This window comes from Schistocerca americana, chromosome 9 (genome assembly GCF_021461395.2).
Source record: "Schistocerca americana isolate TAMUIC-IGC-003095 chromosome 9, iqSchAmer2.1, whole genome shotgun sequence".
Taxonomy (NCBI): Eukaryota; Metazoa; Arthropoda; class Insecta; order Orthoptera; family Acrididae; genus Schistocerca; species Schistocerca americana.
The window spans coordinates 120,633,933-120,755,828 of NC_060127.1; the positions used below are offsets into that span (position 1 = coordinate 120,633,933).

Sequence of the window (121,896 nt, forward strand, 5' to 3'; positions counted from 1 at the left end):
CATTACGCGTATATTCTACCGCGTTTGCTTGAGTCTCATTGGATTTCGTTTCACGTGGAGCGGAAGTCGAGCTGTGACCAGTACAGTCAAGTACAATCATAAGGATACGTTTTATGCTGCGTTACATCCAGATAAATTCAGCGATAATATGGGACAACAGCTTTAACGGCGCATTAAACTTGGACAGAACTGGCCAGCCAGCGGTCCAACTAGCCTGCAATGATGTGAGCAGTTGCAGTTCAAACATAAAAAGACACGAACAAAGAAATGAAATAGCTGTGAATGTCATTTAATTTTTAAAGAGAATGAAATAATATTCGGAGAATCTCCAGCAATACCGCGCGCTTCTTAGGTGACCAGACGGAAAGCATGAAATGCACTCGTTCTCACCTTACATAGTATTCTAATTACAAACAACAGTGATGAAAATTTCTAACTTAAACATAGGGTAATTTTTCTGAGCGAGTTGTTTGTAATACAAAAGCATACTGCAGGGATTTCATCGTACTGTTGAATACTGAAGCCACTGAAGGTATTAATTACAGTCAGTCGTCTGGTAATCTCTTAGCTCCTTCCTTATCCGAAGCCGAGACATACATTTCAATTCTATAAGTGTCAACTGCTTCGTTGATAACGAGCCTGCCGGCCGCGGTGGCCGAGCGGATCTAGGCGCTTCAGTCGGGAACCGCGCGACTGCTACGGTCGCAGGTTTGAATCCTGCCTCGGGCATGGATGTGTGTGATGTCCTTAGGTTAGTTAGGTTTAAGTAGCTCTAAGTCTAGGGGACTGATGACCTCACATGTTAAGTCCCATAGTGCACAGAGCCAGTTGAACCATTTGGTAACGAGCCTATCAATAACAGAATCCATGAAGCCGATAGGTGCCGTATGTTCTATTCTTCTTTTATGACAAGCAGTTCTATATCCCGTCAGCGTTCGGCAGTGATGTGTGGTTCTTCATTTTTGTCTTAAAAATTAAATCGTTATGGTTTATTAATTTAAGTAACTTTTATGAACAGTCTTTTATTAAACACCCGAGTTAAGAATTTGTATTTGAAATGAAAACAGGAGTTTCGCGTCTAATATGTAATTAGAAACAAGAAGACGTGCATTACTCACAAAAAATGATGATGAGTATTATAATTACGATATGTAGGTATTTCAAATTGAACGAGCTAAAAATTATACGGGGGAGCTTTGAACCATTAACTGTATTTGGTTAAGTTGCCGTTACGCTACCGACTGCGCTGCACATTCGACATCGATTAATAAATCAACTGTATTACATACAGTCACCGGAAAATTTGAAAGCCGATTATGTCCGTAAATTTATGAAAAACATTAATAAGAGCCTATTTCTCGGAACTTATTAACAGTGTTCCACGCGCGTGTTTCACTACGAAACAGAAAGCAGCTTCAGCCATTTTTATTCTGTGCATTAACAGCGTGACAATCAGAGCACAAAGATGCAGAGGCTATGACTGTACACGATTTTTGAAATAAAAACTACGTAGCTAAAGCATCATTAAGAAAAACGTTGATGTCTGTTAAAACATTCGAATGTCTTAAAGATCCATTTAACGTAACTTAGTAATACTATATCTAATACATAAGTAGGACCTACTGCCAAGAGAGGAACAACACCAGTCTACGTGTGCTACGGCTTCTGACCAATCATCGCGTTTGTGTTTGTTTACATCAGGTTTATTCTTATGATGAACGGATTACAGTATCAAACGTACACATGAATCTGAGGAAAAACTTTTTGAGAATGTACATTTGGAGCACAGATTTTGTGCAGAAGTGAGCCACTGTCTGTGGGAATTCCGTAACAGAAGAGAATCGATGCGTATGTGATGTGGAGCTATGAAAGGATGTTAATGGCTCTGGTGTAGTGATAAGACAGTCAGGAGGTTTTTCCACAGAATCGCCGAGGAGAGGAACAAGTGGACAACATTGACAACAACAAAGTACAGGATGATAGGACATGTGTTAAGACAGCAATGAATAACTCTCATAGTACTGCAGGGAGCTGTACAGGGTTAAAACACAGGAGGAGTCAGCGATTTGAGTATCTACAGCAAATAATTGAGAATGTTGGGTTGCAAGTGCTACTCTGAGATGCAGAGAGTGGCAAAGGAGAGAGATTCGTGTCGGAATAATCATAACACGTCCGACGAAAAGAAAAAGCGAATTTCGTATCGTCACTGAAGTTGGAATACGAGAGGGCAAAATCGGAATGTGTCATTGACGATCTGCAAGTAGAAAATAAGAAAAAGGAATGTATTGTGACGATGTATTTCATGCATTTTCATTCTACAGACACAATATTTCAAACATCCATTGTTCATAACATGTTTAAGGTTTTTCTGGTAGTCGGCATGAAGACTGGCCACTGCCTCTCCTGATCACATTTAGACGACTTCCTCTGATGCAGCTGGGTTCTGCGCTGATGCTGGCGGCTAGCTGTCGTACTGGTTGTAGAGTTTCTCCCAGAAGGCCATCCGCTCCTCAAACGGCCGCCTGGCTATGCACAGCCCATTACTGGTGATGTGCAAGTAGGACTGGTCCTTCTCTGTGAAAGGCGGCCATGACACCTCCACCTCTGGGTCAGAAAGTTGGCTGCACATGGAAAGGGAAAGGTTACTCACAACCAAACAATCACAGGTTCACTTACTTAATTAACTTGGCCAAATTAGGCCCATAGGGCTAAACATCTGTCCAGCCATTGTCTAAATTGTATATTACATACATTACCTTAAGCATGTTATAAGTTACATCTAATGTAGAATACAGCATTTGGAAAGTGCTTAAGGTGCAGGAAAAATACATAATTTACATTCTTTTATGATAACTACAGCAATAAATATAAACTGTGGGAAGGTGGATATAAACTATGAACATTAGCAGCAATGGACATGAGAAAAAAAGGTAGAAGAGGGAGAGAGCGAGGAATGTGATGAAACACAATCAACGAAGCCAAGGGAAAAGTATGTGGCGTGAGGCACACAAAAAAGGAAAGAGGAAAAGGAATAAGAAAGAAAAGGTAGGAGCATTGACCATAATGTTTGACGGACAACTGTCACCATCATCAAACGCTGAAGGCAATGCCTTGTTTACATATCTCTCTTTTCTGTGCCCTGGCAGTTTTACTGCTTGCTTGTAGTTGTAACAGTTCACTTCATTCATAACGCTTTGTAACACTCATTTTATTGCCCTATATCTTCGTTTTTCTCCCAGGATTTTTCTTCCAAAACTGTTATGTCTATATGTATAATTAACTTTTACATCTGATATCAGTTTAATCAATGTTCATTCTTTAATTACTTTTGGAATTTTCTTTTCTCATTGCATCTGCTTTCAGTCTAGGATGCTTTTGTGCTCTTCTTCAAATCCACATCCGTATTGCTGCTATTTTTCTTCTTTTCTTCTTTCACAAGAGCCCACGCCTCACAAGCATAGTTCAAAAAACTCTAAAAAAAATTCATAATGACTCTCTTTCTTGTTTCTTTACAAGGTGTTTGTCAGTTAATAAATTGCTCTTATTTCTGATCGCTCGTTTAATTATTTAAGTTCTCTTAATATTCATTGCTCTTCCACAACCCAAGCAGCAAAATTAAAATATGTGCAAGACATAACTGAAAACGTTGGGTATTAGTGCTACTCGGAGATCTAGACTTTGACACATGAGGGAAGTTGTTGCAGCGGGCAGCATTAAAAAAGTGGAAGGAAGGAAAATGAAACAACAAAGTTAAGACAAACGGAAAAGACAATACGTTGTGCATGCAGTGATAACCAACATGAGCATTGTATTTGGCGGACCAATTGCACGTGTGCCTCACCCGTGCAGCTTCTACTGCTTCTGGTACTCACCCTGTTTTTGCAAAGTTGGTCCAGAGGCGCGACAGCTGGTCCGTCAGTTTCGCTTCGAAGGAGCCGGGCTCTGGAGCGCCGCCTAAATTTTCCATACAAACGGTGTAGCTGTAGCCCCCTCCGTGCACAGCACCTGAAACAAACGAGAACACCAATTCTTCGAGACACGAACACAGTTCAACGCCAGGGACCACAAGTTCTCGTAGTGAAAGAAGTAACATTCTCTCACATGTTGTGTAAATTGTATTGGATAGCTATCGATAGATGGGAATTAAGACTGGGAGAGGTGGAACTACATCCATCTTTCCCTCATTCTTCGCTGCCCAGCTAAGCACCCGACTACAGTCTGGCCATATCGTGTGCAACAACCTGCAACGTGACGAGGACACGATCCATCACTACACCGCGGCAGTGGTGGTGGTGGTGGTGGTGGGACGGTGGTTTTGTGGGGAGGGAAGAGGCGAACGGGATGGGCCTCGATATTTGGAGACCCACCCAGGACTAGGCCACTTACAATCAAATCCCAGACAAGACCAAAATATAAATAAATTTCCATAAATAACATGCAGTCTGCAGTTCAAGCCCTCACACTTTTTTTTAATTGATCAGTCCTCTGACTGGGTTGATATAACCATCAAGAATTCCACTCCTGTGCCAACCTTTTCATCTCAGAGTAGCACTTACACCCTGTGTCGTAAATCATTTGTTACATGTATTTTCATTTCTGTCCTCTTCCACAGCTTTCACTTTCCACAGCGCCTTCTAGTACAATGTAATTCGTGATGACTGGGTGTTGTGTGATGTCCTTAGGTTAGTTACGTTTGAGTAGTTCTAAGTTCTGGGGGACTGATGATCATAGATGTTGAGTCCCATAGTGCTCAGAGGCATTTGAACCATTTTTACCATGTAATTTATCTCTTTATGTCTTAACACATGTCCTGTCATCTTGCCCCTTCTTTATGCCAGAGTTTTCCAAACGTCCGTTTCCTCCTACATTTTGTCGAAAGCTTCCTTATCCCTTATTTTTATAAATTCACCCAATTTTTAACATTCTTCTGTAGCATCAACATCTCAAATTCTTCGATTCTACTCTATTGCTGTCTTCCTACACTTTATGAGTCACTACTATGCAATGCTGTGCTCCAAACGTACATTCTCAGAAACTTCTCCTTCAAATTAAGACCTACGTTTGGTACGATTAGACTTCTCTGGACCAGGAATTCCCACTTTGCCTATGCTAATCTGATTTCTATGTCTTCTTTGCTTCCACATATAAACAACTTCAAAGAAATTACACCGCCGGTATTTCAAGAACAATGGCTCTGGACAGTAGCGTAGTGGGCTATAATTATCCGTAAGACGTCAACAAAATCACACGTTCGTGACCGTGAGTTAGGACTGCTCATTTGATCTAATAACGTCTGTCTGTGATATTCAATACACAAGGCGTGCATAAACGATGAAATCCTGCTGGCCAACTAACATATACACTGAAGAGCCAAACGAACTGGTACAGCTGCCTAATATCGTGTAGGGCTCTTGCAAGCGCGCAGACGTGCCGCAACACGACGTGACATGGACTCTACTAATGTCTAAAATACTGCTGGAGGGAACTGACACCATGAATCCTCCAGGGTTGTCCATAAATCCGTAAGAGAATGAGGGGGTGTAGATCTCTTCTGACCAGCACGTTGGAACGCGACTCAGATATTCTCAATTGTTCATGTCTGGGGAGTTTGCTGGTCAGAGGAATTGTTTAAACACAGAAGACTGTTCCTGGCGCCCCTCTGTAGCTATTCTGCACGCATGGAGTGTCGCACTGTCCCGCTGGAATTGCCCAAGTCCGTCGGAATGCCCAATGAATGGATGCAAGTGACCAGACACAATACTTACGTACCTGTCACCTGTCAGAGTCGTATCTAGGCGAATCAAGGATCCAATATCACTCCAACTGCACACGCCGCACACCATTAGAGAGCCTCCACTAGCTTGAACAGTCCCCTGGCTGACAGGCGGGGTCCATGGATTTATGAGATTGCCCCATACCTGTACACGTTCTAACGATTCTCTTTTGTCGTCGTTGGTCCCGTCCTTGTAGGATCTTTTTCCGGATGGAGCAATGTAGGAGATTTGATGTATTACCAGATTCCTGATATTTACGGTACATTCGTGAGATGGTCGTACGGGAAACTCTCCACTTCATCCCTACCTTTGAGATGATGTGTCCCATTGCTCGTGCGCTGACTATAACACCACGTTCAAACTCGCTTAAATCATGATAACCTGCCATTATAGCAGCAGTAACCGCTCTAAAAATTGCGCCAGTCTCTTGTTGTCTTATATAGGCGTTGCCGAACGCAGCTTTGTATTCTTCCTGTATATATATGTCTGAATTTGAATATGCTTACTTATACCAGTCTCTTTGGCACTTCAGAGCATATTATAGCTAGATGGAAAGTTCATTAAAGATAGTAATAGGTTTTACAGAGGTTAATAGTTTTATGAAATTATCAGTGTAATAAAAATGAAGTGTTGTTAACACATAGACAACTTTATGTAGTTTTAATCTAGCTACTTAAAATGAAATATTTAGAGCAAAACTCTTTATTTCCTCAACGTCTGTTAAATTAATATAATCTATTTGACAACATCATTTACCAAATTTAGGCTTTATTAAATACTGAAAGGAAATTCACATGCTATACTAGAAAGAAGCGTTATGAAAACATGATTGATTCTTGTCTATAAAGATACGAATTCGTAAATTTAGGAAAAATGAAAACTCTTGAAAAGAAACAGGTTTGTTGTTGTATGAAAACAGTGATAATATAAATGGCTATAAAATTTCAAAAGTCAAATGTAAAAGTTGCTCAACTGGAGAGGAGTCAGTATGAGAAAGTCTTGGAGACGCCAACACTGGTACGACACATGGTCAGGAGGACTATAGAGACAGTAGAGACAAAAGGACGTTCATTATCACCCATCCGGCATGTGTGAAGTAGACGCCAGTTGGTGAATGCAATGTTTTTCAAGCAAGGAATTTATAATTTTCTCTAATATTTAAAAATAATATAATCAAAGCAAACATTTGTTTCAAAAGCGAAATCAACAAAAAGAAGTAGCTGCAGAGTATACTTTAGCAACAAACATGGTTCCTCTGGAGTGAACAATTCATATAAGTAAATGATAATTTTACTTTTCTCATATGAACTTTCATCTAATATATAAAATTATCCTTTTTAGTGAGTAAAGCTTCACTCAAGTTAACGTTTTATTTGAGCCAAAAGTGAAATGGAAAGTTAGATCATGCGCTATGTACACTACAATATTAACAGTAAACAATAAGCTTACGTCAAAGGAGACATGACATAATGGAAGAATGTGCGCTGTGGACCTAATACAGCCTAATAAAATAAATACATAAGTAATTTGCTATAACAGTCAGTGATTAGCCCTCACATTATATTGCCAGTGTTTTAACATTTCTTCGTCTACACAAAAGGACGAAGTTAATATCAGTTACACGTGTTATAATCAAACTGGAAGAGATTTTGCACGCAGTAAGTGATCCCTTCCAGAGATAGTACACAAAGTACAGTACCGTCAAATATCTTCCCCGCACTGCGTAACAGATCTCCTATGGGCCCCTGGGAAATTCGGTCGTTCCTATAGTGGCAGACAAAGAAGTAGGCTGGAGCCTTCGACTTCAGGTTGTGGAGTTTGGCCACACGAACCGCGTGGTACGTGAACATTAAGTCGCCCAAGAGCTGAAATGAGAAAGCAAGACAAAGATAGAATTAGAAAATATTAAGAGATGGTAGCAAGAGACTCACAGAATCATTGTACAACATAGACACACCAGCTCAACAGGTACATATGTGATGTTAGGATACCGTGATCGATAATCCTATCCAGCGAGCTATCTAGCAACAGGTGTCAGCTGGTCACCCTTAGCTTCTACACCTTCCTATAGTCTCCCGCCTTTTGGGGTATCGCATTGAAGTGCGAGTTAGTACCGAGTGCGTGAATGCAGTGCTGGAGTAGATCCAGTCGACTGAACACGTAATGAAAGAGTCGCCAGTTAGAAATATATGAAGTTGAATAATAAAGTGTTTAATAGCGCACTGAGGCAAATATTTCGTTGGAACAAGAATGCTGAATCGTCCGTGGCATTTTGGGGTAATGACTTTTAGAATTTTTCGGTATTATCATAGGAATGAGTGAGAATGAGTGTGACATGGTGTGACATGATTAGGCGTGTTTTCTCTTGTTTGAAAATTGAATGAACTTTCTTAAGGGATATCATCTCTTATTTCAGGAGATCTTTACTTGCTTTTTGGTTACTTTCTGGTAAATGACAACTATCAAGTCAAGCACAATTAGGCTGTAGATGGTTATTTATGCGATTGTGGCTGAATTAAGTATCTCTACCTGATAGTTTACATGTGGGGTGCAATGCCACAACACAATTTTCGGATTTAAGACTCACGGAAAGGAACCGTACTGAACTACGCAAAGCAACAATGGAGTACAAACTGTTCGTGTAAACAGGTACGGAACGTGCAGTGCAGTGATTTATCACCAACAGCATAATAGAACAACAGTTGGTCTCTTCGCCTATTTAAACGCAAGGTGCTACATTTACCTTCGTCCAGGTCCCATTAGCAGTTACCCAGCCACTGGAATTCGCTGTCTTCTAACCAAATCATCTAAGACGTTGCGCAGTAAAGTGATAGATACTGCAAAACACTGATCTAAGCACCAAGTTTTCAATGGTTCCTATCCCGCACAAGAATCATTGACTGACTAATGAAGTGTTCCGTTGGATCCCTAGGGAAGCTTGCCTCTACCTAATCCACGGCTCCATTCCCTTATGTGACGGTATCTTCATCCCTGTATAACTGCATAATCTTACTTGACAGCACGTGTTTACACAGTTTATTCGACCCATGGAACTTAGAACGTTTCATCGTTTTTCTTTTATTAACGTACACATATGTGATGTCACCTCCACCTTATACATCTAGACTCATATTAAAGCTCCCTAGCTTCTGTTGCAAATTCCGAATACTTCCCGAATATTTCGCTTTCTTCTAAGTGTATCTATACATCACCGTAACATGACATCTGGGTGTTGGCAACTAATTGTGGTTTTTTCCATGCAGTATTCCCCGATACAGCTTAGAACTGTGTTCTAGTTGCCTGTGAGTTGCTATTTCCAACATTAAAAAGCATACTTGTTGACAGATGATTCTGAACTGTAGCACAGGTCAGTTTTTTCGTAGGATGTGTTAAGACGGTGTTAGAGTTGACCTGTCTAGGTGTAACTTGTCTCAATATAGAATGTGGATACTTCACTTTAACAAAGAACAGCTACATCCTTTGGACATAATTATACACCATTTTCTGCTAAATGGACTGTAGTATTTGTGACTGTGTATCTCTAATGCAATGTACATCATACAGAATATCCAAAATGTTTACATATCTTACGTGATTCCCATATCCAAAGTATTAGGTAAAACAGCGTCTTTTGTTATACGAGAGCTGTTCGATAAAGAATGTGCTTTTTTTTTGACAACATACCTGTACTCATCGTCATAATTTTGATGGTCCTTGTCAAAGGAGTATCCCATGAATGTGATGCACTTGTCCCAGCGTTCCTGCCAGTCTTCAAATACATGCTGGAAACCATTTTTTGAGAGGTCCAAAATCGCCTCCGCAGCCTTCACCACTGCTTCTGACGATTGGTAATGCCTTCCACGAAGGCTTTTCTTCATGTTAGAGAATAGAAAAAAGTCACATGGGACCAAATCCGGACAGTAGGGATGGTGAGAGATGCACTTCACGTTGATTTTTGCAAGGTATTCAGCAATATGTAATATCTGGCAATATGCGACTGCGCATTAAATTGGTGCTGCATCCAGCCTGCTTCACGGAAATGTGGTATTTTCCTCCTGATTTGGACTTGCAATGCTTTCAGGACATCCTTGCAGTATTGTCCAGGCACTGATGCGTGTGCAGGTACAACATGGTCATAAACCATTCCAGTAGCAGCTTTTTCAGGGGTTGGTCATGAAGGACATTTCCACACTGAGCTATGCTGTTTGCTCTCAGCATCAAAATAATGTAGCCAAGTTTCATCAGCAGTGATTACATTTGAAAGAAACTCCGGATCTTCATCTAACATCAACCTTAACTGCATGCAGACCTGCACGCAAATGCCCTTTTGTTCAGGAATCAAAAGTCTTGGAACCCATCGCGCACAAACACGTTTTATGAGCAATTTTTCTGTCACCAACGTGTGGGTGGCACCCAATGAAATGTTCAGTATTTCAGAAACTTAAGGTAATTCGTCGATCCTCTCCCACAATGACAACAGCAGTGTTGATGTTTCCTTCCGTAAGAGCAGTAACTGGAGCATCGTGTTCACCTTCAATTGAAATTGATTGTCTCCCCTCTTTAAACATCTTAAACCACCTTCGAGCTGTGCTGTAGGGAAAAACAGACTCTCCATAGGCGTCCTGTAACATTGTATAGGCCTCAGCTGAAGATTTGTTGAGACGAAAGCAGAATTTCAAAGCCGCATATTGTTCCTCGCGTGTTACCTTCATTGTAACGGTGGACGGTACTGAACATGTCTGCCCTTGCCTTCCTCTCAAAGGCGGGAATCAGGAGTCCCAACAATGAAATTACTATGGCGTGTTTGTTGCACATTAAGCTAACACAATATGATAAGATAAAATTATAAGATAAAATTATACTGAACTCGTCTGCCCTTGCCTGCCTCTCACAGGCGGGAATCAGGAGTCCCAACAATGAAATTACTATGGCGTGTTTGTTGCACATTAAGCTAACACAATATGATAAGATAAAATTATACTGAACACGTCTGCCCTTGACTGCCTCTCACAGGCGGGAATCAGGAGTCCCAACAATGAAATTACTATGGCGTGTTTGTTGCATATTAAGCTAACACAATATGATAAGATAAAATTATACTGAACACGTCTGCCCTTGCCTGCCTCTCACAGGCGGGAATCAGGAGTCCCAACAATGAAATTACTATGGCGTGTTTGTTGCACATTAAACTAACACAATATGATAAGATAAAATTATACTGAACACGTCTGCCCTTGACTGCCTCTCACAGGCGGGAATCAGGAGTCCCAACAATGAAATTACTATGGCGTGTTTGTTGCATATTAAGCTAACACAATATGATAAGATAAAATTATACTGAACACGTCTGCCCTTGCCTGCCTCTCACAGGCGGGAATCAGGAGTCCCAACAATGAAATTACTATGGCGTGTTTGTTGCACATTAAACTAACACAATATGATAAGATAAAATTATAGTGCGGGAAATTAAGACCATAAAAATGTATGATAATTCTTTATTGAACAGCCCTCGTATATTGTAGTAGTATTGCATTTTAATAGTAGCAAACAGTTAGAAGCCGTAGGAAATCTGCCCAAGCGACTTCATCCACTATGCTTGATATTGCATGTCTATTGATGCCCACTACCCCAGTAGTGGCACTACGTGCGGCATCTGCATTTGTCTACTGCTATAGAAGTTGCAACAGAAGTGTTACATTTCCGTTTTATACTCGAAATCTTTGGTAGAGAGGCTGTTAGAGACATTGTTTCCTTTTTCTCAAGACTTGAGGAATAACATTGTTCTTAGAAATTGAAACCAATCACAATCCGGAAATATCCCTACATACGGCATGTACTGTGGGAACAATGTTTTGGTTTGAAAGAACAATAAGTTTCTCCTGATTTTACATAACACTTTCATACTGATAGCACACATTTGGACAGCGCTCCATAGGGTCAGACACTAACAGTCAATTGCATAGTTATAAGTCGTACCTGCAGAGCTATCTCCTCACCAGTTTTTCCAACTATGCGGTGGGTGGGTGGTTTGGGTTGTTTGGGGCAAGAGACCAAACAGCGAGGTCATCGGTCTCATCGGATTTGAATGGATGGGGAAGGAAGTCGGCCGTGCCCTTTCAGAGCAACCATCCCGGCATTTGCCTGAAGAGATTCAGGGGAATCAGGATGGTCGGACGCGGGATTGAACCGTCGTCCTCCCGAACGCGAGTCCAGTGTGCTAACCACTGCACCACCTGGTTCGGTTTCCCGCTATGCCTCTTTCTGCTGCAGTATTGCTCCCATGCAGGAAGGAATTACAGTTTCGTCATAACATCATGTCTCCCATGTTAAAGTCATCTTCCTTGTATATCTAGAGCCCACATTAAAGCCCTGTAGCTTCTGACGCAAATTTAGATTACTGCCACCGTATAGCGTGTCTATAAATCAGAGTGTGCGCCTAATCGTAACTGGTATGTGTGGTAATGGAGTAATATATTTTTTCATCCAATACTCCCCAATACATCATCGAGTCACTACTGTCTTAGCAGAAAGTAGAAGTTGCCTCTGGAATGCTATTACCACATCACAAAGTATCCATTAACAGACGATACAGCAGGTGTTCACAATAATACTCGGTAGGAAATAAAATGATGTTGTTTGACCCTATAGAAGGCTACTTACGTCAAGAAATGTTGGAGCTGTATGTCAGTTGTATACTTTGACACTAAAATCACGATTTCTTAACGCTGGTCAGTGTTTCCAAAGAAAGTAGTAAGCATGTAACAATCATAACCACCGTATTAAGATTTGACCAATAAACACAATGTGATCAAAAGTATCTGGACTCCACCAAAAACATACGTTTTTTATATTAGGTGCATTGTGCTGCCACCTACTGCCAGGTACTCCATATCAGTGACCTCAGTAGTCATTAGACATCGTGAGAGAGCAGAATGGGGCGCTCCACGGAACTCACGGACTACGAACGTGGTCAGGCGATTGGGTGTCACTTGTGTCATACGTCTGTACGCGATATTTCCACACCCCTAAACACACCTAGGTCCACTATTTCCGATGGGATATTGAAGTGGAAACGTGAAGTGGCACGTACAGCACAAAAGCGTACAGGCTGACCTCGTCTGTTGACTGACAGAGACTGACGACAGTTGAACAGGATAGTAATGTGTAATAGGTAGACATCAATCCAGACCATCATTCAAGAATTCCAAACTGCATCAGGATCCACTGCAAGTACAATGACAGTTGAAGGTGAGAAAACTTGGATTTCATGGTCGAGTGGCTTCTCATAAGCCACACACCACGCTGGTAAATGCCAAACGACGCCTCGCTTAGTGTAAGAAACATAAACATTGGGCGATTAAACAGTGGAAAAACGTTGTGTGGAGTGACGAATCATGGTACACAATGTGGCGATCCGATGGCAGGGTGTGGTTATGTATGGTGAATGCCCGGTGAACGTCATCTGCCAGCGTATGTAGTGCCAGCAGTAAAATTCGGAGGCAGTGGTGTTATGGTGTGGTCATGTATTTTTATGGTGGGGGCTTGCACCCCTTGTTGTTTTGCGTGGCACTATCGCAGCACAGGCATTTATGTTCTAAGGACCTTCTCGCTTCCCACTGTAGAAGAGCAATTCGGGGATGGCGAATGTATCTTTCAACACGATCAAGCACCTGTTCATAATGCACGGCCTGTCGCGGAGTGGTTACATGACAGTAACATCCATGTAATGGACTGACCTGCACAGAGCTGATCTGAGTTCTGTAGAGCACCTTTGGGATGTTTTGGAAAGCCGACTTCGTGCCTGGCCTCACCGACCGACATTGATACCTCTCCTCATTGCAACACTCCCTGAAGAATGGGCTGCCATTCCCGAAGAAACCTTCCAGTACCTAATTGAACGTATACCTACGAGACTGGAAGCTGTCATCAAGGCTAAGGGTGGTCCAACACCATACTGAATTGCAGCATTACGGGTGGAGGGTGCCACGAACTTGTAAGTCATTTTCAGTCAGGTGTCCGGATACTTTGGAGCACATAGTGATTGTGTTATCTATCTTCCTGTACAGGGTGTCCCAAAAAACACCGAAAACGCTTAGTATGTTGTGTGGGAAGGCACACTGATCTGTTTTCCAGAAGGAAGCCATTTCCAGAAATGCACAGCTTGGCGCTGGAGAGTGTCGAAGTCTAAGACGGGTCTGCATTCCACACTACTTCGATGAAGCCAACATAAGTAGCGGTTTCTATCACAAACTCTATGGACTCGAGCAATTATGTCGTCTGCTGACGTTACCACTGAGCCATATGTCATAATCTTATTACCCCACAGAAAATAGTCGATGTGTCAGATGTGGTCCAACTATATAAATCCACTGACTGGGATGTGCTACATTGAGGCGATTCTACAGATTGACATCAAAGTGTGCATGTCCATCCGAACATTTAGTGGCAATAGATCTAATAGGGTAGGCAAAGTATATCTAATAAATATGAGATAGATTGACCCTGTTAGTCTGTCTGACAGCAGATATGACCTGATGGTATGGTCACCAAGAATTATCCTGTCCCAGGTGTTAATACTGACCCTGTGTTGGAGATTTTGAATCACCTGCACATGTGGGTTTTCGTCTGCCCAAACATGCTTGGTGTGCAAGTTTAACATGCCTTCTCTAGTGAACGAGCATTCATTTGTGGATAGCACCAACCTCTGTAATTGTGGCTGGTGTATGCATTGTTGTAAATAACACTGCACAAACCATACTTGTCATGGTTAGCCCTCAACCCGCAACGCCTGGACTTTCTCTAGATGGTATGGTGAAGCCAGTTACCACGGAAAAACGCGCCACGCAGCACCTTTACCCATGTGCAGTATCTGTGTCACTTATCAAGTGCAGGTGGCTGTGCCCTCTTCGAACATTGTCAGCATATCGTCCCCCAGCTGTAGCATTGGAGCCAAGCGTGACTACTTGTGTCATGTTTTGGCACCTACCATACGACAAATATCAGACTGGGGATACTATTTGCAAGTATCAAGCTCAAAGTGCAATTGCTTTATTGTTCAATGGACACATCTCAGACAGAAAATACCTATGTGCAACTTTATGGTTTGTCTGAGGCATCTCTCGATGGCCACGAACATGAAAGGAAGTGGGGTACATCTGTTTGGAAAACATTCCATGTAAATCTTGCAGCAGCTCTCCCACTGCAATCTTCTTTGCCATATGCAGGCGGTCCATGTCAGGGATTATTACAGCAGTCCATCGCTCCCTTCTTCCTCTACCACGTTTCCTCTCAGTCCCCTTCATCCATACCTCAGCCACAGCGCAAAAGAGTTCAGCCTGAGGCCTTCTGCCGCCAATTTTTCTCTACTCGTGGCGCGTTCCAGGTTCAAAAATGGCTCTGAGCACTATGGGACTTAACATCTGAGGTCATCAGTCCCCTAGAACTTAGAACTACTTAAACCTAACTAACCAAAGGACATCACACACATCCATGCCCGAGGCAGGATTCGAACCTGCGACCATAGTGGTAGCGCGGTGCCAGACTGAAGCGCCTAGAACCGCTCAGCCACAACGGCCGGCCGCGTTCCAGGGCTCACAGATAGTCTACACTGAAGAATCGATGGTAGATCGTCAGGTTGACTTCACGTATGCTCATGCTGGTCACACTGGACAGCGATCCTGGCCCAATTGCTTCAGTGTCTTCACTGCAGACTTGGTAGCCATCTCTGATGCTCTTGAACATATCCACTCCTGCACCGGTGAGTCCGCCTACATATGTAGCGACTCCTTAAGCAGCCTACAAGCTCTCGATCAGTGCCACCGTTGCGAGCCTTTGGTGAAAACTATCCAGGAGTCTGTTTATGCCCTCGAGAAGTGTGGACATTCTGTCGCCCACATCTGTATCCCAAGGAAACATCATAATCGGCAGACCAGAAACTGATCTCTGATAGGTATGATGCCCTAAAGGTTTTGGGATCTGTATTACTGAATGACTAACTTAGCCAAAAAAAAAAAAAATGTGCTACAAAGGAGGCAAAAAATGTGTGAGGCCATCCATGCAAGCCACTCACAGGGACTCCATCGTCCATTGCCAGCTCCAAATTGGTCATAATTGGCTGACTCACAGTCATTTCCTGTGTCACGAGGATCCACCTCAGTGTCACTGCAGCTCTTGGTTGACTACATCTTGTTGGACTATCCCATTCTAGCCACCCTGAGACGGACTTTTAACCTTCCTGACGCACTACCTATGGTGTGAGGTGACAATGCCACAATGACTAATCTAGTATTGGGCTTTATTCGGGCGGGCGAGTTTTTATCACTCAGTGTAATGGTGGGCGCCTGGCTTTATCTCCCAGGGCCTCACCCTATCTGCATTTTTTACTCTCCCTCCCCACTTGCATTGTCTGTTCGCCTTCATTTTGTGATGTGTCTAGGCTTCGCCCTAAACTTTTAGGCTGAAGGTTTTAGTGCAGTGTAGAATGTCTGGCGAATGGAATGTGGTTATGGAAAAAGGGACTGATGACATTAGTACTTTAATCCCTTTAAACAACAAACCAATAAAAAAGATGAAAATCGCATGGGGAGAGATTGGGACTATATGGAAGATGTGTAAGGGCTTCCCGGCAAAATATATGCAGTGTAGATTTGCTGGTAACTCCTTACACATCCTTCATACAGTCGTAATCTCTCCCCATGTGATTTCCATGTTTCTGGAGCCATGAAAAAAGAAAAAATTCGTTTCTGTCGATTTTATTTGAATAAAAAGTGCATTCCTTGGCACAATCAGGGTTTCATAGGAAACGAAAATATTTATCCATGAACACATTGACCATCTTGTATCACAGTGAGGTAAATGTCTTAACAGTTATGGAGATTACTTTTAAAATAATAAATCACTTACTTCTTTCCATCAGTCTTATTTTCATGTGACTGCGCCTTACACAAGGGGGTACCCAAGAAAATCGGGATTATTTTTTAAAATAATTGTGACCTTCAATTCTCTGACGCTACCTGAACACATCATGGCAGCTTTCCTTTGACATTAAGGTTACACTCTATGTACCTAACCTTATGTGGTGCTTGAAATGCTGAGTTGTGGAGATGAAGCGACCTGTGGAGAGTGTGGCAAGGCAGCCCATGAAGCTGGGTCTGATTGTCCAACAGCCTGTATTAACTGCTCTGGGAGCCACCGAGTCTGGAGCTAAGCTTGCTCTGTTTTTGCAAAATTAGGGAAATAAAAGTGACCTACCAGATCCCCTACACAGAAGCCAAAAACGAATATAAGGCGACGAAAACGCATGTCTTTGCCACTTCCTATGCTTCCATGGTGCAGAAACCTGTTCCTGAGGTCTATGCTTCGACATAGACGACATCCAGCGTACCACTATTCTCCACCAGCACCTGTTCATACCAAATCAAAGTTAATAAAATCATAGCGATCCAGGCAGCCACGACAGAAGAGACCAGCAATGCTTTCGCAGTGAGCATCACGAAAACATCCCAATAGCAAAGTGCCTCTAACCGCCCGTTTTCTTCAAAGAAAAGTGCTTCTTACACCGCCTTTCCCTCTCATCCTTGCAGGGAAAGGGAGCAGAGGATAGATCTCAGCATCCAGGTCGAAAGCTGTCCCAGGCACCATCGTCATTTTCGCACATCTGACTGATGATGAAGACACTGCTGATTTTGATGTCTCATCACTGGAACCAGGCATCCCATCCACCCCAACTCGCTCTACAAGCGCAAAGAGCAAAGAGAGGTACAAATCGAGACTACGCTCACGAAATGGCTCCTATACTCCAGTGGAATATGAATGGATGCAGGATTCATCTGGACGAACTGAGACTCCTTGTACAGGATAGACCCTTTTGCCTTTGTCTTCAAGAGATTGATTTTAAAGACACTGACATGCCTGTACTTGGAGGCTATCACCTCTACAGAGAAGACGACCTTACTGGTGACAGGGCGAAAGGTGTGATTGCAGGACACTTCTCACTCCTCACCCGTTCCCTTAATCACAAAACTGCAAGTGGTTGTTGTTCGGATAGTGGCTCACATTACTGTCATGGTGTGGTTTTTGTACCTACCGCCATATGAGCCACTTGACAGTGGGGTCCTCACTAATCTTCTTGATGAACTACCTCACTCCTTTCTCCTTTTAGTGGACTTCACTGCACACAGCGCACTGTGGGGTTCTAACATCACCTGCTGCAAGGGTCAGATGCACTACAGATATCACGCTGATGAACATGTGTCAAAGCACACATTTTAGCACCGCTATTGGTTCGTCTACAGCCATAGGTCTCTCCTTTTGGTTGCCCACCCTTACAGACACTGCTCAGTGGAGAGTGGATGATGACCTTAATGGTAGCGACCACTATCCTGTCTGGATCCATCTTACAAATGGAGCAGATCTTAAAGTAACCCACTGAGCCGGCCGTGGTGGCCGTGCGGTTCTAGGCGCTCCAGTCCGGAGCCGCGCTGCTGCTATGGTCGCAGATTCGAATCCTGCCTCGGGCATGGATGTGTGTGATGTCCTTAGGTTAGTTAGATTTAAGTAGTTCTAAGTTCTAGGGAACTGATGACCACAGCAGTTGAGTCCCATAGTGCTCAGAGCCATTTGAACCCACTGAGATGGTTATTTAAAAAGACTAACTGGATGCTTTACAGGCAGTTAGATGTGTGCCGTCATCCAGAACTGGGCGGATCACATTTCAGCCGTGATTCACCATGCCACTGATGCATCCATCCCAAAGTCAATGGTAACACCTAGGAGGCGACCTGTCCCTTGGTAGAATGATGAGTGTGGTTCTGCAATCAGGGACAGAGTGCGGCTATGCACAGATTCAATCGATGCCCTACAGATGAGAATCTTGCAACCCCTCAAATGGCGGGAGCAAAGGCGGGGAGAGTCATTCGGGAGAGTAAGCAGAGATCTTGGCAAGAGTACCTGAACTCCATCAGTAGGTCCACATACGCAAGGAAACTACGGAAAACCATCAGGAGGATTTCAGTGGGCAACTCACGACTGCCAGCAAAGCATGGGAAGTCACCAGGAGGCTCTCAAGGCGCAACTCACGACCGCTAATAGGAGCTGTGTGAACACAGGAGTCACTCCTAACATCGCCAAGAGACACAGGTCGGACAATGACTGAATCATGTAAGTCCCTTACGGCCGAGTCTAGCCAGGATCCTACTTTCTGCCGATATCAGGAAACACAGGAGAAGGCTGATTTTGATTTTTCTTCCGCCAACGTGGAGGAATACAATCAGTCTTTCTCTTTGTGTGTGTTTGATTCTGCATTGCCAGTAGCTTGTGATGGGATGCCTGGAAACGCCTGATAATATACAGCAAGTTTAAACAGTTGGATCCACAGTCGAAAGAGGTCCTCCTTCTTTAATAGAATTTGGATAATGGGAGACTTTCCCAACTCGTGGGAAGGATCTAATTTAATCCCAATTTTAAAACCAGGGAAGGGGCAGTCAGACTCCAGTAGATATCGTAGTATTAGCCTGAAAAGCCAATCACTGGAACATATGGTCAGCTGGCACCTAGTATGGGTTATCAAAACCAGCTCCCTACTCAGTTTCTCCCAGTGAGTGTTCAGGAGGTATCACTCCACTCTTGATAACCTGTCGCAGCTCTATCACTGGGGATTCCGTGGAAGTCTACCCGCCTTCATACAGTCTTTTCTCTCGGGCAGAGATTTTAGATACAAGGTTGGGAATATACTGTCTGACCGTTTTAAGCAGGAGAATAGTGTCCCTCAAGGTTCCGTTTTAAGTGTCACGACATTCTCCACTTCAATAAACACTGTTACATACACAGTGCGACGTCCTGTACCATGTTCCTTGTTTTTGGACGACTTCTCCATCTTCTATGCATCAGTCAGCCTCTTAATGGTCACTCGAGAATTGGAGCTGTCGATCAGGAGGTTGGAGTAATGGTGTTACACAACAGGTTTTAAATTCTTATTGGAGAAAACAGTTTGTGCTGTTTAATTTACACCTTTTAAAACTGGAGGACACAATTCTCACCTTTAAGGAAAAGGTGAAGTGTCTGGCCCTTACTTTTGATGAGAAGTTAACATGGCTGCCACACCTGACCGAAAGGTCTGAAGACATCAAACATTCTTACATGTGTCAGTCATAGGTCTTGGGGAGCCTACAGGGCATGTGTGCTCCAACTTTATAAGGCCTTTGTGTGATCCTGGTTTGAATACAGATGCCAGATTTATGAGTCAGCAAACTATCCCTCAAAATTCTGGACACAGTTAACCACATGGGTATTAATCTTCGTATATCCATAATTGAAACGGACGAAATTCCTCCAGCTGTATTAAGGTGTTGGTTTTATTGGCAACTAGTTTAGGGCTGAACATGATGTAACAACATCGAAACTATTTGCCAATAAAACCAACACCTTAATATAGCTGGAGGAATTTCGTCATTTTTTAACATGGGTATTAGGCTGTCAACAGTGGCCTATCGCACGAGCTCTGTTGACAGCTTATGAGCCTCTGCTGTCTATTTGACGTGTTCTTCTCATGGTACGCCAAGCATATAGGACACTGTCCGTTCCTACATCTCCAACATCCAGCTACGTTGTACAGCCGTCACTGGAGCGGCTGTTCGATTGTGGGCCGCAAGCAACACAGTCATTTGGGATCTGTGCAAGAGAGACCCTTGAGTATTGCAGTTGATGTGCGTTAGGGTCCTAGGACAGGGGTGAAGTAAAGCTACTACCAAGGCCCAGATTACTTTTAAACTGCTTACAGGAAGGATTGTACCCCATACTATACTTTTAAAATTAAATTTAATGGTGTTTTACATAGCCACCCAGAGTTTGTTACTGTCTACACGCATGGTCCTAATCAGGGAGATTTTCTCGGTTGTTCTGTCGTGTTCCCCGATAGTGTCCTCAGGATAGGGCTCCCAGAGTAGTTTTCAGTTTATTACGCGAAACTGTCTGCTATCCTGAGGGCAATGGAGACGGCGTCATGACAAGAAATTCCTCATCTGCCCTGATTCTCAAAGCGCCTTTCTCGCTATTGGGCAGATGTATCCAGAAGATCGAATGGCGCAAGAAGCGCAGGACGCTCTTTTCCTCTAGCAAAGGCAAAACAAGGAAATCGTTTTCTGATGGGTTCCGTGGCACACAGGGAATCGGGGAAACGAAGTCGCTGATGCGGCCGCCAACGCCACGGAGGCTTGCCCCCTTCCTCCCCCTGCTCGCTGTTCAGTGCCCCTGCAGGCTGTAACTTCACTAATCCTATGAACGTTGTCAACTGCAACGTCAGAACTGCCTCTCTGATCCCTCTACATTTCCTAAAGCCAAACTCATCGTCATCTAACACATCCTCAATTTTCTTTTCCATTCTTCTATATATTATTCCTTTAAATATCTTTGCTGCATGAGCTGTTCGCTGATTGAACGATAATTCTCACACTTGTCAACTCTTGAAGCCTTCGGAATTGTGTGGTTGATACTTTCCTGAAAGTCAGATGGCATGTCGAAAGACTCACAGATTCCATACACCAACGTGAATAGTCGTTTTGTTTCCATTTCATCCAATGATTTTAGAAATTCTAATGGAATGTTATTTGTTCCCTTCTGCCTTATTTGATATCAAGTACTCCAAAGCTCTCTTAAACTCTGATTCTAATATTGGAACCCCTATCTCCCTTCTAAATCGACTCCTGTTTCTCCTTCTACCCCATCATACAGGCCTTCAATATGCTTTATCCGCCCTGTCATATGCATTGAACAATGGAATTCCCATTGTATTAATATTACCACCCTTGCTTTTAATTTCACCGAAGGTTATTTTGAGGTTCCTATAAGCTGAGTCAGTCCTTCCTCTGGTATCGCACGCCGCGGAATTTGAATCCCGTCAGACGTCATGGACGTCGAAGACCCCTAGAGGCCTCTGCATCATTGCGCCATAAGCTGTGGCGGCGCGCGCGTCCTGGCCCGCATGTAGTGTGAGGGCGCTACAGTGGAACACGTGGATCCAGCGGCCAGTAGCTGCGCTCCCGATAGAGTACTTAAGCGCCTGCCTCTCGCTCAGCCAACTCTCCCTCCCTCTCTTGTGCTCTCTCTCAGTGTCTCTGCACTCCCTCCTGCCTTGTCTTCCCTCTTTCATCTCCTGCCCCACGTGTCTCCTGCCTCTTAATGTACCCGCTGACGCCCCTACTTTCTTCATCCCACCGCCTCCCCTGCTGCCCCTTGCTCTCCCCTCCTTTTCCATCCACGCTGACCTCTCCCTCGGTAGGTCCCACCGGACGGTTTTATTCTTCATCGTGTGTGCTCCAAGTGGGTTTTAAGTATGTTGGTCTGGAGTGTTTTTAATACTCTGGGCGACTTTTAACCTGTGCATGTACATTCAGTGTCTTCTTTGTGTTTTAAGAATCGCCAACTGTGTTTTTTAACTTTCTGGTGACTTTTTTAATTGTCCCCCGTGAACGTCTCCATGTCAGTATATTTTTGCCTCCATTTTCTCCCCTTACTCTGTTTTATGTTCCCCTTTTTTATCGCCTTATATATGTAACGTTTTATTCTTGTTGTAGTTGTAATGTCACTCGGCTGAAGAGCGGCTGACAGCCCTCCCCTGCCCATATGGGGCAGGCGAATGACACCACAACAAAGAAAAAAAAAAAGCTCATCCAGCAAGTCTAATCGTTGCATGAGTCGCGACACATCGCCTCGACAACAGGCAGTGTGTTGTTTATCGCACTTTGATCTCGTTAATAGTGGACGTCTTGGTTTCGTTTTGTTGTCTCTGTCACTCCGTTCGTTCTTGCGTGTTGTTGTCGTAAGGTCTTTCTCCATCGTCCGTCGTTGTTTCGTGTCCGTCCTTTCCGTTCGTTTGTTTGTGCATGGGCCGCTCTCCGTTTGGTCCTGCCGCACTTTCTCACAGCAGGTTACAACAATTCCGACAATAATTTCTTTTTCGATTTCTTCACATTTCTTATGCAGCCATTTCGACTTACCTTCTCTGCTCTTCCTATGTATCTGTTTTCTCAGCGACTTGTATTTCTGTATTCGTGAATTTCTCTGAAATTTTGTACTTCCTTCTTTCATCGATTAAATGAAGTATTTCTTCTGTTGCCCATGGTCCTTTGCAGTACCATCTTTGTACCTATGTTTTTCTTTCCAGCTTCTGTGATTGACTTTTTGGAGATTTCCATTTCCTTGGAACTGTACTGCCTATCGAGCTATTCCTTATTGCTGTACCTATAGCCTTAGACAACTTTTAGTGTGTCTCGTCATTCCTTAGTACTTCTGCATCACTCTTCCTTCCATATTGATTCTTTCTGACTAGTCTCTTAAACTCCAGCCTACTCTTCATCACTACTACATTGTGATCTGAGTCTATATCTGCTCCTTCGTACTCCTTATAATCCAGTACCTGATTTCGGAATCTCTGTCTGACCATGATGTAATCTAACTGATATCTTCCCGTACCATCCGGCCTTTTCCAAGTATACCTTCTCCTCTTGTGATTCTTGAACAGAGTATTCGCTGTTACTTGCTAAAATTTATTACAGAACTCAATTAGTCTTTTCCATTCTCATTCGTAGTACCAATCCCATAATCTCCTGTAACGTTTTCTTCTATTCCTTCCCCTACAACCGCATTCCAGTCCCTCTTGACTATTAGATTTTATTTCCCTTGGTGTATTACCTTTCAATATCCTCATATAGTTTCTCTATCTCTTCGTCTGCAGCTTGCAACGTCGGCATGTAAAACTGAATTATCATTGTGTTGGTTTGCTGTCTGATAAGAACAGCCCTATCACTGAACTGTTGAACAGAAACATATTAGGACTATACTTCAGTATACTTCAAGCATTCTGAGAAGAAACTTTTGCTATCGCCGATGCGGTCTATGAATCAACATTATTTGTTGCAACAGGATTCCATGGAGTTCATGTAATTATTGGAACAATTTTCCTATCAACATGATTCCTTCGACATTCAATAAATCAGTTATCACCGAGACAATTCTCCATCCTACCTTTCAATTGGTAACGAATGCTACTCCTGTCATGCCATTTTCTGCTGGTGTTGATATTATCCTATACTCATCTGACCAGTAAATCTTGTCTTCTTTCCATTTCACTTCACTGACTATCTAGATTGAGCTTTTCTAGCATCCCTACCACTTTTAACATTCCACTCCTCGATTCGTACAACGTTATCCTTTAGTCGATTATTGAATCTTTTTCTCATGGTCACCTCCCCCTTGGCTGTCCACTTGCGGAGATCCGAATGGGGGACTGTTCCAGTATCTTTTGCCAGTGGAGAGATCATCATTACAGTTTTTCAATTACAGGCCACATGTCCTGTGTATACACTTATGCCGTGATTTACATTGCCTTCCGCATCCTCATTGCTGATTCTTCCGCATCCAAGAGCAATAGACTGCCCTGAACCTCTGTCCGCTCCTCCTCTGTCTTTGACAAGGCCGTTGGCAGAATGAGGGTGACTTCTTATGCCTGAAGTCTTCGGCCACCAATACTGATTATCAGTCGAAATTTAACCGATGGTGAGTTTCGAACCCAGTATCAAGGACGTTTTGATTACTTATCAAAGACGCTACCCTCAGGCCCTGTGTGATCACATTGTAGTTACCGACTGATATGGATGTAGGCTACACGCACCGTGGCAAGTGTTCTGTCGGATCCCTGAACCGCAGAATGAATGATGTATTTGTTCCAAAGACGGACAAACAGACTATCAGGCAGGTGGTGATAGAATTTTGGCTCATCAGCGTATGTTACGAAGTATCGGTTCCTGATAAGCTAGAGCAAAACTATAACCTGTCAGTAGAATATTACTCTGTTTTGTTGGTATCAGTAAATATTTATTTAAAGCCATTAAGAGAATGTAAGCTGTACTCGGCAGCCAACTAAAATCTCCTGCTTTTCAAGTGACTAGACTGTGGGCCATATCATACTCAGTCTACCGATGAGGGTGACATATATTTAACCTGAATGGATAGCTCTGGTATCGGGCGCTGCAGAGGATGAATGCCCGTCTTAGGAGATGGATCTCGATACCCGACAGAGGGCACAGCGGCCGCTCTACGCTTGCACGGCAAACCCGCCGCCGTTTCGCGACGCAAGTTAGCCGGCTAATACCGTTCCTATTCTAGTTTCATTGTTGTTATTTCATCCCCCTAGCCTCATATGACTTATCTTAGAAGAAAGATTAAGGAAATGCAAACCTACGTTTCTAGCTTTTGTAGACTTAGAGAAAGCTTTTGACAATGTTGACTGGAATACTCTCTTTCAAATTCTGAAGGTGGAAGGGATAAAATACAGGGAGCGAAAGGCTATTTACAATTCCTACAGAAACCACATGGCAGTTATAAGAGTTGAGGCACATGAAAGGGAAGCAGTGATTGGGAAGGGAGTGAAACAGGGTTGTAGCCTCTCCCCACTGCTATTCAATCTGTATATTGAGCAAGCAGTAAAGGAAACAAAAGAAAAGTTCGAAGTAGGTATTGAAATCCATTGAGAAGAAATAAAATCTTTGAGGCTCGCCGGTGACATTGTAATTCTGTCAGAGACAGCAAAGGACTTGGAAGAGCAGTTGAACGGAATGGACAGTGTCTTTAAAGGAGGGTATAAGATGAACACCAACAAAAGCAAAACGAGGATAATGGAATGTAGTCGAATTAAGTCGGGTGATGCTGAAGGAATTAGATTAGGAAATGAGACACTTAAAGTAGTGAAGGAGTTTTGCTATTTGGGGAGAAAAATAACTGATGATGGTCGAAGTAGAGAGGATATAAAATGTCGACTGGCAATGGCAAGGAAAGCGTTTCTGAAGAAGAGAAATATGTTAACATCGAGTATTGATTTAAGTGTCAGGAAGTCGTTTCTGAAAGTATTTGTATGGAGTGTAGTCATGTATGGAAGTGAAACATGGAGAATAGAAGCTTTCGAAATGTGGTGCTACAGGAATGCTGAAGATTAGATGGGTAGATCACATAACTAATGGTGAGGTATTGGCTCTGAGCACTATGGGACTTAACTTCTGAGGTCATCCGTCCCCTAGAACTTAGCTCCTGGAAGCTTAGAACTACTTAAACCTAATAACCCAAGGACATCACACACATCCATGCCCGAGGCAGGATTCGAACCTGCACAGGATAGACTAGCATGGAGAGATGGAGAGCTGCATCCAACCAGTCTCTGGACTGAAGACTACAACAACAACACCCCCATGTGGGCTGGGGGTTGTCTGTCAACAGTGCAATTCTTCGCTCTTCAGTCAAGCGAATTAAAAAAAAAAAAAAAAAAAAAAAAAAAAAAAAAAAAAAAAAAAAAAAAAAAAAAAGATTGACAATGAGAAATAAAAATAAAATTTGAAACTTAATTTTTTAATTAATTAATATTTAAATTAAAAATCCAAGACTGACAGTTAAAAATGAAAATATATACGTTTTAAAAACATATCACAGGAAGGTGAAATTCTTGTGATACAGACATTCAAGCACTGCAGTTTCACTTAGAAGGGGACCTGCATGAGGGTGAGAGGTGTTGCTGAAGGAGAGAATATGTTCCCTGGGGTTAAGGTGAATGGGTAGAAGGATAGATGTCTGTTACATAGGAAAAACTATGGAGATGGAAGGAAGGAAATGAGGTGGAGAGAGGGAAACACGGTCTGTGGGAAAGATAGAGGGTGAGGAGAAGTGTGTGGTTGCAAGAGGAATGGGATGCAGACGGATGGCGAGGGAAAGGTATGTGGATCCCTCATGTGGAGTGGTGAGATGGCGTAGGGCTAAACTTGGTAGGAGGGGTAAATATCAGGGCGGATCTCATTGTCTGGGAGAGGGAGATCGTTGATTCAAAAAATTCAAATGGTTCGAAGCACTATTGGACTTAACATCTGAGGTCATCAGTCCCCTAGACGTAGAACTACTTAAATCTAACTAACCCAAGGACATCACACACATCCATGCCCGAGGCAGGATTCGAACGTGCGACTGTAGCAGTCCCGTGGTTCAAGACTAAAGCGCCTAGAACCGCTCGACTACAGCGGCCGGCAAGGTCGTTCAATTACGTTTGGATAGGATATGCGGGTTGTGTATGTATGGGGACAGAGGGATGTTTTAGGAAGGCACAGCAGCAAACCAGTGCTCGTGATCAGAGGGGACACAATGGCGTGATTGGAATATAGTTTGTCGACACTATAGGATACAATTCTACGTAGCTGTAATTTAGGCTGCTTCACAGCACACAGCCAGGACCTGTCTCCTTGCAACCACTGCCGTATCCACTACCTACCTCAGCTCTTACCTCTCATCTCCATACTTTTCTTGCCTACAGACTCCTATCTTCCGACCCACACCCCCTGGGATATACTCTCTCCTCCACCAATACATCTCACTCTAGTGTAGGTCCTTTAGATTTTAAGAGAAAGAGCAGTAGTTCAGAGTTTTTGTCAAAAGACTTTTACCTCTTTGCCACGTATTTTTAAAATGTATATATTTCCCCTGTTTCCAGTTGTCTCTCTATGATTTTTAATTTAAAATAGAAAACAGTCCCAAATTTTGTTTGTATTTATCATTGCAATTTATTTAATTTTCCTGGCTGAAGAATGGAGAATTGTGTCCTTCGCCCATATGGGCCGACGGGGACGAAATAACAACAAAAAAAACCACAGCCACACAGTGCAGTGTTCGCGCTTGATACCTACGTAATGATCTTCGCTTTGCATGCACTGTTGGATAACTACCTACTCGGCTATTGTCTCTGGTTGCGTCTTCGATCTGTCTCTCCGCTGCTGTTGATCTTGTTGCCGTCGTTGTGCCGACCGCTTTGCGTAGCGCCTTGTTGTCGTAAGCCTGTCTGTCCTTGTCCTGGTCTTTTGTCTTGTCTGTAGTCTGTCAGTTTCGTCTCGTTCTCCGTACTGTTCGGCTCTCCCACCTGACGGCTCTCTCTATTTCTGCATTTACCAACGTGCGCACCAATATCCGGCTATCAGCATTGGCGACGAGGAGAAAGGCTGTTATTCAGTAGCATGGACGTTCAATTGGCTCGCTTGCTGGAGCAGCAGCAGTTAATACAGCAGCAGACCATGTTAGATTTCTTAGAAAAATCGCTTCAGATTAAGGCGGACAAGCTCAGAGCACACGAGGCCCAGTTCCAACGGCCATCAGCACCGCCTGCTACTGACGCTTCCATTCATCCTCCATTGGTCCCACCATTCAGTGACGCTAAAGTCGACTGGTATACATACTTGCAACGTCTGTCTCGGCCTTTCAATTCGCAGATGACACATTGTTTGCTCCGAAAGTTGGCCCCTCTGCCAGACCGTGTCACACTCTCGATTCAGGAGATTTGCGTTCTGTTGACTAATTACTATTCCCAGTGATGCCAAGAGGTTCCCTCAAGATGAGTTCCATCATCACCATAAAGAACCGGAACAGTCATACCAATGTTGGGTCACTAACTTGCAAGGTCTCAGCTGAAAATGCAATTTCACCTGCGTCAGTCACAGCTGGAAGGATTTTTATGCAGACTCCTTGATTTTTGTATGGTGGTCCAGGCTGTACCAGATCCGAAGGTCCGTACTGCAACGCTGAAACTAAATAAATCCTCGTTGGATCTCACGCTTTTTCGAACTCACACAGGCAGCTAAGAGGCCACAAATCGTGGCAGTCCAGACACCTCCGCACACTCGACTCTCGCGCCACAGGCGCAGGACAGCTCCCACGCAGCACCGTCGTAATTCCTCCTTGTGTGACGTCTCTGTGGCATTTGAGCCTCTGGTCACGTCGCAAATCGCGCCAGCTGGTCCTTTCGCGCCCACAGTGCTTTTCCACTCAGTGCCAGACGGTCTGTTCAGATCACGGGGGGTTCTGCCCGCTTTGTGGCAAAGAAGAGCACCTTCAACTGTGTGTTGCATTCATATGAGCCGCTCTCATCTGTCCTACGAGAACATCAGGACACTGTACATGCCCTGCAGTCTGTAGTTCCACTGGACGGCCTTTTCATAAGGAAGTTGCGTTTATGACGAGGACGTGCGTTTTCAGGCTGACACCAGGTCCACAGTTTCTCTGATCGATCTGGCAACATATGAGCGACTGGGTTCGACTGAGTTGTCTCCTCCTTCACGGCCTTTGGTGGCGTACGCTGATAGCTCTCTCCTCGCTCGTGGGCAGTTCTTGGTCACAGAAGCCTACAACTATGTTACACGGCTCATTACGCTATTCGTTGTCGACATCCCCCTCCCCCCATTGGTTTCTTCAAATTTTGGCATCATCACCTATACACCGTTTGGAATATCTGTCAGTGATGGAGTCCAAGTTGCATTCACTGCAGTGCATTTCCAGGAAGTGGACGATGTTTCTATAATTATTTAAGCCGAATTTCGGGTGTGCCATGGGTTTTTAGGCACACATTACCCTTAAGTCGGACGTCATGCCTTGTTTTTACCGTAGCAGGCCAATTCAAGTGGCCTTCCATACAGCAGTGAAGCAAAAATGATTCAAATGGCTCTGAGCACTATGGGACGTAACATCTGAGGTCATCAGTCCCCTAGATTTAGAACTACTTAAACCTAACTAACGTAACATCACAAACATCCATGCCCAAGTCAGGATTCGAACCTGCGACCATAGCACCAGTGCAGTGAAGCAGGAGCTGGATTTTCTCCAGGCTGCTGGAGTTATAGAACCTGTAAATCCTACCACATGGGCCACCCCTCGTCGTACACAAGAAGCCCAATTGTTCTCTTCGGTTATTCGGAAAATTCAAGACTACCATCAACACTCAGTCACTGGTTGACACTTATCTTATATCGTGGGCAGAAGACCTCCTTAACAAACTTGCTAGTGGGTAATAATACAGAAAGATCGACCTTGCTAATGTTTACTTCCAGCTGCTTTTAGATGAGGAATGTCAGAATGTTGTTGTCTTCAACATGCCTTTTAGATTACATATGTAGAACCGATTCCCAATTGGCCTCATCTCTAGCAGTTTTCCAATACTATCTGAAACAACTGATGCAGCGCATTCTAGTTTATGTGAACCATCTGGATGATCCCATTGTTACGGACCCCCCTCCCCCCCCCCCCCCCCCCACATCCGGAGCATTGGCAACATCTTCTAATCCTCTTTACTATCCTGCAGCACTCAGGTCTGCATGGGTGTTGGGAGAACTGTCGATCTTTTCAACCAGAAGTAGAGTAATTGGGGCATTGGCTCACGAAAGACAGAATCAGACCTATTGACTGCAGTGTCATCAGTCTCTTTCCCATCCAGAGAAGCTAACCAAAATACTGTGTTTTTTGACAAAGTCAACTCTTTCTCCAATTTCCCTCACCACGCAGTCCACGTTTTGCAACCCCTCAATCATTAGCGTAAGACAGTAGTGTCCTATGTCTGGACCCATGCCCGTGACTGGGCTTTTAATCAATTAAAAACCAATGTTGAAATCCGATCTTTGTCTCATGCTTTTTTCTCTCAGATGTCTATTGGTTGTCATGGCTGACTCGTCTGCCTATCGCATCGAGGCTGTTCTGGCTCATGGAAATGAGGATCGCTCTGGACAGCCAATTGTGTATGCGTCCAGGACATGACTCCTGCTCAACGCAACTACTTACACATCGAAAAGGAGGCACTGGCAATAGTGTTCGTCATTTAAAAAATGCAAGCCTACCTTCTTGAGGCAGAGTTCCTTCTTATTACATATCACAAGTCCTCGGATTCTTTATTCAAGCATTTGTTCAAATCTTCCATAATGAACGGCTCAGAACTTACAGCACTAGGCACTTATACTGATTGCTTACAATTATACCACTCACTTTAAGCCCATGGGGCAACATTATAATGCCAGTATCTTAACATGTCTACCCAATGGACCCACTCCTGATTTCGACAGACAGGAGGTCCTCTGCCTCCACATTGATACTGCACAGCATTATACACTGGATGGTTTCACCATTAAGGCCGTATGTTTTGCTGCACCGCATGCTGTGACCCTGCTCTGTGGCATGTCTTCCGATACATGACCCTTAGCTGGCATCAACTGGTTTCTGAGTTCAAAACCTGGAAGCTACTTTCTGGTAGGCTCTTGGTCGTCGATGACGTTCTTCCCTGACTGACATGGATCAGGTAGTGATACCCACAAAATTCCAGCAGTAAATCCTGAGCTTGCTCCACTGGGGACATTGGTGGCATGTGCTGCATGAAGTCTATGGCACTTTGACATGTGTATCGGCCAGGTATCAATAGTGACGTTAAACAAATGGTCCATGGTTGCACAATGTGTGCCAAACACCAAGTAGCAACCCTAAGGTCTTTTTCACTCTTCAAGCAACAAATGAAGGAAGCTGCCGATTCCTCTGCCACTGTCTCTGCCCCCACTCTGTTTCTGAGCATCTATCACACCTTGACAATTGATGGTCATAGCCACACTGAGCTGCTCCATAGATGGCAACCACAGACTGTGTTTCATCTTCTGATGCCTCCCCTTCCCGCTTTATACTATTGGCCATCCTGGCGTAACACATCTGGTGTGTCTGTGTAGGTCTGCTCCTATGGGAGCCGTATGGTTTGGATGCCGGCAACAGTACTAGCGGTCCACACATGTTCGGTTATGTCTGTCGAAAATGGAATGGGCTTGAATGCCGCTACCACAACCTCCTCTGGCATCGATTGAGGACTGCCAATCACTGCCAATGTGCACTTCAGCACTGCCTTCAGCTTCCGTGGGAATGGGAGAAACGCACTCTCACCTCTAGCAATGTCACGATAGACAGCACTGATCAAAATCTGTTTTGCCATCTGACGGTCGGCGGGTCCAGGTCGTCATCCATACCTTCTTTCTGCCTCCCACAGTTCTTTCTGGGGCACTTTTGCCTGCATGTGGCTGCTTAAGGATGGAGGGAACTAGTATAGGGCGCCGCAGAGGTTGAATGTCCGCCACAGGAGAAGGACCTCAACAGCCACAAAAGGGCACTGTGGCGGCACTGTCCTTGCACACCCAGCTCGCCACTGTCTCGCTATGTGAGTGCGCTGGCCAATACAGTTCAATGTGGCTGGTATTTAGGCAGCTGCACGGCTCAAAGCAGACAGTTCAGTGTTCGTGATTCATACCTGCGGATCGATCCTCGCTGTACTTGAACTGTTGGATAACTGCCTTGCGTGTTACCTGGTCATTCTCTTTGGTTGTCTTGTATTTGTCCCTCCACTGCTCCTGATCTTATTATTATCGATGTGGTGACCGCTTTGCATAGTTCCTCATTGCCAATAAGCTGTTTGTCCTTGGTGTGGCCTGTTGTATTGTCTGCAGTCTGTCACGTTTCATTCTACACACCAGTTGGTTGAGTTACTCTTCTGCAGGGGGCTCACCAACCTGATGGCTCCCTCTGTTTCTGCGTTTCCTGACATGCGTACCGATATGCAGCTAAAGCAGATACAGCAATAGCTGTTTCCAGAATGAGATTTTCACTCTGCAGCGGAGTGTGCGCTGATATGAAACTTCCTGGCAGATTAAAACTGTGTGCCCGACCGAGACTCGAACTCGGGACCTTTGCCTTTCGCGGGCAAGCGCTCTACCTACTGAGCTACCGAAGCACGACTCACGACCGGTACTCACAGCTTTACTTCTGCCAGTACCTCGTCTCCTACCTTCCAAACTTTACAGAAGCTCTCCTGCGAACCTTGCAGAACTAGCACTCCTGTAGAGCGCTTGCCCACGAAAGGCAAAGGTCCCGAGTTTGAGTCTCGGTCGGGCACACAGTTTTAATCTGCCAGGAAGTTTCAGCAATAGCTGTGACCTCGATGATCCGCTTGCGCAGTGGAAGTATAACAGTAGTCTCTTTCACAACCGATCTAATTTAGCGAGAAGAATATAGGGTGATTCAAAAAGAATACCACAACTTTAAAAATGTGTATTTAATGAAAGAAACATAATATAACGTTCTGTTATACATCATTACAAAGAGTATTTAAAAAGTCTTTTTTTCACTCAAAAACAAGTTCAGAGATGTTCAATATGGCCCCCTTCCAGACACTCGAGCAATATCAACCCGATACTCCAACTCGTTCCACACTCTCTGTAGCATATCAGGCGTAACAGTTTGGATAGCTGCTGTTATTTCTCGTTTCAAATCATCAATGGTGGCTGGGAGAGGTGGCCGAAACACCATATCCTTAACATACCCCCATAAGAAAAAATCGCAGGGGGTAAGATCAGGGCTTCTTGGAGGCCAGTGATGAACTGCTCTGTCACGGGCTGCCTGGCGGCCGATCCATCGCCTCGGGTAGTTGACGTTCAGGTAGTTACGGACAGATAAGTGCCAATGTGCTGGCGCTCCATCCTGCTGAAATATGAATTGTTGTGCTTCTTGTTCGAGCTGAGAGAACAGCCAATTCTCTAACATCTCCAGATACTGTAGTCCAGTTACAGTAGCACCTTCGAAGAAAAAGGGACCAAAAACTTTATTGGCTGAAATGGCGAACAAATGTACAACTAAATGAAACTTTATAGCTCCCTTAATTCGCCGACAGATTGTGCTTAGCTCTGCCTTTTGTCGTTGCAGAGTTTTAAATTCCTAAAGTTGTGGTATTCTTTTTGAATCACCCTGTATTTTATGCTACAACCCGAAATGTGACTAGTGAAAGAAATTACGGTGCGGCAAGGAGTCTTATCTCGCTTGGATGAAGGAGACTTGATCCAGAATGTGTCGATTCACTGTAATTATGCTAAGAGAGATTTAGAATCAATTTTGCTCCTGGTAACTTTCTAGTTGTTTAGTTGGTCAAGTTCACATACGTACATTTGAAGAAATAAACCAGGTGGTTTTATAGAAAATAGCAACACGATTTTTCATTACAAGACTGACAAAAGTTTGTAGTTACATAGTTTTCTTGTGAAGTGCCACTTTTTCCAAACTTTCGTTACTGTATAGAACAAGCTACTTTTTCTTATGGATCACAAAAATGTCGCAGTAAGGCAGTACAACCCTGGATACACGTGTGCAGCATAACTAAGTTGATGTGGATGTAGTTCCATAAGCTTGTGGGATTATATCAGAAGCGACGACAGCCTGCAGACACACGGGGCTGATACTAAAAGGGCCGCAACGGCGGCATGCCGAGTGCATCGAACAGGGTGGCCTCTGCCCTCCCGATAGTGCCTCATTCGATCACGGCCTATCACCTTTGAGCATGTGTACTCGGGCAAGTCATGAGCGAACGCGGTGGGTTCTAACAAGTGTAATTGAGCTAAACGCCCGATTTACAGACCCCTAGTGATTGAATTGTAGGCATGGAAGCCATCAGCTGCAGCTCCCCAACACAATGCAGTCTGGAGAGTTAGAGAGGCCTTCCCTCACTTTGCTTGCTTTGAATTTAGTGTTGCAACTTTTTGACAGTGTAATGGAGCAAGCATGCAGAAACGTTCCTCCCATTATTTACTGTGACCTTATAATGTAAGACTCCTCTTAGGCAGTCACTGTTTTTTAACATAGGGATAAGGTTCTTTCAGTGAAAAAGTAGCAAGAGTGTATTTATTGCTCTGTGCTAACTGTTAAGCGTTAAACTATTGGGATATCAGTGCGTTTGTTTCGAAAAAAAACACTGTGGGGATAGTTGTAAAACAATTACAGTCCTGTAATTATGTGTGTATTCTTGAAAAGTAGCTGTTTGTAGAATACTAGGAGACATTCGACAAAATTGTAATGAATTCCCGAAAACTGCAAATATTACTTAAATTTGTTGCTGGTTAAATATTTAAGTATTGGGATATCACTGTATTTCTTTAAATAATGCACTGTATTGGTAATTGCTAAACATTTAGTCTCCCATATACATGCATGTCTTTGGAGTAGTATGAGAAAATCGACAAAATTGCAATGAATTCCCTCAAAACTGTAAATAGCATCATAAGTTGGCAAGTTTTGGGGCTACTCTGTTGCAAACTGTGGAAACAAAATTGCAAACATCACCTAAATTTGCTGCTGCAGCTAGAGACATTTCATTGTATAGTTCGCCTGATGTACATAGCATGAATGCTAAGCCCAGCTTATGACTACCATACCCTAAGATCCAATCAACAGGAGCACACTACCGGAGTGGGGGGGGGGGGGGGGGGGGGGGGCGGGGAGCGTCCATTTTGGATCACAAATTATGCTAAGTAAGAGGATAGTTACAGGTCATAAACTAGGTTAGGTTAAAAGGATTTGGTGGCCAATTTGTTTATTTAAGGTCCACACGCAAACATAGCGCTAAAAGCATTGGTGGCTAATTTGTTCATGTAAGTACCTTGGGGAAGTGTATGGTTTGTTTACCTAAAAGTCATTATGCGGGTGGGGCCAAGTGGCCTGCTTATTTACATAAGGAGAGCACTAAGCCAAAACTGGTACATCTGCACTACACACACGTGTGTGTGTGTGTGTGTGTGTGTGTGTGTGTGTGTGTGTGTGTGTTGGTAACAGAGGAAAACTCACTGTGCACAGTTCGAATTTCGTATCAGGTCCAATATCACGGTCCCCAAAGTAGAAGCGGCGTATCTGCTCAGCCAACGCGTCCTTGTCTGAGTCAGGGCAGCGTAGGTTCGTTGGGATGAGCAGATGGTGATTCTCAGCATAGCTGGACAGGTTGATGGACCATTTGGGTTGCTCTGTGGAATGGAGAGAACGTTGAATCAGATCAATACTGCTGTTGTGATATCTACAGTTACATCCAGATATATGTCCTGCAATGCAATGAAGAACATGAGAAAGGAAACTTCGCCATTAGTGCCAAGAACCTATTTTCTTCCTTTTCCATTCGCTTGTGGGAGAATGACTGCTTAAATTCATGTGTGTACGATGTAATTATCCCAAACTTGCCTTCACAGACCCTGTAAGTCATACGACGTCAGGGAATAGCGTCCATTATACTAAAGGCCAAAACTGTAGGGGAGAACAGAGTTGGGAATATATGCATTACATAATCAAGGACGTTGGGTGCAAGTGTGACTGAGATGAAGAGGTTGACACAAGAGGGGAAGTTGTGGTGGGCTGCATCCAACCTGTCAGAAGACTGACCATCAAGAAAAGCACATACGTGTCTCCACACTTTACAGTTGTAATAACTAATTAACTAATTTGTTAAATCACTATATTTGTCCATTTGGACAAGCAATTTTATTACAAAATTATTAACTTTTTTAGGTGAGCAGTTGGAACCAGTATCAGTTTGTTGTGATCTGCATTTACTATTTAATTGTTTATTTTGTGTACTTCAGAAATTTGACAAGAGTAATTTACAGGTATAGTAAATTATTTGTTAAACACTATATTAGACCAATTGGATTAGCGATTTTAATAGGAAATTATTCAATATTTTTGGGTGAGCAGCTGGAGCCAGTAAGTGCTCGTTGTGGTCTGCACTTACAATTGGACTTTTTAAATTGTGTATTTCAGTAATCTGACTCTAGTAGTTAATTTGTCCATCAGGTTATATGTCTCCCACTATGATTTCTTTTACTTCACAACCAATGAGTTATTTCTAAGGCATTAGGCACCGTGTTGTCAAGTGGTTTACTGTGATTTACAGACAATAGTAAGGGATTCATTGCATATCCAGTGTCAGGTTTCGTTGTATCACATTAATAGCCATTAAACAGAGTTAAAAAATCGATTTTCGGTTTTCATCATATTTCGATAGATTAAGGTTTTATTTAAGTACTATGAAAAGGATTTTGGTAAAAAAATTTTTCGATCATTTAAAGAGCATTTTCCTACCACATGTGTTTATGTGCCACGCTCACTTTTCTGTAACCCATTTTTCTGCATATATTTTAGATCATTATATCCCCAACATCGCACATTAGGAATTTTTTTACTCCCGAGTGCGTTGGCTATCCTTGGAATGCAACGGTCGGTATTCTTTTGTTTCTGCTGTTTGTAAACAACACGCTTTCAAACACGTAGTTAGTTTTGTTCAAGTGTGATCGCGAGTGGTTTCTATAGAAAATTTGCAGGTAATAAAGCAAATCTGGAGGCAATGAAGAGAGACGTTTGGGCCATATTCTTCCATAAGTCCTCTACTGATGATAAGCCATGTCATGGATTGTGTCCATCAGGAGAAAATTCGTGGTGCAGCATTCTCTTCCTGCTGCTGTTATTACAGCAATTAAACCTATTTTCTGGTACTTGGCTCATCCTGACTTTCTAAGGAAATGTCTGCATGGGCAGACACAGAACCCAAATGAGTGTTTCAAGAGCAGAATTTGGAACCGCCTTCCTAAAACTGTATTTGTAGTCATGCATACAATGAAACTAGTTCATGATGCTGTTATTATATTCGTGGTAATATTGGAAAGTGTTGGGTAGGCCTACTGAAAAAGCTGGGAATTAATCCTGGTGAAGATATGATCACTGGGCTGCAACATTGCGATAAAATGAGGATAGCCGATGCAGACAGGTCTGCATCTAATTTGGCCAAGAAAGCTATGCAGACATCCAGGAAGGTGAAAAAGAAGCTGGAAGACCTGCTAGAGGCCAAAGAAGGGCCATCATATACAGCAGGACAGTTTTAATTAGCTGTAAGTAACAAATTTCAAAAGTTTTTTCTTTAAAGTCAATTTACCACAAACTTAAATTTTCAGTACATATGTCCCATTATATCAGAAGCTATCATAGATAAATGAATGAAATTTTCAGAGACTCTACATAACATAAAAATCACCTCTGGTACTTTATTCATTAATATTCCCCAATTAGGAAGTTAACAGAAAATATTTTCTGCAGAAAAAAAGTTAATATTTTTTGTTAATAAATTTAAAAAAGCATTTCTTGAAAACTATAAAATGGATAAAGTAGATTTTAGTACAGTTGACTCTATTAACATCATTTAACATGTAAAAATATTAAGGTCCTGCACCAAATAGTTTTTTTCAGAAATGGGTCAAATACTTGCCAAAATTAACATGGGTTAGATGGGCAGGGTGTGGTCCCCTTAAATCTTCCCTGCATTATCTAATAGCTACAGGCGGTCCTCTCAACCGCTGTCGAATTTATACTGCTCTCATTAAGAGAACTGATTTGCAACAGAAGGAAAGCTTCATTTCTGAGTGAAGAAATTTGTGTCGTCCACCTCATTCATGAGAGGTTGCGGAGAATAGCCACCATTCCATGTGCAGTAGAAAGCTCACAAGAGTGCCCACAACTGATTAATTGGGAAATCACAAACCAATCGTTGCCCTCCAAGCTGCGGCAGCTGATCGTCCGTTTTACTGTGCAACTGGATGCCACTGTCTGAACAGAATAGACCTGCTAGCCTTGTGTGCAATTATCAGCCGTTTATGGTCCCCATTTTCTTTTGTATTTTTTATGCGCAACGCCAGTGATAAAGAGGAAAGTACCAGTGAAACGTGCATGCAGACATTATATCTCAACTTAAAGACAGAAAGAAATGTAAAAAACATTTGCATTGGTGCTGTTTTAAATGACTAAAACTAAATGTGTACTATCAAAAAAATGCATTTCATTAGTTGTGTATATATTACCAGTATTAATACATGATAGGGCTTCAGAATACACCACAAGGCACGTCCTATACACTGCCGCATTCATGTCACATGTATGCTCCTTAGCAGCCCACAGTACTGACCTGCAGCGAAGAGTGAGCCTTCGTGAGTGCCAACTCCCGTGATAAGGGGCACAGGGTGGAAGTCTCCAGAGCGCAGCAGCTGCGCTGGGTCTCTGGGGAAGAAGGCCCCACCGTGTGCGTCAGCTGGCTCGACCACTGTGCCAACAAATGGGAACAGCACGCCCCGGGCCTTATCCTGCAACAACAGACAGCTGTCAGGAGGTGTAGCCAAGCCCTATGTAAGCAGGGACATGACCTTGGCTGCTCGATGTTCTGCCTTAACTTTGTTTTTTTAAACTCTTTCACACTAGCCAACAGGGAAAATTTAAAGTCCTCAAAAAAACGTTTTGCGCTGCACTCACGACTTGGTTCATACGGTTCAAATGGTTCTGAGCACTATGGGACTCAACATCTTAGGTCATCAGTCCCCTAGAACTTAGAACTACTTAAACCTAACTAACCTAAGGACATCACACACATCCATGCCAGAGGCAGGATTCGAACCTGCGACCATAGCAGTCTCGCGGTTCCGGACTGCAGCGCCTAGAACCGCACGACCACCACACTTACGACTTGCACAGTTTTACAGTTTCTGGTTTCGGCTTCAGAGCCATCTCACTCAATACTTTTTTGACAACATAAATTTGAAAGTAAAGGCAAATATGCAGTGCAGGCAATAGTAAACCTGTTTCTCAGTGCAGTTTAGGAGACACCGCCGTGTCTTCCATTGTGAAATGGCCTGAGTACATTGATCAGTCTGTGAACCTGCCCTGATGAGTCGTTTCGAGACTAGACTGGGTGCAAACTGTCACTCTTAGACAGTAAGGGATGCCAGGTTGGAAGGACCCACTTACAACCTGGCCACTTATTTAACAGTGCTTCTTAACCCATACATTGGCAAGCATGAACAACATATCTGCAATTAGGTGCATTTTATTCTGGAGCTGGCTATACTTCTAAGTTTCGACTTGGTATTTGTATGCACACGAGTCAGTCTGGAAGAGATTTGAAGTTTGATTATTGAAAAACTGGATGGGTAGATTGTAAAGCGGTGTTGTCATCCACGTGTTTTTCATTTAATGGCAACATTTTTTAACGTAACGATGAAGTGGCTTCTGGTACTCTTTTCCCACCTGCAGTTGCCAATTTATTCCTGGACGACTTCGAGGATAGGGTACTGAACGCTTCAGATTTGCAAAAAACGTGCTTCTGGAGATATGATCAGAATACATTTTTTGCCTGGTCTCTTGAATGTAAAGCTCTTGAGCGACTTTTGAACCGTTTCAACTGTCTTCATACCAGTATTAAATTTACTATAGAGGTCGAAAGCGAGAGGAGGCACACAAAATTTATGTGGTACTCTGGGACGTAAGTTTTCACTGATGAGTATATGCAGGAAACATGATGGGCCTCTGGAATATAGTGTTCACTGATAGGTATCTACAAGCTAATAGTTCTCATCCAGTGTACCAATAAAATAGCTTCCACAGGACTCTGGACTTTTGACAAGGACAGTTGAACCCAGGCGCTTGCACATTTGACATCGATGTTTAAGGAAAATAGATGCCCTGGCAAGTGGATTCGTCAGGCTATAGAATTTTGACAATACCTAGGAGCATAGATCTGTGGCCTTTATTCCTTATGCTGAGGCATTTCATTTAAGATTGGAAGGACATGAAGGAGCGTCAACATTAAGAGTGTGTTTCGGTCACCTTCCAAGTTTACGATACTACTCGAATTTGTCAAAGATAATTTTGGACTTAGGAGGGCTTGCATGTACAAAATTATTTCGTATCTGTGTGGGAGGACACACATTAGCCATCCGATTTGCACGATTCAGGACATGTGCATGGAACATGCAGTCATACAAGACTGCAACAGCTTGAAGAATAGGTGGTAACGCAAAGTTGTTTAAACGAGGGACTTGTAGTGAAATTTGACCAGACTCCAACAGTTGCCAGTACTTCCAGATTTAAGAGTAGCATTTATAAAGAGGTAAGTGGAATTAGGTTGACTGGTAACCTAATTAACAGACAGAAAGGTTTTCTTCTTGGCAGGAAATGTAGCCCTGTCCTATCTCGCAATAAAACATAATGCTGTTTGGTGCAGATGGCCCAATACTTGAAGACAGTCTTTGAGAGCGATGTGCAGTTGATCCCAGTGTTGTAGTAAGGGCAGTGCCACCATCCCAGTCTCAGGGAGCAGCAACTCTTGTGGGAGATGCATGCAACGTGTACAGTATGGAAACCAATACAGGATGACGATTTGCACCCCTAGCATCAGTTTTCAGTGACACTCAACAGATGCATCGTTCTCTTGAACATGGCAGACACATTGATCGCAGAAATATAGAGTCATATTGATTACAGAATATGACAGCAAACCTGGGGAGATTGATAAGTACACAACCATCTGCACATGATGAATTCGGCCTCTAGGTGTCCATTACAAATAATGGTACAAGTCCCCAACACAGTGTAAAACAAAGATGATGGGAAAGGTAACACTTGGAATGGAACCTGTCTGTGGAATCAGGTTGTATTCATCCAAGAGTGCAGGATATTTCTGCGTTCTGATGGTCAGTGTAGAAGAGCGTGGGTTGCCAGGTATCAAAGCATCATGTACAGGTATTAGATACAACACATCGTTTTTGAGGGTAATTCCAGACCTGTGCAGTATCGAGAAGGGAGCCTCGAAACTACTGCTCAGGTTTACTGGACATTGGGCGATGGAGTTTCATCTTCCATGGCGATTATGTAGTAGCACATGATGCCCACCTTGTGTACACTTTTCTTCAGAAGGCAGGAATCAACCAGATGGCATTCCCTATGGAACTGAATTGGTTGACATGAATCCGATTGAATAAGCTTGGTATCTGTTGAAAATTGCAATGCATCATCACAGGCACCCTTCTCGCACACTGCATAACCTCTTGACGGCAAAGAGTGCATTTGGCTTGAGCATCACCGTCTCGACCACCTAGTGGACAGGAAAGATCCAGGCACGTTACCAAGCACAAGGTGGAGAAACATCGCATCGCATTTCATCGGGCGTCAGATTTGTACTGAAGCTATTGTAACGTATGTGTGGCATAAAAACGAGTAGTAGTAGGTGTAAATCCAATGCCACAAACAATCTGGAAACACTATATGACATGTACGTTTAATACAAGTAGTCCCTCTCTCACACAGACACACACCAAACACACACACACACACAGACACACACACAGAGAGAGAGAGAGAGAGAGAGACTCACACTCACATAATCTACCACAACTGAAAATGGGCTTCCTATAGTTATAATTTAAGCACTGAACAGTAACTAACGATTCATCAAGAAAGTGATAAAAAAAACCGAACACTTGTGTGCCTTCTACTTATAGATTCCGAGTGCTAATGAGGGTGTTAGCTCATTTTTATAATCATTGTTCCTTCCAAATCACGACACAATTTATGAATATCATTTCGATCTAACATCACAGTAACGTGCAAGTTTACGTTGCTAGACATTCAGCAAGCAGTGATCGTTGAAACACTACTCATTGACTCCCATCCTGCCTGCATCTGTAACCTGATGGAATGCAAAGACAATGCAATTATGAGGAGCATTCAATAACTAATGCAACACATTTTTTTGTCAGTCAGTTTCAGTAAAAATGCGGAATTTGTTGTGGAACATCGTGGAATATTCCCCACTTCAGTTCTTGTAGTTTCATGACGTTCCAATAGTTGGCGGAATGTACATAACCTTTAAATTGCCGTCTTTAATGGAGGTGCGTTCCGAACAGAGAATTGTTATTGTTTTTCTCCTGGCACAAAAGCAGGGCAGAATACCTACAGAGACCTGGCAGTGAACAAAAAGCACGCTGAGTCGTCGCGTGAGGCGTCTGTCATCGCCACAAAAAGATCGTGAAAAACTGTCCAATATCTCACGTGCAGGCCGGACGCACTCAGCTGTAACTCGTGCAACTTTGGAACGTGTGAACACTCTCCTTCGAGGTAATGTACGGATCACAATCAGCTCGCTGCTGGATTGAACGTCTGTGTTGTTAGTGCTGACACACTCGTCCACCTGTTGAGGTACTTAAAGGTGTGCGCTCGCTTGGAATGGGTTGTGCAATACGAGGCTTATAGTGACAATTTTTTGCCAAACATCGTCACATACTGTCATGTCCTGACATAGGTGGGAGAAAAGGGGTTACTGGTCAGTCTGCGGTCCCGAGCGGTACAGAGCAAAAGGCAGTAGGACAATTCATAGTGAAGGCATTTGTTTTCTTCTATCTGGGCTAACACTGGTACAGGCGTTTACTAGAAATGCAGGTGGTGAGACTTGGTAGGGAACTCGTTGTGGAGACTCTTGGACAAACATGGTTTTCAAATCGTTTTTTATTCCAGACAGGACTAACTAATACACTGGAGGCTAGTTCTAGGGTTAGAAAAAGCATGAATAACACTGTTACAACAGAAGCCAGTGCAGAAGTCCCAGGAGTGGATGCTAACCACAGTAGCAAACACTAGCACCGTCTTAAGGCAACAACTTAGTTGCAAAACAAAACATACGAATGTGACACTGTTCAATGAGGCACTCCAAGTGAGAGAGCAGACTTACGCGGAGCTGGACCGAGGCTGGAGTCGTCGGACGCGGATTCGGCGCCCAGATCGTCTGACTGAGAACTCCGCCAAAATGCGGAATCTAGGCGTTTTAAAGAGTCACGTGGGGGCACTCAGCCAATCCCGCAGGTCTCTTACAGACGCTTGCCAATCACGGTTTAGTTAGGTCCCCTCTATTGCTCCTAAGGCGGGGATGTTAATGCAGCTGCAGTAACTAAGTCCGTACTTGGTATCAACATTGTTCAGCTGAAAGCTAAAGGTAAGTGCTCTGCAAATAAGGCTTGCAATATTAGCCCCACCCGTCAGGCTCCCCGGATTAGGGACTGCTAGGTCAACAGTTTTTTGGCGTTTTCGCTCTCTTTCTAACCCATGTGAGCCTACTGACGTTGCTGTTCTCACGGCTGGTATTCAGCTGCCATTTGGTTACAAAGTTCTGCGGTGGCAACCTACCACAGCGTCTAGAGGAATATGAAGTTTCATTTTAATTCCCTGAACAGTAACTAGCGCCCTGGGAGCGCGTTTCGGGGCGTCTGCATTTTCGCAAGGCTCTCCCCTAACTGTTTACTTCATGTAACAATATATCTCCTAGTTTCGTCTGCCCTCAGCATCGTCTCTGCTTCTGTGCCTTGGAACGCCTGTCCTCCTTTCTCACAGCTTCAAGATAACCCTACAGCAGCAAGGAATAATCAGTATATTACAATACGATGAAACAAGGGTTCATCACTTCCAACCTGAAACGAAACATCAACCCATGGACTCTTGCCACCCCACCTCTCCTACGAGGAGAAGTTCAAAGCCACACCCTCAGCTGGTAAAGTGATGGCGACCGTCTTGTGGGACTCTGAAGGGTTTATTCTGTTTGATGCTTCCCTCATGGTGGAACAGTCCACTCTGAAGTGTGTCGTGCAACTCTAAGGAAGCTGAAGAAACGACTTCAGCGTGTTCGTCACCACAAGACTGCAATCGAATTTCTCTTTCTCCATGAGAATGACGCAAGGCCTCACACATGTCTGTGAACCAGACAGGAGCTCACAAAACTTCATTGGACTGTTCTTCCTCATCCACCCTGTCGCCCAGATTTTTCTTCATCCGACTTCCATCTGTTTGGCCCAACGAAGGTCGACTCAGAGGGAAGCAGTACGTGGGTGTTGGAAGTCATTAATGAAGCACGTTGACTCCAACGTCCACCAGTGGAGTGGTACCATATGGGCATACATGCCCTTCCAGTGAGGTGTCGTAAGGTCGTTGCACTGAATGGATATTATGTTGAAAAATAGGGTTTTGTAGCCAAAAAGTGAGGAATAATATGATGTATTGGAATCCCGAATAAAACCAACCTGCTTCGAAGAAACAAAAATGTGTTGCATTATTTATTTAACGCTCCTCGTATAACTACTGTTTTGTGACTGCAGGTTAATAAACAGACTTTGGTACATCAGAACAACCATGGTCCACTAATTTAATCAACAGGTTACAACAAGATGACGGTCATACAACGTGGCACAGCACCAGGCAGAAGTGACAAAGAAATAACCTGGTTTGGGTGGAAGTAATTCAGAAAGAAGTTTGAAGACAAACACATACAGAATTAGGAGAAAAAAGTAATTGATGTACAATACCGCATGTGTTCTCGAAGCAAGAGATATAAAGTTCAGTTTCACAATGAATGATCGAAATACTGGGATCTCAGTGCACGACCTTTAACAGGGCACTAACTTTTCCATACATCTACATCTACATTTATACTCCGCAAGCCACCCAACGGTGTGTGGCGGAGGGCACTTTACGTGCCACTGTCATTACCTCCCTTTTCTGTTCCAGTCGCATATGGTTCGCGGGAAAAACGACTGTCTGAAAGCCTCCGTGCGCGCTCGAATCTCTCCAATTTTACATTCGTGATCTTCTCGGGAGGTATAAGTAGGAGGAAGCAATATATTCTATACCTCATCCAGAAACGCACCCTCTCGAATCCTGGCGAGCAAGCTACACCACGATGCAGAGCGCCTCTCCTGCAGGGTCTGCCACTTGAGTTTGCTAAACATCTCCGCAACGCTATCACGGTTACCAAATAACTCTGTGACGAAACACGCCGCTCTTCTTTGGATCTTCTCTATCTCCTCCGTCAACCCGATCTGGTACGGATCCCACACTGATGAGCAATACTCAAGTATAGGTCGAACGAGTGTTTTGTAAGCCACCTCCTTTGTTGATGGACTACATTTTCTAAGGACTCTCCCAATGAATCTCAACCTGGTACCCGCCTTACCAACAATTAATTTTATGTGATCATTCCACTTCAAATCGTTCCGTACGCATACTGCCAGATATTTTACAGAAGTAACTGCTACCAGTGTTTGTTTCGCTATCATATAATCATACAATAAAGGATACTTCTTTGTATGTATTCGCAATACATTACATTTGTCTATGTTAAGTGTCAGTTGCCACTCCCCGCACCAAGTTCCTATCCGCTGCAGATCTTCCTGCATTTCGCTACAATTTTCTAATGCTGCAACTTCTCTGTATACTACAGCATCATCCGCGAAAAGCCGCATGGAACTTCCGACACTATCTACTAGGTCATTTGTATATATTGTGAAAAGCAATGGTCCCATAACACCCCCCTGTCGCACGCCAGAGGTTACCTTAACGTCTGTAGACGTCTCTTCATTGATAACAACATACTGTGTTATGTTTGCTAAAAACTCTTCAATCCAGCCACACAGCTGGTCTCATATTCCGTAGGCTCTTACTTTGTTTATCAGGTGACAGTGCGGAACTGTATCGAACGCCTTCCGGAAGTCAAGGAAAACAGCATCTACCTGGGAGCCTGTATCTAATATTTTCTGGGTCTCATGAACAAATAAAGCGAGTTGGGTCTCACACGATCGCTGTTTCCGGAATCCATGTTGATTCCTACATAGTAGATTCTGGTTTTCCAAAAACGACATGATACGCGGGATGATAAATTTGAATCTATAACATTACGGACTGAAACGATAATATAAATCGCTGTAATGAGTTTTCACTCAATGATTTTTGAGCAACGTACGAGTTTCCACTTCTCCAACGCTAATGATGGAGTATCGTCACCATACAGGGCCGAAGTAACCACTTCACTTAAGCTTCACCACGGTAAGCAATTGAAATGATATCACCAGATTCTTTCAGCATTGTAGAATCTCCCCACCAGCATACATTCTTTCGAAGTTACTACACGGCACATTCCGATCAGAGTGCAGTAGACAGGCAGAACTGATACTAGAATGGCGAATGCTATCTGAAACAAAGACGGCATCGTGGCTACTAACCTGTAAGGGCTATCCATTAGTTTAAAGACATACTGACTCCCCATAGACGCGAAATTTACCGGGCTTGGTAACAACACTAAACACAAACAACGATAAACACGAACGGCAGTAATGCACTCTGTTGGTATTGCACTCGTCACAGAGAATTGCAACTCTAGCCATTTACATATCCGATGACGGTATGTACATGTTCCAAGTTACATTGACAGCTGGCCACTTCTTCTGGGAGATTCACTATTCTTGAAAGACAACGCATGTATTTTAAGGGAAAGGAGATACTTTTACCTCTAACTTTGGCTTCTTGGAAGCGCATTTCATTCAAATAATTATCAGCCACGTTTGCAGACTAAATCAGCTGGCACTGGAACACTATTTAAGGTAGCACTCTTTTAATTAATATCTTAATTCGGTCTTCTGCGAGAAATAATAATATTTAAAGTGAACTTTTCACACATGTTTGATCTTAGACAGATTAAAACTGTTTGCCGTACCGAGACTCGAACTCGGGACCTTTGCCTTTTGCAGGCAAGTGCTCTGCTATCTGTTTTTTTAAGCATTTATTTAAGGAAAAATGTTACACATTCGAAATACATACTAAGTAAACGTACTAACCAAGCACACATGTTATACATGACATGATTAAATCAAAAACATTTTGTTCATTGCAATTATGTTGATGTTAAAGAAATACAACAGAAGATTCTGTCACTGACTAAATTACGAGAAAGAATTAATTTGAATACCTAGAAAAGTTTTTGAAAGACATTCGAACTTCTTCAAACATGAATAAATAAAAAACTTCACTTTAAATTCTATGTGCTTCAATCTTTACAGAAGCATAAATAGCAATTTCTGAAGGATATCAGAAAGTCTATCTGAGCTTACCAAGCGCAACTCAGAAGCCGTCCTCACAGCTTTAATTGCGCCAGTACCTCGTTTCCTACTTTCCAAACTTCACAGAAGCTCTCCTGCGGACGAGAGCCGAGGTACTGCCGGAAGTAAAGCTGCGAGGACCGGTTGTGAGTCGTGCTTGGGTAGCTCATATAGTAGAACACTTGCCCATAAAAGGCAAAGGTCTCGAGTTCGAATGTCAGTCCGGCACATTTTTAATCTACCAGGAAGTTTCATATCAGCGCACAGTCGGCTGCAAAGTGAAAATTTCATTCTCTTGTAGGAAGTGCTTTGTTTAAACGTAGCTGATACAGACAGAAGGCAGTTGTTGCTAGCTTTCTTAAGAATTAGAGGAGCGTGGTATCGCCGTCTGTAAACGCTTTTTATTAAAGCTTTTACCCTGAGAACTGGTAAGCCGTGTTGGCTTGTGATACCAGGGAATCGTTGTATTTGTTTGTGAAATAACCATGTGTGTAAGTGACATTGTTTCTCTACACTGGTATCAATCAAAAATACAAACTGCTGATTTTGTATCGAAGAACATCTTCTATGGAACATCCTCAGTTATTGCTTGTCATTGACTAATATGAAACATCAGTGTCACCAGTTATCGACTTCGTACTGCTCTCTCACGAAAGAGAACTGAACTCTAACGCACGGATAGATGGCTATTGACGTATACGGATGATGGACACGTTGACCCTGACATTCTGTTTTCTAATGGTGAATTATCCTGCCATAAAAGCAACATCTGGTAATAATTCATGATAGGAAAATTGAGCTGGACATAAGAAGCACACTGGCATAGACAAATAGAGTATTCCTAGCCGAAAGAAGTCAACTACTGGCAAGTGTAGGCAAAAATTTGGGAAAAAATTACGGAAAGTCTACGCTCTGAACACGGCACTATAAGGAAGCGATTCATGAACTATGAGAAACCCGGAAAGGAAGAATGTTTAATCGTTTGAGACGTTGCTCAAAATGAAGCGGACACTCTTGGGCAGCAGGACAATTCTTAAAAAAGTTCCAACAGGTGAGCCCAGAACAGATAAACTTAGTTCTGTGCTGGTGCGCCAGTTGAAGTGACAACGCGGCATACTGCCAATAAATAAATATCGCGTGACTTGGGTCTCCCATCGGGTAGACCGTTCGCAAGTCTTTCGATTTGACTCCACTTCGGCTACTTGCGCGTCGATGGGGATGACTTCATGATGATAAGGACAACACAACACACAGCCCCTGAGCGGAGAAAATCTCCGACCCAGGCGGGAATCGAACTCAGACCTTTAGGATTGACATTCTGTCACGCTAACAACTCAGCTACCAGAGGCGGACCTGCCAATGTAACATACATATGGGTACGAGGCGAGCATTGCCACACAACCTCAGGCCGAGGCAAGCAGAAATGGATACTTGTAATTAAATGTTTCCCTGAGACATTTAAGTCTCCTTTTATTATCTACAATAATGATCGAAGCAGACGAAAAGAATTGAAATTTGTACAGCGGCCGTCACTCGAATCTGGGTCTTCTTGCTAACTAGGCACAAATGCTAACCATGCACTAACTACCTAAGCTGAGTGCCCTCCCCAACACAAACTTCATTTTTCCCTTACGGCTTATCTCACTAGGGGTAAGGTAGATACTGCCTACAGGAAAATTAAAGAGACCTTTGGAGAAAAGAGAACCACGTGTATGAATATCAAGATCTCAGATGGAAACCCAGTTCGAAGGGAAAGAAGAAAGGTGGAAAGAGCATATAGAGGGTCTACACAAGGGCGATGTACGTGAGGACAATATTATGGAAATGGAAGAGGATGTAGATGAAGATGAAATGGGAGATACGATACTGGGTGAAAAGTCTGATAGAGTACTGAAAGACCTGAGTCGAAACAAGGCCCCAGGAGCAGACAACATTCCATTACAACTACTGACGGCCTTGGGAGAGCCAGTTCTGACAAAACTCTTCCATCTGGTGAGCAAGATGTATGAGACAGGCGAAATACCCTCAGACTTCAAGAAGAATATAATTATTCCAATCCCAAAGAAAGCAGGTGCTGACAGTTGTGAAAATTGCCGAACAATCAGTTTAATAAGTCACGGATGCAAAATACTAACGGGAGTTCTTTACAGATGAATGGAAAATCTGGTAGAAGCCAACCTCGGGGAAGATCAGTTTGGATTCCGTAGAAATATTGGAACGCGTGAGGCAATACTGACCCTACGACTTATCTTAGAAGCTAGATTAAGGTAAGGCAAACCTACGTTTCTAGCATTTGTAGACTTAGAGAAAGCTTTTGACAATGTTGATTGGAATGCTCTCTTTCAAATTATGAAGGAGCAGGGGTAAATACAGAGAGCGAAAAACTATTTACAATTTGTACAGAAACCAGATGGCAGTTATAAGAGTTGAGGGGCATGAAATGAAAGCAGTGATTGTGAAGGGAGTGAGATAGGGTTGTAGCCTATCCCCAATGTTATTTAATCTGTATATTGAGCAAGCAGTGAAGGGAACAAAAGAAAAATTCGGAGTAGGTATTAAAATCCATGGAGAAGAAATAAAAACTTTGAGGTTTGCCGATGACATTGTAATTCTGTCAGAGACACCAAAGGACTTGGAAGAGCATTTGAACGGAATGGATAGTGTCTTGAAAGGAGGATATAAGATGAACATCAACAAAAGCAAAACGAGGATAATGGAATGTAGTCGAATTAAGTCGGGTGATGCTGAGGGAATTAGATTAGGGAATCAGATACTTAAAGTAGTAAAAGAGTTTTGCTAAGAGAAATTTGTTAACATCGAGTATAGATTTAAGCGTCAGGAAGTCGTTTCTGAAAGTATTTGTATGGAGTGTAGCCATGTATGGAAGTGAAACATGTACGATAAATGGTTTAGACAAGAAGAGAATAGAAGCTTTCGAAATGTGGTGCTACAGAAGAATGCTGAAGATTAGATGGGTAGATCACATAACTAATGATGAGGTATTGAATAGAATTGGGGAGAAGAGGAGTTTGTGGCACAACTTGACTAGATGAAGAGATCGTTTGGTAGGACATGTTCTGAGGCATCAAGGGATCACCAATTTAGTATTGGAGGGCAGTGTGGAGGGTAAAAATCGTAGAGGGAGACCAAGAGATGAATACTCTAAACAGACACAGAAGGATGTAGGCTGCAGTAGGTACTAGGAGATGAAGAAGCTTGCACAGGATAGAGTAGCATGGAGAGCTGCATCAAACCAGTCTCAGGACTGGAGACCACAACAACAACAACATTGTCATGAATTGAAGTTTGTGCTGGGAGGGCACTCAGCTTAGGTAGTTCGTGCATCAATATCGACCATCGTACTGTGGTGGTGTAATGCTTACCATTTCTGCCTAGCAAGCAATAAGACCCGGGTTCGAGTGCCGGCCGCGGCTCAAATTTTAATTCATTTTGTTTGCTTCGATCATTATTATAGAAATGGATACGTTACCGTGCTACATAACAAACCAGTACTTACCTTCAACGCCAGAGCTTCACTGCAGAATCAAACTCAGAAGAAAGAACTGAGCTCTGCGCCGCAGAACACTTATTTCGTAATTACAGTGGCTAGGCGAGAAGCCTCCAGGCAAATGGCAAATGAGCTCATACATCCATAGCCACCGCCTCCGAGACGTGACCTCGCCCTTTCTTTTTTTTTTTTTTTAAATAAAGAAGTTTTTGGAGCCCAAATACCTAATCAGTCATGCAGCCATTCTGTCTCTGTCACTAGGACCAGACAGAATGACAGTGTATTGTGGTTTGTGAAGCCATGGCATGCTGACCGATGATGGCCTGTCTGCTATGTGCTTGCTGATACCAATACAGAGAGGCAGCCAACCTGATGCATACCACAGCAGTAGTCTGCTGATACTGTCTACTGACCCACGACAGATGGGAAAACTGGCGTGTATCGAGCTCTCTTCCACTAGGGGTCGTCGTGCATCATCTACAAACCGCCATCTCCACACCGACCAGGCGTGTTGCAATCAAGGGACCTCCTGGATGACTCTTGAGCATCTGCTGAGGTCTTGATCGGAGGATGACCTGGTCCTAGTCTCCATGGTAACTGATATCCTAGCTGACAGCCAGCAGTGTCCACCAGAGCGCATGACAGGCTGCCCTTGAGAGTACTGAGCCACTCTGTACTGTCAGATGATCGTCGGGCAATGCCTTCTCATCTGTACATTGCCACTGGCATAGCTCATGGCCATGGCACTGATCTGTGGAGCGACGTCACGACTCACAGATAAGCCATCAGCACTGCTTCATGGCACGCTCATGTACACATGGGCACCGACCGCCCCTCTCAAGACATTCAAAACTCCATACACTTTGTGCGATAAATACATGTTATTGCAGAAACCAATGGGTCATTGACGCTTCGGGGCGTGAATTGCACCGTTTGTGCCCAGTCGAAGCTCAGCCCCTCTTCACTACGTGACCCCAGCTCCCTGTCTTGCTACACCTGAAGACTTCAGGGGCAGTAAAGCTATACGAACACCGCTGACTGTCGTCTAGCTATACCAGCAGATGTTGGTGTGGTGATTGAACCTTTCTTTTGTTGACAGCTCTTGAGTGTGTATGTTTATCTGGTTTGGCACATGTCAGAGTGCAGGGACATCATTAGCACCCTCAGGGTGCTGTGGAGCGACGTCACGACTCACATAAGCCATCAGCACTGCTTCGTGGTATGCTCATGTACTCATGGTCACCGACCGCCCCTCTTAAGACATTCGAAACTCCATACAATTTGTACGATAAATAAATGTTATTGCAGAAACCAATGGGTCACTGACGCTTCGGGGCGTGAATTGCACCGTTTGTGCCCAGTCGAAGCTCAGCCCCTCTTCACTACGTGACCCCAGCTCCCTGTCTTGCTACACCTGAAGACTTCAGGGGCAGTAAAGCTATACGAACACCGCTGACTGTCGTCTAGCTATACCAGCAGATTGTGGTGTGGTGATTGAGCCTTTCTTTTGTTGACAGCTTTTGAGTGTGTATGTTTATCTGGTTTGGCACATGTCAGAGTGCAGGGACATCATCAGCACCCTCAAGGTGTCATTTGGTAAACCATAACGAACGTTAGGGAAACTTATTTAAAAGCAGTTTGGTATAAGTTTTGTAACTTGTCACAGCATAAATTGCCATGTACTAAGGCTGTGCTGTTCAAATGTAGTACTTGTAGACGATTTGGGCGTTTGGCTGCTACGCCGAAAAGAGTACTGATTACTGTTTATGTGTAGTAGGTGCAGTTTCGCTATTTTTAATTGTTGTTGTTGAAAGGGTACAGTACTGCCCGACATACGAAACATGTGCAACAACATACTTTGTTGTTCTTGTCAGAACAGCGCTTTTTGTAGAATAACGCCATTTTATTTAATACAGTGAAGCCGGATACCAATGTAGGAAAGAAGGGCAATTTGTATGTTTGATTATTCAGATGTGCATATCTTTAAAAGACATACCTGAATCCAGTTTCGTTATGTTTGTGAATTGAATGAATGGCTGGTCGTCTGCTGAAGGTATATTATATAATCACCTTTGAGACAGTTCTCTGGTCACCTTTGGCTGAACCAAAGAGAGGAAGTATACCAGAGCACTAAAGGGCCTGGAATGTGGCTGACCAATACGGTGGCAACGTCTCCCCCTACTTCTGCGGAAGCGCGGGATGATCGGATGAGCGGCCATATTTCGGCACGCTGTCGCTCGTTCCTGAGGGGTGAACACGTGCTCTATGTGTGCTACAGAAAAACAAATTTAAATGAAAATGGTAAGCATGTGGAATATTTAAGAGTAGATGACCTAATTATTTCTCTTTTCAGAAACTTTTGGTGGGAGGCTGAGGTAAATTGTTCAGAAAAAGATAGGCAGGTAAAAATTCATGGGGAACATAGGATTCTTCGGAAGTGATAAAGAAACCACGTGTTGTAATTATAAGACGAAATGCTAGCGTGTGGTAGTATAAAAATGAAATACTTGAGCGTGTAAATCTAAGTTTAAAATAATTATGATTTCCGTGTGCAGAACTTAAATTAGAGACAAGCACTTCCACGTGGTGAGTACGGTGTGAGGCTCAACCTGACTTTGAGACAGTAAAAAGAATTAGAAGTGCTTGTCCTAGCATTCAGTTGAGGATCCGTGTGTGAGATAAATAAGATATTAAAACTTCCATTATGAGATACATTCGTGTGATGCCAGCTTGGTATTCAGATAGTCTGAGAGTGAATTAAGGGGAGTCAGCCATCTATCCGTCAACGCCATGTGGGTTGCATTGCACAGGGAGATGTGGATAAATCCTCCAGAGTTTCTGGTAGGAAAATTTTTAGTGTTAACAGAAGAGCCAACACCGTGTTACAAGAGGAGGCCAAAGTGCACGCGTTTTAGCTCACGCAGGCTGGTGTGAGGAGGGAAGAACTATACTGACGTGAGGTCTGGAACATTACAAGGAATGAGAATTCAGAAAGCGGACATAATTAGTTTGATACTTAACTTTAATCTATTAATGATGAACGTCGCTCTTGACGGTATATGATTCACAATATTATCTGTTCAGAATACATTCTTGAAGTAATTATAGTAACTGAATATGGCGGTCGGCCGTGATGGCCGAGCGGTTCTAGGCGCTTCAGTCTCGAACCGCGCGCCCGCTACGGCCGCAGGTTCGAATCCTCTCTGGCATGGATGTGTGTGATGTTCTTAGGTTAGTTAGGTTTAAGTTCTAGGGGACTGATGACCTCATATGTTGTCCCATAGTGCTCAGAGCCATTTGGATATGGCGCCTTGCTAGGTGGTAGCAAATGACGTAGCTGAAGGCTATGCTAAACTGTCGTCTCTGCAAATGAGAGCGTATGTAGACAGTGAACCATCGCTAGTAAAGTCAGCTGTACAACTGGGGCAAGTGCTAGGGAATCTCTCTTGACTAGACCTGCCGTGTGGCGGCGCTCGATCTGCAATCACTGACAGTGGCGACACGTGGGTCCGACGTATACTAACGGACCGCGGCGGATTTAAAAGCTACCACCTAGCAAGTGTGGTGTCTGGCGGTGACACCACAAAATTATTACGTGGGTCAGTGACGTGTGAATCTGGGATGACTATTGTTTGATGTGGGAAAGCAGAACAAGTAGAAAACCAAACAATTTGTTTTTTTTTAGATGTGTTTTATACTGTCAGTGTGATTTATTATGTGCATTTAAACTGTGTGATTTGCATGAGACAGTAGCGAATTTAGTGGGTCAAGCATGATTAATCCTAGTACTGCACGAAAGTCTGTAAATTCGTTATGTTGCTAAAGAATGAGGTTAAGAGAGTGTGGGAGAGAATTAAGTAGCGAAAGATTCCTTACCAATTCAGAAAGTTCACAGTAGCAATAGACAGAAACATTACGAGACCATAGAATAGTAAAACGTTTATGTTATGTCATGCCCATTGGGTGGAGAATCAGCTGTTTATTTATTGTGCTTAAGTTGAATGCAAGGAATTTTTCAGCATTAGCGTGAAAGAATTTGTTATAATAAAAGAGGAGATATATGAGACAAATAGTGCTCTTAATTATTGATTTGTGGGTAGCCATTTTGTTGAGGTATTTTACCATAACCTCCATTTTCTTGGTGGGATGTCAAAACTTTGAATAAAATATATACCACAGGAAGGAAATGTGGCCATGCCAGGGTGGAGTGAGTCCATCAGAAATGTGCACTAGCTATTACTCAGATGCGTTATCCATTCCGTTGCATTAAGAAGTAAGGATGAGAATAAATTATAGCTTAACTGATAGGCACTAGGGCTCATACTCCAAGCTTAGTTGCAGTGGGTATGATAACTCATGAAAATATTTCTGATGTACGAATAATAAAAGCACTCGCTTGGCAGGCCACTCATCTAGTAGGCCTGACTACTAGATGCCACAGAATGGGGTAGGATCCTCCCATTGTAAACAGCAGCGCAAAGTTACGCAAAATGCCACGCACGTCCTGCATCTACATGTGAGACCGTTGCTACTTTGATGGAGCAGATACATGTATCATGAGGGCGAATTCCCTGCAGCAGCAGGGAGAAGTGGAGCCACAGAGGCAGGGCAAAGTTTCATAGTCTGCGGTTCAGCAACTGCAGTCAGGATATGAGGCAGTAGTGTGCTTTCATCCATCGGCAGCTAACTTAATAACTGCTTTGCAAGTCAAAACAGGACAATGTTAAGGCTACCACCGCAATTAGTTGTTGATCAGACGAGATGACTCTCTCTGGAGCTAATTTACGATTGACAAGCGAAGCAAAGACATATGTGTTGTACCATGGGGTTCTCAGTAAGGCAGAAATATTCTAGCAATTGGCTGACAGTTAACGGCAAACGTACCAGAATCAAAGTAGCAGAAGGCTTTTCCAGGATAATTAGTACTTTAACACAGGAACGTGAGGAATCAGTAGAAAGCCTTTCAGAGAGGATCCAAAGGATCAATGCACAGACATACTAGCTGACACAAAACTTGGTAGTGGATAGACTCTTGCTGTGGGAAGAGTTTTTCTATGTGCTATTCCACCCCCCCTTCCCCACCCCCCCTCCCCACCCGAGATGTCACGTAGGGTAAGATTTTGTTTAGAGGGACCACCGTCTATTTTCTACAGATGTGAAGTGTTATACATATGGACATAAAGTCACGTATGGAAGCAGTGTCAGAAACCTGAATGCTTTAAGTGTGGGCCAAAGTCATTGGGACTTTCATTCCATTGGGGGACACAACTGCAAGTGAGGCAATGTCGCAAGGCACACACCTGGTTAATTTACTCTAAAGATTGCTTTCCATAAAAAAATACCTCCAGGTGGGGGAACTTTGTGTGGGTTTCTGTTGATACCTATTTCCCACATGAAGCATTGCAGTAAGGGAAAATGAAGAAAAAATGCGTTGTTTCATGCACAGAAACACAGCGTGCGTAATATTAATGCTGAATTTACACTCCTGGAAATGGAAAAAAGAACACACTGACACCGGTGTGTCAGACCCACCATACTTGCTCCGGACACTGCGACAGGGCTGTACAAGCAATGATCACACGCACGGCACAGCGGACACACCAGGAACGGCGGTGTTGGCCGTCGAATGGCGCTAGCTGCGCAGCATTTGTGCACCGCCGCCGTCAGTGTCAGCCAGTTTGCCGTGGAATACGGAGCTCCATCGCAGTCTTTAACACTGGTAGCATGCCGCGACAGCGTGGACGTGAACCGTATGTGCAGTTGACGGACTTTGAGCGAGGGCGTATAGTGGGCATGCGGGAGGCCGGGTGGACGTACCGCCGAATTGCTCAACACGTGGGGCGTGAGGTCTCCACAGTACATCGATGTTGTCGCCAGTGGTCGGCGGAAGGTGCACGTGCCCGTCGACCTGGGACCGGACCGCAGCGACGCACGGATGCAAGCCAAGACCGTAGGATCCTACGCAGTGCCGTAGGGGACTGCACCGCCACTTCCCAGCAAATTAGGGACACTGTTGCTCCTGGGGTATCGGCGAGGACCATTCGCAACCGTCTCCATGAAGCTGGGCTACGGTCCCGCACACCGTTAGGCCGTCTTCCGCTCACGCCCCAACATCGTGCAGCCCGCCTCCAGTGGTGTCGCGACAGGCGTGAATGGAGGGACGAATGGAGACGTGTCGTCTTCAGCGATGAGAGTCGCTTCTGCCTTGGTGCCAATGATGGTCGTATGCGTGTTTGGCGCCGTGCAGGTGAGCGCCACAATCAGGACTGCATACGACCGAGGCACACAGGGCCAACACCCGGCATCATGGTGTGGGGAGCGATCTCCTACACTGGCCGTACACCACTGGTGATCGTCGAGGGGACACTGAATAGTGCACGGTACATCCAAACCGTCATCGAACCCATCGTTCTACCATTCCTAGACCGGCAAGGGAACTTGCTGTTCCAACAGGACAATGCACGTCCGCATGTATCCCGTGCCACCCAACGTGCTCTAGAAGGTGTAAGTCAACTACCCTGGCCAGCAAGATCTCCGGATCTGTCCCCCCCCATTGAGCATGTTTGGGACTGGATGAAGCGTCGTCTCACGCGGTCTGCACGTCCAGCACGAACGCTGGTCCAACTGAGGCGCCAGGTGGAAATGGCATGGCAAGCCGTTCCACAGGACTACATCCAGCATCTCTACGATCGTCTCCATGGGAGAATAGCAGCCTGCATTGCTGCGAAAGGTGGATATACACTGTACTAGTGCCGACATTGTGCATGCTCTGTTGCCTGTGTCTATGTGCCTGTGGTTCTGTCAGTGTGATCATGTGATGTATCTGACCCCAGGAATGTGTCAATAAAGTTTCCCCTTCCTGGGACAATGAATTCACGGTGTTTTTATTTCAATTTCCAGGAGTGTATTTTTCCTGTACGCTTGTACAACTTTGGCAGGGGAACAGTTAATCTGTCACAGGGCTTACTTATTGCTACATTATAGATATTAAGTGAAGAATGTATTGATTGGTCTGTGATGACTATAGTCGGAAGCCAACCATCGATTACAGGAAAAAGTGCGTCACCTGCGAGACAGTGATTGACAAGCACTGGAAGTTTTGCTGTAATCGTTTACGGATTTCTTTAACCCAAAGGGTCTTGTACCATCAACACCAGTCAACCAGCACTGTATTCCTACAGGTAATAATGCATCGCTCTGCAGAAAGCCGTACCACATAGCAGAGCATCTTCAAAACATAATGGAGCATTTTATAGATCAGCAGTTAGCGGGAGGTATAGTAGAGTGCTGTGATACTCCATGAGGCGCAGATATTTTCACTGTAGCAAAATATTCATCAGATGGTACTAAGAGGTATAGATTCCGTTATGATTACCGCTTATGCATGATGGTAGCAGATTCGATTCCTAATGTTACATAAACATTAGACAATCTAGGACTGCCATATCGTGGGCCTGTGCGTACTGTATTAGCAACTCACATTACAGCCAAGTTATGGGACAGCTGTCCTACTTGCAGGTGACACACGACGTGGCCACATTTCTCATGGTTATCAGATGTCAAGCCCGACACTGAAAGAGGTCGCTGGTCCTATGGTGCTTCCCCATAGGTCAATCACATGACTACAAAGAGGAGGAGTTGTATCCTGGCTCCTGAGGCTGTATTTCGGCCATAAGACGGCCCCCCAAGAGCCAGTAACCTTCGAGTGGACTTTCTGTGCCAGGCGCCGAACGCAATTGCATTTCATTTTATCAGCAGCTGATTCCAGAGCGATTGCTACGCCGTCAGCAGAGTCCATCTCGGCCTTCGTGTCTTGGACCTTCCGAAATAGTCATACCTAGAAGAAGACATGGTTTTTTGCAATGGCCGATCTTCGAGCTTGTAATATTTGACTTCATTTCGTTAATGGCATCGTTGACTTAGATCCTGGTCTAAGTCTTTGATAAGTTCCTTCAGGATTCCATTTCTGGCAGAGTGATTGCCAAGACTCCTAGTGCTGAAATCTTCATGTTTATTATGACTTTTCTCTCCTTTTGATCCAATACTATTCAGTGTATATTCTCAAAAGATATGTTTTGGTATAATAAGTGGTTAAAAATCAAGTACTGTCAGAAACCTTTGCGTTAATTTTGCCTTAATAAACTTTAAGTTCTTTGTGTACCTGGGCCTTATTTTCTTGGCTGAATTTGGCATGCACATTAAGGACACTAAAATTACATTACAACACTGGATCTGTCTAGGGGTATCATCAGCTAGAGGTAGTCCCAGAAGATGAACCAAGGACCACATTCATGGGCTCATCAGAATGTTAGCAGTATAAAATAATAAAAAATGCTGTTCAGGCCGAAAAACTCACCAGTCACGTTCCACAGGATATAAGATGGAATCGTTCATGGCTTAAAGCCGAAAATGGCAGATTTAGACTATCTTCACATTCTTGAGGTGTAATGCCAGAGCATGTGAAACGCTTTCAGCAAGCTATGATTTGCACATCTGATGCTTAGCATAGGAAATTACCATTTAGAGCAAGTCCAGGTAAACTCTCTAGGGCACATGATTAGCATGGAGGATGTCAAACCAGTCTTTGCCTAACACAGGCGCTCTGGAATTTTGCAATGCCAAAATCATCAAAACATCTGTAGTCATTCCTGGGTTTATGAAATTATTAGCAGAAATTCACAAAGAATTTTGCACAGATAGAAATATCTTTGAATCGATTTTTGGGGAAGGTAGTGGAATTCCAGTGGTTAGCAGAATGCCAAACAAAATTCAAAGCATTGAAGGGACTGTTAATGTCTGACCCAGTACTAGTCTTACCTGATTTTGATAAGGAAATTATCCTCTGATGTGATGCCAGTAACGTGGTGGTTGACTGCATTTTGAGTCAGAATATCGATGTGTCAGTGCAAGTGAACAAAGTGAAACACAACTAATTCGCAAAAAAGGAAACGATAGCAGTGATATATGGAATAGTATAGCTTTGTTGTCATTTATATGGATGGAAGTTGAAGGTCATCACAGACCATGCATCATTAAAATGGATGTTTTGGCTAAAGACAATCGCATAGATTAATAAGATGGACACAGAAACTCAGAGAGCTAGATCTGAGTGATCCATAAACTGGTTAGGAAGCACATAAATGCAGATACATAGTGTAGGAAAGTTGCAGTACTGAACATGCTAGGGAAAAGTGTAACAGAGTGGCAGAGAGCATAAGCAGCCAAGACTGTCAGGCATTAAAGTCACAACCACAGCTCATAGTACATAAGGGCCCACTCTGCATAATGACAAAGTGCAGACTAGGAATAGTTGCTTCAGCAGCACTCAAGGAAAAAGTGTTGCAACATGTGCATGACCATGTTTAGTCAGGTCATGGAGGACGCTGAAAGATGAGTAGCAGAAAGGTTCTGATGGAAACAAGAAAACGCGATGCAGAGCAGTATGTGAGGCACTGATTACCTTGTGCACAAAGAACTAATCTTGCAATTGGTTCTGAAACATTCCTTTTGAGAGTACTGCCAGAGGCATCTAAGCCCTTGCAAATGGATGGAATTGATATTTTAGGACCATTTAATAGGACACCCGTTGCAAACCGCTATGTATTGGCAATTATAGATCTTTTCTGGAAGTTCTTGACAGTAGTAGCAATTCCTGATCAACAGGCTAGTGCAGTTTCCCAGGCTTTAGTTTACAGTTGGATACTTAAATTTGGGTGTCAGACCACAGTATAATTTTGGTGCCAGAGTTGATGCAGCAGTTGTGTCATGTACTTTACATCCAGAAGCTACAAATAAGCCCCTTCCATTGAAAAGCTAATGGCAAAGAGGAACATGTTCATAATACCATCTTTGAAATAATTAGTTATTATAATAATGGCCAACATAATGACTGGGCTACATATTTACGAAATATTATTTGTGAAGTATATACTGTTACACATCCCACTCTCTATCGTGTTATATGGTAGAAAAATGCCTTTCACTTCGATATAATGAATCCTAAATTAGGATAAACTACAAGTTTGTTAAAAAATTTGCAAAAAGAATACAGGAGGTATGACAAAAAAGTAAAGTGAGATAATTCTAAAACGCTGGAACTATAACTACAGTCTTCACAACAAGTGGGAAAATTGTCACAATATCAAGAGGGCCAATGGGTATTAGTCACTAACCCTTATATGCATAAGAGAAAAAATTCTTTACTATGTATCACAGTCCTTATCAAGTCATCTAGATGACTTCTCAAGTACACATTTAACTGTAGTTTCTGACCAAAACGTCTATTATCCATATAAGTTTTGTTAAACATTTTACAAGAACGGTAGATGCATTGTCACAAGTCCCAACGATGGAGGCAGTGCACGAGAAAACGACCAAAACTGTTAGTAAGCGTATATTAAGTGACAAGAAGGACATGCATTGTGTATGTACACATTGAGGTCACTTGACAAGAAGTATTTTAGTTTAGATATGTTAGGTTTAAGAGCTGCTTAGTGCACTTGTTTTTCTATTCTTGTTAGAGTGTATTCTGAATTTGTACTACTTACTGAAGGTCGTTACTATTTTATATTGGTTATGTGTTATTTCTTAGTTTTCTTTTGTGTATATGCATTTCCAGAGGAGGGAGAGAACGACGAAAGTTCCTTTCTCAGGTGGTGGGATCACCTGGGGCAACCAGATGGGCTCCGTGGATTACAACGACTCATAAGGCAAATCATAAGGAAATTCCCTGCTGAGTTGCGACGAGAAAAGGAATATTCAGAGAACAACAACTAGAGTGATAATCAGGATTATAGGGTATGTATTAAGACAGCCTGTCGTCCATGGGCCGGCCGGAGTGGCCGTGTAGTTCTAGGCGCTACAGTCTGGAGCCGAGGGACCGCTACGGTCACAGGTTTGAATCGTGCCTTGGGCATGGATGTGTGTGATGTCCTTAGGTTAGTTAGGTTTAATTAGTTCTAAGTTCTAGGGGACTGATGACCTCAGAAGTTAAGTCGCATAGTGCTCAGAGCCATTTGAACCATTTTTTTGTCTTCTGTGGCACTAAGGGGTGTTACATTTGTAAAAAGTTTACAAGCTAAATTGGACTAAAACAAATCGATTATGTTGGCTGCAAAGTCTTCTTTCAAATGAAGAGGTTGATACAGTGGAAAAAATCGTCAAAGGCCATGTCAGACCAGTGAGGAGAGAGGTGAAATTCCTCGCCCCTCCCTCCTCTATCCTCCATCAGCAGGTCTCGGCATGGTCTGGCTCATGACCCAGTATTCAATATCTTGGAGATCTGGAGAACGTGTATAACTCAACCAACAGAAGATGCACCAATCTGCTGCTCTCAGGGCCTGGCCCAAAATTACATGCTGGTGTAGAGAGTAATACCTCTGGAGCAAGGACTAGATGAGTAATGGTCTCTTAAGTAAAGAAAGTAAAGGTGGCTGCCGATTGCTGCACCACACATGGGAACGAATCATCAAATGACGTAAACTCCCAAACGATGTAAGCTCCCACTTATTCAAAGACTTGCTTGAATTAGTGATGGTTCAGAATTTCATTCCTGAAAGGTACCATATTTGGTAGGAATATATCATTGATAAAAGACATTTAAACCTATGAGTTACTATGTCACAAATTCATTGTTATCAATGCAAACTTTTCTTTGGAGGAATTGCCGGGGAAGGACATCACAGCAGATAGGGAGCTCCACTGAACTCAGTGCTACAGAGACATCTGAAATAGCTGGAAATCAAGTTACATGGATGTGTGACCAGCATAACTACAAAAAATGGACTTCAATGCAACAGTTAGCTATTGCTTAATTAACTCTGTCACTATAGTAACTTCTTGTTGGGACACAGATATTTATTTACAATCTTTCTCATCAATTTCATTTTTTATCTAATTCATAGATATGTAGCGCTCGACTTTTCTATGAAATTAAGAGTTGGCTTTCAGCGTTGTTGGTAAGAGCATTGTGTGCAAAGCTCAGGTTAATGTGGATTAGTGGAGGGATTAATAAATATCTTACTTCATGATGTACCCATGATATGCCTCATTGCTCCAAGTGGGGACAAGCCACACAGAAATGGAATGTGGCAGTGCAGTTAGGGTAGCCTGCACACAGTTAGTAACTGGGGGGCCATTGCAGCAAAAAACTTCACAACCTCAGAAGCAGCAGGTTTCTCGGAGTGCAATAGTCAGTTGACGGGAAGTGGAATGAGGACATTCCCCATGTCAATACCTGAAGACAGATAGCTTTGCTATCGGGATGGCAGAAATGTTCAACAGCGTTCTGCTGCCCTCACATCAGGACTGAAATCCCCAGAAATCACAGAGGTCAAAGTCCAGGAAGCTTGGTGAGCAATTCATCAAATCAAATGTCGACACTGATCTGACTTGGCATGAAGAATTGACCTCTTGAAAGTTCTGATTACCTAGGCTTCATTGACAGTGTATGTAGAGCTACAACTGATTTCAACATAACAGGAAAGGAATATGCATATTTAAGTAGAATTAGAACTAATCATGGAAGACGTAAATTTTGGCATCACAACTATGGGAAAGCAGAAAATCCATTTTGAGACATTGTACAACATGTCACAGAGCATCGAGCACATGGCTGTGAAGAGCCAAAGATGGACATTTGAAGAGATACACACAGTTCCGTCAATGATGTGAACTGGTTGAAAACACTGCACCTTGTATTGTAACTTTTTAACTTACCAAAATGTCATATGTAAACACTGCAGATAAGGTTTTGTAAAATATTCATATTTCCAAAGAATCCTCATTTTTCCACACACACACACACACACACACACACACATATATATATATATATATATATATATATATATATATATATATATATATATATATATATAGCGTAATAATACACTACTGCACATTAAAATTGCTACACCAAGCAGAAATCCAGATGATAAACGGGTATTCATTGAACAAATATATCATACTAGAACTGACATGTGATTACATTTTCACGCAATTTGGGTGCATACATCCTGAGAAATCAGTACCCAGAACAATCACCTCTGGCTGTAAAAGCGGCCTTGATACACCTGGGCAATGAGTCAGACAGAGCTTGGATGGTGTACACAGGTACAGCTGCCCATGCAGCTTCAACACGATACCACAGTTCATCAAGAGTAGTGGCTGGCGTATGGTGACGAGCCAGTTCCTCGGCCACGATTGACCAGACGATTTCAGTTGGTCACAGATCTGGAGAATGTGCTGGTCAGGGCAGCAGTCGAACATTTTCTGTATCCAGAAAGGTCCGTACAGGACCTGCAAGATGCGGTCGTGCATTATCCCGCTGAAATGTAGGGTTTCGCAGGGATCGAATGAAGGGTAGAGGCACGGGTCGTAACACATCTGAAATGTAACGTCCACTGTTCGAAGTGCCGTCAATGCGAACAAGAGGTGACTGAGACATGTAACCAACGACACCCCTTACCATCACACCGGGTGATACTCCAGTATGGCAATGACGAATACATGCTTCCAATGTGCGTTCACTGCGATGTCGCCAAACATGGATGCGACCTTCATGATGCTGTAAATAGAACCTGGATTCATCCGAAAAAATGACGTTTCAGCATTCGTGCACCCACGTTCGTGGTTGAATACACCATCGCAGGCGCTCCTGTCTGTGATGCAGCGACAAGGGTAACCACAGCTATGGTCTTCGAACTGATAGTCAACGCTGCTGCAAATGTCGTCGAACTGTTCGTGCAGATGGTTGTTGTCTTGGAAACGTCCCCGTCTGTTGACTCAGGGATCGAGACGTGGCTGCACGATCCGTTACAGCCATGTGGATAAGATGCCTGTCATCTCGACTGCTAGTGATACGTGGCCATTAGGATCCAGCATGGCGTTCCGGAACCCACCGATTCAATATTCTGCTAACAGTCATTGGATCTCGACCAACGCAAGAAATATGATAAACCACAATCGCGATAGGCTACAATCCGACCTTTATCAAAGTCGGAAACGTGATGGTACGCATTTCTCCTCCTTACACGAGGCATCACAACAACGTTTCACCAGGCAACGCCGGTCAACTGCTGTTTGTGTATGAGAAATCGGATAGAAACTTTCCTCGTGTCAGCACGTTGTAGGTGTCGCCACCGGCGCCAACCTTGTGTGAATGCTCTGAAAAACTAATCATTTGCATATGACAGCAACTTCTTCCTGCCGGTTAAATTTCGCGTCTGTAGCACATCATCTTCGTGGTGTAGCAATTTTAACAGCCAGTAGTGTAATTCCAATCCCAAAGAAAGCAGGTGTTGACAGATGTGAAAATTACCGAACTATTAGTTCAATGAGCCATGGCTTCAAAATACTAACAAGAATTCTTTACAGACGAATGGAAAAAGTGGTTGAAGGAGACCTCGAGGGAGATCAGTTGGAATTCCATAGAAATGTTGGTGCACGTGAGGCAATACTGACCCTACGACTTATCTTAGAAAATAGATTAAGGAAAGGAAAACTCATGTTTGTAGTATTTGTAGCCTTAGAGAAAGCTTCTGACTATATTGACAGGAACGCTCTCTTTCAAATTCTGAAGGTGGCAGGGGTAAAATACAGGGAGCGAAAGGCTATTTACAATTAGTACAGAAACAAAATGGCAGTTATAAGAGTCGAGGGGCATGAAAGGGAAGCTGTGGTTGGGAAGGGAGTGAGACAGGGTTGTAGCCTACCCCCAGTGTTATTCAATCTGTATATTGATCAAGCAATAAAGGAAACAAAAGAAAAGTTCGGAGTAGGAATTAAAATCCATGGAGAAGAAATGAAAACTTTGAGGTTCGCCGATGACATTGTAATTCTGTCAGAGACAGAAAAGGACCTGGAAGAGCAGCTGAACGGAATGGACAGTGTCTTGAAAGGAGGATGTAAGATGAACATCAACAAAAGCAAAACGAGGATAATGGAATGTAGTCGAATTAAATGGGTGATGCTTAGGGAATTAGATTAGGAAATGAGACACTTAAAATAGTAAATGAGGTTTGCTATTTGGGGAGCATAGTAACTGATGATAGTAGAAGTAGAGAGGATACAAAACGTAGAGTGGCAATGGCAAGGAAAGCGTTTCTGAAGAAGAGAAATTTGTTAGCATCGAGTATAGATTTAAGTGTCTGGAAGTCGTTTCTGAAAGTATTTGTATGGAGTGTAGCCATGTATGGAAGTGAAAAACAGGGAAGGTACATAGTTTGGACAAGAAGATAATAGAAGCTTACGAAATGTGGTGCTACAGAAGAATGCTGAAGATTAATGGGTAGATCACATAACTAATGAGGAGGTATTGATTAGAATTGGGGAGAAGAGAAGTTTGTGGCATAATTTGACTAGGAGAAGGAATCGTTCGGTAGGACATGTTCTGAGGCATCAAGGGATCACCAATTTAGTATTGGAGGGCAGCGTGGAGGGTAAAAATCGCAGAGGGAGACCAAGAGATGAATACACTAAACAGATTCAGAAGGATGTAGGTTGCAATAGGTGCTGGGAGATAAGGAACCTGGCATAGGAGAGCTGAATCAAACCAGTCTCTGGACTGAAAACCACAACAACAACAACATAGCGTAATTCACGAAGATATGCAACTATTTTAATATGTTATTCTACAACTAAAACCAAAGAAAAAACTTCATATAAACGTAGATCTGCAAATGTTTTGTTGCGGAGTTATAGCTTGATGTTCTGGAAAACTACTGCACATACACGTCTGGGACATGTTTTACTATATTCACCAGGTCAATAACAATAAAATAAATGGCACTCGTGCTTTACTTTAATCTCGTACAGTTTTGCGATGGCTTCATAGTAGTGAAGTTGGTAAATTTGAGGCAAAATATTTTAGTAGCCGTAACTCCATAACTAAACATTTGCTGACCTATGTTTGTATGAACTTTTTTTCTTTAGTTTTATTTGTAGAATAACATATTAAAATATTTGCATATCTCTGTAAATCACCCTACATATATATATATATGATAGTCTGAAACAGTTGTGCTCTCAGATCAGAGCACTTGCAGTGCGCTGAAATGCAGAATGTACAGACATCTGGGGATCCATGAGTTACCACTTGTTGAAGCGCTCATTACCAGTTAAAATGTGCCTTTTCCGGAAGTGATAAATTTAAGGGGGCGACAGGACGTCAAACGAGCAAATTTTGAGCAGGAGAGGCACCATAGGGCATTTTAATTTCCACTGTCTGTACTTTTACAAACAAATTTGTAAAACTTTGTCAGCATGACCAGGAAGGATTCAGGATTCACTCTCATAGCAGTGGAAATTCAGAAACGAAACAAAATAATCTTTTTTACCCGTGAGATTTCATCGTTTTTTCACTTACTATTGGCTGCATTTGTTGCTTAGGTAAACTTTTGTTCACAAGTAATAAAGATTCTTCGATGAGTTTTGCACAGCATACAAACCATACTTACAGGTAAATGAAACTCTACAATTTATTTAATTTATGAAAAAATGAATGATCTGTTACGTTTTAAACTTCATGTTTAGAAAAAAAGTCAAATTTTATAGTTAATTATCTCAATTCTTAGCAGTTTTTAATAAATTTGGAAACTTCTAGAGTTTTGCATTAAGGAGTTTGTGTTTAATAAGCATACCAGGCCTGAAAGTAACTGGATATTTATTTTGGATGTTACGTGTACCTAAGTACAGTAACTTGTGTTTTGGAGAAAATGGTCGTTTAAGTTTCTGCTTGTATTTGGCATTGCTTTAGAACTGTTCAGCAGCATAAGCAGGCTCTTTTTCATTTTCTAAATCAGTTTTCTTCCTTTTCACATTCCTATGATGCACTCTTCTTGATTTTATTGTCTCCAAAAATGGTTTATCTGCTTTCATTACACACTGCCTATTGCCTACAAAGCTTTGATGCAGTTCATTCCGGGCTTAATTCTCAATTTCTCTAAAAGATATCTCCTGCGTTGCACACCATCATTAAAACATGAAACTGCATCCTAAACACCAATAGCAAGTGCATTTCTTCCCACAAAAATGGTTTTTGGCCATCTTTCTCATACACATTTCTTAAAACTTTGATTTGGGTTTTGGGTACCGCCATGAAGACATTTCTTCAACAAGTTTTCATTTGCGAAGTTCCTGAACATAGGTTTGATGGCCTCCATCACAGCAGTCGGAAGAGAATTTCTGTGATGATATTCTTCACCACCATCAATGATTCACTGGAGTAACATTTCTTGTAGCACCCTGTACTGTGAATCTGTTGCCCTGGTGACATTTTTCGCCGTTCAAGCAACGAATTCTAGGCATCTTGTGCGATAATATGGCACAAACGAATACAAAACAACACAGCCAAATGAAAATCGTTTCGAAATTCACAACACCACACTGCAAGCCTTTCAAAACAGAGAACAGACAAACTCAGCGATCAAAACGATGCCGCTACGGTCGCAGATTCGAATCCTGCCTCGGTCATGGATGTGTGTGATGTCCTTAGGTTAGTTAGGTTTAAGTTCTAGGGGACTGATGACCACAGATGTTAAGTCCCATAGCGCTCAGAGCCAAAACGATGCACGTCGATAGCAGCAGAGAAAATATCGATATCAATAGTCCTTTGTTTCACGTAAGGCAATATCTGACGCAAATATAAACATTCGATTACTAAAGAGCGAAATAGGCTTACGTGTGATAGAAGAATGCTGCGCAAAGGGGTGTGGGCGTTGCATCTTGGTACATTTAATACCAAATAACGTGCTTTATAATGTGTCAAATATATATGTTTTATACATGAAACTTTTCAGGAAGATGTGAGCTACAAGATTGACGTATTTTTTGAAAAATCGAATTTTTTTTAATTGTTGACGTCCTACCGAAGAGGGGTGGATGAGCAAAAGCTACATTTCTTCGGTTTTCGGGAACCAAACGAAGAACTCGTTTGGCGACACCGTCTGTCGCAGGCTGCTTGAATGTGCGCACGTGACGACATAATTGACTAACTTCAATAGTAAATATCTCGCAAACGGAGCAACGTATCGATTTTTTCTTAACAATAGTTCCTCAGTACAGCCGCCCCTGCAACGCATTCTGCTTTCCTGACAAACTAACTGTTTTGCGTACACGTGTCCACACTTCAGTACCTGAAATGTTGCCCAGGGGAGAAAAATACCTTAAAAACTTGCTTGTGCCATACATAATAGGAGTCTATAACCAACCTAAAGACAATCTATTCTTAATATCTATAATTATTAGTCTCCAAATGAATTACATTTGCAATAATTTTATGACTGAGGAAGCACAATATTAATGAAGCTGATAATGCTATAAAAAGTCGAAATCCAATAACGTGGACCCTCTCATGACCTGAATAAAGAGACAGGTTTTGCGACAAACCGAGCTACAACATAACGAATGATATTTCTCTAAGGTTAGCGAACGTTGCAGCAACCTACCCATACTGTAACCTGCTAACTATTGCGCGATCCTTCACTGAGGCAGAATGGAAAGCACTCCATCTTCAGGCCACAATTGGCCGACAGAGACCATCAGACTGCCGTGTCATCCTCAGCTGAAGATGCAGTTAAGAGGGGCGTGTGGTCAGCACCCCGCTCTCCCAGTGGTTTACTTTGTCTGGAGCCGCTACTATTCAGTCGAGTAGCTCCTCAGTTGGCATCACGAGGCTGAGTGCACCCCAAATAGGAGAGGTGCAAAACCACAGCACCATTTGGCAGAGTCTAGCCACAGGCATACAGCACTTGAGTGTGAAAGCAGAAGTTTCTTAGTGTTGTGTACATAGTTCCGCGTAGTCAGCGCGTACACAACTTTCCCACTAGAGCGCGTCCCACTAAGCACAACAGCACAGGCACAGGGCTCGTCCATCTCCGCACTACGAGTTGGCACTGTCTTAGAGACGGACCAAATTCTGCTTCCGCCGATCCGCGTATTAATATGTAATGCAACCAATGAGATTTCTGCTAATGTAGAACCTTCTCTCCTCGCGGATCACACTCGCACAGTGATACCTGAACGCACGAGGTATTACAACAAGTGTACAGACCTCCAATCAGTAAGTCTGCATTAATCTGCATTTGTCTGCGCCAGTCTGTACCAGTCTATAGTCAAGTTTCAGTCTGTGCCTAATAAGATTACCATATTCCTGTACATAGCCGTGAAGATAAATGAATAGACACTTTGTCAAGTATCAGAGATATGTGAGAATAAGATTAACGTACCAACCCAAAGGAACTTCAGATTGTCGATTGTAAACAGCATCCAGAATCAAGTTACGTAATGTCTATGCATTTTATTATTTTAATAAATGTGTGTGAAAATTAATCTAGTTCTGTTTAAAGTTGGTCACCATCAATCTGCTACTCTAAGCGTGCCAGTGGCATTTCTATCGCCATGATAAGACCACGAGACATATTGCTGACACTCGCCTATTTCGTTAGAGCGACAAGTCAAATAATCTGATGGTGTGTGTACCGAAGGTCTTACAGTACGCACACCACACTTAGCAAGTGTCGCAAGCACAGCAGGGCGCTACTGGTGGGTAGAGACGCGGGTGCAGTTGGTGACTCACGTCCTCAGTGCGTCCAAACATGGCGTTCTCGACGAGTTGCTGCACTGGCTGTTGCCTTAGGAAGTCCACCAGCTGCTGCGGGTCGTCTGTCTTGAGGCCCAGGTGTGCAGCCAGGGTGAAGGAGCGAGCCCGCATGCGGTCGGAGCACACGCCGTCTCCCAGGACCACGCCACTGTGCGCTATGGCTCTGTGAAATAGGCCTGAAAAGGTCATAGCAAAACATTACAACATTTCTCGATACCTAGTGGAGACGTAGAAAAATACCACTCATAAACATTGATGAAACTTGTACTTCAACGAGCTGATTTCAGTCCTGGAAAGAGCAGTACAAGCCAAAGTCTTCTAAGGTACACTTAGGGGAATACCAAAATTAATTAAGCAGCGGAGTTGCTCTGATTGATCTGCTTGCAGCTTACGTCACGATATACGACACAATCTCAGTGGACAGGTTCTACACTAATTTCGAAAATTACCATTTGGTTCAAGTTATTCAGTCAGTTCTTGAGAACAGAAGATCTATATATGTTGCTGTAATGAAAAAAGAAATGTAGGTGGAGAAGTCAACGCAATGGCTACCATCAGGGAAGTGTATTTTCAGCAACTTTACTTGATTTCTACGCAAATGAGTAAAGAATTTTCTGTAAAGTGAAGCGTTTCCCCTACACAGATAATCTTGCTCTTGCTGTGCAGAATGAAAATTTTGAACTTGATGGAGAGCAACTAGCAGGCGCCTTGTCTACCATGTAACGTATTACAAACAAAATACGAGAGCAAATCCTTTAAAAACACAGGTATGTACTTGTCATTTAACAACTAGACAGGAAAGACAAAAACTCAAAATATATGCTGAAAATCAGGAATACACAGCGACTTCTAAATGCCTAGGAGCATTCCTTGACCGGTCTTACACCTACAAAACAACTGCATTGAAACTGCTAATAAAGCGGCACTGAGGAACAACATTTCCAAAAAGCTTGCTTGCTGTTAGTGGGAGCAAATACAGCAGACCACACATCCCTAGTCTGGGCTAGACCTGTCCATGTGGAAATGTGGATATCATCCTGAATGAAACATGCTTTTTAACAACTGCCTCTATGAAGGGTACACCCGTGGATAAACTAGACAGCAGTTGGTTTCTCTGGTCCAAGTATATGATGATAAACAATAGAATTCATAGAAATGTTCAAATAGAACTTTGATGAAAAACATGTGATTTACTGTGCACAGAGGAAGTGTCTAGGAGGACTAAAATCCAGAAGAAGATTCATGAACAATATGGACAGAATTTCCCTAACTGTACTCAACATAAGATACTGGTCAACTGATGCCCAACTCAGGTGAGAAACTTTGTGGACCTTCAATAATCTACGAACAGGTGTTGCACTAGTAAGGTTATCACCACTGAGGTACAAGACGGAAGTGACATTTTCTAGATTGTGGTGAGGTGAAGTAAATGGCAAAGTATTCTGTCCTATCAGTCCCTTTAAGTGGGCATTCCAATATCTATGGCTAATAAACAGTGCTACTACTGACATTGCCTGATTTCAGGTTGAAAAATTTAGAAGACATGGCCCAAAACCGACCTGAACAGGAAAAACTGAAGGTAATGTAATTAGTAAAAGGGCAAAAAAATGGCAAAGTATTCTGTCCTATCAGTCCCTTTAAGTGGGCATTCCAATATCTATGGCTAATAAACAGTGCTACTACTGACATTGCCTGATTTCAGGTTGAAAAACTTAGAAGACATGGCCCAAAACCGACCTGAACAGGAAAAACTGAAGGTAATGTAATTAGTAAAAGGGCAGACCAACTTTGGCAGTTGAATTCAAATGTCAACCAGTAGTAGGACAGAGGGGATTCTAGGCTGACTCACTGTATTTTGTACCCCAAGGCAGTATCGATGCGCAGTATGCATTGATTGTGTCACAATTGCGAGTTAAACATAACCTTCAGTGTCGTAAGTATTCAGGGTGTTCTAAAACAGATGTTTCTCATACGCTTAACGCATATCTACTCTTATGAATGGTCACAGGTTTTGTTGACCAATGGGAGAGCATCACAGAATGACGAAAAACCTTAATTGGTAGACAGTTCAACATAGTTGCCAACTCCCCTACTGATGCCTACTTACACAGTGTTAAGTGGAATATCTAGTAACATTCCAGAGACATCTATGCATCGCTCACACAGTGACTGCAGAGGCAGGGTTAGGCTGACTGTAGCATAAAGAGTGGCATTTCAGCAATCATACTTGTAATGTTCTGTATGCGAATGGAATGGGTATAAACTGTAATACATGGTACAACGGAAAACACTGTCTGCTCAGCAATTTACAGTAGTTTGGAAAGTACACATATAGATGTACACTGGTGACTAAAATTAAAGCAACAAACAGATATTATGCTAAGTTGCATTTATTTTACCACAAAACAGTATAAGCAGATCACAGTAAAGTAGAAACAATGTAAAAAATACAGAAGATAAACAGCTGAAACTTGCACAACGATAGACTAAAATGTTCTTCGTTCTTTGCAGCTTTACTGATTTGCACAGACATACTGACAACTGGTTAATGGGCTGACTATGGGGTGTGACCACCTTTGGCAGCAATACAGGCCTTACAGCGTTGGGGCATGCTGTATGAAGTAGACCATTATCGTCCATCAATACCTGAGCCCACAGGAACCTGCAACAACTGCATGTTACACCCAAGATCTTATTACGATACCGGACAGCAGTTAAACCTTTTGGATTCACCCATGCAATTAAATGAGGAGGTATTCTATTGCTCATTGCAATCCCTGGCGACAACTCCTCGAGATCGATCTCTTTCCACAATTTGGATTCTGAGATCGTGTTCCACGTTCCCTCCAGATGCAAATGCGTCGAGAATCACTCTCTAGATCAAATCGGGAATCATCTGTGAAAAGAACACTGGCCCATTGTTCAACTGTCCAGGTGGCATGTTGAGGAATGTAGCAGGTCGCCGACAGTATAAGCCATCTGCTGACGCCTTCTGTACATCGATTGTCTCGATACAACACGTCCAGTGGATGCTGTGAGGTCAGATGCCAGTCACAGTGCAGAACTAAGACGGTAATGTCGCGGCCTTACAGCCTAGTAAGGGTTCTCTCTTTCTGATATCACACATGTTCCGCCCTACCCTGGTCGTTGGGATACTGATTCATTCACCATGAATTATCTCCACATCCAAGAAACGACACAACGATTCACATTAAGCCATTAGGCTACATCTGTTTGCAACTGTCCTGCTTCCTATCTTTCTATGGTCCTCCACTGGTTGACATCATCCCTGTGCCATACTGCACCATCTGTGACTACGTACTGCTCGGCAAATACTACCCACTTGATAGGTGCACTGACATCATCATTGGAGTAGTTGTCTGTTGCCTGGAATGTCATATTCCGTGCAGAACGCAACTGTACGGACATCTGTTGGCATTTTGTACGATTACATCGCTCATTAGACGCAGGACAGGGAAACAGCGGTTTGTTGCTCTAATTTTGGACACCAGTGTAGATAGCACCCACCAAAACTAGAAAATAAGTCTTGTAAACAAAAGTGTAGAAGCAAATATTTATTGATTAGGTCGAGAACAGTCAGTATTCATTTCTCGCTGGCTTCGTCTGCCTTTGTATCTAGGCTTCTTACTGCTATACATTTCTAAGAGACATACACCTAAAACACTTAAAGTTGTCACTTACATCAGCCATTCTGCGCGTCTGTGTTGGCATCAAAACAAGAGCAGGGCTTCCGTGGAAAGTAAATGACGTAAATAGTCAAACATAGTTATATTTTTTCCTCTCAGTATTCTCCCATCATTTGGCCAACTATGTTTCTCGAGAATGACGTGTACCATATGAGACACGACACCCTCAACACTGACTCAGCTGGTCTGACAATGTTTTTCCACACAAGCGACGTATCATCTGGCGTCCCGCCCTTCAGACGTAAGTTCCCTTTCCTCAGCCTCTTGGTCAAACGCTTAAAAATAAATCGAAACCTAGTGATTGTGTAAAAGGCTTGTTCTCTCTTTCAAAATAGGCGACACGTAGGCGTTCCCCTGTATTGCAGATTAAATTTCTGTATCTTATTCTAGAAGAATCAGTTTGTTTCAATTTAAGGCTATTCCTCGAGTTCTTTAAAAGATTATAGCGAAATCAGAAATAATAAGACCTACTGCATTGTTCTGATTTAACAGAAATGTGCTACCTCTTAATCTAAGCGGATATAATAAAAATATAAGATTTCTGTTGTTTTTGGGGTTCCGTACATCAGTTATTAAAAACGGAACCTTTATACTATCACTTTGTTGTTTGTCTCTCTGTTTGTCTGTCTGTCTGTCTGTCCAACTGTTATGAAACCTTTTTATGCAAGAACTGGTAGACATATCGAGTTCATATTTATGCCACATACTAGGGTAGGGACCCTTTGTAGTGCAAACAATTTAACCTAGGAAGTCAATATAATCAAAAGATACAGAAATTTATGTGACATATTTTGCTACTCACAAAACTCGTCATCAGAATCTCCTGTTGACCTAGAATGACCATACACTACCGGAAAAAATTAGTACACCTGGCAAGGCGAGGTCGATTTCAATCCAACGATGGCATACGAGACCTGGGGGATAGTATGTGTAATGATAATGGTTTCAACGTCGTTGGCCAGCAGATATTGTGGTGACAATTAAGTAGGTGACCATGCCACGTAGTCGCACTCGTCTTGCTGCAGCCAACTAAGCGAGCCTGAAAGGAGTCAAACTGTGGCCCTCCGAGTGACGAGATGGTCCTTTTGGAGAATTTCCATACAAGTTGTACGTGCCTCGTCAGTTGTGCGACGACGCTGGTATCAGCGAACTTTCTCACAGCCATAGACCAGGTTTTGGACGTCCACGCACCACAGACGCCCAACAGGATCGTCGTATTGTAAGGGCAGCAGTGGCAGACCGTACAGTTACCATAGCAGAGATAGGAGGGTTTGTGAGCCCAGACGTGACAACACGAACTGTTGTGAACTGGTTATTAGCATACCTCTAGCCCATCTTCCACTCACACCACTGCATCGACGTGCATGGCTTGACTGGTGCCAGCAGAGGACCAACTGGAATGACGCGCCGTGGTCTTGTGAGCCTTATCTCATACAGACACATTGGCTGCACCCCGGGCCTTATGGTCTGGGGTGCGATAAGCTAAAGCTCTTGTTGACGTTAACTGTTTCTGGAGAGGACGCTAACCAGACGTTGGTACGTGCACAACGTTGTTATACCAGTTCATTTGCCGTTCTTGCAACAGAAACATTATGTGTTGTTTCAGCAGGATAACGCCTGCCCACACACTATCGGCGAAACTCGAAACGTGCAGCAACTTCCCTGGCCAACACTATCTCTCGTTGTCTCTAGTCGAGCACATATTGGATATGATGAAAAGTGCCTTGTGTGACTTGTCAATCAACAAATCTTTGGGAACTACATGATCAGGTCGAGCTGGAGTGGCATAACGTATCCTAGGACAGTTTTCACCATCGACTGAATGCGAGAGTCAGCGCCTGCATTGCCGCCTGCGGAGACTACACTACGCACTAATAAGGGTGTTCCAGAATGGGTCTTTACCTGGTACCCCAGAACTGCTTGTGCTGTTAGCATGTAAATGTAATCATTTCATGTCTCCCACATCCGTTATTGAAACAGTAAATCTCAAGTGCATCTGAAATCTCTAAAACGGTGCATTAATTTTTCTCCAGCAGTGGATGTGGCAAGAAGCAAGTTGTGGCAGTATAATAATTCCCAGATTTGTTAATTTGTAATTGTATCACAAATAAAGAAATACTTTTGTGTCATTTGAAGTTGGGCTGTCAGTCCCTTTGGTAAAATCCCTTTTTCTCAGGAATAGGTAGACATATCAGATTGTTACAACATAAAGACGTTGCACAATAAAGGATTATATGAAAGTTACATGACTATTAACAGTGCAAAAGGCACTGTCACAACTCAGACTTAATATTAAATGGTAGTGCTGTTAAATTTATACTTGGCTTCCATCGCCAGAATAAACCTAACAAATTTATTTCAGTACAATTATATATGGTTTTCAGTGCCAATTACTCATTCTGTAACTGCAGTCATGCTACATGTGGAATCGTCCAGAGGCCACAGCGCCACACAAAATTCGGCAACGTGAATCGGTACCACAGACATCAACGAGGGCTTGCTGCAGTCCACAACGACGAATGGGAGACACTCCAGAAGGTCGCAGCAGCGCCCTCGCGCTGAGGTCAATATAGAGTCGAGTAGGCAGGAGTTCTGTCCCCGCTCGTGACGTCCGCTACAGCAACCATCGAGTATGACAGTGAGCGTTCTGAAGCAATGTACTTTTGCAATTGTTACATTTTGCCCTGCAACAGAACAGTTTGCTTACAAGTGGAACAAGTGAGGCTTTGCTAGTCAGTGACAGTTGCATATTATGCAACAATCCTGTGTCACAATGAAGCAAATCTTTTATTCATTTATGTAATAAAGTGAACTAAACTAATATTTCACGCGTACTACGTTGATGAGCCTTTTCCCAGAGGAGCCAAAGAACCCACGATTATGGCCAGATGAAATAGTCAATCATGTCACAATACCACACGTGGCTCCCTGTCCAGCGGCATCTATCACAAAGCGAAAAAAGTGGTCCAAGTAAAACATTCATATTTCTTTACGTACTACACGAATATGTAATAAAAAATGGGGTTTGTCTATTTAAGAAAACGCAGTTGATATCCGTTTGACCTATGGCAGCGCCATCTAGCGGGCCAGCCATAGCGCCATCTGGTTTCCCCCTTCAAGCTAGACAAGTTTCGTTCTTTGTAGTTTTTTCGTTTGACGCTTATTTCGTGAGATATTTGGCCCGGTCACGATGAATGGTCCACCCTGTGTAAGGCAAGTGTCTGGCGCGGTTGTTAGAACAATTTCTGCTGCTACAATGGCAGGTTATCAAGATTTAAGTGAGTTTGAACGCGGTGTTATAGTCGGCGGACGAGCGATGGGGCACAGCGTCTTGGAGATAGTGATGAAGTGGGGACTTCCCCGTACGACCATTTCACCAGTGAATATCAGGAGTCCGGTAAAACATCAAATCTCCGACATCGCTGCGCCCAGAAAAAGATCCTGCAATAACGGGACCAACGACGACTAAAGAGAATCGTTCAACGTGGCAAAACTGGAACCCTTTAGCATTTTCTGCAGATTTTAATGCTGGACTATCAATGTCAGCGTGCGAACCATTCATCGAAACATCATCGAATTGGGCTTTCGGAACCGAGGGCCAACCTGTGTACCCTTGATGTACGACACAACGCTTTACGCCTAGCCTGAGACCTTTCAGCACTGACATTTGACTGTTGATGACTGGGAACATGTTACCTGGTCGGACGAGTCTCGTTTCAAATTATATCGAGCGGATGGACGTGTACGGGTATGGAGACAACCTCATGAATCCATGGACTCCCATGTCAGCAGGGTACTGTTGAAGCTGATTGCTCCGTAATGGTGTGGGGCGTTTGCCGTTGGAGTGATATGGGCCCCTGATGCGTCTAGATACGACTCTGATAGGTGACACTTACGTAAGCATTCTGTCTGATCAACCGTATCCATTCATGTCCATTGTGCATTCCGACGGACTTGTGCAATTCCAACAGAACAATGCCGCACCACACACGTCCAGAATTGCTACAGAGTGGCTCCAGGAACACTCTTCTGAGTTTAAACACCTCTGCTGGCAACCAAACTTCCCAGAAACGAACCTTATGGAGCATACCTGTGATGCCATGCAAAGTGCTGTTCAGAAGAGATCTTCACCCCTTTCTACTCTTACGGATTTATGGATATCCCTGCAGGATTCATGGTGTCAGTTCCCTCCAGCACTGCATCAAACATTAGTCGGGCCCATAACACGTCGTGTTGCGGCACCTCTGCGTCCTCACTGGGGCCCTACACAATATTAGGCAGGTGTATCAGTTTCCTTGGCTCTTCAGTGTAGAAAGGCAGATAACAGCGTGAGTTAGCTTATCCAACAAGGCGTCACATTATTATGCTGAGAAGTGAAATTAAAGTAAAGCAAAAAGTACTGTACAGGTTTAGATTTCCTCATCAAAGCTGATATTAAGGTAGTAGAGATAATATATGGCGAAATAGATGAATTAATGAGATACGTGGAGCGAGATAAAAATCTCATAGTCCTAGTCGAGTGGAACATTATTGTATAGGAAGATGAAGGTGTTAGAGGTTGTGTTTGCACAGGATGTGTTGTTTTCCTTCTCAGACTGGGACACTTCTCTTGATGACAACCTTTAGAGAAGGGAGGCTTGCCGGCCGAAGTGGCCGAGCGGTTCTAGGCGCTTCAGTCTGGAACTGCGCGACAGCTACGGTCACAGGTTCGAATCCTGCCCCGGGCATGGATGTGTGTGATGTCCTTAGGTTAGTTAGGTTTAAGTAGTTCTAAGTTCTAGGGGACTGATGACCTAAGATGTTAAGTCCCATAGTGCTCAGAGCCATTTGAACCATTTGAAGGGAGGCTTATTCCGAAGTGAACCAAAGCGGACCGTTTGACAAAATATCAGAGGACATTGAACGTTTTCGATCATCGCTACTGGCCTCACAGAATCAGTGATAAATATTCAGAATCCCATGTGATAATTAACTACGTTACATGAGCGACTTAAGACAGAAGTCGCTCTGCGCTGATTTAAGTCCACTCTGGGCAAAATGCTCTGAAAATTTTGGTAGACAACACACACCTGATGCTGGTAATAGGTGAAACCGTGAAAAATTTCGAACTTCAGGAAGACTTTCAGAGGAACGACTTCTTTGTGCAGGGATTGGCAGTTGCCCCTCAAAATTAACAAATGTAACGTATTACGCATAAATTGTCAGAAAGACTCAGTTTTGAGTTATTACACGATTTCCAAGCATGCTGTGGAAGCAGTCACATTAAATATCTGAGGTTAAACACAGGGGGCTATTAAAAGTGGAACGACCACAGAAAACTACAGGTAGGTAAGTCACAAGTCTGGTTGATATTCAGTTAGTTAGTTAATTATCTACATGTTACTTGGGTTATAACTGCGACCTCTTGCTACGATATGAAAAGACAGATTTAAAATTATTTTGATACACAAGAAAGGAAGCATTCACAATATTAAAAACTACCGTCCTATCAGCTTGCTCTCAGTTTTGTACAAAATTTTCACGAAGATCTTGTTAAACCGAATTACTTCCACCCTAGACTCAGCCCAACCTATAGAACAAGCTGGATTCCGAAGCAATTTTAGGACTATTGACCACATTCTGACCGTTAGTGAAGTGATAAGCAGAGCGAATGAATACCAACTGCCTCTCTGCATTGCCTTTGTTGACTTTGAAAAGGCATTTGACTCCGTTAGCCATGTAGCTGTGCTCCAAGCTTTGAGTGAGCAAGGAGTGGGAGCAGCATACATTGAAGTGCTCAGGAAAATCTGCGAGAATTCTTCAGCTTATGTTAACATCGGCGAATCAACTCAAGAATTCCGCATCATGAGGGGTGTCAAGCAAGGCGATCCCATCTCCCCAAAACTATTCTCTGCTGTATTGGAAATGGCTGTGTCAAAGCTGAGCTGGGAAGGTAAGGGAATTATAATTAATGGAAGAAGGCTTACCAACTTGAGATTTGCTGATGATATTGCCTTACTGGCCAAAGACTTCGCAGAGCTCCAAAACTTAGTTACAGATCTTGCATCAGAATGTCAGCTGGTTGGCTTGAACATGCACCTTTCCAAAACAAAAGTAATATCCAACAAATGGGTCCCAGCTGGAGATGTGAAAGTCAAGGACAGTCTACTAGAAGAGGTCAGTGAATATGTCTACCTTGGCCAGATTATAAATATGAAGGGAGAAATCTTTCGACGTATCAAGCTTGGCTGGCAAGCATTTGGGAAGAATTCAAAAGTATTCAGATCACAAATGCCAGTAAATCTGAAGAAAGCAGTATTTGATCAATGCATTCTTCCTGTGATGACGTATGCCTGCGAGACATGGACACTGAACTCATTCACAAAAGGGAAACTTAGGACAGCACAGAGAGCCATGGAGAGATCAATGCTGGGCTATACAAGAAAGGACAGGAAAAGGGCAGATGACATCCGGTCTGTGACGGAGGTTAATGACAGAGACAGTAGGTTCCTTGAAATGGCAGTGGGCTGGCCACGTCGCAAGAAGAAAAGACAACAGATGGACGAAGCTAGTACTGGAGTGGAGTCCGAGAGAGCACCGGAGGCCTAGAGGAAGACCACCAGACAGAAGGGACAAAGACATCAAGAAGATCGCTGGTAACACCTGGCAGAGAACTGCCCAAGGCCGTCCCACTTGGGGAAGACTTCTGAAAGCCTACCTGAATCCACGACTCGAAGAGGCCACATCATCTAATCATTGAATTGGGTGATGATGATGATGAATTCAGCAGAAAATGTGGAAGGCTGCATGCTGACCATTTACTTGATGTCTTAAGTTCTTTATTCTAATTTCAGTGAAAATATCCTCAGGAAATGTAGAACACCCATAAAGAAGATAGCTTACAAAACGCTAGTTCAAACAGTAGTTGAATATTTCTCATCAGTCTGCGATCCATATCCCATAGGATAGAAAGGGAATGGTGAGGATCCAAAGAAGATGCTGCAAGAAAGATGATCTGCATAACGATGTGGTTTGCTGTTAAGTTATGAGACCATATACTCATCTTCGTCTAAATCTACATAGATACTCCACAAGCCACCTTAGAGTGCGTGGCGGAGGTTACCCTGTTCTAGCCATTTCCTTACTTATTCCACTCGCAAATAGAGCGAGGGGAAAGCGACTATCTACATGCTTCTGTATGAGCCTTCATTTCTCGAATTTTGTCTTCGTGGACCTTACGCGAAATGTATGTTGGCGGCAGTTGAATCGCTCGGCAGCCAGCTTCAAATGCCGGTTCTCTAAATTTTATCAATAGTGTTTCTCGAAAAGACAGTAGTCTTCCCGCTAGGGATTCCCATTTGGGTTCCCGAAGCATCTCCGTAACACTTACGTTTTGTTCGAACCTACCGGTGACAAATCTAGCGGCCCGCCTCTGGATTGCTTCGACGTCTTTAATCCGAGCTGGTACGGATCCAAACATTTGGGCAGTACTCAAGAATACGTCGCACCAGAGTCCTATATGCGGTCTCCTTTACGGGTGGACCACTGTTTCGAAAAATTCTCCCAATAAACCGAAGTCGACCATTCGCTTTCACTAGCACAGTTCTCACATGCTAGTTATATTTCATATCACTTTGCAACGTTACGCGGAGATATTTATACGACTTTGATGTGTCAAACAGGACACTAGTATAACTGTATCCGAACATGTGCCTAGCAAGTGGACAAAGAATGGGAAAAACCCACCGAGATTTAATAACGAAATTGGGTGGATGCTGAGGAAGCGAAGGCTGTTTCAGTTCAAAAAAGAACGCACAAATGACGACAAACGCTGGTTAGTGGAGATTCATGGGTCTGTGAAAAGATGTATGCGCGAAGCATATAACTCCACACCTTAGCAAAAGGTCTGGTAGAGAATCCGAGAAAATTCTGGTCTTACGTAAAATCGCTAAGCGGGTCTGAGGCGTCCATTCAGTCCTTCGTTGACCGGTCTGGTGTGGCAGTAGAAGATAAACAAAAGCAGAAATTTTAAATATCACATTCAAGAAATCGTTGACACAAGACAATCGTACAAACAGACTGTATCCGAACATGTGCCTAGCAAGTGGACAAAGAATGGGAAAAACCCACCGAGATTTAATAACGAAATTGGGTGGATGCTGAGGAAGCGAAGGCTGTTTCAGTTCAAAAAAGAACGCACAAATGACGACAAACGCTGGTTAGTGGAGATTCATGGGTCTGTGAAAAGATGTATGCGCGAAGCATATAACTCCACACCTTATCAAAAGGTCTGGTAGAGAATCCGAGAAAATTCTGGTCTTACGTAAAATCGCTAAGCGGGTCAGAGGCGTCCATTCAGTCCTTCGTTGACCGGTCTGGTGTGGCAGTTGAAGATAAACAAAAGCAGAAATTTTAAATATCACATTCAAGAAATCGTTGACACAAGACAATCGTACAAACAGACTGTATCCGAACATGTGCCTAGCAAGTGGACAAAGAATGGGAAAAACCCACCGAGATTTAATAACGAAATTGGGTGGATCCTGAGGAAGCGAAGGCTGTTTCAGTTCAAAAAAGAACGCACAAATGACGACAAACGCTGGTTAGTGGAGATTCATGGGTCTGTGAAAAGATGTATGCGCGAAGCATATAACTCCACACCTTATCAAAAGGTCTGGTAGAGAATCCGAGAAAATTCTGGTCTTACGTAAAATCGCTAAGCGGGTCTGAGGCGTCCATTCAGTCCTTCGTTGACCGGTCTGGTGTGGCAGTTGAAGATAAACAAAAGCAGAAATTTTAAATATCACATTCAAGAAATCGTTGACACAAGACAATCGTACAAACAGACCGTAATTTGACCATCGGACAGGATTCCGTATGAACGACATAGTAATAAGCATCGCTGCGGTAGAGAAATAAGTGAAAGATCTGAAAGCAAATAAATCACCAGGTCCGGATGGAATCCCAGTTTGATTTTACAAAGAGTACTCTACGGCATTGGCTCCTTACCTATCTTTATTTTCTTGATTTATCGAGAATGTCTCGCCCAGCACATTTAGCACAGCTACCATTCATCACACCAGCAGGTAATTTTGTCTACCGTACACCACGGCGTCATCAGCAAACGACAGCAGAATGCTCCCCACCCTGTCCATCGAATCACTTATATATAGAGAGGACAACAGCGGCCCTATCACACTTCCCTGGGGCAATCCTGACGATACCCTTGTCTCTGACAAACACTCGCCGTCGGGAACAACATACTGGGTTTTATATCTGTGAACTTATTCCATACGCTCGTACCTTTGTTGACAGCCTGCAATGGGGCACCGTCTCAAATGCTTTCCAGAAATCCAGAAATATGAAATCTGCAGGTTGCCCTTCATCCATGTTTCGCAGTATATCATGTGAGAAAAGGGCAAACTGAGTTTTGCACGAGGGATGCTTTCTAAAACCGTGCTGATCCGTGAACATAAGCTTCTAGGCCTCAAGAAAGACTATTGTATTGCAACTGAGAATATGTGCAAGGTTTCAGCAACAAACGAAAGTTTGGGATATTGGTCTGTAATTTTGCTGGTTATTTCTTTTACCGAGTTACCTGCGACTTTTTCCAGTCGCTTTGGACTTTGTGCTGGGCGAGACATTCTCGACAAATCTTTCCCATATACGTTCCACAACTAGCCTTACATCTCAGAGCATGCCACTTCGGCTTTCAGCAAGCTCTCGGTCCCAAGAATAATTTCAGCGCAGGAACATTTCTTGAGGGCAGTAAATTCGAAAACTTTATTACGAATACCTCGACAGTTTACTGATAAAATTATGACGGTCGAAATGTCTCTTTTCTGAACGTCACTTGATTTCAATTGTTGTATGTCGACTGGCGAGCGTTCATCAGAGCACCTCAAACTACTGCCTAGCCTAAAAAAACCTCATGTGCACTCCGCAAGTACTCTGCTACCCGAGTAACTGCTTCCTTTGTATAGTGCATCACTAACCAATTAATTGAAGTCCTACAAATCCCCACACGATAACGCGGGTCTAGGATTCTGCAGCCAAGACCGTCATGGAGTCGATGAAACCTTTGGTTGAGACCCTCCACTCGACTCCAAACCAAAGCACACCGATGAACCCTGGAATTGTGAGCTCTGCTCGCATTCCGCACGCGAGGCCAGCAGACTTCGCCAGCCGCCGGTACGAACTGACATTCGCCCCAGAACCCATGCGACAGGCGCCGTTGGTGCCGACATGAGCGACAACATGCAGCCGACTGCACCCTGCACGCTCGATAGCCACTGTGAAGGCCGCATCACACATTTCGGATGAGGTCCCCCCGATAGACATACCGAGCGCCCATTGGATTTTTTCCAGCCCTGATCACTATGTGCCTAAGGGACTCTATAACACGCCTAACACTGGAGCTCCCAATAACTGCACCCATGTGCCTGCTTGGACCCTGCTGAAAGGGCGACCACCTGTCCCCCTACAGGGTGAATGACAGCGGTCAGGCGAGGGTGAATGAGCGTAGCCAGGCGTCCAATTTGGCCCTCCGCCTCAGTCGATGCGAACGCGTTACCACCCGCCAGTCACCCTGTTGTGAGGGGCAGATCCACCACGTCGGGTGGTCTAGGAGGTGCCTCGGAAGGAGAGCCCGTGCGTAAACCAAGCGATAATGATGTGTTCCATGCGATTCGCCTGATTCTCCGCCACCACTACACCCCGAGGCAAGAGCACATTCAACAAATCACATACTATGGCTATCTCCCCCTTGCGTCCGCACACAGCATATTACACATCCTCACCATCCTAGCAAGACTGAGGAAGTAAACTATAGAAGCAGACAGAATTCTAGACATGCAACTTGATACTCTCCTGATTTGTTACCAATGGACGCTGATGCATTATTGAGCTATGTAGCTGGCTGTTCAGTGAGCAACTACTGCACTACAGACTGAATGAATTTACACTTACAAATACTCGAAATTAAACATCATAAATAGAAAAACAAGCAGATATTTAAAAAATATGTTGTTGTTGTTGTGGTTTGATGCATCTCTCCATGCTACTCTATCCTGTGCAAGCTTCTTCAAGTACCTACTGGAAACTACATCCTTCTGAATCTGCTTAGTGTATTCATATATTGGTCTCCCTCTAAGATTTTTAACCTTCACGCTGACTCCAGTACTAAATTGGTGATCCCTTGATGCGTCAGAACATGTACTACCAACCGATCCCTTCTTCTAGTCAAGTTGTGCCACAAACTCCTCTTCTCCCCAATTCTATTCAGTACCTCCTCATTAGTTACGTGATCTAACCATCTACTCTTCAGCACTCTTCTCTAGCACCACATTTCTAAAGCTTCTATTCTCTCCTTGTCTGAACTATTTATCGTCCATGTTTCACTTCCATACTTGGCTACACTCCATACAAATACTTTCAGAAACGACTTCCTGACACTTAAATCTATACTCGATGTCAACAAATTTCTCTTCTTCAGAAATGCTTTCTTTGCCATTACCAGTCTACATTTTATATCGTCTTTACTTCGACCATCATCAGTTATTTTGATCCCCAAATATCAAAACTCATCTACTACTTTACTCATTTCTTAATCTAATTCCCTCAGCATGAACTGATTTAATTCGTCTACATTCCATTATCCTCGTTTTGCTTTTATTAATGTTCATATTATATCCTTGTTTCAACACACTGTCCATTCCGTTCAACTGCTCTCCCAAGTCTTTTGCAGTCTCTGACAGAGTTACAATGTCATCAGCGAACCTCAAAGTTTTTTATTTCTTCTCCTTGGATTTTAATTCCTACTCCGAATTTTTCTTTGTTTCTTTTACTGCTTGCTCAATATACAGATTGAATAACATCGGTGATAGACTATAACCCTGTCTCAATCCCTTCCCAACCACTGCCTCCCTTCCATGCCCCTCGACTCTTATAACTGCCATCTGGTTTCTGTTCAAATTGTAAATAGTTTTTCGCTCCCTATATTTGACCCCTGCCGCCTTCAGAATTTAAAGGAGAGTATTTCAGTCAGCATTGTCAAAAGTTTTCTCTAAGTCTACAAACGCTAGATACATAGGTTTGCCTTTCCTTAATCTATCTTCTAAGATAAGTCATAAGGTCAGTATTGCCTCACGTGTTCCAAAATTTCTACGGAATCCAAACTGATCTTCCCTGAGGTCGGCTTCTACCTGCTTTTCGATTCGTCTGTAAGGAATTCGTGATAGTATTTTGTATCCATGACTTATTAAACTGATAGTTCGGTAATTTTCATGCCTATCAACACCTGCTTTCTTTGGGATTGGAATTATTGCATTCTTCTTTAAGTCTGAGGGTATAAATAGTATAACAGCACAAATATACTACGAGGAAAACACAGAAAAATGCAAACTCTCAACGTGCAGCTCTGTAGCTGTACTCGTATATGAGCAGAGAGCTGGAGCCTGACTTTCCCAGATATCTTCCAATGTACCTCAGGAAACGACCATGAAGGTATAATTACAGAAATTGGTGCTAACATGCTGTCTTCCATTGGAATATTGGCTATGAGAATAGAAAGGAGGAAGTGATGGTGGTACGCAAAATACTCTCAACCTCCCAATATATGGTAACGTGTGGAGTATAGATGCAGGTATAGACGGTGATCTGCTGAAACAAATTTTTTCAGTGGATGACTACGTGTAGGATCAGCCACATGCTGCTTCTCAGTTGCAATCCTCTATGTGTCTATTATCAAGGATTCAGAACTCATTTCCAAATGTAACACACGGTGTATCAGAAAGAATAATACGATTTGGCACGTCTATATTTCTGAAACTAATAAATATATGGAATGAATTTTCTTTTATGAATAGGAGACTCAAAATGTTTTTTCATACCTTTTCAAAGGTGTTCAATATACCCCCCTTCTACTACAGTGAGAATATCTTGAGATACATCTTCCACAGCTGTTGTTATGCAATGTCCATTTATTGTCGTTGGTAATGGAGGAACATGCATGGAGTGTTTTATAAACCCCCACAAGAAATAATCACATACAGTCAGGTCCGTTGAGCTTGTAATGAAACGCTGAATCATTTGGTCCACTGAGACCGATCCATCGTTCAGAAATCCTTTAGTTTAAAAATTCCCGCAATTCCACACGCCAGTGTGGCGATGCCCCATCCTGTTGGTAAATGAAGTCGTTCGAATCAGTTTCGAATTGTGGAAAAGGAAAGTTCATATCGAGAAATGTACTTCCTGTAATGGTGTTCTCGGCAAATAAAAATGAACCATATACCTTTTGCCACCAAACTGCACAAAACACATTTAATTTTGGAGAGTTCCTCTCATGTTGTACAACTTCATGTGGTTGTTCTGTACCCCATGTTCTCACATCACGACGGTTCACCTTTGAATTTAAATGTAATGTTGCCTCATGAGTAAACACTAAGCGTGGAAGAAAACTGTAATCCTCCATCTTGGAAAGAACGAAATTACAGAATTCCACATGTTGTTGTTTGGCACCTTCACTAAGAGCTTCTAGTAGCTGAATTTTGTATGGTTTCAAGTGTATCGCAGCACACGCAGCACACGCCAGACGGACATCGGGGGCATGTTGAGCTGTTGAGTTCCACGGCAAACGGATTTCTGCAGACTCCTTGTGTAACTATGGCAGATGCGTTTGATCTCTGTGTCAGACACTCGATGACAGCCCTGCGATTTGCCTATACGCAAACAACCTATTCATGCAATCGTCTAATGCTCTATGCTGTAGGTGGATCAACAACATACCTAGTACGAGAGCCATGCTGAACAGCTATTACTGACCCGCACTGCGCAAAGCGTAGAACACAAAACAGTTTCTGTTGTCCCGAGACCATTTTTACTAGAACTTAAGTGGGCGCACACTACTGCTAGCTAGCGGGAAACATGTAAAACTTGTTCAAACACATATATCAAAGAACATAATAGTTATGATTCTTTCTTTGAAATCAGATGATTCTTTTTGATGCACCCTGTATTACTTGCATTAAAACTGCCAAAATGCTCTAAATGTATCGCGCGAGGTGGCGCAGTGGTTAGCACACTGGATGCGCATTCGGGACGATGAAGGTTCAAACCCGCGTCCAGCAATCCTGATTTAAGTTTTCCATGGTTATCCTAAATCGCTTCAGACAAATGCCAGGATGGTTCCTTTGAAAGGCCATGACCGACTTCCTTCCCCATCCTTCCCTAATCCGACAGGACTGAAGGCCTCACTGTTTGGTCTCCTTTCACAAATCAACCAACCAACTACAAAATGTCCAAAACACTGTGGTAGGAAGCATCACACGTCACACTGATTTGCAGGATGTTGTAGATCCCCTTTCCCCAGTAGTGGTTAAGATTAATAATGACCATGCACACACCCTTGGCCAACGGCGACAGGACGAGACCGTGGCAGGACCAGCCGCCAGCGCTGCCGCCGAAGATGGTGACGTTGTCGGGGTCCCCGCCGAAGCTGGCGATGTTGTCCTTGACCCAGCGCAACGCCATCACCTGGTCCTTGAAGCCCATGTTCCCCGGCACCAGACGATGCCCCGCGTTCAGGAAACCTGCAACACGACACGTAGAAGTCACCACAGCCACTTGTAGCCCCGTCCATCAATACTACTGTTAACACTACTGCATTGTTGGACAGTATTAAACAAGGTCTCAGAGCCACCATGGTGATATGAAGCTTGCTATGCAAAACACATTACGAAACGTAATTATTAGGGTTAATTTAAATACACGCTTTGCTCAGTCATTTCCTTTTCTGTCTCCTTACGTTTCTATGTGATGGGAAGAAAAAACTTAAACCATTTTCCAAATCACATGAACACTGTGTGTTGAAGCAAAGTAATATTATTTTATTCACACAAAATCTGTAACTGAATTTTTTCATGCTTAATCTTACTTTGATTCACTCATTCTTCCATAATATACATCTTTCTCGTTCCTCTTAAGTTTCATTTACTTCTGTGCTCCGGAATGTATTTAGGTATTGAACACTGAAAATCAATAAATATCACTTTCGTAATTACCACTGAAATTCCTATGTGGATATCAACTTTGAGATTACACATGTTATTAATGTAGTCGAGTCGAAGTTCGTCTTATGCACTGTCAGAAGCCGGAACTTCTAGAACTGTTAACAGTTCCCTGAACACTGAAGAACATTCTACATCAATCGAAAATTACATATTTCTTATTCTAAGACGTTTGGCAATATTGAAGAACGTTTTAATCATAATGTTTAGGAATTCTAGGACATTCGAAAGTATTCCTGTAATTTACAGATTACTAGCGAACCAGCAATGCTCCGGAAATACATATGGGAACTGGTTATACATTCTAATCTCGGGTTTCCCTGGCAATTGTCTCACGACGAAAATTTTGTCCTCTCATTGTGTCTTTCCCTGCTCTGAATTATAATAAATCATATAGAATATTAACGAAAAAATTTTGAAAATTTCTTGAGCGATTTACTTCAAATTTTTAAACGATACTGTAATAAACATTGTAACAGACATAAGTCATATATTCTTTTACAAAAGAGCTTACAGATTTTGTAGTAAAACCGATACAACTTTCCCCTATATATATTAGTCTGGCCTTCTTTCATATCTTTCGAATGCAAGGAAACGGAATTTTAAGACAACTTGTGATGAAAAACTTATAAAAAAACAGGAGGAGAACCGATTTGAAAAATTTATGAAGATCTCTAGACAACATATGTACAAAAAAAATAAAATTAACTCTTGTTAAGTAGCACAAATTTTCAGCAGAAATGGCACATCGAAAGGCTATGCAAATGAAAGAGGAAGAGAGTAAATTACGGTCAGAGGAAATGAAACAATGTTGGGCAGGACACAAGAACAGGCCAGTGCAACATGAAAAGAAAGATTTGAGCGCAGAAAGTGGTCCAATGTGGGCAATAAAGTTAATATTAGTATGTGGTTGTATGAACATTCTGTGCTCTGTATATGATTGGGGGAGATAGCATGGAACACCTGAATCATTAATTGTAACGTCTTAACTTTTATATATTGTATATTAATCCAGTCTTGAAACTTTTTGGGATACGGCGTATCAATTCTCATTTGTACCGAGCACTGACTGGCGAGTGTGTGCCGGCAGACACGGTGTTGGTATACTCACCGAGGACTCCGAGGCGGTAGTTGAGGGAGACGAAGACGACGCCATAGCGGATGAGGAAATCGGGACCGCCAAAATCTTCGTTGCCGGAGCCCAGCATCAGACCACCACCGTGGATGTGCACCATCACTGGCAGGAGACCACTGGAGCCCTCTGACGGCAGCTGCTGGCAAATCACTGCACTGCATACGCCTTGCCTCGTCACAGTAACAAAGAAAAGAGTAAACCAAAAAGCAAAGCTGCGGTGCTATCGTCACAGTTGGGCCAGTCGAGACTAACCAATAGCCGTGTCCTCCTCTGGCAGATGGCATTATGTGGATGGAGTATGGAGGGGGGGTTGGATCAGCACACCGATCTCACAGACTTTGTTGGCTTTGTACATCTTGGAGCCGCTACTTCTCACTCAAGTAGATCCTCAGATGACATCGTGAGGCTGACTGGACCCCATTCGAATTCTCCCAACGAGGAAAAATCGCTAGCTATAGCAGGAAAGAACCCCTACGTTCCACACGGCAGTGAGCTACGCTGAACACTAAGCAGTGGGGGAGGACATAGCAAAATCGAGATATGAGTATTTAAATTTTGTCTGGTTTCACTGAGAGGTATTGGTTGCAACAAACGTTTTAAAATTATCCAGTAGTTTCAAGTAGATTTTTCAGTAACGGCAAGCATATTTATATGTTAGGTGCAACTTTGTATACAATGGTAAGCTGCGCTGGGCTACACAGTGGTGTGGTAACTGCCATCATAGGAAAGGAGGACACGAGTAGAAACAATTAGCGAACAATTGAACACAGTAAACAAAAGATTTACTTACCTTTTATTTCTCAAAGTGTATGAAAACTCATGACATACATACACTACGTGATCAAAACTATCCGGACCCCCCCCCCCCAAAAAAAAAAAAAACATACGTTTTTCATATTAGGTGCATAGTGCCGTCACCTGCTGCCAGGTACTCCATATAAGCGAAATCGGTCATTAGACATCATGAGAGAGCAGAATGGGGCGATCTGCGGAACTCACAGACTTCGAATGTGGTCAGGTGATTGGGTGTCACTTGTGTCATACGTCTGTATGCGAGATTTCCTCACTCCTTAACATAATCTCGGTCCACTGTTTCCGATGTGTTAGTGAAGGGGAAACGTGAAGGGACATGTACAGCACAAATGCGTACAGGCCGACCCCGTCTGTTGACTGACAGAGACTGCCGACAGTTGAAAAAATGGTTCAAATGGCTCTGAGCACTATGGGACTCAACTGCTGAGGTCATTAGTCCCCTAGAACTTAGAACTAGGTAAACCTAACTAACCTAAGGACATCACAAACATCCATGCCCGAGGCAGGATTCGAACCTGCGACCGTAGCGGTCTTGCGGTTCCAGACTGCAGCGCCTTTAACCACGCGGCCACTTCGGCCGGCTCCCCGACAGTTGAAGAGGGTCGTAATGTGCAACAGGCAGACATCTATCCAGACCTTCAGACCATGACACTGGAATTCCAATCTGCATCAGGATCCACTGCAAGTATTATGGCAGTTAGGTGGAAGGTGAGAAAACTTGTATTTCATGGTCGAGCGGCTGCTCGTGAGCCCCACTTCACTGTGGTAAATGCCAAGCGACGCCACGCCTGGTGTAAAGAGCGTAAATATTGGACGATTGAACAGTGGAAAAACGTTGTGTGGAGTGACGAATCACGGTACACAATGTGGCGATCCGATGGCAGGGTGTGAGCATGTCGAATGCCCAGTAAAAGTCACCTGTCAGCATGTGTAGTGCCAACACAAATTCGGAAGTGGTGGTGTTATGGTAAGGTCGTGTTTTTCATGCACGTGGCTTACACCCCTTGCTGTTTTGTGTGACACAATCACAGCACAGGCCTACATTGATGTTTTAAGCACCTTCTTGCTTCCCACGGTTGAAGAGCAATTCGGGGATGGCGATTTCATCTTTCAACACGATCGAGCACCTGTTCATACTGTACGGTCTGTGGCGGAGTGGTTACACGACAGTAACATCCCTGTAATGGACTGGCCTGCACAGAGTCATGACCTGAATCCTATAGAACACCTGTATGGGATGTTTTGGAACGCCGACTTCGTGCGAGGCTTGACCGACCAACATCGATAGTTCTCCTCAGTGCAGCACTCCGTGAAGAATGGGCTTCCAGCACCTGATTGAACGCATGCCTGCCAGAGTGGAAGCTGTCATCAAGGCTAAGGGTGGCCAACACCATATTGAATTCCTGCATTACCGATTGACGGCGCCACGAAATTGTAAGTCATTTTCAGCCAGGTGTCCGGATACTTTTGATCACATAGTGTAGAATGATGCTTGCTGTATTAAGCACAAACTGTGGTGTCGAAGTGAAAGTGTCCAAGTGTGAGTGGGCTGAGTTGTCCGCCGCTAGCCATCCTATATTGCGGTGTCAGAGGGTACAGAGCCGCTGGAGTCGTGGCTGAACTGGTGGTCAACACTGGGTCCGCCGGATCCTGCGTGATCACTAGCGACGTCTAACCGAAACTTGCAAATCCTTTGCCATGACACCCATGCAGTGGTATCGATATGTGATAGAACATCATACACACAATGTGTTTCCAGCAATCAGCTTTTAATTGCCAGAGAATTCTTTCACCCAACATGGTAAACACTTTTCAGCGTGTACCAAACATACGGATTATATTACACTGTAACCAATAATTATTTAAAGTGGAACTTTTAATATTCTCATTCCATTATTTGCTTAGATATCTCAGCAACGTATTCCGTCTACCGCCTTCATAGCGTGTGCTGTATGCCAGTGTAAATTTTGAAGTCACAGCAGGAAACAGGGAAAGAGCGGAAAAACGCTTCCTATGCATGAGCTACAACCCTAGCCAAGGAAACGTTTCCTGAGAACATCAAAGAAACTACAGTCCGGTCCACGAACGATGGCGGTTAGCTCACGTCGAGGCACGGACGAGGATTTTGTTGTTGACGATTATAAGCGACAGTTGCTGTAAGTGCATGCTCGTGCTTTCCGCTTGAAGAAAACGTACATCCTGCAAATTATGTCTCTCGCTTGCTTATGCAGATTTCATCATTGACCGACACAATCAGCGATGACAACTCGCAACAAGTGGAATGAAATCTCACTAAACAACTCGCTGCGATCACGTTTAATGCTCGCATTTAGCTACGGCAGCCACAGCAGACCGTTCGGAACATACTGAACCTTCATTGGCTGTCGGAACATACGTGACGTAGGCGCACAGAGCAAGCTGGTAAACTCGACCGCTATAACAACCACCGATGAAGAAGTCCCATACGTCTTGCTCACCAGATGGAAGAGTTTGGTCACGGCTGCCTCTCCCAAAGCTATCAGTTGTTCTAACGGAAACATCCTCTACTCTCGGCGTCCTATTTCGACTCAGATCTTTCACAGCTTTGTCAGATTCTTCCCGCAGTTTCATATCTCCCGTCTCATCTTCATCTACGTCCCCTTCCCTTACTATAAAATTACTTTCTCTCCACACTCCTTCCGCCTTTCAGCTTTTTCTTCTTTACTTAGGACTCGTTTTACATCTGAGCTCTTGATAGTCATACAACTGCTTGTCTTTTATCAAAGGTCTCTTTAATAGGCGGTATCTATCTATCTATCACCTAGTGAAATATGTTTTTAAATCCTTACGTTTATCCTCTAGACGTTCCTGCTTAGCAAATGTGCACATCCTGTCAATCCCATTTTATAAACTTCCTTTATGTTATGCGTTTTTAATGTACAATTTTAAATTTGAAACATTCAATTAATGGTTTGCAAGTGCACTTTGGTATTTTGACTTAATATTTTGTGACCGAGGGCTTATTTGTTCTAATATAATTCTGGCACGGTCACTGAACCTTGGCAGCTATGTTCAAAGTTTTACCTTTCTTACCTGCCCAGGTATCTAAGGCTGCTTTGAAATATAATGAATTAAACATGAAAATTTTAAATACAAGTATGGCTATCTATTTTAACAAGCAGTGTGAAGAAAGGGGACTTGTCCTGACTTATACAAAAGCCTACATAAATTTTTCTGTATGTAAGAAAACTCCAAAATCCTTTAGACCTATCATTAAGAATATTATTTGTAATAGGATAAAAGAGCTGTACGCTAAAAAAGACCGTCTTAACGAAGAAGCATACCATTTGTACTTAAATATCAGAAACACTTATCGTGTTAACTATAATTTTAATACTGACGACATGAGGACGCAAATTAACGAACATCTAGACATTCGTAAAATAGATATAATGCAGAAACACGAGAAGAAGCTCAGCAATCTTTTTTGTCTGCTTTCTAATAAAAAATGCCCTCAGAATACATTTCAAAAATGCAGTCACGTCTTTCATGAAAGAATTTTAAATAAAACCAACATCGTCTTTATTTCAAATGGTTCAAATGGCTCTGAGCACTATGGGACTCAACTGCTGTGGTCATCAGTCCCCTAGAACTTAGAACTACTTAAACCTAACTAACCTAAGGACATCACACACATCCATGCCCGAGGCAGGATTCGAACCTGCGACCGTAGCATCGTCTTTACTCAGAATGAAAAAGTCCTGTTAGGAAAAGGACTAAAATACAATGTGAGGCCTAACCTATCAGACAGAAATGTGAGAGAAAATATGCTTGTTGATTTAAAAATCGGTCTCGATTATAATGAGATAGATAATGCTTCTCAAGCCAGAATTGCGTATGATGTAACCCGCATGCTAGAGAAAAATACAGCTACTTTGCCTAATGCTACGCATAACAACAGAATTTTAGTAACTTCCATTAATAATAAACTTAAAACAGCAAATGCTTTAATAACTAAATCCGATAAAGGTTGTTGTCTAGTCATTGCTTATATTTCTGAGTATGTTTCTAAAACTGAAAATTTCTTCAGTGAAAACAACATATCGGAACTGCATGATGATCCGACTCCTAAATTACAGAAAGAAGTGAGGTCAGCCTTTAACAATGCAAGATTTCTTATAAAACCTTTCCAAAAGAAATTACTCATCAATATGAACCCTCAGCCCCCGTAAACTTCGGTCCCAGCTCAAAATTCATAAACGTAATCATCCAATACGTCCAATCTCCAATAGCATGAATAGCGCATATCACAATTTGGCCCGATTTCTACACGAAACTTTGAAAAAATCTTTAGTTTTCGAAAATAATTATTCCGTTCCTCACAGCCATGTTTTGGTCCAAAATATTAAAAACTTAGTATGCAGTTCAGACACCAATCCCTTTTTCTTAGATATTAAAAATCTTTACACCAATGTCCCGGTACATGAGACGCTCATCATTGTGGAAGAAAATTTACGTCAATTTAAAAAAGATCTATCAGATGAACAGATTACCGACTTTATGAATCTCATTAATGTCGTTGTCAAGTACAACTACTTAGAATTCAACGGACAACTGTACCAGCAGTCTGGTGGGCTCGCTATGGGCAACCCTTTAGCCGGCATCCTTGCCGACATCTTTATCAATTTTTTGAAAAAAAAAGCTGTTTAACCGTGTCTCAGCCGCTTCACTAGGTATCCTTTCTCACACAAGATACGTTGATGACATTCTAGTCATCTATAACGGACCCGCCGATAGAATAGATCACATATTTAAACTTTTTAACGACGTTCATGAAAAAATTTCTTTCACTATTGAACTCGAAAACGAAAACCGCCAATTACATTATTTCGACTTGACGCTTACAATAGAAGACAGTAACATTACTTTCAATATTTTTCGAAAAGAAACGTATACCGACCAAATCGTGCCTGCTTCCTCTTTTCATCCACAGTCTCAAAAAATGGCCTTTTTTCACTCTGCCGTCCACCGAGCCACCTCTATACCACTTTCAACAGAAAAGTTTAATGAGGAGATTAATTTACTTAAAACCATAGCACTCAGTAATGAATATACGCCTAACATAGTGGACGATATTCTAAAAAAGAAAACTGCAAGAACTACCACGCTCAACACCTCATGCACTGAAATTAACCCAAAAAAACGTTTTTCTATTCCTTTCATAGGACCCATTTCCTATCAGATTCAGCGCATGCTTCGCAACACATACAATTGCAATGTTGCCTTCTCTACTAATAATAATCTGAAGAGAAACTTCATTCATAATTTGAAATCCATTCGCTCCCCTACAGAAAGTTCTGGCGTTTATAAGATCATCTGTGATACCTGCTCCTCCTATTATATAGGGCAAACTGGACGTGCTTTACCACCGGATATAAAGAACATCTTTTGAGAAAGAACGGCACCAGTCCCCTAAATTCATCCTTTGCCGATCATCTCTTAATTACTGGACACGTGGCTAAAGCCATAGGCGATAGCAATATTCCGCATACCGAAAAGAAGGGGCATAGGTTAGATGTTTTAGAGGAATTGGAGATTTTCAAACATCTCTCTCGTCATGATGGCCTCATTCTCAACGAACAGCTGCAGCTGCGAAATAAAAACTTTTTCGACTGTATAAGGCCATTGCTTGATCTTTGATTCAGATTTCCTCATGCAGTTTACCGAAATGTTGTTTTCCTGTTACATCTTTGCCGTTTTCTTGTATGTCATAACTGACTTTTTTTACGTTACAAAATGTACATCTGTTTAAAGCAGATAAATATGTAACATCATCCTATTATTATTAGTGCTTACGTTATGCCTGAATCAGCTGCATCACAATTTCATGTGTCTAATTTTTAATGTACAGTAGCCTAGTTGTTTCTGCGGCTACTATATGGCGCTCGTAGCAACACCATGTTTACTTGCCCACACTTTCTAACGTGGGCACCCCAGTATTGTTGCAGCCCTTGTTCACTCAAGTACGAACTGCCCTTAGCGGCTCGCCATCTTATTTACAACTATTCATGACGTCGACTTTCCGGCTTAGATTTTTTTTAAATGTGACTTGTAAGTACAGCATCTCTTTCCAGTCAGTACAAACTTTAATTTTATTAATGGATTATATACCTAATATGTTTTAGAACAGTTAGTTTAATTCTGAAGACGACGCTCATAGTAGCGTCGAAACCTGGTCAATTTTGACTTAATATTTTGTGACCGAGGGCTTTTTTGTTCTAATATAGTTCACTAAGCTTTTGCCCAATGTGCATACCAGCACGCCATGCCACCTCCTATGATCATCATAACCTCAGGTACCCTGCAAGAGCAAGATGCTAGGAAGGGTTTGGTAGAGTTCAATCCCTCATTGATAGATCTGTTCGGAAGTTAAATTCCCGTTTCTCGTTTTCTTAGTGATAGAAAACAGACCTAAGTTCAATTAATGTTTATGTGACTTAGGACAAATTCGCATTCAGTTGAAGTTAGAGGATGATAAGCGCTGTTTCCCTCATTAGGAAGCTCGCAGCTGCAAAAAACACCTGTTGTATGGGCGTCTTTTAGTGTCTTCTTGTAAACGTCCGCTTTTTTAAGGCATTTGTGTGTGTCATTGCGGAAGACACTGAGATGACGAAAGCCGTGGGATACCTTCTAATATTGTGTCGAATCTCCTTTTGTCCGGCATGGTGCAGAAGCTGGACTTGGCATGCACGCAAGCGGTTGGAAGCCTCTACACAAATACTGAACTATGCTGCCTCTATAGCTTTCCGTAATCGATCAAGTGCAGCCGGTGTTCGATTTTGAGCACAAACTGACCTCCCGGCTACGTCCCATAAACCTTGGATGGCAATCATGTCGGGAGATATGGGTGGCTAAATCATTCACTCGAATTATCCAGAATCTTCTGACATAGCATATTGTCAATCATAGAATTTCCATCGTTGTTTGCGAACATGATGAATGGCTGCAGATGGTCTCCAAGTAGTGGAACATAACCATTCCCATTCAATGATCGGTTCTGCTGGATCAGGGGACCCCAGTCCGTTCCATGTGAACACAGCCCCCGCCATTATCGAGCCATTATGTTAGCACAGTATGTTGTTGATAACTCGGGTCAATGTCTTCGTTGGTACTATGCCACACTCGAAATCTAGCATCAGCTCTTACCAACTGAAATCGACACTCATATTGCCAGGACACGGTTTTACAGGCGCGTGGGGCCCAGGCTATATGTTCACGGAAGGGGCGCTGCAGGCGATCTCGTGCTGTTAGCAAAGACACTCTTGTCTGTCGTGTGCTGCCATAGCCCACTAACGCTACATTTTGCAGCAGTGTCGTAACGGATATGTTTTTAATACGTTCCATATTGATTTCTGCGGTTCGTCGTACATCCCAGATTTTTTGTGCGGCTATTTCATGCAGTGTTGTTTGTCTGTTAGCACCAAGAACTCTGAGCAAACGCTGTTGCTCTCGGTCGTTAAGTGAAGGCCTTCCGCCTGTATTGCTCGTTGTGAGAGGTAATGCCTGAAATTTGGTATTTTCGTCACACTTTTGACACTGTGGATCTCGGAATATTGAATTCCTAACAATTTCCGATATGGGATGTTCCATGCTTTTAGTTCCAGCTACCATGCCGCGTTCCAAGACTTAATTCTAGTCATGCGATCATGATCACGTCAGAAACATTTTCACATGAATCACCTGAGTGCAAACGATAGCTCTGCCAATGCCTGCCCTATTATACCATGGGTACGCGAAACTGCTGCCATCTGTATACGTGTACATATGGCTATTCCATGACTTTCGTCGCCTCAGTGTGTATTACCAATGCTATAGCTGTCCTATAGTGATGGTGTATTCCTTCCACAGCCGATTCTTCGTTATCTGCCGCGCAGTTTAAACGCGCGGTCTGAGGCGCCTGGTCATGGTTCGCACGGCTCCCCCCGTCACACTTTCGAGTCCTCCCTCGGGACTGGGTGTGTGTGTTGCTCTTAGCGTAAGTCTAAGTTAGATTAAGTAGTGTGTCAGCCTAGGGACCGATGACCTCAGCAGTTTGGCACCTAACCTTACCAAAAATTTCCAGTTTTCGCTATCTTTCTTTCACACTTTTCAAGCAGGATGACATGCATAAGTGTGATGGTGACGAAACATTTCTTGTGCTTATGTAATTTGGGAGAAGCCTAAAACCTGCATGTCGTCATGACACTGCCCATTGATACGGTCTAGCAAGACATTCTTCGGCCTTGGCGATTCGCTATATCTCCGCTGCTTAAGTACACCATCAACAGCGTTTTCTGCAAGTGACTTTATCTTCCCAGATAATACAGCGGAAGATAGGTACGGTATCCTGTTTGTCCGAGATAAGCCTCAAACTTGTGGAACCGGATCCAGAAACACGCGCCTTACGAAAGGTTGAACGAGCAGTGCGATCCTGCATATACATTATGTGATCAAAAGTATCCTGACACTTGGCTGAAAATTAATTATAAGTTCGTTGCACCCTCCATCGGTAATGCTGAAATTCAATATGGTGTTGTCTCACCTTTAGCCTTGATGGCAGCTTCCACTCTCGCAGGCATACGTTCAACCAGGTGCTGGAAGGTTTCTTGGGGACTGGCAGCCCATTCTTCACGGAGTACTGCACTGAGGAGAAGTATTGATGTCGGTCGGTGAGGCCTGCCATGAAGTGGCCGTTCCAAAACATCCCAAAGGTGTTATACAGGATTCACATCAGGACACTGTGCGGGCCTGTCCATTACAGGGATGTTATTGTCGTGTAAGCACTCCGCCACAGGCTGTGCATTATGAGCAGGTGCTCGATCGTGTTGAAAGATGCAATAGCCATCCCCGAATTGCTCCTCAACAGTGGGAAGCAACAATGTAGGCCTGTGCTGTGATAGTGCCACACAAAACAACAAGAGGTGCAAGATCCCTCCATGAAAAACACGACCACACCATAACACCACCGCCTCCGAATTTTACAGTTCTACATCTACATCTACATGGATACTCTGAAAATCACGTTTAAGTGCCTGGCAGAGGGTTCATCGAACTACCTTCACAATTCTCTATTATTTCAATCTCGTATAGCGCGCGGAAAGAATGAACACCTATACCTTTACGTGCGAGCTCTGATTTCCCTTATTTTATCGTGTGGCACTACACGCTGGCAAATGACGTTCACCAGGCATTCGCCATAGCCACACCCTGCCATTGGATCGCCACATTCTGTACCGTCATTCGTCACTCCAAACAACGTTTTTCCACTGTTCAATCGTCCAATGTTTACGCTCTTTACACCAAGCGAGGCGTCGTTTGTTTGGCATTTACCGGTGTGACTGTGTGCTTTATGAGTTTTCTTACCTCCCACCTAACTGTCATAGTACTTGCAGTGGATCCTGATACAGTTTGGAATTCCTGTGTGACGTTCTGGATAGATGTCTGCCTATTACACATTACGACCCTCTTCAACTGTAAGTGGTCTCTGTCAGTCAACAGATGGGGTCAGCCTCTACGCTTTTGTGCTGTACGTGTCCCTTCACGTTTCCATTTCGCTATCACATCGGACACAGTATGACAGAATTCGCACCCAATCACCAGACCACGTTCGAAGTCCGTGAGTTCCACAGAGCATCTGATGCAATTCCTGTATGATGGTCTGGATAGGTGTCGGACAGCCCAATCACCTGACCACGTTCGATGTCCGTGAGTTCTGCGGAGCGCCCCATTCTGCTCTCTCACGATGTCTAACGACTACTGAGTCGCTGATATGGAGTACATGGCAGTAGGTGGCAACACAATGCACCTAATATGAAAAACGTATATATCGGAGGGTGTCCGTATACTTTTGATCACATAGTGTACTATCTGGTGTATAAACTGTCAAAAAAGCGGATAGAGAGTTCACAGTGAGGAAGAAGGATGGCGTCAGAAAGATAGAGAGACACCTATAATGCACACTGAGGTCAATTTGTTGAAGAACTACATACAGAAGGTCAACGCATCGGGCAAAAAATTAGTCACCCCCAGCAGACATGACGCTAGTACCGCGTAACGTAATGCTCTGAATTCTGTGAGGAAGAGGGGGCAGTAGGTATGGAAGATCGAAAGATAAATATCGATACTTCTAGAATAGAGTGTCAACCTACTATCAACATATATGATTATTTGATGGAAAATATTGATATTTCGTTGTATAGGTGGCGAACTTTACTTTTTACATTCATGTTAAATATTAATGCACGTGTGAAGATGCGAGACGTGAGTTTCATTAATTAACGGAAACTTAAGGAGAATCAAATTTAATTATAAATTATTTTAAACAAAAAAATCTTTGGTGAAAAAAGAAGAACACTATCGTACAGCATAGGAGAAAACAGAAAGAAACAAAATACAGATACTACATTCGAAAAAATTGTGTTCCAAAACTAATTTTCTAGAGAACTAAAAAAAATTTTTTTGGGATGTTCTGTTTTTACTCTACTTCTTCGAGTAGCAGTTACTTCAGCAGCTTTTGAAAATAATCTTTCAGCTAGTACTTTAGTCCATATACCAGATAAATAACTCATAGCTATCTAATTCAGACGGCAACTTTTTTGAAATATTTCCCTGTGGATGATCAGCGAGTTGTGTCCTAACCGTCCAGTAGTTGGTATTCGTCAATATGCCAATAATTCTGGAGAAGTGTCTTCAGTGCGTAGAGTTATTCTCCTTTGTTAGTTTTCACGATTCCAGTATTTCTGACAATCTTACTTTCGAGTGAGAGGAGGCTGCGAAAATACACAACCGACAACAGTCAAATTTTCCCTAAGAACTCCAAAGTAAACTGTAGGTTTACGTTGTAGATCTAAAAAGATTATATGTGTATGGTGTCTGTTCTTTCGGATATGTCCGATAGAAAGACACCACACACATATAACTACGGCGATCACAAGCCAAAGACCATTTCTGTGCGAATGCATACATATGCTGGAACTCACGCGGGTCAATTCGCTCCAGCACTATTCAGACATTAGTGGAGTCCACGCCACGTCGTGTTGCGGCTCTTCTTCGTGCTCGCTGTGGCCCTACACAATATTAGGCAGACATACCAGTTTCTTTGGCTCTTCAGTGTATTTTTAAGAATTTGTGCGACTCTGCATCTCATTTGTATATTTCAGAGACATAGGATAGAATAGTGCCATTGGTTCTCAATTTGAAAAAAATTTTGTGTTGCATTCTGGCGCTTTTTATAGTGTCGATCAAAATCAACGAACACACCTTGAACCTACAGAAGTTTGAACACAGCTGTTCTCTTTTTTCAGCTGTTATCGACTGAAACTATTGCAGCATTTTGTGCTTGCACCCAGTGAGAATGAGTATCAATTGACCTACGTGCATTGCTGTGAAAAACTGGTGGAAAAATTTACCGGTTGGAAAAAGAAAGGACGGTAACAATGTGCACTTACAATCACCTCCAACACGTTTGGTGGGATCATTTCTGCCATCGTGGGTTACCCATTCCCTGGCCATCAGCTTCTTATTTTTTGTTATATTTTCCTTTCTTTCATGGCGCTTCTAAATACTGCTTCCAGAGTTCATTACAAAAGCAGAGACACAGAACCTTAATATTGATGAGGATTCTAGACTGGAAGACAGCAACAATAAATTTTCAGGTTGCATCTTCGCCTACTTCTGCATTAAAAGAGAGAAGCATCCTGTCTCTTAGTTCCATTAACTAGGAGAAAGGGCGGAGTTTGCCAGATTTGATCAGTGGAAATGGAGCGTCATAGACATCGCTGGCGAAGCCACAGAAATGATAAAAAATATCAGTGGTTGGTATGTAATGAGTTGTTCACTATTGTACACCAAAATCGAATGTGGTATCCAGAATGGCGATCCTTTGATTACATGGCAAACCGGCTTGGTGGTTGGAGCTATTTTGGCAACGCAGTGCTTAGTGGCGAGCAGAGATGTGACGCACCTGGGGCGTGCAGACGTTGATGAAGAGGCAGTCTTCGTCGCCTACATACTTCCCCGTCATGTCGATCTGGGGCGCGATGTTGCCAGGTTTGGTCGCGTCCCGGACTCCGCTCCACCCGGTTGCTGGTTGTGGTGGCTGCAAAACAACAACAAACACCACACACACACATACAATATGTCGTGGAAACGAAGCTGCAGCTTCAAGCAAAGTGAAGGCGCACACATACACACACACACACACAGAGAGAGAGAGAGAGAGAGAGAGAGAGGACGAGGAGCTCAGTTGTATGGAGTGTTCACATAAAACCTTAGTTTCCAAATACTGTTTAAAAGACGGTGGAACATAGGGACTTGCAATTTATGGAATCATGTAAAGCAACCCAAAAAGGAGGTTTTATGTGGATTCTTTGTTTTGTTTCAGCTTCTAAACAATTACCAGAAATTACTACACCTCGATAGGGAGCCCAATGTGTGACATGGAATATGGAAAAGGAGTCACCCATTGCCATTCAAAGAAATTTCTGCCTTGAACTCCCAAGGGTGCAGCCACACCTTAAGACGTTTAAGATTTGGTACATGGAGTTCCTAGACTCTGGTACTCTAATTGGCAGTCTGCTCCAGGCAGAAAACAAACATATGATTGAAACAGTAGAGAGACCCTTGAAATAAGCCCATCAAAGTCAGTCCGCCGAGCATCAGACAACACCTAAACATACCTCGCTCAGCAGTTCACAAGACGCTTCATAAACCATTTCTTTTGCACGCTTACAAAGTTCAAATTTTGCAAGCAATGGATCGAAACGACTTGCAGCTTCGCTACGAATTGGCCATTGACAGGTTGGACCAATTGGGACAAACTCCCAACTATCTAGGGAATGTCCTCTCCTCTGACTAAGCAATAATCCACAGCGAGATTTCAGGCATTTTCTGGTTGGGAAACTGCAGGCTGACAATAAAATTTCGTCAGCTGGTAATCAGGGCGACTTACATACCAGTTTCAAGTATTTATTCTGTGTTTCAGAACAAAGTATTTCACTGATTATTTCCGAAACTGGGAAATACTTAAGGGCGTTTCTTAGTTGTGAAGGTTGATTACCTTTCAAAGCGTCATTTGTACTTTACTTAATTATGCAACTTTAATCTGAAAAATGATATGTACATTAGTATCCTCGGACTCGACAAAACTGGGAATTTCATGGATCCTAGAACTGCAGAGAACGGAGGCTGTGTTACTGAATTATGTAATTTTTGCGTCAGTGGGCTTCACCAGTTGAAGGTCTATACATACCACCATCACTTCCTTTGTTCAGATGTCAGGCTTCTCAGATGTTGCGCTTTTAAACCGCCATAGCATGAATATTCGTCAACAGTTTTCATACATACTTCGATAAATTTCTGGCTTATTCTTCTTTGCGTTCCGACTTCGAAAGTTGCGGTATGTTACTCTTTGCAGCAAGGTGATCGGAGGCTTTTCATCTAATACTTGACGCTCAGAGCAACACATCCTCAAACTTTATTGAAACAATCTTCAGAATCGGCATTCCATACGACTTTTCTCTGTCTGTAACCATCTATAAACATAAGCGTGTTTCCTTTGGAGGGGCATTATTGCACGTACCAGGTGTAGAAGTATGAAATCGGAATTTCCCTATAGATGGTGCTAGTCGTCAGTGTAGAGCCCGTGAGACCGCGTCTGCAGCGCCAACTGCTTCCTGTAACGGCTGAAGACGAATGTCAAAACACAGTAACCCAAGTTCTCCATACATCGGTATCTGTTTCAAACCCGTAAACATTTCGAGTTTTGTGCCTACGAACTACGATTTGCGGACAGCATTGATTTTCTGCTTTCATTTGAAGAAAACTGCTGCATCATCGCATCGAATATTTGTCGAAGCTTTCTGCGAACATGCTCCTGGGAAAACATAGTGTTTCGAGTGGATCAAAAAATTCGGAAGTGGTGATTTTGACGTGAGAAACGACGAGCGCAGGAAACTACCGAAAAATTTCGATGACAACGAACTGCAGGCCTTATTGGATGAAGATGATACTCAAACTCAAAAGGAACTGGCGGAACAATTGAGTGTGAATCAGAAGGCCGTTTCTCTTCGGTTGAGAGTTATGGGAAAGGTGCAGAAAGTGGGAAAGTGGGCTCCACATAAACGACAGTAAGCAAATCGAAGGACCAATTGTCAAGTGCTGCTCTCTAGATAAACAAGAAAGTCGTTTCTCCATCGAATAGTGGCAAGTGATGAAAACTGGATATACTTTGAGAATCCTGAATGATGGTTGAATCTAGGCAAACCATCGACATCCACTGCAAGACCAAATGGCTTTGGAAAGAAGGCAATGACCTGTATTTGGTGGGATCAGAACGGCGTCACCTATTAAGAGCTGCTGAAACCTTGTGAAACCTTTAACGCTGATCGCTACCAACAACAAATGATCGATTTAAGTCGAGCATTACGTGAAAAACGACCGGAATATGGAAAATGGCAACACAAAGTCATATTGCTCCATGATAACGCCCCACCACACACAGCAAAACAGGCCAGAGGAGCGATCGAGGCGTTCGGTTACGAAATGCTAGGGCATGCGGCTTATTCTACCGCGGCACTTAGCGCTATGGGACCCAACATCTGAGGTCATCAGTCCCCTAGATCTTAGGACTACTTAAACCTAACCTAAGGACATCGCACACATCCATGTCCGAGGCAGGATTCGAACCTGCGACCGTAGCGGTCACGCGGTTCCAGACTGAAGCTCCTAGAACCGCTCGGCCACCCCGGCCGGCCATGCGGCTTATTATCCAGACTTTGCTTCGTCCGATTATCATCTGTTTGCGTCAATGGGACACGCTGCCGCTCAACAACGCTCCAATTCGTATGAAAATGTACGAAAATGACTCGCAGACTGGTTCACTTCAAAACAATAACCGGTTTTTTTTGGCGTGGCATTCATAGCCTGGCGGAGAAGTAGGAGAAATGTATAAATAAAATATCGTTGAAAAGTTTCAAACAACAGACGAGTAATTATTGCAACCAAATTCCGGTTTCATACTTCTACACCTGTTAATGTCTTCACAGCAAACACACATGGCACCCAACTAATGTCGTCTGCTGAGAAGCAGAATGCTCAAACAGATGGCGGCTAGCGATTCACTTCACGCTCGACCTTCTTTTCCAGGAAATTACGCATGCAAAAATGCTCATGCACAGTTGAGGCGTTGGAAATGATATGTTGGCAGAAGAACCAACACCGTGTTGCTAGAGGAGGCCGAAATGCACGCGTTTAAGCTCACGCAGACTGGCGTGAGGTCTGGAACAGTTAAAGGAGTTGAGTCTACTAAAAAAAGTACGGAGCTCTTGGAATACTTAACTTTAATCCATATTTGGAGAACATCGCTCTTGTTGATACATTAATTACAATCTCAATATAAAATGGTAACGGCGCCTTGCTAGGTCGTACCAAATGACGTAGCTGAAGGCTATGCTAACTATCGTCTCGGGAAATGAGAGCGTAGTTTATCAGTATAGCATCGCTAGCAAAGTCGTCTGTACAACTGGGGCGATTTGCTAGGAAGTCTCTTTAGACCTGCCGTGTGGTGGCGCTCGGTCTGCAATCACTGACAGTGGCGACTCGCGGGTCCGACGTATACTACCGGACCGCGGCCGATTTAAAGGCTACCACCTAGCAAGTGTGGTGCCTGGCGGTGACACCACAGGAAATTTGTACGCATGTGCAAAGTTGAAGGCAAAAAAGGCATCGTGAGTACGCTCCTTAACAACTTCTCCCAGTTCCATGATCACAGCTTGAGTTTTTCGAGGTGACAAAACTTCATGACTAGCCCCGCCGCCCCCTCCCCCACACAGTGATCAAGTTAATTCTTGCTACGATCGGCTCTACAATTCACTCAGATGGAAACCCAGTTCTAAGCAAAAAAGGGAAAGCAGAAAGGTGAAAGCAGTATATAGAGGATCTATACAAGGGCGATGTTCTTGAGGAAAATATTATAAAAATGGAAGAGTATGTAGATGAAGATGAAATGGGAGATGCGATACTGCGCGAAGACTTCAACAGAGTACTGAAAGATCCAAGTCGAAACAAGGCCCCGCGAGTAGACAACATTCCATTAGATTGATTAGAACTACTGACAGCATGGGAGAGCCAGGCCTAACAAAACTCTACCGTCTAGTGAGCAAGATGTATGAGACAAGTGAAATACCCTCAGACTTCAAAAAGAATATAATAATTCCAATCCCAAAGAAAGCAGGTGTTGACAGATGTGAAAATTACCGAAAAATCAATTTAATAAGCCACGGCTGCAAAATACTAACAGGAATTCTCAGTTTGGATTCCGTGGAAATGTTGGAACACGTGAGGCAATACTGACCCTACGACATATCTTAAAAAATAGATTAAGGAAAGGCAGACCTACGTTTCTAGCATTTGTACACATAGAGATAGATTTTGACAATACTGACTGGAACACTCTCTATCAAATTCTGAAGGTGGCAGGGCTAATATACAGGGAGCGAAAGGCTATTTACAATATGTAGAAACCAGATGGCAGTTATAAGAGTCGAGGGGCATGAAAGGGAAGCAGTGGTTGGGAAGAGACTGAGACTCCAACGTTATTCAATCTATACATTGAGCAGGCAGTAAAGGAAACAAAAGAAAAATTCGGAATAGGAATTAAAATCCACGTATAAGAAACAAAAACTTTGAGGTTCGCCGATGACATTGTAATTCTGTCAGAGACAGCAAAGGACCTGGAAGAGCAGCTGAACGGAATGGACATGGTCTTGAAAGGAGGATATAACATCAACAAAAACAAAACGAGAATAATGGAATGTAGTCGAATTAAATCGGGTGATGCTGTGGGAATTAGATTAAGAAATGAGATGCTTAAAGTAGTAAATGAGTTTCGCTATTTGGGGAGCAAAATAACTGATGATGGTCGAAGTACACAGGATATAAAATGTAGACTGGCAATGGCAAGGAAAGCGTTTTCTGAAGAAGGGAAATTTGTTAACATTGAGTATAGATTTAAGTGTCAGGAAGTCGTTTCTGAAAGTATTTGTATGGAGTGTAGCCATGTATGGAAGTGAAACGTGGGCGATAAATAGTTTAGACAAGAAGAGAACAGAAGCTTTCGAAATGTGGTGCTACAGAAGAATGCTGAAGATTAGATGGGTAGATCACATGAGGAGGTATTGAATAGAGTTGGAGAGAAGAGAAATTTGTGGCACAACTTGACTAGAAGAAGGGATCGGTTGGTAGGACATATTCTGAGGCATCGAGGGATCACCACTTTAGTATTGTAGGGTAGCGTGGAGGGTACAAATCGTAGAGGGAGACCAAGAAATGAATACACTAAACAGATTCAGAAGGATGTAGGTTGCAGATATCAAACCATTCTCTGGACTGAAGACCACAACAACAACACAACAATTCTCTTTGTCGACTAATACATCGGTACATCTCTAGCCCAGCACTCACCTTGAAGCGGAGCGGTCCGACCGGTGGCGCCGCGTAGGGGATTCCCTGGAAGCAGCAGTAGGGGAACCCCCACACTGTGCGCTGGCGGCGACCGAGCAGCTCGCCCTGCGAGATGCGCACCTTCACCGTTGCCTGGTCTGCGCCCGCCATGCTTGCCGTTGCGTCTGCTGCCAGTGCCGAGTGCGCGCTATGAACGACAGCGGACCGGTCTCGTCCAGCGAGTCACGTAATTGAGAGATGGCGCGTGGAGGGGAGAGATAATAGCAGTGTTTTCGCAAGTCATCCGCCCGCGCGAGAACCGTTTGGAACTCCTAAGCTAAGGCTGTGGTAACAGCGGCACCGACTAACAACGGCCGAAGTCGGCCGATCTTTTCAAATCAGGAAGACACTACGTGCGCGGTCAAATGTTGCCCATCTCATCGCCCGAACGTATAGATTTTGGACGACAATAGATGAAATTCAAATCCCTTTTTTTCTTCGGCCATATTTACTGACGCAGTACGGAACACGGTCTGTGAGAAAGTGATACGTTTAATCATCGACGTTGTTTGTGGCATCCTGAAGATAAAAAAATTTCACAATTTGGGCATAGTTCGGAACCTAAAGACTGAAACCGGAGGTCAATTGGAAACCACAATAGGCAAAATCTTTTCCGCAAGTTTTAAGCGAAAATTATAACCTTAAGAAATACTTTGTTCAAATCGGAAGGTTGGTACATCTTATGCTTTAAATTATCGCAATGGACCTTTCTTGAGTTGTCGTAGGAGGGTATTAGCTACGCACAAATTATTATTACTGCTTACAGGGGTTTTTCCGCCAGTAGATTGGTGACTATGTCACATGAAGTGGTTTGCAAACGTGGTGTTTGTGTTTCCACTTTTCGGTGTTTTGTGTTCAGAGTATCTTATTCAAAACTTTTATGTTTACTGTCTCACGTATGCTGAATGACAGGTGAACTGAAGGATAATTCATGTACGTCTGCGCGACTTAAAAAAAAAAAAAATTCAGCAAAACAAAGATTTTCTAATCTTGCTGTTCAAGGTCACGACGAATCATATCGACTATGAAAAGCCGACGACCCACTGTGAAATACTTTCGGATAACTAAAGCTAATTTTGAGTGCTTAGTGGACGTGTGATTCAAGCTGTATTAAAAACAAAACAAAAACAAAAAAATCCGATACTCACATTAAAGATGCGGTTCTAGATCAAGTAAAACTACTCGTAGAAGGGACACTTCGATATTTTACATCTGGCGGTTACACGTTTCCAGTATCTAGGCCTATACCACGTTCTGAAAAGTATAATTTCAATGTATTTATGGGATCTGTTGGATGCTATTTACGATGCTCCATAGACTAATTTAAGGCTAATATTTTCACTCTTAGACCCCAAATACTAGTAAATGCTAGATATCGAATTTTGGAGCTGTTCTTTGTGCAAGTGCACCGAAAAACAATGTAATGTAATTGACTTCCTTTATTAAAAGCTAAACTTATTCTGTAATAATACTGCCACCAAAAACTTTCTTACTTCCTTTCTCAAATTCAATGGACAACTGTTTGGAGAATACAATAGTTTCCAGTACTAGAATCAGATTATCCGAATATACTTCCATCAATGAGTTAATTTTTACCATGTTTTTAGAGTAACGTGGGCTGCTGTGATACCACAAATCTACCTCTCATTAAGTAAGTAATAATTGCTTAGACACACACAAGCTCTACCCACGCATCATATAACAGAAACTTGCAAATGAACCATTATCTGCTCATAATCTCATTGGCAAAACTTTTATACACCGAATTGCAAACACCCAACCCCTATAGCATAATAAAGCATACTAAGAAGATCGTATTTTCGTCTGTCTGGTTACAGCTACTGTGCGTGCTCTGTTACCCAGAATGCCACACACACGCAAATCATCACTCTTTTTTAAACCAAATAATATTACACAGATATTATTGTGATATAGTTTCATAAAAAGTATGGAGACAGTCCGCGTTGTTACATTTTCTGTGGACTACGTTATTTACATGGAGTAAACAAGTTGCCTCTTATAATTATGTTTTACTATAACTGGCAACTACTGACTTTTGATTTACTGATTATGCATTACATCCCATTCTGTTGCCAATATTGAGTAGATTCGATGAAGAAATGAACGTAAATATGCAATTTACTATAGTTATGATATACAAGAGGAAAATTTTAAAAAATAACTGATTCACTAGTTTGTTACTGAGAATTTTTTCCCCTTGCTTGGTGTACAAAAATTTCCAATTCCTCCATTAAATCAATTGCATGTGATTTCTGGGTGTAACGGAGTTTCTTAAGATCTATATTTTTGAGTGGGTGTCCAGAGGATTTTTTATGTGTGTTGCTGTTGCTGACATTATGAATTGGTTAGTGAGTAACAGTTGTGTTCAGTGGAACCAGCATCAAAGTTGCTGCCAGTCTGTTGTATGTACGAGGATCGTCCAATAAGTAGTGCCCCACATTTTTTAAAAAATCCATTAATATACGTAGACAAACATCCTTGTTAGTGGAATGAGATTTTTGCCCTGCAGCGGAGTATGCGCTGATATGAAACTTCCTGGCAGATTAAAACTGTGTGCCGGACCGAGCCTCGAACTCGGGACCTTTGCATTTCGCGGGCAAGTGCTCTACCAGCTGAGCTACCCAAGCACGACTCACGCCCCGTCCTCGCAGCTTTACTTCTGCCCGTACATCGTCTCCTACCTTCCTGACTTTACAGAAGCTCTCCTGCGAGTTCTGCAAGATTCTGATGTCAGTAATTACCTCTCTTTTCTTACCTCGTATCGCTTAGCTGAATAAAAAGAGAAAAGCGATATGTACTTGTCGTAATCATTTTAAAAAAATATATCTCGCTCTCTTAAGATATAATAGTGTAGCCACTGTCAACATCAATTACAATGTTATGTACTCCTTCTCGTCAGTTGAGTGGCAGCAGAATTATTAGACCACCGCTTCTATAATACACTCCTGGAAATTGAAATAAGAACACCGTGAATTCATTGTCCCAGGAAGGGGAAACTTTATTGACACATTCCTGGGGTCAGAAACATCACATGATCACACTGACAGAACCACAGGCACATAGACACAGGCAACAGAGCATGCACAATGTCGGCACTAGTACAGTGTATATCCACCTTTCGCAGCAATGCAGGCTGCTATTCTCCCATGGAGACGATCGTAGAGAGGCTGGATGTAGTCCTGTGGAACGGCTTGCCATGCCATTTCCACCTGGCGCCTCAGTTGGACCAGCGTTCGTGCTGGACGTGCAGACCGCGTGAGACGACGCTTCATCCAGTCCCAAACAAGCTCAATGGGGGACAGATCCGGAGATCTTGCTGGCCAGGGTAGTTGACTTACACCTTCTAGAACACGTTGGGTGGAACGGGATACATGCGGACATGCATTGTCCTGTTGGAACAGCAAGTTCCCTTGCCGGTCTAGGAATGGTAGAACGATGGGTTCGATGACGGTTTGGATGTACCGTGCACTATTCAGTGTCCCCTCGACGATCACCAGTGGTGTACGGCCAGTGTAGGAGATCGCTCCCCACATCATAATGCCGGGTGTTGGCCCTGTGTGCCTCGGTCGTATGCAGTCCTGATTGTGGCGCTCACCTGCACGGCGGCAAACACGCATACGACCATCATTGGCACCAAGGCAGAAGCGACTCTCATCGCTGAAGACGACACGTCTCCATTCGTCCCTCCATTCACGCCTGTCGCGACACCACTGGAGGCGGGCTGCACGATGTTGGGGCGTAAGCGGAAGACGGCCTAACGGTGTGCGGGACCGTAGCCCAGCTTCATGGAGACGGTTGCGAATGGTCGTCGCAGATACCCCAGGAGCAACAGTGTCCCTAATTTGCTGGGAAGTGGCGGTACGGTCCCCTACGGCACTGCGTAGGATCCTACGGTCTTGGCGTGCATCCGTGCGTCGCTGCGGTCCGGTCCCAGGTCGACGGGCACGTGCACCTTCCGCCGACCACTGGCGACAACATCGATGTACTGTGGAGACCTCACGCCCCACGTGTTGAGCAATTCGGCGGTACGTCCACCCGGCCTCCCGCATGCCCACTATACGCCCTCGCTCAAAGTCCGTCAACTGCACATACGGTTCACGTCCACGCTGTCGCGGCATGCTACCAGTGTTAAAGACTGCGATGGAGCTCCGTATGCCACGGCAAACTGGCTGACACTGACGGCGGCGGTGCACAAATGCTGCGCAGCTAGCGCCATTCGACGGCCAACACCGCGGTTCCTGGTGTGTCCGCTGTGCCGTGCGTGTGATCATTGCTTGTACAGCCCTCTCGCAGTGTCCGGAGCAAGTATGGTGGGTCTGACTCACCGGTGTCAATGTGTTCTTTTTTCTATTTCCAGGAGTGTACAAACTCAGCGCTGCGTGTCCACACAAACTCACAATAACGGGTACTTTATACAGTGTGTGAACCAAAGTATCCGGACCCCCAAAAACATACGTTTTTCGTATTAGGTGCATTGTGCTGCCACCTACTGCCAGGTACTACACATCAGCCACCTCAATAGTCGTCAGACATCGTGAGAGAGCAGAATGGGGCGCGCCGCGTAACTCACGGAATTCACGTGATTGGGTGTCACTTGTGTCATACGTCTGTACGCGAGATTTCCACACTCCTAAACTTCCCTAGCTCCACTGCTTCCGATCTGATAGTGAAGTGGAAACGTGAAGGGACCCGTACATCACAAAAGCGTATAGGCCGGCCTCGTCTGTTGACTGATAGAGGCCGCCGACAGTTGAAGAAGGTCGTAATGTGTAATAGGCAATCCAGAACATCACATAGGAATTCCTAACTGCATCAGGATCCACTGCATGTACTAGGCCAGTTAGATGGGTGAGAAAACTTGGATTTCATGGTAACAGACCCCGTTGCACGACTGATATGAGATAGAAAATCGCCGTATCTTCCGCTATGCTCTCTGCAGTGTCTTCCAGAGTACATACAAGATGAACCAGATCTGCACCGACAAAGTTTCAGAGTCTTTTCTTTTTTCAATGTCAATAAACTACACTAACAGCCGTATACTTAAATATATTTTATTTTATTCTGAAAGCAACCAGTTGCGGCATTCCATTCTGCCATCTTCAAGCCCCTCACGCTTTCAGCCAAATAAACCAAGTCTCGTAGCTGCTACGTCTTCGTATGAACCAATTGTATAACGATTGTAATTCACGTAGCCAAATGCCTCGTAAAAAAAAAAGCCCGCATCTCGTGGTCGTGCGGTAGCGTTCTCGCTTTCCACGCCCGGGTTCCCGGGTTCGATTCCCGGTGGGGTCATGGATTTTCTCTGCCTCGTGATGGCTGGGTGTTGTGTGCTGTCCTTAGGTTAGTTAGGTTTAAGTAGTTCTGAGTTCTAGGGGACTGATGACCATCGATGTTAAGTCCTATAGTGCTCAGAGCCATTTGAACCATTTGTAATTCACGATATCCAGTGAGTTATGGTGCTATACGACAAGTTCATTTATTTGGATGAAAGCGTATGGAGCTTGAAGATAGCACAATGAAATGCCGAAAAGTGCTGCTTTCAGAATAAAATAAAATAATTTAAAGTATACGGCTCTTGGAGTAGTTTATTGACGTTGAAAATTACTTAACCAGCCGACGTCCCCTTGCCATGGTGGACCAACAGAGATTGTTGAAGTTTCAGAGGTTGTCCAGGGATAAATCAGTATTCTGGTGAAGGGCGTCAAAGTTACCGGCGGCTCGTTTCACAACAAATACATTTCCTTTGGTTTCGTGACCTAATTAACTTTCTAGATGTCTTGCACTGAAAATGTGTTCACGTGGCACGTCCATGCCTTATCCATTGATTGGGCGAGCTACAGACTCCAAATATCCCAAGCAAAACGTGAAGTACTTCCCTTTTAACAGTGACAGATATCGAAATCGATCAACTTGGGATCGGAAAATATGAAGAGAGGGCTCGCCGTTAACGATGTGAAAAAAACCTGATCCAGATGAACAAATACCTTTCAAGTCCAAGACTTGCTCCCAGTGATTTCCACTCGCTTCGATACTTGAAGAAGTTTCCTGGTTGTCTGCGGTACAAAACTGACGTCATGAACTGAATTTATTCACATATAGCACGTTTTTTTAACGTCGGAATAAAAAAAAATATTTAGTGGTATTACAAACGTTTGAACAACAATGGAAATTTGGTAAATCATTTCATAAAAGAATGTAGAATATTGACAAAAATATTCAGGGAGTGTAAAAAATATGGGACCACCACAAACCGAACACATTACCGGGCTTAATCTACATCTACATATACATGGATGCTCTGCAAATCACATTTAAGTACCTGGCAGAGTGTTCGTCAACCCACCTTCTCAATTCTCTATTATTCCCATCTCGTATGGCGCGCGGAAACAACGAACACTATATCTTTCCGTACGAGCTCTGATTTCCTTTGTCTTATCATGGTGATCGTTTCTCCCAATGTAGGTCGGCGTGAACAAAATATTTTCGCATTCGGAAGACAAAGTTGGTGATTGGAATTTCGTGAGAAGATTCCTCCGAAACTAAAACGCGTTTCTTTTAACGATGTCCATCCCAAATCCTGTATCATTTCAGTGACACTCCCTATTTCGCCTTAATACAAAACGTGCTGCCCTTTTCTGATATTTGCCGATGCACTCCTATCGGCTAACGGTCCCACACCGGGCAGCAGTATTCTTAAAGAGGACGGACAAGCGTAACATTTTCTATGTGTCCTGCCAAGAAAACGCAGACTTCGGTTAGCCTCCACCACAGCATTTTCTGTGTGTTCCTTTCAATTTAAATTGTTCGAGTTGAATTTACGGCCTTTATATTTGACTGATTTATCGTGTAACAGAAGGTTAACGGATTCCTTTTAGCACATATGCGGATGATTTAGGGTCAATTTCCAATATTTGCACCATACAGATATCTTTTCTAAATCGTTCGATCTTCTGATGACTTTACTAGTCAATAAACGACAGCGTCATCTGCAAAAAAACCTAAGACGGCTGCTCAGATAGTCTCCCAAATTTTTTATTTAGATAAGGAACAGCGAAGGGTCTATAACACTACTTTGGGGAACGCCAGAAATGACTTCTATTTTAGTCGATGGCTTTCCGCCAATTACTACGAATATCACCTGTCTGACAGGAAATCACGAATCTAGTCACGTAACTGAGATGATATTCGATAAGCACGCAATTAAACTACAAGCCGCTTGTGTGGTACAGTGTCCAAAGCCTTCCAGAAATCCAGAAATACGGAATCAATATGAGATCCCTTGTCAACAGCACTCAATACTTCATGCGAGTAAAGAGCTAGTTGTGTTTCACAAGAACGGTGTTGACTGTGTGTCTGTAGACAGTATTCTTCGACATAATTCATAATGTCCGAACACAATACATGTTCCAAAATCCTTCTGCAAATCGACGTTAATGATATGGGTCTTTAATTTAGTGGATTATTCTTACTACCTTTCTTGAATATTGGTGTGACCTGTTCAACTTTTCAGTCTTTGGGTACGGATCTTTCGTCGAGCGAGCGGTTGTATGTTATTGTTACGTATGGAGCTATTGTATAAGCATACGATGCAGGAAAACTGTTGACACTGAAAACAGCTTCCAGTCGTCTTGGAATGGATAAAGACAGGTCTTCTTTGGTTCTAAATGGTATCTTATACCATTCTTCCTCTAAATAGTGGTGAGTACACGTAACGATGGCGCAGGTGGATAGCGATAACGGATCCTTCTCTACTGGGTGGTCATAATTAAACTTCTCCTATTTAACACGTTATAAAATGGAAAGTAATTACCGTGCGAGGACCAAACTTGGTAGCATCAATGTCAAGGACACGGGGAAGTGATACAATGCAGAATAAATTCAGTTGAAACACTTCTAAGGTGCTGTTACGGCACATCATACCATTACATTCGCCGGCCGGAGTGGCCGAGCAGTTCTAGGCGCTACAGTCTGGAACCGCGCGACTGCTGCGGTCGCAGGTTCGAATCCTGCCTCGGGCATGGATGTGTGTGATGTCCCTAGGTTAGTTAGGTTTAAGTAGTTCTAAGTCCTAGGGGACTGATGACCTCAGAAGTTAAGTCCCATAGTGCTCAGAGCCATTTGAACCATTAAATTCCGGTACCATTACTGCTACGAAAGGGGCTCAGCATCGCGCCCATCAGTCTGAAAGCGCAGGACTTCATTTTGCACAGCAGAACGAAGTATGCCCGTATGTATGCTGGCTACCTCTCTTGATATGCTGCCCATCAGATCAGCACATGTGTGAATGTTTTTCCCTCGTAAACCACGTCCTTCATGTTGCTCCACAACCAGAAATGACAGGAAACGAGATCAGGTGATGGTGCCGGCTAAGCATTAGGAAACGATAGGCTGATTATTCGATCGTTTCCAACTGTGTTTCCGAGAAGCAGGCGTACTTTCACGAGCCATGTGCAGTGGGACCCCATCTTGCAAGAAAATTGTTGAGTTCAACGCGTTTCTCTCCTGTAGGGCGGGTATAACATGCTGGCGAAGCATATCGCAGTAAATCTGGCCAGTCACACTGCACGTCTTTGGTGCTTGAGCGGCAACCTGTTCAAAAAAGAATGGGCCAATGATGAACATAGCCGTGAAACCAGACCATACGTTGACACGTTCACCATACACGGGAACTTCACGCACATTGACCTGAGGTGAAGATCCCGACACTCGACAATTCTGTGTGTTCACCTCAACAGAGAAAAATGAGCTTGGTCTGTCCATAGGATGGTTCAGGACCAGCCCTCGTCAACTTCAATCCTTGCGAGAAAGTGCAGAGCGAAGTCAACACGTCGTTGTGAGTTCTGTGGTACAAGCTGCTGTATGATATGGATCTTGTAGGATGCCATTTGAGAATGGTTGGAAGCACCTTCCGTACAGTGGACCGCGGGATGTTCAACTGCCGTGACACAGCACGCGCAGCGCATAAAGATTGGGAAATACGTCTGCCATAGCGACAGCGGTTTCATCAACCACCTGTGGTGCAACCTGTCGTCGGCCTCTTCCCTAGTTTGACTTTTTTATCATGCGTCGCACAGCATGTGGAGAAAAAGGACCCTTCCATAATCCTTTCTGAAGGCGGTATTTTCGACGTGCAGCTGCAGCATTACTGTTGTTTTGATGGTAGAGCTTCAGCAGTAATGCCCTGCTCCTTTTTTCCGAGCTCATGTTGACGCTTCCACAAGTGCACTGCGACTAGTCAGGTGTCTGAGAGTATGAATCGCGATGATTGATCACGGCACGTGGTGGCCATAGTCGGAACTGGGCAGTGGGGCTGTGACGCATGGAAATCATGTACTACATACTTTGTACATTATACCAAGTTTGGTCTACGTACGGTAATTAATTTCCTATAACGAGTTAATAAGTCACAGCTGCAAAATACTAACACGAATTCTTTACAGACGAATGGAAAAACTAGTAGAAGCCAACCTCGGGGAAGATCAGTTTGGATTCCGTAGAAACACTGGAACACGTGAGGCAATACTGACCTTACGACTTATCTTAGAAGAAAGATTAAGGAAAGGCAAACCTACGTTTCTAGCATTTGTAGACTTAGAGAAAGCTTTTGACAATGTTGACTGGAATACTCTCTTTCAAATTCTGAAGGAGCAGGGGTAAATACAGGGAGCGAAAGGCTATTTACAATTTGTACAGAAACCAGATGGCAATTATAAGAGTCGAGGGGCATGAAAGGGAAGCAGTGGTTGGGAAGGGAGTAAGACAGGGTTGTAGCCTCTACCCGATGTTGTTCAATCTGTATATTGAGCAAGCAGTAAAGGAAACAAAAGAAAAATTCGGAGTAGGTATTAAAATTCATGGAGAAGAAATAAAAACTTTGAGGTTCGCCGATGACATTGTAATTCTGTCAGAGACAGCAAAGGACTTGGAAGAGCAGTTGAATGGAATGGACAGTGTCTTGAAAGGAGGATATAAGATGAACATCAACAAAAGCAAAACAAGGATAATGGAATGTAATCTAATTAAGTCGGATGATGCTGAGGGAATTAGATTAGGAAATGAGGCACTTAAAGTAGTAAAGGAGTTTTGTTATTTGGGGAGCAAAATAACTGATGATGGTCGAAGTAGAGAGGATATAAAATGTAGGCTGGCAATGGCAAGGAAAGCGTTTCTGAAGAAGAAAAATTTGTTAACATCCAGTATTGATTTAAGTGTCAGGAAGTCATTTCTGAAAGTATTCGTATGGAGTGTAGCCATGTATGGAAGTGAAACATGGACGATAAATAGTTTGGACAAGAAGAGAATAGAAGCTTTCGATATGTGGTGCTACAGAAGAAATCTGAAGATTAGATGGGTAGATCACATAACTAATGAGGAAGTATTGAATAGGGTTGGGGAGAAGAGAAGTTTGTGGCACAACTTGACCAGAAGAAGGGATCGGTTAGTAGGACATGTTCTGAGGCATCAAGGGATCACCAATTTAGTATTGGAGGGCAGCGTGGAGGGTAAAAATCGTAGAGGGAGACCAAGAGATGAATACTCTAAGCAGATTCAGAAGGATGTAGGTTGCAGTAGGTGCTGGGAGATGAAAAAGCTTGCACAGGATAGAGTAACATGGAGAGCTGCATCAACCCAGTCTCAGGACTGAAGACCACAACAACAACAACAACGAGTTAAATGGGGAAAGCTTAATTACAACCACCAGGTAGAACACAAAGGCTCAGTAATACTGAGAGCTGGTGACTGCGAAGGCCAGGGAAGATGCAACAAGAAATCCTCGTGCTCACAAAACCATTTCTGGACACTGCGAACTGTGTGAATAGGGGGCCTTTCGTCTTGGAACTCAGCATCACTGCTAGGGAACAAACATTGTACCATGGGATGGACATAATCAGCGAAAGTGGTGACATAGTCCTTGCTAGTAATGTGACCTTGCATTCACGTAAACGTCCGCAGCTCGTGGTCGTGCGGTAGCGTTCTCGCTTCCCACGCCCGGGTTCCCGGGTTCGATTCCCGGCGGGGTCAGGGATTCTCTCTGCCTCGTGATGACTGGGTGTTGTGTGATGTCCTTAGGTTAGTTAGGTTTAAGTAGTTCTAAGTTATAGGGGACTGATGACCATAGATGTTAAGTCCCATAGTGCTCAGAGCCATTCACGTAAACCTTGCAAGCATTAACACGATATATCTGCCCAAACCATCAGCGAAGCTCCGCCATGTTTCACTCTTTGGACGTTAACTCGGCCAGAAATTGGGAGAAGAGCAAAATAAGACTCGTTCGACCAAAAGACTGTCTTCCATTGCTCCATAATCAAGGTTTTATGGCTTCGGCACCAAGTTTTCGTAGTACAGGCATTTGCATCACTGATGAGTCGTTTTGGAATTAGAGCTCCCCCTGAAATTCCCAGCTTATGGAGTTCGTGTTTTTTTTTTTTTTTTGTGCGTTCTGCATTAACTTTTGCATCTGTCGTCCTCTTATTTTTTGTTTCAATCCTAGTCAACGACCGACCGTCACTCTCACTCAATACGCACTTTCGTCCGTGTTGTAACTTAATGGGTGATGATTTTTCCATTTTCCCTGTACGTGGAGTAAATCTCCAGTACGGTGCCTCTTAAAACCTCAAACAGTTCGGCTAACAAAGTTACAGACGTGCACACAATACGAGCACCAATTCAGTTATCTTCCACATAATGAACTCATAACTATACAGAAATTCTTTTGAATATATTGAGGATACGTGCCACGTGCCACGTGCCTTGGCATCCAGAGGGGTGGAGGAAACGAAATGGAACGGGCTGAAAGCGTATGTGATGTTAATTCAGTGATTATAAAAATGACTCAAATTTACAGCTTACTAATACAACGTTTTACCTCCTCTGATATGGATGAATGCACGGTTTCTGGTTGTTACGGTGTCATAAAGCGGAGGCAAGAGCGAATCTTGCCCTCAACTGTTGCAACTGGTCCTTGATATCCTGGATACTGCTGGACACTGGCACACGGAATTGTTGCTCGATCTGGTCCCACGCATGTGCTATCGTGAATATACTTATGGATCTTGGTGGCCACAAAAGTACCTCAAAATCACGCAAAAAGTTCATAGAGACACGTGCCATGTTTGGGTGAGCATTGTCCTGTTGAAAAATTGCGTCACGATACTGTGGCATGAGTTCCGAAGTAGGAGTGATTTCAGGTGCGCCGCAGGGGAGTGTCGCAGGACCGTTGTTATTCACAATACATATAAATGACCTTGTGGATAACATCGAAAGTTCACTGAGGCTTTTTGCGGATGATGCTGTGGTATATCGAGAGGTTGTAACAATGGAAAAGTGTACTGAAATGCAGGAGGATCTGCAGCGAATTGACGCATGGTGCAGGGAATGGCAACTGAATCTCAATGTAGACAAGTGTAATGTGCTGCGAATACAGAGAACGAAAGATCCCTTATCATTTAGTTACAATATAGCAGGTCAGCAACTGGAAGCAGTTAATACCATAAATTATCGTGGAGTGCGCATTAGGAGTGATTTAAAATGGAATGGTTCAAATGGCTCTGAGCACTATGGGAATCAACTTCTGAGGTCATTAGTCCCCTAGAACTTAGAACTAGTTAAACCTAACTAACCTAAGACTATCACACACATCCATGCCCGAGGCAGGATTCGAACCTGCGACCGTAGCAGTCCCGCGGTTCCGGACTGCAGCGCCTAGAACCGGACGGCCACCGCGGCCGGCTTTAAAATGGAATGATCACATAAAGTTGATCGTCGGTAAAGAAGATGCCAGACTGAGATTCACTGGAAGAATCGTAAGGAAATGCACTCCACTCTACAAGTCCTAGAAGTCTGTAACGGGAATTTCCGACCACCCTGTATATCTGTAATATGCCAATTGCTATCCTGATCATGTAGGCCGCCCAGCTTCTAGCCGCTGTCACGTGTCTCTTCGTGACAACGATCACGTGATCTTCTCGTCATGTACACCTTCCTTCCAGAACGATTAAACAACGAGAAATTGTTCTCGCTAATAGTTGGATGACAACAGCTGTAACCCTGTACGTGTTAGAGGCGGGGTGTCTCCATGAACGGGCAATAACAGATTACTGGAAGGTGGGTTGAGAGTTCGAGTCGTCTCTGGTCGCTTTCTGTTGACTCCATACGAAAGAAAATCTGGACTTGTATGCTGCAGAGCCAAAAATCAGCTGGAACAGTTAGTAGCTTTCTACAATCTTGAGAGATGCGCCTCGCTTTTGTTTGCGGCCATCAGCTGACGCCAACCTGTCCACAGACGACCTGGTGGGAGACCGCAGGTAGCAGCCTTTCTCCAGTCCCGTGCTTCTACACCTCCTACAATCATAGTGTGTGTATGACAGCGAAAATTGGC

The 121,896-nt window shown here is 43.3% G+C and overlaps 1 protein-coding gene across 1 annotated transcript; it reads right to left on the reverse strand.

Moving 5' to 3' along the window:
* Positions 1 to 2,281: 2,281 nt before the first annotated feature.
* On the reverse strand, positions 2,282 to 108,642 carry LOC124551157 (esterase FE4-like). The gene is made up of 10 exons (XM_047126125.1): positions 108,459 to 108,642; positions 102,961 to 103,095; positions 90,144 to 90,303; positions 88,370 to 88,555; positions 70,258 to 70,457; positions 38,398 to 38,572; positions 35,247 to 35,419; positions 7,474 to 7,639; positions 3,873 to 4,005; positions 2,282 to 2,621 (listed from the first exon to the last, which is right to left on the reverse strand). The coding sequence occupies exons 1-10, from the start codon at positions 108,606 to 108,608 to the stop codon at positions 2,462 to 2,464; spliced, it is 1,638 nt and encodes a 545-aa protein (XP_046982081.1). The 5' UTR covers positions 108,609 to 108,642; the 3' UTR covers positions 2,282 to 2,461.
* Positions 108,643 to 121,896: the final 13,254 nt, after the last annotated feature.

Excerpts from the sequence above, each read along its gene's own strand:
- LOC124551157 (XM_047126125.1), bottom strand. The coding sequence starts at position 108,608 with ATGGCGGGCGCAGACCAGGCAACGGTGAAGGTGCGCATCTCGCAGGGC. Across the intron at positions 70,458-88,369 it reads CCTGTCGCCGTTGGCCAAGG|GCCTATTTCACAGAGCCATA; the intron begins GTGTGTGCATGG and ends TGACCTTTTCAG. Across the intron at positions 7,640-35,246 it reads CGAAATTCGAACTGTGCACA|CTCTTGGGCGACTTAATGTT; the intron begins GTGAGTTTTCCT and ends TTCTCATTTCAG.